We start from the raw sequence: 144,179 nt of genomic DNA, 5'->3' as shown, positions 1-144,179 counted from the left end.
TCAGAATTGCACAATTTTTTTTTTGTCTCTCGCAACTGCAACTTTATACATGTATCTCACAATTCTGAAATAAAAAGTCTGGATTTTTAGATTTAAAAAAAATTACAAATAAAAAAACAAAACAAAACAAAAACAAACAAAAAAAAAACACAATAACCTTTTTTATTTATTTTTATTCAGTGGTGGAAAAAGGCTCCAAAATTGCTACTTTATTTCTCGGAATTGCAACTTTATATCTCGCAATTCTGAAAAAAAGTCCGAATTGTGGGATTAAAAGTAACAATAACCTTTTTTTATTATTATTCAGTGGCAGAAACAGGCTCCAGAATTATGACTTTATTTCTCAAAATTGCAAGTTTATATTTCTAAATTCTGAAAAAAAAGTCAGAATTGTGAGATAAAAAGTTGCAATAACCTTTTCTTTTTTTTATTAAGTGGTGGAAACAGGCTTTATAATTGCAACATTATTTCTCAGAATTGTGAGTTTATATCTCTGAATTCTGACTTTTTTTCTCAGAATTGTAAGAAATAAAGTCAGAATTGTGAGATAAAAAGTTCCAAAAACTTTTATTTATTTTTTTATTTTTTTATTTAGTGGTGGAAACAGGCTCCAGAATTGCGACTTTATTTATTTCTCAAAAGTGTAACTATTTCTTAAAATTGTGAGTTTATATCTCACAGTTCTGACTTTATAAATCACAAATGCGAGTTTATACCTCGCAATTTTGAGAAAAATTGTGAGATTAAACAGCCAGAATTGTGAGATTAAAAGTCGCAATAACCTTTTATTTTTTATTCAGTGGTGGAAACAGGCTTCAGAATTGCAACTTTATTTTTCAGAATTGAGAGTTTATATCTCGGAAATCTGACTTTTTTTCTCAGAATTGTGAGAAATAAAGTCGGAATTGTGACATAAAAAGCTACAACAACCTTTTTTTTATTTTTATAAAAAACAGGCTTCAGAATTGCAACTTTATTTCTCAGAACTGAGAAAAAAAGTCAAAATTGCATGACGTAAAGCAATTGTGAGTTAGAAAGTCAGAATTGCAAGATAAAAAGAGACGGGCTTCCATAGCAAAGCAATATTCCCCAACACTTCCTGTGTATCTGTACGTGAGTTACTGAAGCCTTGAAGCTTTCATAATTAAAACTCAGGCCCTGTTTGCCATCTTAGTCTCTCAGCAGCAGTCATGGTGATCTTTTGTTTATTGGATTTGGTTGGATTAATGAGCGTTAACTTCATTCTGTCACCATTTGAGACACTGAGCTGACACTCCAGCAGAAGGTGTGCAGGTGGCAGGAGGCAGTCAACCTCTGACCTTCATTCATAAGCACAACATCATCCTGCGCCGAGAGGGTGATCAGCGAGATCGCTTACAGCTAATATGACAGCGCGCACAGCGCAACCTCCGGCTCCTGCTGGGAGTTTTATTTCATTATTGAATGAGTGAACACACACTGATGAGTCAGAGAGACACACGAACAACTGTTTCCTAAATGCTGGCATTCACATACAAACTCATACACACACAGAAATATCATATATATGCTCAAAGCGAACTGAAATGCTATTTTAAAAGGCATTTTTATAATAATATACATGTGTTTTTATTTATTTTTTAATTCATTAAAATGTTTATTTGTCACAAAAATAACCATTTCAATGAACTCCCTTACATAAATTTTAACCTAAAATATTGATTATGAAAAAGTAATAAGAAATAAAATAAGCAAGTAAATATTAAAAATACATAAGTAACTACATTAAATTTAAATAAATAAATGTTTGACAAGTGACACATTAAAATGAAACATACACACAAATACAGGTCTATCTGTGTTGGCTAGTGTAATGAAAGTCTCGCCATCATCCTACGATTAACTCTGAGAAAAAGGGGAGCCATTTATCAGAGCCACAATGAATAATGAATTTTCTAAAATTAAACACATAAAACATTTATAATTAAGGTCGTTAACCATTTTCAGGGTTAATTGGTGTTTCGTTCACCCCAAATGTGTGTCAAATAAGTTTTTTGGGGAAAGGTTATCCGTTTGGATGGGTTTCTTTAATTAGCTTGTGACACTACTGGCCGTCAGCACCATGACAACCATGAAAAAGCAAATATAATGAAAAAGATTCTTCCTGCTCGTCTGCAATAAGAGTTGTACTAACGTGGACATAAATCTACCACAAAGCCTAAGATCATTTTATGAAAATAAGCTGCAAAATGGACTTTGCAAACAACCATAAGCACATATGCGACCCTGGACCACAAAACCAGTCATAAATAGCACTGGTATATTTGTAGCAATAGCCAAAAATACATTGTATGGGTCAAAATTATTGTTATATTTATTTTATGCCAAAAATCATTAGGATATTAAGTAAAGATCATGTTCCATGAAGGTATTTTGTAAATGTATCAAAACTTCATTTTTGATTAGTAATATGCATTGCTAAGAACTTAATTTGGACAACTTTAAAGGCGATTTTCTCAATATTTAGATTTAGCTTATTTATGATGATGGACAAATCTCAAAAATTCAAAATTGACCCTTATGACTGTTTTTTTCTGGTCTAGGGTCACATATGATCACCCACGTTTACATAGACTACATGGTCAAAATTATATAACGTTAGACACCTGAACCAGGGCGATTCAATTCAATACTCGATTTTAGAAAACTCCTTTATTTGAGCTAATTATTGCCTCATTGCTATTATATATGGATTTTAAGTCATTTTAAAAACAATTGTTCACTATGGTCTATTTTCATTACTACAAAAAACTTGTTTTAATCTCTGATTACTCTATTAATCATCAGAATAACTGACCGATTACTCAGTTACCAAAATAATCATTAGTGACAGCCCTAATCTGAACACCATACTCACACGAGTTATTAAAACATTTATTTTTAATATTTTGAAATACTCTCAAAACCTCCCTAACTACTTTCTAGTGGAACTTTCCAAAGTTTTTTCTTTTCTTTTCCCCCTTTAGAGAGACTAAGACTAATGTTCTAGAGATAACAGCAGCATCAATACAACATTCCTTCTTTTCTTCTGACAGTTGTGGAGACGCACAAACCCCCTTAGATAAACACTTTCCCCAACAAAAACGCAGAGAAAACCTAGAATCATTTATTTTTCAGATCCCCTTAAAATCTCCAAGCTCGCCCGCTGCGGCATCACAGGAGTGTACCTACAGCCGCCGGAGAGCAAAGCGAGAGCTCACCCTGACAGAAAGCTTTATCACATCTCCATGGCACATAAAGACGTTTCCCTAATCTCTTCCTGAAAAGCGTTTGAACTTTACCTCACTGAGCTGGCGGTCTTGTGAGAGCAGCCGAGCTCTGACTGATAAAGATGGAGCAAAGAGATGGAGCAGCACTGCATATGTCCGAAGGTAAGGGTCAAGCCATTAAATCACGCTCTTATCTGCCGACAAAATAATGAAAGTATGCTTCCATTTCTCTTATAGCAGAGTCACGGGCCTGAAGCAGAAAGCCAGCAAACACTTTCAACTTTGCAATTTCATTATGTTAATGATAATAGCATGGAATGTTATTTGCAACCAATTCTAATTCTGTTATGAAACAGGATATTCATTGAGAAAAAGAACAAGAGTGAACTTGAATTTTCCACTGGGAAATGATTGGATTGAGGAAAGTGGTAGTGTAATGCTACAGGGACTCCAAAGTCATGGTTTTGATTCTCAGAGAATATGGGCAAAATTAATAACTCAGCTTTATACAGTAGCTATAGTAGTCTTTGGATAAAAGCATCTACCAAATCCATATATTATTTATTTTTTTCTTTGAAATAACATTTACCAATTAATCCTGGACAGTCAGTCCAGAAGGATGCATTTAGAAAGTAAATTTTAATTTCACATTGACATTATACTTAAAACGTCTCCCTTGCCCTGTCTCCAGTGTGTTATGACTGGTATATCTGGCCTTATGCATATCAACTACCAGGATTTATCAGCACAAATATTACAAAAGTCCCACAATACCAATCAGCCGGCTAGCTGGTGGTACAAAGACAAACCTTTCCCGTGACATTTCTGCAGTCTGACAGCCTAATCTAGACGAACTTGAAGTTCATGTTCAAAGTCACATGTTTCATCACAAAGACCAATGCTTTCTGTTTATTTTAAAAACATTTCAGATATTTGTCTACCTATTAAGGCAAAGCCTTATAGCTTTCAAATTGCATTGGTTGTTGCATCAAGATATCAGATTTGTTGCGTTGTGTAACTACCATGGGTTCTTGCAAGTCGGCAAGCTCAAAAATGATATTTGAGAGATAAAGTGATCAGCAAGAGTTTGAAAGCAGTTTTTTGGAGGCATGGCAGCTGGTTTATTGCAAGTCTACTAACCCTAATCGTCTTGACCTAGATCTACCAGGTAAGCTAAGATGACAGGTCTGAATGATAGACCATCATGGACCAGTTTTGAACCATAAATGACCATCTAAAATTCAAGTTAAAACAGAATTGAATCCAATATAATCCATACTTTCAGTACCGTAGGTAACAGTCTATCTCCTGTAGCATGTAAAGATAAGTGTGATCTTGAGAGAACAGGCCAAGCACTGCCGTGCCACAGGAGCCGACCGTCTCATTCACACGGCGCGAGAAGAGGGATGAGCATTTAGACAAACAAATCATTTCAGCCCAAGATTGCTCCGGCAGCACAGAGCTGTTCCATTATCACGCCACGGCTATCTGGGTAACGCTCAATTACAGTGTCATTAGGCTGAAGAGTGGAGCTGCCAGCACTGGGAAATGAGGGGCTGACGAGAAAGAGATTGAGGGAGACCCTGTACAAAGAAGATACTAGAACAGATTTAAAGAGTGCAACCTATAAGGCCGGGCTTTGCAAAGTAAGCCTGGCTTGCTGAACTATTACATTTTAAATCCAAGCAAGCAAATATTCAGAAAGGTGTAGTCCCAGGTTTTGTATACTGGAACTCTAGATGAATTCTGAGTTGATAAGATGAAGATGAATATGAAGCTAAATCATGAGAGAAATTATGCTTTTGAGTGGTTTTGCTTGTCAACATAAGACAGGTGGAGTGCTTTGATAGAACAGAACTAGCTAGCATTACAGGATACTAATATAAACTGTATACCACTTACTGTTTTAAATGATTATTTAGTATCAGGTTTTAAAATAATTTCATATATTCCAAACATGCCCATTATTTTTGCTTCCACATAAATAATAACAGCACAAAAATGCTATACACAAATCAAAACCACACCACAACAGCACTTACATCTTATCAACACTCTTCACATCAAACATATCATAGACTTATATATGCAGCTATCAAACACAAAATGAAAATCAAGTTCTAAATGAATGAAACATAAGCCCATTTGTACCATGCATAAGCAAATCTGTAGTAAAATATGATAAAAAGAAGACACCAACCGTTTGAATTGCTGTCATAAAGTTGGAAATGTCTGGAAGTTGGGCTTAATCCATATACATCCTCAAGCAGAGTGAATATCCAGAATGTTTCTTCTAATCATTCGGTCCATTTCAGAGAATTAAATCCACAGTTAGCAAAATGCCCTATAACTGACTTGAACTTTCCACACTTACTTCTAATAATGAATTCATACATATGCATGAGAGCAGTTCTCTGGCATCTCTGTATAAACCACACCCACTTCTCCACTGCTGCCAAGCTTTGATTGGCTTAAAAAAGTAGTCAATAGCCTACCTGACAAAGTAAAGCCTTTAAAAAAAACAAACAAACAAACAAAAAAAAAACAATTGGTTATTACGGTCTAGTAGTCGGACTCTAACTGGTAAATGTATAGACCGATTATCTGTTTGTAAACATTCGGGATGCGCACGCAGCATGGTTGCAGAAAACCTGGGAGAGATAGCCTTTATGGCTAGAGAATTACACGGATACGGTACAAAATATTTCGATTTAAAAAGAGTATGGATAATATTAATTAGATGTCATTTTCAAAATGTTATTCGCATATTACAAGAGCTTGTCACCCAGAGATAAGCACTGTTATTCAATGAAATTGACGTTAATGGGATAATCTTACAGATCTGAAATAGGGATGACGTTTTTTTCTGTTGGCGGTTCAAGTGGCAGTCTATGGAGCAATGGAATAAAAGAATAAAAAAAAATGATTTTATATTTCACAATACCGAGATTATATCCCACAACTCTAGAGGAAAAACAACTCGTCATTCTCTCGTTTCCCCTAGGCTCAGAGTTAATATCCCACACTTCTGGCTTTTTTCCCCTCAGAACTCACTAGTTCTGTTAAATCGAGTTATAAAGTCTGAATTAGGAGATATAAACTTGCATTTGTAAGAAATGAAGGAAGTCAGAATTGCAAGATATAAACCGACAATTCTGAGTTTTTTCCTCAGAATTGCGAGTTATAAAGTCCAGTTCTGAGGAGACTTTATAGACTTTATAACTCAGAATCAGTCAGAATTGCGAAATTCTGACTTTATAACTAGCAATTGTGAGTTTATAGACCATTTCGCTAGATGTAAACAACACTGGTCCAGAAGCGCTTCCTGTTTTTTTTTTTTTTATTTCACATATACAAATACATCTTAAAGGTGCTAATGTAACATTTTCATCCAGTCAAATGTTATGTTGGTTGTATTTTTTTGTGATGTTTGTGTAAAGTAAAAAAAAAAGAAACAGGAAGTCTTCCATATTAATGCCGTAACTACAGACTTTATATTTCTACACAAACTCATTAAAATTAAAATTTAAATTTAACAGCATATTCTGGGGAAGAAATCTACTTTTGTAAATCTACTTTTGTTTGGTCTGTATATATAAACATATTCAGCAATCAGTGTCATCCATACAAATACCTACCTAATCCCACCCCAAAACCTACCATCACTATGACATCAGCCAATCAGGTAACATGGTCTAAAAACGCCTCGATCTGGTCCCTCCCATTACTTTCCTGCAGAAACCTATTCTTGCATATTGCAGTTTTTGTTTTTATAAAACATACAACTAACGCCAACTTGCGTCTTTTGTTGCGTTCTGTTGTTGCGGAAAATTGCCATTTTTATGTTATTGTTTCAGGCCTTTGTATAGACTGTTTAGTAAGATTTTTATATAGTTATCCACATTATTTTTCCCGTAGAAGTGGGCGTGGCCATTTGTAAATTTAATGTGCCTGGCTCCTGGTGTCATTTGCTTCCAGCTAGTTTTAGCTTTACAAGACAGCTCGTTTTGTTGTTTGATATTGTAATCAAGCAGCAAAACGAGGTGTGTCTTATCACATTATTTTACTGTATTATCTAAATTATATGAACACACAGCTTTGCATAAAGTTTTACCTATAACCGTTATTCTTCTTGTTATTTCCCTACCACGGCTACCGGAAGTCTTGCACATTACTAGAAAACCGCATTGAAAAATTAGGTGGATACGTAGTTGCACACATACATACACACTGCATACACTGATGAAATGAGTGTTTTTTTAGTGGATTCTGTGGAAAACACAAATGCGGAGGGTACTAAATTAGCCAGTGACACATACACAAAATAGACAGGCAGGCTGATAGCCAGAGCATTGACCTTCTGATTTGAGCGGAGACCTTTACTGTCGACTGGCTCCTCGCTCGCACAGAAAAACACCACTAGCTTCACATCACACGCTCACCACTCGGCCATCCCATAATCTTCCCGTTATCTCCATGACAGCATGCAAAAGGGCTCGGGGACGGAAACGAGCCACTAAATGTCAGAGCTTGACACTAGACGTCATTTCGAAAACAGCTGAAATATTCCTGAGCGCGCCTGGGGATCAGACTTGATACTGTTGTGCTGAAATGAAATATTGATCTATGAAGACGCCAGTGACAGATTCTGACAGTGATTTCAGAAATACAATGAGTGTTTTATTTCCATCAGAAAAGTGTTGCTTTTTAAGAAATGCTTAAAAATTAAGTATAGCCTATAGAAGTGTTGCTTTTATCTTTACTGTAAGCCTGAAACAAGCCTCCAGGGCAGACCACAGGCAGGTGTGTTCATATAGCTAGCTGCGTTTAACAAATTCTGCACTGTTCTACAAAGGGTAATTTATTCAGAGGAAGGAGCTGAACTTTTCTCTCAAACAAACTAAAGCACTCTAATTTTACTTTGCTGAGGGTGATGCCACACAAGGCTCTCAACTTTCTGTGGACAATACATCAGCATATATAAAAAAAGTGTACTTTTAAACAACCTCTGAGAGGAAAAACTTTAAATGTATCCATTTTAATCAAGTCACCTTTATTTCAAAATAGCACTTTATACAGAGCAGCTTCACAAAGATAAACAAGAAAATATATCAATTATGAAAACTTAATTATGGAGACAAATCAGATTCTGCTGTAAAGCAGCTCTACAAGACAATACTCTATGTGGATATAATTTATTTTAATAGTTTAGTTATTCTGTTAAGTATAATGGTGTGTGCACACCAAAAGCGAATTTAATTAATTTAATCGTCACTTTTATGTTTTTATGTGCATGAGTGTCTCAAGTTATCAAAAGCGAGTAACACGATGCAGATATTTGCGTCACTTAACTACGTAAACTAACTATCATTAGAATTCTGTCTTTGAACTTCCGTTTTTTTGATAACATCTCCATTGAAGAATAATTAGGCCTACATGGTGAAGTGGATTTACTTGTTAATGAAATTGAAAGTTATCATGTGTATTGTAATGTTCGAACTGGGTGTCATAACCAACGCCATCTCAAAACCAATACATAAATATTTTACAAAGTGGCTAATTCATACAAATTGGTACGACCTCACTCGTGCAAATTTGTATGATGTGTCTAGACCTCAGTGACGGGCAGGTTTAGGGGCGGGGATAGGGGTCACCCGTACGAATTGGGTAACTCATAAAATACCCAAGCTTTAGCAAGAATCATACGAATTAGCCACAAGGAACACATTTACTTATAATTAGTGGAATATCTATAGTGGACAATCAAAATAAAGGTGTTACCTTTTGTTTAGCACAAGTAAGTTTAGTGCTGGTTCATAAACATTTTCTACAAATATTAATATTCTAATATTAAGATACAGATGGGTGTAAACAGGGGGGAAAAACACTAAAAATGTTCAATAATAATTTATTATTTATTATTTTTATGCAAACTACCCTGCTGTCCCAGCAAGTGTAAATTAGTCTCAAGTTCATAACTAAACATGCAATTATCATCAATTATGCCATGTTAAAAGGATAAAATTCTAAAATTAAAATGTTGCCACTTTGACCTAGACATTTCTATGTGAGATTCACAGTTGAAATGCATAGATATGTTTTAGTACCTTGGTTACATGTCATTTTGCAGACACCTTTTCCAAAGTGACTTTTTGACACCAGAAACTAATTGCATTGAAGGTCCCTCTGGAGCAGTCTGATATTAAACGCTTTGCTCATAAAAATGTTCCTATTTTCTGAGAGATACTGAAAATCTTGCCTGGTGCACATGACTCTGTGGGTCCACCAATCAGAATAGAACAAAGAACTGGGACACTGTCCAAGCCAGTCGCTGATTAGCAATTCAAAGAATATTCTGTTGGCTCTGTGAATGTTGTTCTGACAAGCCAGAGTTGTGTCTCTTAAGATTATGCACTGCCTGGTCTAGAGATATAATTGGCCATTTGTAATACCTCGATAAAATATTTAGTCTTCATAAAATTTCCTTAATAAGTTTGTTCTGGTTTGAAAAAGTCTTTTAGTGGTGCTCGCTAAGGTATACATCACTTTTGCTCATATCTGGAGTTAGAGATTTCAACAAACCTTGTATGCTCGTGACAAGCATCCATTCATAACTCCCTAGCAACCACCCAGAACTACCTAACAGTTACCCAGAATTCCCTAGCAACCACCCAAATCTCCCTAACAGTCACATGGAATTTCAAGGCATTCACTTAGAACACCATAGCAACCACTCAGAACTCCCTGGGATGCCCTAGATAGACAATCACTTAGAACTCCCTAACAGTTACACAGAATTTCCTAGCAACCACCCAGAACAGCCTATGTGCCAACTCTCTAGTAACTCCCTAGCAAAACGTATATTAGCCGTTGAAACACAGCCTAGACGTCTAGGCTAAAATAAGGTTGTCATTGGGCTGTCAGTGAAAATTTAACAGACGTCTAAACATAGCCCTAGAATAGACTATAAATATATATAAATATAGAAATAAAACCAAACACCTTGTAAACGCTGTTGACTTTGCTTACATGATGAAATATCATATATCTCACAAGTATTTTGCCAAAAAATGACATGTAACAAAACTCTCCAAGTCATGGTATTCCCTTGCAACCACTTAGAACTCCCAAACAGTTACACATAATTCCTTAGCAATGACCTGAAACACCCTAGCAACCATCCAAATCATCCAAGCAACTATCCACATTTACCTAACAATCAGACAGAAATCACTTGCAACCACACAGAACACCCTAGAAAACACTCAGAACTCCCTAGCAACCATCAGGAACATTTTAGAAATGATCTAGGAAACCCTTAAAACCGCCCAGATCATCCTAGCAACCACCCTGAAGTCCCTAGCAACCATCAAAATTCTTTCAACACCCTAGAAACCACCCAGAACAGAACAACAATCACCAAGAAATTACCTAGAATTACCTAGCAACTGGCCTGACAATCCTAGCAACCACCCTGAAGTCCCTAGCAACCAACAAAGTCTTAGCAACCATCAGCAAGACAATAATAATAAAAAATAAATAAATAAATCACACAGGGCTCCCTAACAATCACACAGAACTCCTTAGAAACCTCCAAGAACATCATAGACATTACCTAGAATACCCTAGCAACTAGCCTGACCATCCTAGCAACCACCCTGAAGTCCCTAGCAACCTCCCAGAACATCCAGCATCCTTCCAGAACATCCAGCATCCTTCCAGAACAATCACGAAGAACTCCCTAGACAACACCAGGAACATCTTAAACATTATAGAAAACCCTAGAAACCACCCAGAAGTCCCTATCAACCAGCAAAGTTCTTGCAATGACCCAGAACACTGTACCACCCAAAACATTGTAGAAATGACCTAGAAAACCCTAGAAACCACCCTGGCAAGCAAAAAAAGTTCTAGCAACTGCCCTGAACACCCTAGAAACCACCCTGAACTCCCTGACAACCTCTCAAAACTCCTCAGCAACCACCAGGAGCATTCTAGAAATGACCTAGAATACCCTAGCAACTGTCCAGACCATCCTAGCAACCACCCTGAAGTCCCTAGCAACCACCAAGAACACAATAAAAATCATGCAGGACTCCCTAATAATTATCCAGAACTCCTTAGCAACTGCCAGGAACATCCTAGAAATTACCCACACCCTAGCAACTGCCCAGACCATCCTAGCAACCACCCTGAAGTCGCTAGCAACAGACAAAGTTCTAGCAACCTCCCAGAACACCCAGCATCCACCCAGAACACCATAACCACCCAGAACTCTCTAGAAAACACCAGGAACATCTTAAAATTTATCTAGAAACCTATCTAGCACCCTGAAATTCCTAGCAACCAGCAAAGTTCTAGCAACCTCCTCGAACACCCTAGAAACCACCAAGAACACCATAACTACCACCCAGAACTCGCTAACAATCACCCAAAACTCCCTAACAAATCTCTAAAAACTCCCTAGCAACCTCCAGTAGCATCCTATAAGTTACCTAGAATAGGCTACCCTAGCAACTGCCCAGACCATCCCTGAAGTTCCTAGCAACCAGCAAAGTCCTGACATCAACCGAGAAGAAAATAAAAATCACACAGAACCCACTAGAATCCACCAGGAACATCCTAGAAATTACCCAAAACCCTAGCAACCATCCCAGATAATTTTAGCAACCACTCCCTATAAAAATCTAGTTATTGTATTTCTTTGCAATATTGTGGCATTGCCATTATAGCTGAGATTTGTAAAATAACAGGAAGCAATATTTTCCTGGTTCGGATGCTTTTCTTGCATGTAACAAATAACATGCAACGACAAAAAGCGTTGTATGATTTGCATCTTCTTCTTTTAAAAAAAAAAAAACAAATAAAAAATTCAGTAGAGAATCAGCTCTTGGTCAGTCTCTTTGTTTTATCTTTTCAATATTTAAAAGACAGCTGCTCATTTTCATACTTAATCTGATATTCAAAACAGGGCCACAAAGGACAGACTCAATTAAACTCTCTCTCTCCCCCATATTTCCATTTTCCGTCCCATAGACTCCGACTCGCTATCAAATTGTGTTGAGATCCTGTTAAACTGCGGTGAGGTCCTGTTACTTGCCAATTTCCCAGTCAATGATTTTTCATTTTCCCCACAGTCCCTGGATTCAGTGCTTGTTGGAGACCTGATGGATGGGCCAATCAAAATGTATGTATGTGTGTGTTGGGGACGGAGGGGGTTCAGTCTGGGAGAGGGAGTGATCCGTGGCCTGTCGACTGACAGTGGTGGGAGGGGGACGGGTTGGTGCTCCAGGCATCTGGAAAGCAAACAACAGCATTAGGGAATGCAAATTGAAACAGCAGACATTCTGGAAAAACTCCATCGCAGACGCAAATGTAGCACATCCTTGTCTCCTTATTGAAATATATCAGCGAACACTTTGCCCTAAGGGATGTTTAGCATCACGAATAACCTGCGTGCCGTAATCCGTATCTGTGCCAGTGAATATTCAGCCAAAACACAATTTGCTCCCAAGAGTGACTGCTGATGTTATTACCTGTTGCTGAGCTCATCGCCCTCGGAGTGTAATTTGTTTATGTCAATCATATGTAAATACAACATTTGCCTCTCATTTTCACATCTTGCTTTCGTTGGCCACAAATTTTGTCTGAAGCAATAAACAGATTGGTATCTGAAAGAGATGACTGCCATTTTCCAAGAGCACACAGTATGTGTATGTCAGTACAGTACGTGACCACGTCAAAGTAAGAATCATTACCTTTACAATAAAACTTTTTCTTAGGATATAGAGCCTGGGTTATGAAATAAGCTGTTGCAGAGGCAAAGAAATTTTAAATATTGTATTTTCAATATATTTTCTACACAATTTTGAATTTAGATAGATAGAATGACAGACAGACAGATAAACAGAGAGACAGACAGATAGATAGACAGACACATAGACACATAGACACATATATAGATAGATAGATAGATAGATAGATAGATATTTTATAAATAACAAAAATCCTGGGTTATGAAAAACGTTGCAAAGAAAGTTCTTGAAAATATTTTAAATATATTTTGTACACATATATACATATACACACACACACACACATATATATAATATATAATATATAAAAATAATTATTAAACTAGTTTAAAAAAATCAATGTAAATTCTTAAATGTAATTTCTAAATTTAAATTACTTATAAAATGTCTTATAAAATTATACAAACATGAATGCATATATCACATACATAGCATGTAAAAATGATTTGACAAAGAACGGATGTACAGAAACAATTAACAGTAACAGTTTTATTAATATTATTAAACATCACTTTTTTGTATATTTTTCATACTAGACAGACTACTAAATAAACACTGCTTCACTCACAGAAAAGTACATTATCTATGCAGAGACATTTAAGGCCTAGTGCACACATTGTCTATGAGTGCACTAGGCCTCAGATGTCTCAATGTTTCCAGTCAAACAGCTGGACAGATGGTTGCAGGTGCTGCAGGTTAATGCAGCTATGGCTCCTTCAGTGCACCAGACGTGAGATTTCTCAAAAAGTTATTTTCTTTCTTTTTTTTTTGTTTTGCCAGTCAAATAAAAAAGGCTGGGTAGTTTTGGAATATGGAATATTGACTCGGTCCTGTTGGGCTCCACCAGGTTGATTTAATAAGAATTTAGGGAGTAAAATGAAACCATGAGCGCATGACGGAGTTATTCTGCACATTCATCTGTATCCTTAATTCTGTAAATAATAAGAAAACTAGGATCACTCCAGAAATAAAGAATATTGGGGTGTAATGGAATTTTATAATGACTATAACCTTCTTAATGGAACCAAGCTGATTTCAGATTAGACTATAAATGTGTGTGTGTAACAGTATCTGAATGGAAGTGTATTTGCATTGCAATCATTTTTTACAGAGTTTGTGTGCCAACATGTTTAATGGGTTTAAAACTTTTCTGTGAATATACTGCAGATAAAAATGTACATCCAAAACCCACGCATAACAACATCCCACAATGCAGCACACTTCCACCCATTACCAGAGTGTCAAATGAACATTAATGCCAGGCATGATTTCTAATATGCCCTTCTCCATTAACTAAAGCTCTTTATTCTTTGCAAATATCCATGCACAGTTTTTCAGCTGCAGATTTGAGCTGCATTAAAAATTAAGTAATATTTTGCTTCATTTCAAAACCATTTCTTCAGGCCGTGAATGAAAAGCAATTTTATGAGTGTATTTAACGATGTTCCTCTGTAATGACTTTGTTTCAATACGCCACAGAATCTCTTCCGAAATGACTAGCCATTTTCATACAATGCTGCTCTCTAGAAACGACATGAAACATGATAATAAGACTGCTAAAGCAGTCTCCCCTGTGCATGACGCAAAGCTATATATTGGTGAATGTTGCCCTCTTTTATTTAAAAAAAAAAAAAGTTTGATGCTTTCTTGCACCTCCTAGAGAACTTTGACACAGAGTCAAAAAGAATGAAAGTTCTTAGTTGCTGAAGTTTAGTTTTAAGGAGTCGATTTAATGTCAAGAACACTTGAAAATAAGTGAACCTGCATCAGCAGTATGGTAATGGATCTGTCTGTCAGTCTGCTTACACCTGGGCAGCATTTTGGGGTGTATGATAGAAAATGTGGCTTAAGGGAAGCCACCAGGGCTTGTGCTTTTTATTTTATTTATTTATTTATTTATTTATTTTTTCAGATTAAGTTTCAAAACTTTGCTCAGCTGTCCTCAGCACTGTTTAAACCTGCAGTGTTATCCTAAGGGATAAACAATGTGTCTCTCTTTCTCTCTCTCTCCCTCACGCACACACATTTCGGCATGGCTACAGTAAAAATGTTCTGGAAGCTCAGGACGTTCTCCAGGATTGCTAAGAATTACATCAGGAGTCTAACTTACATCCTTGCTTCTATGGAAGCATGTGTCCCCCTGGTAAAGTGCCCTCAAACACCCTCACGTATAATTGGATTTAGGATTTTTTTATCTAATAATATTAAAATATGGTATGATTTCCCCTTCTGAATTAGCTGGACTCAAGTTGAGTGTGTCTCTCAGAATTTATGCACTCAAAAAAGTACTTTGGTGGTAACACACCTTAAGAGATAAAATAAGCAAAAAATAAAATATCTATTTTTACCAGTAAAGACATTAGAATGTATGTTTTTTTAAACAAATGAACTTTCTATTAATTAAAAAAAAAAACTTCCAAAATAAATTAATTTCCACAAAAACATTCAGCAGCACAACTGTTTGCAACACTTGCAATATTAGCAATAATGATAAATGTTTCTTGAGCAGCATATTCGAATTCTTTGCGTTCTTGGAATTGAGAAACAGCCTAAGAAAATCTCTGGTAGAGTCTCTACAGCTGTTTTTCTGTTGTTTATTGGATCAATTTTGCAAAAAAGTTATGTACTGCCTACCAATGGACAGGGGGAGAATTGCAACTCTTACAGCTCTTGTTAGTTTCATTTCCAAACTTGACGTTCTTTATGTTTATGAGTGCAAAAAGAGAAATGTTTCATGTAATTACAAGACTGTAACTGTAATGGAGACTGTATCTTCAAGCTTCAAAAAGGACATGAGCAACCTTAAACCTGTTTTTAAGAAACTGATTGAAATTTAAGGTAAAAATGGGTCATTCTATAATTATGAGGTACATTTAGAATTTGACAATGTGAAGAAGAGTTTTCCTTTTTACAAAAACCCAAACATGACCTTACATAGCTGCTTTGAAACTAGCTATATTGTGTAGAGTGCTATATAAATAAAGGTGATTAGTAGGAAAATGTGCATAAAATACCACCTATGTTTGCTACTGTCCACCATGTTACCTTTACTAACAGTTGACATTTTTAGTGTTTTGGGCCTATACTCAGCATGGAAGCCTAGAACTACTAAGCGTATGGTATGTTTAGAAATATATTTTCCTAAAACAAATTTTAGTTAAATTGTCTTTGTAGTAATAATACTTGTGTAACACTGTTTAACAGTCAATTAATCCACTCTTGAGATAGGTTTGCTAGTTTAACCAGTATTAGGGGAAAGAGAGAGAACATAACTTTCATCCACGTGCTTAAGAAAATTTTATCATACTGTGCAAATTATGTGAGAATGGGACAAACCATTCCTTTTTGAAGGGGGGGTTTCTAGTGGGTAACTTAGTTGACAATGGTTTTTCGTATATAAATAAAACAAGTTATAATCACAATTATTTATGATTATCACTTATTATTTTTAAAGCGCACACCCAAATGTCTTGATAACCTAATCTAACTGAAGGCAAAGCTATGAAATTATTTTATATTTGAGTATTTTTTGAGTATTATTTTTCATGCTTGAATGCAGAGTAGAATGAGCAACTTTATAAAATCGGACAGCTGAATACCAGGGTTGTATGTGATATGAACATCATTTTTGAACAAAAGATATGGCTTTTCAACATATAGTAGTGTGATTGGGAAAAATATAATCGTGTGGTAGAAAACTGATTCATGCATTAATCATTTTTTTGAGTTGAATTTATTAATCTGAATCACAAAACTGGTCTGAAACAATGTAGCAGGATAAATGCCTAGACAAATTATATTCTGTATGATGGTAGAGTCTGATTTGCATGTTTTACTGTTTAACTTTCTTTATAAAATAAGGTGGTCGCTGCAATACTGAACCTTTTTTGTTGCTCGGTGTAAGACTATATGGGTCATAGAGAAAAAAAAAATCAGCTATTTTCTGGCTCTTCTGTCTGTTGTTAAAATATATACTGGACTTTAACCTGCTCCACTCCATCAGAGCCGGTGGAATTGATTATCTTTGTGTGAACTGACCCAGTACCAGACCAACCAAGCAAGTAAGCTGGAATGTAGGCCAACCTCACAATTATCTGGAAAGTTCAGACTCTCTCTCTCTCCTGGTCTAGCTCTCTCCTCCAGATGTCTTTAAGAGGTGGGATGTTCAAGCCAGGAAAGACTCGATTCTATGAAAAGTTGTGGGAGAGAGTGGTAGAATGATTTCAAAACATTCCCTAAAATGCCTTACTATAAACATGTTTTCTTATAGACAGATTAATAATTTTAATACTTGTCAAGTTGCATCTCTGGCTGCTGTTGAATACCACAGTAAATAATGAAGACTCATGAAGGTCTGTTGGGCAATATGGGGTACACTGAAGTAAAGCAGCAATAATAATAATAATAATAAAAATAATTCTCCTCTGTGGCAATAATGCCATGGTTTATTTTTGAACACAGAAAATTCGTTTATTATACGCAACCACTGGATGGCAGCAAAGGCTTGGCTAATATTTAGAAATGTTGTCTTTCCCATCAGAATATCTGACAGCTCCAAATCTGCATTTGCTTCTATAAAATAAACAACATTAATAAGCAGCAGCGTTTAGATTTTTTACAATTAATAGGAAAAACAAGCCATGGACTGTAAATGCAAGGTCAAAGACAGCACAGCATAAAGCACAAGACTAAAAAGTGCATTTTACTGTTATACGCAATTCATTGCAAACGGTCAGTTTTTAAGCTTGAAATGCATCAGATGTTACTGGGATTAAAACCAGCTGAACTCCAATTTAAACACAAGAGGTTTATTGTGAACAAGTGATGCATTTGAAAAGTCCTGTTGAGAAAGATGTATAAAGGAACAGATATGAGATATCCAAAAACACATTAGCCTGGGTACTTGCTTGGGAAAATATTCGCACACACAAAAAAACAAGGTTAACAAATGTTTTTAATAACGGTTTTCAGTAAAATATAAAATAGTCAAGCGTGTCTAGCTGTTGTGTAGTACTAAGGCAAACAGCTATTTCTCACTGGTGGATTTCGATTCATCTCACTGGCATCTCAGTGAGTCTTTAGAATCAATGGAATCAAATTCATCAAAAAGATTAATTTACAGATCTGTTCCAAGTTCATGTTTACGTCAGCAGATGGCGGCAAACGATCTTTTTTGTGTACGGAGGAAAGCAATCATTGAACCACTGAGTCTTTAAAAAGACTGATATTATTTTTGTCTGTCTACAAATCTACAGTTTTTAGATCTATAATATTTCCTGCATTGTGTGAACTGCTAAACATGGCCTTATGATAACCAACAAACACGCACGTGCTGAACCGAGGGTTCGAATCATCCACAAAAGAGATTCAATTTATTTAGTTTATTAAAATCACTTCACCTTCAGTAAACTTTGGCATATAGCTCGTCCAGCCTTTGGGCTAGAAACATTAATGATAAGGCTTGCTACTTACAACGATGTTGAGGAGATGCATAGGCGGAGGGTGAACCAAGTCCAGGGTAATGATAAAAGTAGCCAAATCTATTAACTACAAACGTCATAAACTCGTGTTTTTAGGAAATAACCAGACATGGGTGTCATGTAGGTTAATAAAGTATTTTTACTTGGACTGAATTGTATTTACCGTGATTACAATTTAATAAAATCATTAGAAATGGATAATTTTAACGTTTTATTTCCACAGTTATTCAGCAAACAAATAGAGGGTTTGCACCGACGTCACATTCTGGTCAGTTACCCGGATGCGCGGCCATTATGGCGATACTCATATGTAAACGGAAGCGTTGACTGCACGGTTAGTGCACCACCGAAGACCTTGTTCTACTAAGTTATGCTGTCTAAACCACGGAAACTGTGTGGGAGCTACCAAATCATATAGTGAAGGACTCAGTAAGCAGGAAAGGTCGTTTTATTTTGCCAAACTAAAGTTAATGCAGTGCTCAACGCTAAGCAGCGATACGGTTTCCTTGGTTACTGCTGTACACAAAGCTACACTTTATAATGCGTTATACAGATGCTAGATGAAAAGAAAACGCCATGTAACCTTTTCTGAAAACTGACAGTTCCCCTCAGAGACACATTCATTAAAACTCCTACCCCAATTCATTATTTAGGAGTTTCTTCCAATATTTTGTGTATTGTGAACAGTGAGATTGATCTGCCCACTATTTTCTCCTCTTTGTGTCCGTCTTTAGCTGGTAACAGCCTTTTGCAGACTAAATATAATAATACCGTAATATTTCCATCCAAATTACACTTTGGAACATGAATGCAGTGCAGTGAATGTGCGACGTGTGCAGGCCACAGGGCAGTTCATATTGTCCAGCCCTATAATAGGTGGTAAACATCCATACGATCTGCCTTCCTTGTCGCGGACTGATGACTCAACAGTTCTTCCTTCTATTTCTGTTTCTCCGTTTTTTTCGCCAAGCCATTTCACAAGTTCCGTTCGGTTCAATGGCATTGTTTACTCTCAATGCCGCCACAATGGCCGATTTCCGAACTGATGACGTAACGTGAAAACACTCTATACAGAAAACTACATTCTTAAGCTTTGATCTATCGCGAATTTAAGCAGTCTCAAAAAAAAATAGTTTATCGTTATAATCACTGATTGTCTACACTGTGAAATTAATCTCTTAAAAGTACATATGCGCTTTGTTGTTTATGATGAGAAAATTCAAGAGTTGCATGACTTAAAACTGATGAGTTTCAGCGATTACTCATATAAACGCCTCTGATTGGACATTGCATTCCTAAGCGCAACAGATTCATGTGTGATTGGTTATAATGTGCAAAATGAATTACGGCGCAACATCGGATCTTAGTTTAATGCCACAATCGACACTTTCTAATAATTTTATCTTTGTTAGCAACAGACGTAATAGATTTAATTTGTTTCTGCAGGGGCATTTTTTTTTTGCCCCAAGTCCCTGTGGCCAGAGGCTTACACATGCTTGCCTATGAGGTGATTTACAGATAATTTACTCACCACATTGTCATCCAAGATGTTCATGCCTTTCTGTCGGAAGTCATAAAGAAATTATGTTTTTTGAGGAAAACATTTCAGGAATTATCTCCATATAGTGGACTTCAATGGTGCCCGTGAGTTTGAACGTCCAAAATGCAGTTTCAATGCAGCTTCAAAAGGCTCTAAATGATCCCAACCAATTACCTTTTTTTTGTAAAGAGCGTTTGACTTTCTTTGCATGTTCACTTTGTAAACACTGGGTCAGTACTTCTGCAGCGATGTTGGACGATTTTAAAGTTGGAGGAAAAAATGAGATGGGAGTTTAAGGATGTTGAGGAGATACTATTAAGGTTTTGCCTGGTGGGCAAAAAAAAAAAAAAAAAAAATCCCATAGATTTTCATTGAAAAGCCATATCTATGGATCAGACTTTATGGTGGACTATTTTGACTCTGCTGACCACTTAGCTATAGCAGGCACCCAAAATACCTTAGTAATTACATAGCAATGTGCTAAAATGACTTTACAACCATAAAACAAAACCCTGGCAACCATACAACACTAATGTGTTCAGAAGCACCACTCACTGTCTCAGAAAATGTGTGTATGTGTATATATCTTGTTTTAAAATCATGTTAATACAAGGACCCAACAAGTACAAAACCCAGTGTGTGTGTGTATAAAAGGTAGCAAAAATTATGCCTGGAAAACAAACAGACTGTGACTTTCTTGTCTTGCCTTCAATGATTTATTTCTGGAAGGTGGTACAGTCAAAGCAAGCAATAAACTTGTATTTCACAGTGTTCCTGAAGACACTGCATAAAATATTTTAAAGGATTTTCATTCTGTCAGCAAGGTCAAGGCCCTAGCTTAATGTGAAATGCTATGAATCAGTGAAGAGTTCGCTGATGCGGATAAATAACATCAATGGTCAATTTAGTCTAGCGAGAAAGGAATGTTTAACGGAGACGGAAGAATGTCTGAAAGATATGCAGCGCCTGAACCACAAATACAATAAAATAACGTTTGGACTCGCTCTTAAGAGCCCAAATAAGAACCGTATGGCATTTTATTTCTGGCCGGTGGCTCCGCAAACACGAGAGGAATCTCAGATGTGGAATACAGTGCTGTTGACGTTGGACGAGCACATTGTCACATTATTAACCATCATCCATCTGGAGGTGGGAAGAGATACGCTTCAGATCTTCCTACAGCCATCCATCGCTCTAAAAAATAAACACGGAGGACGACACGTTGTCGCATTGAAGCTTTTGTTTCGTGGGGAGCCTGCCTGGTATCAATCTGTTGGAGGAGGACAGCGGAAGCGGATGCGGGATGTATTAAGCACACGGGACAAAGAAGATGCGCGTCGCTTTGCCTGCTGACCAGATTTCATCAAAGTGAGGGACGTGCAGCAGGGCCTTTATGTCACATAAAAGAGAGAGGCTTCAAACACACCAATCCGAAGCTGGGCCGCAGGCCTCCATGTGGGGTGTGGAAAGGAACGTCAGGTTCAAACAAAGAGGAAGGCGTAGTTCTCCATAAAGCTCTTGATACAATGATTGATAAAGTTTACTGCGGTGGTGCAGTGATGGAATCAGTATGGTAATATTTCATGTTGATATATAGCACGGCGCTGCATGATTATATTTATACACCATGGTATTTACAGGGTACTTCAAAGAATAGAGTTCAAAATCTATGGTATTACCATATGTGATGCAGTTCGAATCTTACAAATGGATTTGTTGATAAAGGAATAACGATATTAAATCGGTCAGAAAGCTCTCAGATTTAAAAAAAAAAAAAAAAAAAAAAAAATCAAATTTCATAAAAAATATCTTAATTTGTGACCCTAGACCACAAAACCAGTCTTAAGTAGCACGGGTATATTTGTAGCAATAGCCAAAAATACATTGCATGGGTCAAAATTATCAATTTTTCTTTTTCTTTTATGCCAAAAAAAATTAGGATATTAAGGTTATGTTCCATTAAGATATTTTGTAAATTTCCTACTGTAAATATATCAAAGCTTAATTTGATTAGTAATATGCATTGCTAAGAACTTAATTTGGACAACTTTAAAGGTGTCTTTCTTAATATTTGGATTTTTTTTTGAACCCTCAGATTGTAGATTTTCAAATAGTTGTATTGTTTGTACTGTTTGTAACAAACAGTAAATCAATGGAAAGCTTATTTATTTTAGCTTTCAGATGATGTATAAACCTCAGTTTCAAAAAAACTGATCCTTATGACTGGTTTTGTGGTCCAGGGTCACATTTGTGTTCTTACGGGTTTGGAACAACATTAATGTCAGAATTTTCATTTTTGGGTGAACTATCCCTTTAAGTAAATAACACTTCAACACAAATGAACAAACTACATCTGCACTTCTTAGAACTGCTATGTGTAAAATACCATGGCAGTAACACAGTACCAAAATAATCACAACAGTACTGGTACTTGTTGGTAAGGAACAACCAGAGATGTTTAGAAAAACAAACCAATTCTACATCTAAAAATAAAAAAGTGAAATTACATTGAAAAACAGACGCAATTTTCTATATTCAGTCCCTGTTTGAATATTTTCCAATTTAATTTGCTCCAGGCTGTTTTGTGGAAACAAAACGATTGGATATAAACCCTATGCTTCTTAATGTAGAAATTGCCCATCTGCTGTACCAAGCGTGGGGCCTGTGTGTTTTGGGAAGGAATAAGATGCTATTTCAGTCCCAGAATGAAAGATAAGAGTTTTCTGTCTCTCCGCAGAGCAGTTTGCAATATAAATGATGTCTGTTCCAGTAATCATCCTCCACAACTGGGTAAAATTAACACAGACCCACCTGATCAGCGGGGAAAGAGAAAGAAACCGCATGAACCAAGCATGTCAAAGAAAGAGAGACAGAGAGAGCGAGTTGTAAAACAAATGAGATTATGCAGAATAATCAATGAGACACTGATACTGATCCCAGAGCAGATACACTGGCATGAACAGATTGGCACAATTAGACAGGAAATGGCTGTTGACATCATCAGTCGTGTAGAGGGCACAGATGGGCTCTACCCAGGAGACGAGCAGGTGAGAGGGAGGAAAACATTGGAACAGACCCTCATAGCTGAGAGGGAAACATTTTTCTAAGTCGATATGTACTCTTTTGTGGTTTTCAGCAATAAAAGAGTGAAAATGGTGGCATAACACTAAAATATCTAATTTGTTCTCACACTTCTTATCGTATTGCATACATACAAGAAATAAATGTGAAGAAAGGAGTAGTTTTGGTCTTAAATTTCAGTCTCACTTGACTGTTCATAGTCAAGACATTCACAGACTTCACAGTTATATAACAGCATATTGCATTGCAAATATCAACCAGATATGTAGGCTCTTTACAAATGAGTCGTGTATTAGTTTCTGTATTATAAAAATTATTATGCGTTACAATTGTCAGGTGACCAGGACAAGCTGTAATGAAATTTTCGGATTGATCGGTAGGGATTTTTTTTTTTGTTTGTTTTTCCACCACTGAATAAAAAAATTAAAATAAAAAAGGCCATTGTGACCTTTTTTCTCTCACAATTCTGACTTTTTTTGTCTCGCAATAGCAAGTTCACATCCCACAATTCAGAACTGCGGGATATAAACAGGCAATTCTGACTTTTTTCCTCAGAACTGCGTGACATAAAGCAAATGCAAGTTAGAAAGTCAGAATTGCAAGATATAAAGTCAGAACTGTAAACTCGCAATTCTGTTCAAAGTATTTACAAAATACTTTGAGCAGAACTCTATGTCGCGCCACTCCACTCATTTATAATGTTCCGGACCGGTTTGTATGTTCGCTGCTGGTGCACTGCAGAGCTAAACTTATGCCTTGGATTGTTTTCGAATCATTTTCGTCGAATGAGAATAAAACCAAATGGCAAAAGTTACTAAGACCCGTTTGTTTACATTTTTTGTAATTTCAAAAACCACACTGGATTTAAAGAAATTACATTTACATTAAGTTGAGGAGGGTTTCTCACATCCGCCTTCACCTACATTTGAAGACCTGAAGAAATGGAGGGTGAGGAAGAGAAAAACTAACCTGTGTTCAGGAGGTAAAGCCACATCTATTCAAGGTGATGTCTGAAGGTGAACTCAGAGGTCCATTGCCATCATAAGTTGTCTAATTATTTGCTCGCAATGTTGTATCTTTCTGCTTGTCCACCTTATTTTTCCCATAATAGCGGCCATTTGTAAATTTTATAGGTCTGGCTAATGGTTTCATCCATGTCTAGCTATTTTTAGCTGTACAAAACAGTCCGTTTTGCAGCTTGATATTGCAAATTGTTGCGTCTTACCATATTATATTAATGTTTTATCTAAATTACTAACACACTGGTTTGTAATGAAAACAGTTTTCAATTTCCTGTAGCTAATGAACCCTCGCCCATAGGCTTACTTCCGCTTTGAAGAATAAGGTAGCTGTAGCATTAGATTGCTGGCAGGTGATATGTATAATTAGGAGAGGGGAAATGTTGTGTTCAGGAAAAAAAAAAAATATATATATATATATATATATATATATATATATATATATATGTGACCCTGGACCACAAAACCAGTCATAAGGGTAGATTTTTCGAAATTGAGATTTATACATCATCAGAAAGCTGAATATATAAGCTTTCCATTGATGTATGGTTTGTTAAGATAGGACAATATTAGGCCGAGACACAACTATTTAAATATATGGAATGTGAGGGTGCCAAAAAATCAAAATACTGAGAAAATCGCCTTTAAAGTTGTCCAAATGAAGTTCTTAGCAATGCATATTACTAATCAAAAATTAAGTTTTGATATTTACAGTAGGAATTTTACTAAATATCTTCATGGAACATGATTTTTACTTAATTTCCTAATTATTTTTGGCATAAAATAAAAATCAATAATTTTGACCCATGCAATGTATTTTTGGCTATTGTTACAAATATACCTCAGCGACTTAAGACTGGTTTTGTGGTCCAGGGTCACATATATATACTAAACACGGCTTCAAAGATGACTGAATAAAAGCCACAGAATGTTCAAATATCACACATATTGGTGTTTATAATTAGTAACAATTAGTAGCACAGATTTATTTGTAGCAATAGCCAAAAATACATTGCATGGGTCAAAATGACCGATTGTTCTTTTATGCCAAAAATCATTAGGGTATTAAGTAAAGATCATGTTCCATGAAGATATTTTGTAAATTTCCTACCATAAATATATCAAAACTTAATTTTTGATTAATAATATGCATTGCTAAGAACTTCATTTGGACAACTTTAAAGGCGATTTTCTCAATATTTGGATTTTTTTGAACCCTCAGATTGTAGATTTTCAAATAGTTGTATCTTGGCCAAATATTGTCCTATCCTAACAAACAATAAATCAATGGAAAGCTTATTTACTTTAGCTTTCAGATGATGTGTAAATCTCAGTTTCAAAAAACTGACCCTTATGACTAGTTTTGTGGTCCAGGGTCACATTTTTGTTCCGAAGATGAACGCAGGTCTTACGGGTCTGGAATGACATTAATGTCAGAATTTTCATTTTTGGGTGAATTATCCAAAAAACAAACTACATCTGCACTTCTTAGAATTGCTATGCTATTGCTATGCATATTGCATTGCTAAGAACTTCATTTGGACAACTTTAAAGGTGATTTTCTCAATATTTAGATTTTTTTGCACTCACAGATTCCAGATTTTCAAATAGTTATTATTCAGCCAAATATTGTCCTATCCTAACAAACCATACATCAATGAAAAGCTTGTTTATTCATCTCGATTAAAAAAAAAATTGACACTTATGACCGGTTTTGTGGTCCAGGGTCACATATGTTATGAAATTATAAACCAAACTGAAATGTTTTCACTTCTCAACATGTTTATCAGTGTACCTTAATGTTTATCAGATTAACGTGGTATTGCCATAGTTTGCTCAGTAAAAGGATGTTTTGGTATTGGTTTAAACAAAATTACAGAAAAAAATAATTATAGAAATATGCAAAGCACTTGGGTATCATAACTCATGTCTGTGTGTTGTAAGTGTGTACGTGTATGAACAAAATGACCATGACACAGATATTTTCAAAATCTTTTGATCTATATAATTGACACAAGGGTTTTTTTTCTTTCTTTTTAAAGAACATACAACAACAATGGACATAATTTCCTCAGTCTCTTCGAAATGTTCTACTTTCAACCTCAAACACAAACTCCCCATTATTGTTTAAAAACAAACAAACGAAAATAATAAAGTATATACCAGAATGCATTTTCATTTTTTCATCTCAGCACATTTTGACAATATCAGCCACATTCATCAGTAAAGAGCTGGTGGCAGTGCCACCGTTTCGCCATTGCACCTAGAGGTGGAACTGTTTACCCGACCTGGGGTCAGAACACTAACTGTCAGTGATTTAACAAACGTGCTGAAGACAGTTAAGACTGTCAGGTCAGATTCACTCTACAGATAGTTAGTGAATTATGCCACAGGTCTATTTCTCTAACCACATCTGATCCGATCGATCAACAAACAGTCTGCCTGTGGGATATTTCTCTGTTATCGACCCCTGATCGTGTGATGTGGTCATGCGGACGTGGCCGCGTGCATCATGCAAAGTGCAGCATTTCTAAACTGGAGGGGAGAAGGGGTGTTGTGTTGCCACTTTATAGTGACTCCATCTCTGCAAAGCCAATGGCAACCTTAATCATCATTCAGAACAGTTACATCACTTCATGTAACCTCTACAAACAAAGTTTAAAAGAGTGACTGAAACTGAAAAACTCTATGCAAGTACGAGAACACAAATGCATCTAGCTATGGTGTATTTTACATTGTGTTATGAAATTAGCCTCAGTCCATCTATCCATTTCCCAAACCACTTATCCTCTGCAGGGTCACAGGAATGCTGGAAATTAGCTTCATGTATATTATAATGTAACATAGGTACAAAAGGTGCACTATTGCGAGTATTAGGCAAACTTTTTACCTCATGGCGGAGCAACAGTGGATTTAGCTTAGCAGGCTAGTTCAAATAGTCCAATGGTCAACATGTTAATTGCTATAGCAAACTAAACACATCGAGTTCAGTAACTCAAGCATTTGACGGTAATTCTAACGCCCCCTTGAGCAAAAAGGAGTGCTAATGGTACATTAACGCAAAAACGCACGTTAGTATGCATGTTTACACCACTGTAGAGTCACAGGAATGCTGGAAATTAGCCTCAATGTATTTCAAAACGTAAGTATGAAAGCTGCACTATTGTGGGCATTAGCCAGCTTTTAGCTAACTTTTTACCTACTGTCATGACGGAGCAACAGTTTGAAGTGAATTTAGCTTAGCAAGCTAGTTCGAGTTAGTCCAACAGTCAAAAAAATAACATTAGATTCAATAATGCAAACATTCGATGGGAACTCTATCGCCCCCTTGAGTACTAACTTGTGCTACCATTGCTACCATTGTTATCGCAAAAATGCACATTAGTATTCATTCTTACATCGTTTCAACCATCTCTAAAGATCATGGGGATGCTGGAAATTTTCCTTGGTGTATTTCGTAACATAACATAGGTATGGAAGGTAGTTTAGTAAGCTAGTTCAAGTTAGTTCAATGGCCAACATGGTTATAACTAAAGCTACCTTAACAACAACAGTATTCGTTTCAATAATGCAAACATTTGATGGTAACTCTATCGCCCCCTCGAGCACTAAGTTGTGCTACTGTTGCGTTATTAGTATGCATGTTTGCGTCATTTTAACCATCTATTCTCCACTATAACCACTTTTCCTTTGTAAGGTCATGAGGAAGCTATAAAAATTAGCCTTGGTGTATTTCATAATGTCATTTAAGTATAGGAGACATGCATGCTATTTAGCTTAGCAAGTTCGATTCAATAATGCAAACATTTGATGGCAACTCTATTGCCCCCTTGAGTACTAACTTGTGCTATTGTTGCGTTATCGCAAAAATGCACATTAGTACTCATTCTTACATTGTTTCAACCATCTATTCTCTAAAATTTTTCCTTTTTAAGGTCATGGGGATGCTGGAAATTAGCCTTGATGTATTTTGTAACGTAATATAGGTATGGAAGGCATGTATGCTGTTTAGTTTAGCAAGCTAGTTCAAGTTAGTTCAATGGTCAACATGGTTGTAACTAAAGCTACCTTAACAACAACAACAGCAGCATTCGTTTCAATAATGCAAACATTTGATGGTAACTCTATCGCCCCCTTGCGTACTAACTTGTGCTACTGTTGCGTTATCGCAGAAATGCACCTTAGTATGCATGTTTACATTATTTCAACCATCTATTCTCCGAAACACTTTTGCCTTGTAAGGTCATGAGGATGCTAAAAAAATTAGCCTTGGTATATTTCGTAATGTCATGTAAGCATGGGAGGCATGCATGCTGTTTAGCTTAGCAAGCTAGTTCAAATTAGTCCAACGGTCAACATGTTTATAGCTATAGCTACATTTACAACAACAGCATTTGATTCAATAATGCAAACATTTAATAGTAACTCTATCGCCCCCTTGAGTACTAAGTTGTGCTACCATTGCATTATCGCAAAAATGCACATTAGTTTGCATGCTTACGTCATTTCAACCATCTATTCTCCAAACCCCTTTTCTTTTGTAAGCATGAGGATGCTAAAAAAAATGAGCTATTTTGTATTTCATAATGTCACGTAAGTATGATAGGCATGCATGCTATTTAGCCTAGCAAGCTAGTTCAAGTTCGATTCAATAAGGCAAACATTTGATGGTAACTCTATCGCCTTCGAGTACCAAGGCGTGCTATCGTTACATTGACGCACAAATATTAGTATGCATGCTTACGTTATTTGCGTTTACATACTTGCACAGAGTATGATTCGTACCTACAACTGACAGACTTTCGTTGGTAAAATTACACAATAGTTAGCTCAATGTTGCGCAACATCATTTTCACATCAACACTGTGTGTGTACCATAAACAATCCAACTTGTCTGCTAATGCAGGGCAGGGTGTGGGGCTGGGAAATATTTGAGACACACATCTGTGACTCGCTGAGCTAATCTGATCTGACGTGGATGCAGCATGTATTGAGCACACGTGTATATTTGTATAGTGAGTACTTACAAAGCAACGCTTTCTCTGAAGTGCGCTCACACATAACACACACACATCTCTATGAGGTTTGAATCAATATCAAATTAACAATGTCCAGAAACCCCTCCAACATCCCTCTGGTTTCGAGCCTTTCATTCTCCGGCTTGTCTTTTCCCGCGTGTATAATCCCTTTCTGAGATGATGGTCATTTTATATCTGTCCCGCACCCGTCTCTTTCTCATTGCTGGTGCATTAATGTTTCATCCCAAATATTGCTCTAGTGCTGTTGAGGGTCCTCAAGGATATACTGAAAATGTGACTGTTGTTAGTACACGTTTATTTACATCCAGAGTAAATACATGTTGTGTTTTCTTTAAAATGGCCCCTGAACCCATTTACAAAGCGGAGTGCGGAAACTAGTACAATAAACGAGAGAGAGAGACAGAGAGTGAGACAGCTGGTCTCATGTTTTCATGATTAGAAAAGCTTTAAAACGAAGATAAGAAGAACACGCGGTTCTTTCAGATGTTTCGTTCGTTTGATCGAGTGTTGAAGGACATTCTCAAGCTGAAGAAGCCAGAGATCTTTATGGGTCTTAATTAATAAATAGAATGATTTTTGAATAAGGAAAAACCAGCATGTTTTGTTTGTTGGGGTGGATTTTCATAGCTATTGTTACAGATTGGCGCATTCTCAGAGACCTTTTTCACCACAGACATAAAGACAAGCAAAAGACCAGCTCTAGGGGTGTCATATATCAAATAAGAGACAAAAAAGTACACAGATCTAAGAATATTCCATGGTGTTCTTATTCAAGACAAAAAAAGTGATGCATTCGCCGGTTTCCGTTGATGTTTGCATGTTTGTTTTGGCAATGTGACTAACCCCGCCCCTCCACAATCCAACCCAGTCCTGTACTCAGTCCCAGTTGGTGGAATTGCCTGTCAATTATCGCCTAAGCAAGACTGTGACCAATGAGAGAAGGTAGAGGCTGATGCAAGGAAGGTTCTGGCTGCTTCTTCCGTTCACCACCTTCTTGTTCTCTGACGGATAGGCGTATTCATTGGGTTTGTCCGTGTTTGTGGGCGATAAACGTGTATCGCGGGAACACTGATCGTCGGCGCACGATCCACTTCCTGAACCGCTGATATCATCACCTAAAGATGAAAACACAAGAAGATTCATGAGACATCCCATTGCATCCCATAGCCTTGTGGTACTGTCGTGAACATGCGGCAAAAACTGACACATTCGCTTTTGTTTACAGAGCATTCGTTTCAGCGCCAGTCAACGGACATTTCAGAACTGTACAAATCCAACATTATATAAAATGTACCATATGTACGTTCATCTACTTTTAGCACCACCTAGTGGATATTTGACATCATATATATTATACAATAGTGTTTATGTATACTTCTATCTGGTCACATGGCAAAAACGTACCTCTGGAAACCATTAAGTACCTATCCCTGCAGTTTCCAACAGAAATAACACTAGAGGTGGTAAAACGGCGAGCACTTGTAATCGTTTTGTACACAGTTATGATTACAGCCCCACATGTTTTGAAACTGTTTTCCGGCTGTAATAAGCTTGCTCAGTAGCTCAGCCTGCACAGAATTGGATTTAGGATGTGGAATCTTTGGGTACGAATCCTGTGAAAACTTGACTCGTGATGAAAGAGCTAAAAGATGAGAAATTGAAAAACTAGCAATTGCATTTTTATGTCACATTGGCTTTTGTTCATACTATCGGGTAGGTTTAGGAGTACAGCAAATGGTACATTTAAAATGTCATGGAGCATTAGAGTTATAGCACCGCTCAACGGACATTTCAAGTCAGAACTGCGGTGACGCGTATAAAACATACAGTATGTACGTTCATCTGTTGTGGGCAAAAAAACGAACACCCTTTTAGCAGCACCCAGTGGACATTTCGCATTGAATATGTCATGTACATGGCCGTATGTATTTTGCGTCTTGTGAAAATGCTCCCAGAGGTACGTTTTCGTCATAAAACGAGGCTGGTATACTTACTGGTGTCCTGAAAGTCCACATCATTTCCATTGATGGCGTACTTGAGTCGGTTGATCATAATCTTAAGCTGCATGATCTGTTTGCGTACAGTCATGTCTGGTTTGGTGATGTCAATCTCCACCTCAGGATTATTGATCTGACTGGCCAGCCCGTCTCCCATCACTTCTGGCAGATACCTGACAGAACACAACACAACAAGAAAGATGCCTGTGATCTGTTTGAGAGGCAGCTAGACATTACTGTGCTCCCTGGTTGCTATAAAATAATCTTGTAGTCTTTCTGCATGAATGTGAGTTTTGTGTTTCTATTAAACCTAAGGGTGAATGAGCTGTTTATGTGCATTTACCTGTCCACACTCATTCCGTTCCAACATCTGTCTGCTTCACTCTGTCCAGACTCACGGTCCACACACATTTTTCTGGGCAAATGGACCCAGTACTGCATCATATCTCTCAACATTCTGGACACATCGGATAACTGAGAGAAGGAAAATGGGATGGAAAATATGATCTCACAAACAGGGTCATTGACAGCAAGGAAAAATATTTATAATTACAAATAATAAAATAAATAACACTTCAGCTGTTGTTTATCCATTTACAAAATGTTACTACTCAGCATATGGTGACATTCATTTTGCACATTATTGAGCCTATGCAGTTCACAGGAATATTAACCCTATAAAGCCTAAAATTTTAAGGCCTTTAAATTATCAAAACATTGCTGAAAAATCTGTTGTACACAATCTACTACATGTCTTCTGTCTTTTTAGCAAGTAAATCTGGTATGGATTTCAGAAGTGGGTGTGGGAAAATGGCTCAATAGCGCCACCATTAAAATTTCAACAAAGTGCCCCTCGAAATTCGGTAGACACACGCAACACAAAAATATCTACAATAACGTCCGCTGGTACGAGGTCCGAAACCCAGTTTTGTGTTGTTTTTGCCATTTTCAGGCGTTGTATTTAAACAAACTAAGAGAAAAGACATTTACTTAGATCAAGACCAAATTTGGCCAGTGTAATCTAAAGCCCTTTGTGACGTTAAATTGCGAAGATCTTGAGTTTTCACTGAAGGGTTTGTCTTTGGCGGCTTCAATGTTTTGCCATGAAACAGAAAGTTGTTATAATTTAGGCTTACAATGTCCGATCTGCACCGAAATTCACGTTTGATAAGAGTCCTGTCCTGAACACATGCCCACATTCAGTTATAGTCATAACACCACCTGCTGGCAACAGGAAGTGACATGTTTTACGCTGTAACAAACTTCTTCTAGAGATTTAATGACAACAACATTATATTTGGTCAGTCTAATCTAAAGGCCTTTGCAATGTTAAATTACAAAGATTCTGAGTTTTCGTTAAAGGGCGTGTCCGTGGCGGCCTGATAAAGTGTTTCACCATGGAAAAAGTAGTTGTTGTAACTCAACCGTGCAATATCCAATCTTCACATGTTTAACAAGAGTCCTGGCCTGAAAACATCTAAACGCCAATATTCCGTTATAATCATAGTGCCACCTGCTGGCAACAGGAAATGACTTGTTTTACACTAACTTAAACATGCAGTGTCTGATCTACACCAAACTTCACGTTTAATAAGAGTCCTGGCCTGAAGACATCTAAACGCCAATATGCCATTATAATCATAGCGCCACCTGCTGGCAACAGGAAATGTCTTGCTTTACACTAACTCAAACATACCATGTTCAATCTGTGCCAAACTTCATATGTTTGATAAAAGTCCTGGCCTGAAGACATCTACATTACAATGTTCAGTTATAGTCATAGCACCACCAGCTGGCAGGAAGTTTGGCACATATAATTGACTTTGACACATTCCTCCTATATTTACCACTTCAAATGCATATTGCTCACTCTTCACTGTTTTCCTAAAACCAACGGGTGGCGGAGAGCCACCTTTCAATGCTTTAATTCTTAAAAATGTCTTATTTTTAGGTTGTGGTTCATGTGTCTTTTTGAAGTGAAATCTACTACTACCATGCAAAAACACTCACCAGTTTCTCTAGCTGGGCTCCTGGGGTGCTGCTCACTTCTTCTGCTGTGTTTCTCCCTCGCTTGATCTGGTCTTCAGTTTTGGAGCTCTGAGCTGGAGAACTACATGCTTGAAACACCTGAAAAACAAGAAAGGGCTCTGATTAGTTCTAGTTCAGGATTTACATCAGCAGGAGTTTCATAAAGGATTTCGGATCATAACTGTTGCGGATATGGAATATGTTTGTGATTTGATAATATATTTCAAGTTAAAGGGATAGTTCACCCCAAAATGAAAATTTGATGTTTATCTGCTTACCCCCAGGGCATCCAAGATGCAGGTGACTTTGTTTCTTCAGTAGAACACAAACAAAGATTTTGAACTCAAACCGTTGCAGTCTGTCAGTCATATAATGGCAGTCAATGGCTAATTTTGTTTTGTTTGTGTATGTTTTTTTGGTAGCCATTGTCTGCTATTATATGACTATTATATGTAAGCAGATAAACATCAAGTTTTTTTTTTATGGTGAACTATCCCTTTAAGTCTTTTCAGACAGGTTTACAGTGTATCACTGACCTTATTGTTGAATGTGTTGAGGTTGTCTTGCATGTAGAGAATAGCTTCAGCAATGCGTTTTGGCAGAGACAGAACCACTGAATCCACACTGTAAGGCCGGCTCAGTTTGTCGACTACCTCCAACATAGCATCTACACACAAACACAAAGTATTTATTTCGTGTTGATTTCCGTAAATATTTTTTCTATTCATTTTTCCCATGGAGATTTTTTAAAATGTCTTGGTTAAAGCGTTTTAAGCCATGAACCAAACCAGCCAGATATGAGGTAACTCAGAACCCAACTGTTGTACGCTTTTAAGCATCCATCTTGGCCCTGCTTACCTGCTAGGTTCTTCCACTCAGAGTCCAGATCAGCTTGATTGGCAAGGCAGCCCTTCATGACATTCTTACAGTAGTTTGGGCAGGGCTTGGCAAAGGCCACACCGCTACAGTAAGGACAGTACGTCATTTTCATGACGCCGCGCACACATTCATTGCTCAGAGACACCTGCAAAAGAGAAACAAAGAATTTAGAGAACGGCTAAAGCATATTTATTCTGACTCATGTAGCCAAAGAAAATGCCCTGAGAATTGTTTTGTGTCTCACATAATGAAAATGTGATAATTATATCCTGAAAATAAGTCTTTGTCAGTTCCTACAGTTTCCCATGAGGACGTGGGTATGATTGTTGCATAATACCCCTGATGCTTTTCTACACACACTCTCTGAGAGTAACCCCATGAGGTCAGAGACATCTTTCACAATATTTTCTCTTTATTAGAAACCTTCACCGCTCTGATATTAAAGCATGGGATTCATTTAAGGCCCCCTAGGGAAAAGTAATGCAATTACTTAGGATAGGATAGAAAATCTTGACATTTGCTTGTATGTTTAAATGAATCTAATTTCTGGATATTGGAAGCAAAACGAGGTGTAAATAAAAATGCAATCAGCATGATATTTGATTTCTGTAAATGTACCTGATTTATTTCTGTCCTAACTTCATTAGGCTGCATGAACTTTTAGTCAACTTTTCAGACATGCAACTTTGACACAGTTTCATGAAGATGAATATCAGTAGCTATATAATGCAATGACTTGTGTGAAGTAACCGGTTCTTCATAGTCCTCAGTCAAAACTTTTGATGCAATCCGATGGTGAAACATTTGCAATCACATGCATTCCTTTGTTATCAAGTGGGAGTCATTCAGAAAGCAAAGGAATCTTTTAGTGGTGGGTCTTTTTGGAACATAAACGAGCTGTGTGAATAAATTTGCATGCAATTGTAAATTGTACTTTTAAATTTAAATCGAATCAGACAAGTAACCCTAGATGACATCATTGCAGTTAATGCTGAGCCGCAGTTCTGTCATATGCATTCAGCTGGATAAAAGAAAACTCCACTGCCCATTATTAAACATGAACAAAAACTAGATTTCACAACAAAGTTGGAAAAAGTTGTAAAACTGATGTCTCCAGAAAAAAAATGTGAGAGCAAAGATTTGGTTTCCAATGCAGGACATTACTCAAAAGTAATTTATTTCATTCATGTCCAGAGGATTAGTTCATTTCTAATTACAGTAACAAAATCTTTTCTGCAGGTTATACCATTACTCCAGAAACGAGATAACTCTTTATGAGTAAGTAACTAATTCATTCACTCAAACGATTTGTTCAAGAACATGGATTCATTGTGGAACAAAGCACCAGACTGTGTTTATAAGCGTGTAATTGAAACGTTTACTCAAACATTTGTTCAAACAAACCGATTAATTCAGAAACAATGAATCTTTATGAGCGAGTCACTAAATCATTCACTCAAACAGTTAGCTCAAGAACAAGATTTTATTGCGCAACAATACACTAGACTGTCATTATAAGTGAGTAATTGAACCATTCACTCCAATGATTTGTTAAAAAACACTGATTCATTCAAAAACAAACCACTGAATGCCTTTATGACTGAGTCGCTGAATTATTCACTCAAATGATTTGTTCAAGGACACTGATTCACTGCGGAACAAAACACCAGACTATCTTTATAAGCGGGTAATTGAATAATTTGCTCAAACTTTTGTTCAAACAGACTGATTAATTCAGAAACAACCTGAGTGAGTCTTTGAGTGAGTCAATTAATCATTCACTCAAACGATTAGCTCAAGAACACAGATTTATTACAAAACAAAACAGCAGACTGTCTTTATAACCGAGTAATTGAATCATTCACTCAAACGATTTGTTCAAAAACACTGATTCATTCAGAAACAAACCACTAAATGTCTTTATGAGTGAGTCACTGAATCATTCACTCAAACGATTTGTTCAAACAGACTGATTCATAAAAAAACAATTTACTGTCTTTATGAGTGAGTCACAGAATCATTCACTCAAACAATTCACTCAAGAACAGACCTATTGTGAAAGAAAACACCAGACTGTTTTTATAAGTGAGTAATTAAATCATTCACTCAAACAAATTGATTCATTCAGAAACAAACCACTGACTGTCTTTATAAGTGAGTCACTGAATCATTCACTCAAACGGTTTGTTCAAAACATGGATTCATTTCAGAACAAAACATCAGACTGTCTTTATAAGTCTGAATCATTCACTCAAATGATTTGTTCAAAAACATTGATTAATTTAAAAACAAACCACTGAATGTCTTTATGGGTGAGTCATTGAATCACTCACTTAAACGATTAGCTCAGGAACACAGATTTATTAAGGAATAAAACATCAGACTGTCTTCATAAGCAAGTAATTGAATCATTCACTCAAACATTTGTTCAAACAAAATGATTTGTTAAAAACAAACCACTAAATGTCTTTATGAATGAGTCACTGGATTACTCACTCTCTTTATAAATGTCTTTATAAGTGAGTAATTGAATCATTAACTTAAATATTTGTTCAAACAAACGGATTCATTCAGAAATAAACCATTGACTGTCTTTATGAGTGAGTCATTGAATCATTCACTCGAACATTTGTTCAAACAAACTGATTCATTTAGAAACAAACCACTGACTGTCTTTATGAGTGAGTCATTGAATCGTTCACTCAAATGATTTGTTAAAAAACTCATTCAGGGACGAAATGCCACAAATGTGTTTGTGTTGCTTGGAAACACCAATTAATTCTGTTGTGACTTTGTTAGGGGAATGAAATTGGTAATATTGTGTCAGTTACAAAAACAATATCATACTGATGTTGTTCCAAACAATTGCACTCTTGCTCATGTATGTAATGACAGCTATTACACAAAATGTGACTGGGAAAGGCGCCACATGCCATGGCTAGCAGATTCATGTCACTCTAGATGTCATTATGCACATATACTTCACTTTAAAGTGAAAATAAGCAGCATCAAGGGAGAAAGACATTTTTGTCACATTGGTGAGACATAAATAACTTGACTGGACTGAAGTAAAAAGACTTGCATCAGACTCCTACACACACACAGACACACACCACCCTTCAGGGAGACCTGGCAGTGCTTGTTACCCGAAGGATGACTCAAGCACTCGCTCTTTAATGAGGAGAGAAGAGAAGAAGGAGAGAGAATAAGATGAGAGAGAGAGATACAGAGAATAGACAAATGGAGTGAATGTGAGAAGAAGGATGTGTGAAGATGCACAGGAAGCTCCGGGGAGGAGGGAAAGTGAGGAGAGAAGAAGAGAGAGCGAGTGTGAGAGAGGAAAGCAGAGAGATAGAATAAGTTGAGGGAGGATAATATGGCACATCAAAGCCTCTGAGCATCTGTGATTCATCAGATCAGAGCAGGATAGAGCGAGTTCGCTGCCCAGTGTAAGCTCAGCTCTGACACCGGACCCACATTTGGGAGCCTCTTGGACTTTAGTTCTAGAGCGCCAGACTCAAGATATTAATATTTATGAATCAGTTGATTGAACCAATCTGCAAATTCACCATTCGCTCATTGAATTGATCTGGGCGTTTCATTCTGAACATGATATAAACGTTGAAGACTCACCAAAATTTTGCTAATTAAATATTAATATTTATGTAAACATTTAAGAAATATTACATTTTCATATGTGAATATGACAAATAATTATGAGCAAAACCATAGCTTATGTAAAACTCAAGAGAGTTGGATGTGACTAATGAACTATTTGCTTAAAAGCCAAAATATTGAGTAACAACTGAGCAGCTATAATGGATTCTAACTTCTTAGCATGGCTTGGAGCGCTAAAGTTAAAAAACTCTGAGTGAAATAATGAAATAATGTGTCAAAATATGTGCTCTTATTATTTTGTGGACAAATCCCACAAACTCCACCCTGTTCGGGAGCTATATATGCCCTCATCTGTTTTCACTGCCGCCGGCCGTTGGTCTCTTCATGTCATCTACCCACTCATTAAACTATGACAACTGAGACACTGTAAAGTGATGAAATTATAGTGCCATGTGCTTTTTACAACCATTTTCATAGGTTTAATGTTATATTATCAGCTCGGAAAATACATTATTTGACTATAAAAACCAAAGGCTGGAAATGTAAAGCATTGTTCCAGTCGGACGAGACTTGCGTGTTCAGGAAAAGGTGGATACTTCAGTTTTTACATGTATGTATGAAAGCCTGTTTCAGGCGCTGATTAGAAAAAAAGAAAAAAAAGGTAATTGGGCCTTTTTTAATCTCACAATTCTGACTTTTTTCTCAGAATTGTGAGATGTAAACTCGTAATTCTGAGCAATAATCTCGCAATTCACAATTGTGACTTTTTTTTCTCATTAAGTCAGCATTGTGAGATATAAAAGTCGAGATACAAACTCGCAGTTCTGAGAACATAGTATTGCAAGATATAAAATCGCAATTAGAGAAAAAAGTCACAACTGAGAGATACATCACACAATTCTGACTCACAATTGTGAGTTTATATATCTCGATTCTGAGAATAAAAAGTCAGAATTGCAGAACATAAACTTGCAATTGCAATAAAGTCATAGTTGTGAGATACAAACTTGTATCACGCAATTCTGACTTTATAACTCACAATTGTACGTTTATATTTCTAAAATGCATAACTTGAAATCGCAAGTTTATATCTCGCAATTCTGACTTTATCTCGCAATTGCGAGTTTCTATCTTGTTTATGTTTGTAAAATTTATAACTTGGAATTGCAAGTTTATATCAAAATTCTGAGAAGTTAGAATTGTGAATTTATATCTTGCAATTCTGACTTTAACTCGCAATTGAGAAAAAAGCAGAATTGAGTTTACATCTTACAATTTTGACTTTATAACTTGCGAGTTTATATCATGATATTCTGACTTCATAACTCGCAATTGTGAGTTTATATCTTGTTTATATTTCTAAAATGTATAACTTGAAATTTGTCATAACGAAAAATAGCACAGACACTGGCCAAAGATGAAGCTTTGTAAAGCATGTAGAAAGGAATATACTTTGGGTTTAAGGCACAGATATTATATATTTTTATTTAAACATCACTGTCCACTTGGGTTATGTAAATCTAAAGGTGCTGTACAAGTCATATTTAAAATTGTTCAAAATAATGAATATCCAAATATAAATTTAAGAGTAGCCTCTTCATTTACAGTTTTTCTCAATTGCTAAAACACTATAATTAGTCTTTTGAACTAAAATTTCAAAACCATAATGCCATTTTTCAAAAAAGCACACCCATTTCCCTGAACTATAAACACTATTCCCCTGCTTTAACACATGAGTCAGATTTGGTGAACTGTTACTGCAAAACTCTACACACAAATCCCTACATTTCTCAGTGCTTACACCATGTGATCATTTAGAAAGCACTAGCATTCAATATTGTTCACTCGAGTCTGCAAAGTTTGAGCTCAATTAGCACACAATTACCCAAGTGGAAACACTAGGAGTCAAAATCTATCACACACCAATCAGAACCTTCGATGGAGATAAAAGTGCCAAAGTCAGCTTAGTTTGGTGCATTTCTCAGATCAGAAATGAAATTCTCAAAACTACTTGTTCAACCTCCACATCATCTAGTCACTTGTGCACATTGTGCATTTTTTTTTTAACAAGTTGCGTTTGCTTTGGTATATTCATGCAGCTGATTATGCAACTGATTTGTCTGCGGTTTTCATGTTGCTATAGTCTTTCCCCTCAAAACATCAAGTCATTAGCTCATTGTATATGTCTTTGCAGTAAATGCTACATTTTTGATCTAGCTGTCAAGCATATTCTACACATTTCTATTAGACTTTTTGTAAATTTGCCATGAATTGTTCAAGTGAATACTGACTTTCACTAATGTAGAGACTACAGATCAACCGATGATAAAGCAGTTCTCTGTAATAGCTCAAAGGTACATCTCAACATCTCATGAACCTTCAGTTGGGAAGCATATATAGACAGAGGACAACACAAGAGTTACAAATTCTGGACTTTCTAATTTATATTTCGGCCTTTGCCCATATTTCTCTTTTCTATTTCACAATGACTTTGTAATGTATTTATATTTTATTTCTCTTTTTTATGTTTTTTTTTTTTTTGTCAGACCACTAGTAAAAGTGTAACTGTGTATCCTATCTGGTCTTTTTCAATCAATATCCCGCATACAGTAATATGCAATTTCGAAGACAAAGAATAGGAGGTGAAAGAGGAAGAGGAGGAGAAGAAGGAGGAGGACGACGACAACAACATGGAAGAGAAATAGGAAGGGCAAGGGCAAGAAAACAAGCAGTCTTCTATATTTTAGCTGATGCGTGCCAGGGTTATAACCAATTAGAGTGTGATGTTGAGGAGGTTGTTTGGCCTGTCCCAGACCAAAGACATGGATGCTGGGGTAGAATAATTATTTTTGTTGTTGTTTGCTGTTTTGTGCTGTACTCTACAGTACAATAAATTAAGGATTAAAACACTTGCAAATGCATACATTTGTTGTGTTCATCATTTTTTTTTTCCAAGCAACAGTTATTACCAGTTTTCGTAGTATTGTTTTCAATTGATCTCATCAGTGTGTAAAACTGTGTTGTAGTGTGTGTGTTTTTGAGGGTTTGTGTGTCATGTCTAAGAGAAAAGTTTGTTTTTTTCAGCAAGATTGAGTTGTTTTGAGTGGAGAGCTTCATTTTGACCTGAATATAGTAAGTTCGGAGAATTGAGTTAGAAGTTACGGATTTGTGTTTAGAGTTTCGCAAAAGCGAGGCATAATTTCAAGAAATGTGTTTAAGCAATTGAGAAAAACTGTAATCCTGCCATATATTATGTTTCATATAACATATGTTTCACATATCTTACCTCATGTTTCTTATTTCATTGCCATGTTTCATATATCATATTTCAAGGATATATAATCATTTTTACCTCTGGTGACATCTCTTGCAGCATCCCGCTCTTATTTGTTAACAGTTATATATGACTAAGTTCTAGCTAAACAAATCCATTACTTTACTTCAAGGAGGATTTGCTCTAAGTGCTTGAGCCGAGTTCCATAGTTAATATGTTTATTTAATGTGCAAGTAAAGTGCTGTAGGCAACAATGTGACCTTATATGACATTAATCTCAGTTGGACTGAACTGGAACACATGAGAATAACTAAGTTGTTTGTGGAACTGTTTGAAGGAACCAAATTCGCAGAAATGACTCACAGTTTCCAAACACTAGGAACTTCGAAACATCATAGGTTTTAAAATCTAAAACTTGCAGACTAAGTTTCCTATTTGAGTGATTTAAAAAAATGTCAGCAGATGAATAAAAATAGTGTCGTCCTTACAGATAAATTCAAGTTAAACGTCTACAGCATCTCTAGGCCTGTATTTTACTTGCCATCCAGCCTTTGCATCCTAATTAGGACGCTATTGCACATATGCCAGAATCTATTTGGCACCAAAATCCCAAAACAAAGGGCTTAATAGAATTAGCGGTTTAGCTAATGCTATGATAGCTAGAGGTTAATGTCAGCAACGGTGTCTAATGTAATCCTTTTATCTGTTGCCATCTTATCGCCTCACGTTATTAATTTCAGCCGCGAATCAGAGACCCCGGGGAGCAGATTACACACGTATCCCCGATTCCCGATGATTAGAAGGAACTGCTGGGATATGTGTCAGGAAAACATACCGAACAGACCACAGCAAATCTGATCGAGAGCTTCGGAGGAACAGAACAGGATACAAACGTGAAAATGAACTGAAAACACTTTTGGGAGATTTTTCTTGGACAGAAATGAAACATTCTTGGACCAAACGTCCCTAACCAGAAGTAGTTCAGAGAAGGCCAGACGAAATTAGACTTCATTAAGCTTAAATAGGCTACTGTCGACTTTGTTTATCTAAAGTGGTTTTGGAAGTATGTTGTTTGCATGGAAAAACCTTAAAGTCAAGCTGAGTTTATTCCACTGGGTGGCAAATGTTGTTAACAACTGTTTCTTATGAGATACAAAGTTGTCGTCCTCAAGTGGGCTTTAGTAATGAGTTGTTTGACTCTTATGCTCACCAAGGCTGCATGTATTTGATGAAAAATACTATTATTTTAAATAACTGTTTTCTCTGTTCATATATTTTAATTTATTTCTATGATGCAAAGCTGAATTTACAGCATCATTACTCCAGTTTTCAGTGTCACATGATCCTTCAGAAATCATTTTAATATACTGACATTACAAGAGTAAAATGGGTTTTTACATTCACTTGTCTGTTCACAAAATTTAGGGTCAGTAGCAATACCTCTCTAGACGTGCAATCAAATCTTATGAAGTGCCACTGAACTATTTCACAACACTAGGTGACAATTTCAGAGGAGATCACTTGTTCTCTTGAGAGCTCAGACTTTGGTTAAAAATATCGCCAGAGCTTATTGCTCTCATTACGCTTTGTGTGAACAATCCATAATTATAATCTGCTTTGGGGAAATTAGTAAAACCCACATGAAGCTGAAGAACATGTTTAGAGAATCACAAATTAGAAATGAAAAAAGAGTAACTTAGTCTGGGGGTTTTTCAGACTGCAATGCTAATTACACTGAAAAATAAATAAATAATAAATAAATAAATAATGTCTCTAATCATTATTTTAGTCTTGCTTTCTAAACACATCAAAACATCACTAAAACAAGCTAAACTTGGCTAAAGAGCAAAATTGTGCAAGATAATACAAAAGTCTGAGATCACAATGAAAGACTGTTGTTGTTGTAGTTGTTTTCTTAAATTAAATTAAATTTAATTTAATTTAATTAAAAACTGTAATATTGTGAACAGTTGTTCTGCTTAATATTTTTGTGGAAACCTAATAGAAAGTTTAAAAGAACAGCATTTATTTAAAATAAAACGTTTTTTTGATTCTGTACTATCTTGAAGACTCCAATAAAAAAAATTAATTAATTAAATTAAATAAAAACAAAAAATAAAACAAAATAAAAAATATTTAAATTAAATTAAATTAAATTAAATTAAAAACAGTAATATTGTGAACAGTTGGTCTGCTTAATATTTTTGTGGAAACCTAAGAAACAGCATTTATTTGAAATAGAAATATTTTATGATTCTGTACTATTTAGAAGACTTCAATAAAAAAATAAATTAAATTAAATTAAAAAATTAAATTAAATTAAATTAAATTAAATTAAATTAAATTAAATTAAATTAATATTGTGAACAGTTGTTCTGCCTAATATTTTTGTGGAAACCTAACACATATTTTTGTGGAAACTTAATAGAAAGCTCAAAAGAACAACATTAATTTGAAATAGATATCGTTTATGATTCTGTACTATTTAGAAGACTCCAATATTAAATTAAATTAAATTAAATTAAATTAAATTAAATTAAATTAAATTAAATTAAATTAAATTAAATTAAATTAAAAACAGTAATATTGTGAACAGTTGTTCTGCTTAATATTTTTGTGGAAACTTAATAAAAAATTCAAAAGAACAGCATTTATTTGAAATAGAAATATTTTATGATTCTGTATTATTTAGAAGATTCCAATAAAAAGAATGTAACGAAGAAATAAAACAAAAAACAAAACAAAATAAAAAATATTTAAATTAAATTAAATTTAAAAAAAAAAAACTGTAAAAACAGTAATATTGTGAACAATATTATATAATATTTTTGTGGAAACCTAATACATATTTTTGTGAAAACTTAATACAAAGTTTAAAAGAACAAAATTTATTTGAAATAGATATCTTTTATGATTCTGTACTATTTAGAAGACTCCAATAAAAAATAAAAAAAATAAAATAAAAAATAAAATAAAACAAAATAAAAATAACTAAATTAAATTAAAAATTAAAATTAAATTAAATCAATAAAAAACAATAAAATTGTGAATTGTTGTTCTGCTTAATATTTTTGTGGAAACCTAATAGAATGTTTAAAAGGACAGCATTTATTTGAAATACAACATTTTTATAGTTCTGTACTATTTAGAAGACTCCAATAAAAAATAAAATAAAATAAAAACAAAAAATAAAACAAAATGAAAAATATTTACATTAAATTAAAAACAGTAATATTGTGAACAGTTGTTCTGCTTAATATTTTTGTGGAAACCTAATAGAAAGTTCAAAAGAACAGCATTTATTTGAAATAAATATTTTATGATTCTGTACTATTTAGAAGACTCCAATAAAAAAAAAGTAACGAAGAAATAAAACAAAAAACAAAACAAAATAAAAAATATTTCAATTAAATTAAATCAAATCTAATTAAAAAAAAAAAAAAAATCTAAAATATTTTTGTGCAAACCTAATAGAAAGTTTAAAAAAACAGCATTTATTTGAGATAGAACTCTTTTGTAACATTATAAATCTATATATCACTTTTGATGAATTTAATAGTTTTGATGAAAATAAATAAATCAATAAAATGCCTCCAAACTTGTGAGCGGTATTCTCTGAAAACAAGTCTTAATATATAAAAGTTCTTCATAATAAACTGATCTTGTTTATTAGTAATTTATCAACATAATGATGTTTAGATGCTTTTTAGTAGTGAAATTAGTGATGTTACCACACGCATCACAACTGACATTGCCTGAGTTACTCTCTCATTACTTTATGCATTCAGTGGACCCTAAAAGCCAAAACAATTGCGTCATGATGCCTTGTTTCCACATTCCCAGCTGTGATGGATCTGCGTTTGAAAGCAGAAGGCCTGGTCCTGTGAGGTCCACTGCATTCGCCTGCTCTAGATTGTTAGCTTTTTAGCCGTGGCTCATCTTGTCCAACAAAAGCCCTGTATTTCAGAGGATTCTCATGCTATTTATTCAACCACAGCTGCATAATCCCTTCAATATTTGCTAATTATTGCTGTCGGATTACCATATTCAAATGCTAGAGTACTTCACATTAACATGAAATGGTATTCACTACCAACTTGTGATGTCCACCTAGTACCATGGAATACATTCATTTTAGTATCATGGTATATTTAAAATGACCATAGTATGTTGTACTGTAATACTGTACTGTAATGTACTTCAAAGAAAACTGTTGTATTATCACCAAACACACATTTACAAGGTGTTTTAATGGTAATACCATGGTATTTTAAAAGAGTTCCCACTTGTCTGATTTATTCGTTCATTAACATACGCTTAAAGTTCTTGCCAATGTCTGCCTGTCCGTCGTCTGATTTATAAGGCTCTACTTGTTCTTCTGTCCTTAAATGGCACGTCTGATAAGGGATGTGCGTATGCGGTTGGGGTCACTGTGCAGTCTAGATGTGCTCTCTTTACAGACGATCTTCTCTTTAGTAATTAGAAAGAAATATGGCTGCGCTCCTCCCAGTGTATGGAGAAAGATGTGTGGTGACTGGCCTACTTCTGAAGTCACAGGGAGCACACGTCGTCCTTAATAAAAATGAATAAAACGCAGGAACGACTAGAGAGGAAAGAAGGAAAGACCAGCTGTGCCTCTTCTCTTTTATTCTTTCATTTCCTTCTGTTCTATCGGGCTAATACTCCCTTAATACTTGTTCTTTTGCTTTCATTCCGCTAAAACCCTTTCTTCCTTTTTCATCTTCATGTACTCTAGTCATCCTGGATGACCCCAAACAAGTTTCAAGTTAAAGGGATAGTTCACCCAAAAATGAAAATTCTGTTATAAATAAAAAAAAAAGAAGAAGATATTTTTGATGAAATCTAAGAGCTTTCTGACCCTGCATAGACAGCAATGCAACTAACACGTTCAAGGCCCAGAAACGTAGTAAAGATGTAGTTAAAATAGTCCTTGTGACATCAGTGGTTAAACCGTAATGTTATGCAGCTTTGAGAATGCTTTTTGTGCGCAAAGAAGACAAAAATGATGACTTTTTTAACAATTTCTTTTCTTCTGTGTCAGGTTTTGACACGCGTTCACGAGAGTACCATGACTCAAGCTGTTTATACAGGTTCAGAAAGCTCTTGGATTTCCTCAGAAATATCTTAATTTGTGTTTTAAGATGAACAAAGATCTTACAGGGTCAACATGAGGGTGAGTGATTAATGACACAATTTTAATTTTTGGGTGAATTAACCCTAAGCTTTGGGTAGTATAATGTTGAGTATCAGAAAACAATCTTAGTGTCAGCAGCAGCATTTTTGTTTAGACCAACAAAAATTAAATTGAGTCAACATTTACTCATCCTTAAGTTGTTTCAAACCTTTATGAATGTCTATATTTTGTTAAACATAAAATATATATTTTGAAGAATGTGGGTAAATCAAACATTTGCTGGTTCCTATTGACTTCCACAGTATGGAAAAATGCTACTAAAGTCTGAAATTAAAAACATTCTTGTTAACGGAAATTAGTTTAAACGAAACAATACAGTTGAAGTCAGAAGTTTACATACACCTTGCAGAATCTGCAAAATGTTAGTAATTTTAGCAGAATAAGAGGGATCATCCAAAATACTTTTTTTTTTTTTTTTCATTTAGTACTGACCTGAATAAGATATTTCACATAAAATATATTTACATGTAGTCCACAAGAAAAAAATAATAGCTGAATTTATAAAAATCATCCTGTTCTGGTCGAGGTTGCTTTAAATGTTAATAAGCTCTGCTCGCCCCGCCCCTCTCTTCTCTCTGTGGAGTGATGAGCCTGTTTACTTTAGGGTAGATTATAGGGTAGATTTGTACATACACTGCCAACACACATTAATGTTCAAACAACATGAAAAAACTTTGCATCCGATGACCCCTTTAATACTGTGTTGTTACCTGAGTGATCCACAGCTGTGTTTTTTTGTTTAGTGATAGTTATTCATGAGTCCCTTGTTTGTCCTGAACACTTAAACTGCCTGCTGTTCTTTAGAAAAATCCTTCAGGTCCCACAGATTCTTTGGGTTTTCAGCAATTTGTGTATTTGAACTGAGGGACTGTGCAACTATTACAAAAGGTTCAAACGCTCACTGATGCTCCAGAAGGAAACACGATGCATTAAAAGCCAGGGGGTGAAAACTTTTGAAAAGAATGAACATATGCACATTTTTTTTATTTTGCCTAAATATCTTTTTTTTTTCATTTAGCACTGCCATTCAGAAGCTACAGAAGATACTTACATGTTTCCCAGAAGACAAAATAAGTTAAATTTACACATTCCAAAAGTTTTCACCCCCGGCTCTTAATGCATTGTGTTTCCTTCTGAAGCATCAGTGAGTGTTTGAACCTTCTGTAATAGTTGCATATGAGTCCCTCAGTTGTCCTCAGTGTGAAAAGATGAAAAATCAAAGAATTTGTGGAATTTTTCTGAAGAACAGCTGGCAGTTTAACTGTTCAAGACAAACAAGCGACTCATAAACAATTATCACCAAAATAAGAAAACACAGCTGTGGATCATTCAGGTAACAACACAGTATTAACAATCAAGTGTATGTAAACTTTTGAAAATAAAAGCTAATTTACAGCTCAATTAATAAAGGTTTTACTGAATAATTAATATTTTTCCTTTTAAAACCTCTGGAAGGTCGGCCTGGTTTACTTCCATTGTTACTAAAACCACATTTATTTTGTAAAAAACACTGAGGGACGAGTCTAAATTAATTTCTCTGCTAATCGGCAGAGTTTTACTTGCATTGAACAATCCATTAAAGCAGTTGGTGAACATAATGAATGATTCAATAATGAATGAGTTCATAACAGAAGAACTGATTCTTTAACAGAAAGCAAGTGGAGGAATATATAAGTGCAAAACAGATCAACTTTCTGTTCTAAAAGAATAAAACAATGCAAGTCTCATTCCAAAACAATCACTACTAGATTGAGTTGGATAAATCAGACAGCAAGAGTGAGAGATAGACAGTATGTTTAACCAAACCCTCAGACGACGAGATCAAAGCAAAAATAGAATGTTCAACTCCCTTTGGCGCACACACAAAAAACCTGTTTCATTCCAAAACCTAGTTAGCCGTCTTCCTGTCTACTGCCTAGACAGGCAACTGCCATCTAAGGTAGATTTAGAAACTCTATAAGGCCACAACAGTGCATGCACTCCTTATGTGTAGCATGTCTGACATTAGCATGTTGCTAAGCTAACAATATAATACTCTATTAAAGTTAAGAAGAAAAAAAAAAAAAGTGCACCAGAAAATCCCAGAATGCATTGCACCATGGTCAGTGGGGAGAAGGATATATAAACATTTTTCCTGGTTTTAATTTCCATTGGGCATGCACAGTAATTCATTCTCTCGTTTTAGCCAATTGTGGCCGCGTTGTACTAAAATGTCACCGTGTTTTAGTAAATCATGGCCATGTTCTAAATAATTCCCTTGTTTTAAAAAAAATCATGGCCGTGTTGTAGTAATTTGTTCATTTTAGTAAACACTATCCAATTTGTACTAATTTGTTTTCTTGCTTTAGTAAATTGTGGCCACTTTGTACTAATACTAATTGTGCTAATTTAATTAAATCAGAATGAGGGAACAACTTAGTGCTGTTTACGGTCTTTGTTTTAGAGCTGCTGTACAGCAGAATTTATTTATTTTTATTATTGAAACATCATTTTTCTGTTTAACACTGTAAAGCAGCTTTGACAATACTGTATAAAGCACTATATAAATAAAGGCGACATGCCTTAAAGGGATAGTTCACCCAAAAATAAAAATTCTGCCATTAAATGATCACCCCATTTAATTTCAAAACCATAAAGAAAACCATGAATAAAGTTGTTATTTTTGTTTTCTTTGTGCACAAAAAGTATTCTCATAGCTTCATAACATTACGGTTGAACTACTGATGTCACATGGACTCTTTTAACGATGTCTTTACTACCTATCTAGGCCTTGAATGTGTCAGTGCTGTCTATGCAGGGTCAGAAATTTGTGTTCTGAATATGAACAAAGGTCTTACAGGTTTGTAATGACATGAGGTTGATTAATGACAGAATTTTCATTTTTTGAGTGAACTATTCCTTTAAGTTGACATGCATGTGGTGCTGCCATATAATGTTGGGCAGGTCAGTAGGTTTTGGAATGGTTCGTTCAATCTTACACGATGGGGTTAAACCACATCTCTTGGTCAGACTAAACAGACCGGAACTGGCAAATCAATCATTTCCCCCACCTCAGTTCATACCCGCACACACACACACACACACACACACACATTGCCCTTTTCAATATGCAGTGCTGGCAGTTTCTCTGTGTTGTCAACCTTGACTTACTTTGAAGAGGTCAGACACAGAGTTAGGTTCCCTTCACTACTCATTTAGATTTCAGGAGAGAAGAGAATTGAGAAGAGGAGAAGAAAAGCGGAGGAAAAGAATAAGAGGTAAATAACAGATGAACCGAAGTGGACAACAACAACTAAAAGAAAAACAAGATCTATCCTTTATCATTAATAATGGAATATGTATTTAAGTCCTAACGGTCTGAATCACTCTGTGTTCCTTGAATGGAAACAAGCAGCTTGGTTCAACATGGTTTGGAACACTAACCTCGGGTTTGGAGCGAAACGATACTGAGTAAATAATGACAGATTGTTCAATTTTGGGTGAAGTTCTTCTTACTAATAGAAGGTTCAAGAGACAGATTGCATTTTCCTCACACATATTTAAGGAATAAGCTACTTTTTACTAATGTAAGAATCAAATACATCACTGTTGTTTCAAACACTATATGTGTATTCTCTCACATAAGCATTGAGAATTCTGATTTATTTTAATGAATCATCTCCAATTTTTATCTCACAATTCGGACTTTTTTCTTGCAATTGTGACTTTACATCTCGCAGTGCTGACATTTTCTCAGAACTTACAACTGTGAGTTATAACAACACGTTCTCACTCTTAACTCAGCACATATTGACGCTTGGTCAGAAGCCCTTGGCGTCACTTTCTGATGTTTAGGGTACCCCTTTAGCATCACTTCTGGACATGCAGGGTCCTCCATTGCTTTTGTTGTTTGCATTATGCGTTGCATTTAACGGTTTACATGCATTTTCAAAAATATAAATAATTTTATATAAATTTATACTTTAATAGATATTTTGGAGCACCTTACCTCACCCCTACCCCAAACCTAACCACTTCTGAACAATATAAAATATGCAACAGGAAAATGAAAGTATGGTGACAGGTATTTATTGCAAAAATTGACCATTAAAAGCAGTATAAAAATATTACAAACAAGTCGCACTGCATTTCCAAGTCCTCCGATATCTTTATGTGAAGAACAGAGTAAATCATAAGGTTTTTTTTAAGGCTTCCCAAACTTGTTTAGCATGACGCAATTGATCATAAGACACACAAGAGCCAATGGCACTTCACAAACAAAGCTGACTTAACGATTTTTCTATGAGCACTTTCTTCATTTGTGCACAGACTGCACACAGGATGAGCTTTACAGTGGATTACAGACAGTGATCACATCTATTCTATTAATTTTAGTCGTTCTGCATTGGAAGACCTGGGATATTAATCCTTTTTAAATAAATTGTGACTAGTTGTATTGACAAATGGTTAGGTTTAGGGGCAGGGGCTGGGTTACATGCTTTACATAAATATGTAAATACTGTAATGTAAAAAAACTTGTTTTGACTGTTTACATTGGAAAAAAAAAAACACCCTATAGGCAATAATAGAAAATTATTACCCAATATGTAATTTAATCATGATGATAAATTTCCCAGTGCCTTTTGTGTCAGCATATTGACACCGAAGGTTTCTTATTTAAAGCAATGAAGGACCCTGCACGTCAAAAAATTTAGCTAAAGGGGTACCCTTCTAACTTTAAAATACAAATGCGATTTGTTTAGTTAGAATTGTGAGATATAAATCTTGCAATTGCAAGTTACAAACTCCAACTCTGAGGGGGGGGCAGGAAGACAAGTGTTCTTAAAATTACAAGTTTATGTCTCATATTTGTACTAAAGACTAAATAAATCGCATTTATGTGTTATAATATATATATTAAGATAGAAACTGACTTACTGACTTTAACCGAAATACTGACTTACTGACCGAAATACTGACTTTATAGCTTGCAACTTTTTAAGTTAAAGTTTTAAGTGAGTTTATATCGCACAATTCTGACCTAATTTCACAAAACTGTGAGTTAATATCTTACAATTCTGACTTTAGAACTCACAATTGTTAGTTTATATCTTTAAATTCTGAGAAAAAATTCAAAATTGTGAGATAAAATCTCTATTTATTTTTTTTTTATTCATAGGTGGAAATGGGCTTCCATAAGATCAGAAAGAAAAAAAAATCATTAGCAAACGGGTTACACATAGGTTACATATGTTCATGACTAAATGTTATGATACTATAATAATAATAATAATAAAAAATAATAATAATTTATTCCATTAAATTATTATTTTTGTTTTTTACTTTTTATTAATACATTAAACATTTAGACAACAGCAATTTTTGATAAAAATATATTATTCTGTACATATATAAAATAATGTGTTGTAATTCAAAAATTGTATTAAAACAGAAGTTCACTTTAAGAATAAAAATTCCCTGATAATTAACTCACCCCCATGCCATCCAAGATGTTCATGTCTCTCTTTCTTCAGTCGCAAAGAAAACGTTTTTTAAGGAAAACATTCTAGGATTTTTCTCCATATGATGGACTTCGTCTCCAACAGTTTGAAGAACCAAATTGCAGTTTCAATCCATGAGCATTTGTGGTTAAAATGTATATTGTATATACATTTTTTATTGTTTTAAGAAAATTACTGATTATTTCGCTAAATAAGACCTTTATTCCTCGGCTGGAATCGTGTAGAGCCCTGCACTGAAACTGCAATTTGGACCTTCAACCCGCTGCCTACCATAGAGGTCCACTATATGGAGAAAAATCCCGGAATGTTTTCCTCAAAAAACTTAATTTCTTCCAGACTGAAGAAAGACAAGAACATCTTGGATGACATGGGGGTGAGTAAATTTGCCAGGAATTTTTTTTTCTGGATTTGAACGTTTCCTTTAATAAACCTATTTAAATGCTGTTTAATGGAGATCAGAATCTGACTGTTTGTGTTTCATACACTATGTATAATCTGATATTTAATGACATATTTCAAAAGATCTGAGAATGTTAGCTACATTTTATTAATTATTCAACAGTTGTTGAACTAGTTTAAAACTATAAGTAGCTTGCAGTTTCAAAACAGCTTCTCAATGAATGAGGTCAGGTTGGTTTCATCTATCACTACTATTACTGTCTCCTCAAAATATAACAGGGCCGTGGTGCTATGTCTATGGTTTGAGACCTTGTGTCCAAGGATTTCAAACAACTATGAATGGTCTTTACAAGAAACTTAATGTGACTGTGCTTTCCACTGAGAGCATCTCCGTCTAATGTCAGCATTAATTGGATGGATGCAATACTTTTGTTGCAGTGTGTTTGAGTGTGGGTGTGTGTTCGCATTTACATTGATTGCCGGAGCCTCAGGGATATTCATTGTTCTTGTTTTCCCGATGCATTGATCCTACGCTGTTTACCGCAACGGTTGAACATGGAGCTGCGCTTGTGTGTCTGTTTGGGTCTTGGTTTTAGTAGGAGGTATTGGGTTTGCACATTGCCACAGGTATGTATTATGAATTCAACAAAGGAAATGCTTCTGAAATGTATAACCAGGCACAAAACTTTTTCAGTGTCAAGATGTTTTTCTCTCCTCAATGAAAGCTGAAATGCTGTTTAAAGTGAAGAAATCACAACCAAATGCCATTCTAAACTTGTATGCTGTTATTAAAAGTAGAATCAGTGACTAGAGGCTCACTAAAATGCCCCTAAAAATGATCTCCTACCTGTGAAACCTTCCGGACGGCTTCGCCGCTGATCACCAGACCCTGCGCAAACGTTCTGGCCGCAATAACCGTGCGTGTGATTTTGGTTTTGAGCTCTCTCGGCGTGTCTCCGAACGGCTTCAGCGTTTCTGACTGCTTGGCTACGCACTCCAGATACTCCTCTCCAATAATGTACTGAGGGTTTAAAGCCTTAAAGAGTCTTTCCAGCAGACGGGCCCAGAATTCATTCAGCGCCTCCTCGAGATTGACGTTGGACCCTCGGTAGTAGCGCCGAAGGTCTGAGTACAGATCCTGAAACGCTTTTGCGATTTGGGAGAAGAGAGGTCCAAACCCGGTCTGGAAAGAGGTTTGGAGCGATGCTTCAGAACGGTTCAACAGCTCCAGGAAATAATCTGAAAACACACACACAAGAACAACATTAGAGCAGCTATTCAAGTTATTATTCTGAATCAATGCATTGGGTAGGCAATATGGGCAATATTCTACATAGAATATTTTACATTAAAAATTTATCGCAGGGCAGTGATTAATCACGATTAATTGCATCCAAAGTAAAAATTTTTGTGTACATAATATATGTGTGTGTACTGTGTATATTTATTATGTATATATGAAAACACATACTGTATATATTTTGAAAATATTTACATATATATATTTATATTCATATAATCTATCATATAATTTTTTATAGAATTTAAAAATATTTTTATAATATATTAACATAACATATTTTTTCTTAAATATATACATGCATGTGTATTTATATATACATAATATATATATATACACACACACACAGTATTTCTATTTTAAATTGCATTGTCCTTTACAAAAATTATTAGTAGATAAATTTAGTAGAAAAAAAAAAAAAAAAAAAAAAAATTCCATTCAAATCAAATAAAATAACATAATAAATCCTGAAAAAAGTATCATGAGTTCAACAAAAATAAATAAAACAATAAATCCTCAAAAATATCAGTATTTCGATTCAAATAAAATAAAATAAAATAAAATAATAAATCCTCAAAAAAATAACATGATTTCCACCAAAAATAAAATAAAATATAAAATAAAATAAATCCTGAAAAAGGTATCATGATTTCCACAAAAATAAATAAAATATTAAATCCTCAAAAATGATTTCCACAAAAATAAAATAATCCTGAAAAACTATCATGATTTCCACAAAAATAAAATAAAATAAAAAATAAAATAAAAATTCCTAAAAAAGTATCATGATTTCCACAAAAATAAAATAAAATAATCCTTAAAAAAGTGTCATTGTTTCCACAAAAATAACATAAAATATAAAATAAAATAAATCCTAAAAAGTATCATGATTTCCAAAAAAATAAAATAAAATAAAATAAAATAATAGCAGCAAAAAGTGTTTTCAACATTGGAATAAACTACAAGAATAAATTACATTTTAAAATATATTAAAACAGAAAACATTATTATTAACATTGTTATTTTAAACTGTGTATTTATACATAATAAATATACACAGTGCACACACATATATTATGTACATAATATACTGCAATTAATCGTTGCCTAGCACTACAAAAATATAATTAATAATAATATATATCAGTATATATCACATAAAATATATTTGTATATATTTTATATATACCGTATTTTTATTTTAAAATCATTAGTAGATAAATTTACATTTAAGTACAACAAATAACATAAACATGTACTACTAATAAATAATAATAGTGCTCAAAATGCTAATTCTTTACAAATGTAATAATAATAAATCTAACTGGGATGAGGCACTATATCTATGAAACAGAAAGGAAACGTACCAAAATAATTCTTGACATTTATATTAAGTAATTTAACTCGCAAGGCAAACTGAAACAAATCTATAGATAAAACTGCATCCTTCCTCAATAGCTAGACAACAGCCAGCTGTGTAGTTTGTGCAGTAACACAGTGAAAAGTAATGAGAAATATGAATGAGTTTTTCCACACCCACACACGCACACATACATGCATGCATACATACATGCAAAGATTTCCGAGGGAAAGTCGATCAGTATGAATTTTGTTATGTAATACAGTGAAATCATAAGCTTACAATAACCCGGTCACACATCAGTAAATCCCACATTACCCATGAGAGATTGTTCAAGTACAGAAAGAAAGTGAATGTAACAGTGTATAAATTCAGCCGTGGGTCTGTACATTTATAACACACACCAGAAGCACAACGAATCATAACGGTGAACCCAAACCAGGTCAAAATTAATCTTTCTAAAACCTACACCGCTTCTCCAAAGCCAGAGACATTGCACCAATGGGATTATGTCTGTACTAATACATTCATGATGAAATACAGAGCGGTGTGCTGTAAATAAGACCTTTTTGTACCCTACATCTGATTAATGTTTTGATTAATTAATCATGCTGTTGAAATGGCCAAGCAAAACAGACTCGAAGAAGCATTTCAAAATATCTAAATTAAACAGATCACTGGCCTTTTGGTTTTTACAGCTGCATTTTTTTTTTGATGAAACTATTGTTACTGGACTCTTGTCTAAATCTCATCACATTCACGTCCCCCTGCACTATGAGGACCCCACATCCGTTTTCTCTCTTCATGTTTCGATATACACTTTTCTCACTTTTCATATTTTCATTTCAATAAAATGTCCTCAAAGTGTGTTACACTGATCCAGATGACTCTGTTTTCACTCCAAATGCAGGTTTTTAGGGTCACAACATGGCACAAATCTTGCGTATTTGTTCTTTCTGCATTAAAAAGGCATGACAATAGTTATCTCAAACTAATTTTTGACTTTAAGAAATAAATACATAAATAAATTTCACTGTAAACACAGCTCAATGTTTCATTGTTCCTCCCACATTAATATGTATTCAGTTAAATTAAAATGAAAATGTATAAGTATATGACTCATATCAATATTGATTATTTTAATGGCTTATTTTTTTAATGGCCGCCAGATTTTTTAAAGGTTTAAACGGAGGCGTGACCAAAAAAGTTTGAGAACTGTTGAATTAAATTGATCAAAAGTGACAGTAAAGTCATTCATAACGTTTTTATATAAGATATCTGTTTAAAGTAAATGGTGTTCTTTTTAATTATATATTTGTCAAAAAAAAAAAAAAACTGAAAAAATTATCATGATATTATCATGAAAAAAAAAATTAAATAAAAATAAATCCTGTAAAAAGTATTGTGATTTCCACAAAAATAAAATAAAATAAAATAAAAATAAATCCTGAAAAAAGTATCATGATTTCCACAAAAATAAAATTCAATTAAATAAATAAAAATAAATCCTGTAAAAAGTATTGTGATTTCCACAAAAATAAAATAAAATAAAAATAAATCCACACAAAAAAATAATAAAATAAAATAAATCCTCAAAAAAGTATCATGATTTCCACAAAAATGAAATAAGATAACATAAATCCTGAAAACGTATAATGATTTCCACAAAAATAAAATGAATAAAATAAAATAAAATACAATTAAATTAAATTAAATTAAATTAAATTACCCTGGAAAAAGTATCATGATTTTTACACAAATAAAATAAAATAATATAAAATAAAATAAAAAATAAAAAATAAAATAACATACCCTGGAAAAAGTATCATGATTTACAAATAAAATAAAATAATAAAACAAAATAAATCCTGAAAAAACAATCATGATTTCCACATAAATAAATTAAAATAAATTCTGCAAAAGTACCATGATTTAAATTACAAGAATAAATTACATTTTAAAATTAAAATAAAATTAAAATAAAAAACATTATTATTAACATTGTTATTTTAAACTGCAATAACATTTACCAATATTACTTTTCTAGTGCGTTTTTACTTACTTAAATAGAGATTTTCAAAAAATCTTGCTTGATTGATTATTTGCAGTTCAGAGTTTTATGTATTTTAAAAATTCTTGGTTTTCAAAACTATCTTTATAAGCATTGCTCCAAAAAAGAAATAAAGTCATACAGGTTTGGAAAAACATAAGATGCATAAATTATATTTCCATTTCCATTTCCATTTTAGGGTAAACTATACCTTTAAGTCCTGGATTTTTTTTTTTTTTGGGTCACTTTATGAGGTAAGGAAACATCCCGACTTAGGAATATAGAGAAACCGATATCACAAAAAGAAAAAAAGAAAGGCTATAAAAGGTAGATACCCAGTTCTTTATATTCCTGTCACACTCCTCTGACCCTCCACCCCCTCTCTACACCCGTCTTTGCGCTCTCTCTCGTTCTCCCTCTCCTCCATCTATCTCTCTGACAGGCGCGCGGGCGTAATGATATCAGCGGCATCGTAACAGAACAGGCCGGGCTGTTAATTTGCGGCCGAGCCCGTGATGGAGAGACAAGCAGCTGGGGACCACAGAGTGATGGAATGAGAGGAAGGGATGAAAGAAGAGAGGGATTTGAATGTGATTACATGTAATTGTATTTGTGCATTCTGACAAAGTGCTGAATGACTGAATTAAGGGAACGCCAGCCCTCCATCATTTTATTCAATATTTTAAATGAATGCACGCACACACAGAGCTTTGAAGCTGTATTAGCGAGGACCTTTCAACGACGTAATATTTTCCAGACAAATATTATGATATTTTGCTAGCCTATGACAACTAAAGGCCAGTTCACACCAGGAACAACAACTATAACCATAACTATAACATTCTGCTTATTATAAGTGGGTGCTGCAGTTTTGTCGCCTGCTGCTTTGAATGCTTGAGCTTTTTAAAGCTGGGTGGATTCTGCTTTGGTGTCAGTGATTTCATTGCTCAGCATCTAGAAAAGTGTTCTGAAAGTGTGACGTTATTGTTATTATTATAGTTGTGGTGGGGACTTCCCTATTCTAATATTTGACCCTTGACCACAAAACCAGTCATAAGTGGCACGGGTATATTTGTAGCAATAGCCATAAATACACTGTATGGGTCAAAATTATTGATTTTTCTTTTACGCCAAAAATCATTAGGATATTAAGTAAAGATCATGTTCCATGGCGATATTTTGTACGTTTCCTAACGCAAATATATCAAAACTTAATTTTTGATTAGTAATATGCATTGCAAAGAACTTTTAACTTTTTTTATTTAGATTTTTTTTGCACCCTCACATTCCAGATTTTCAAATAAAATTGTATATCACGGCCAAATATTGTCCATAACAATGGAAAGCTTATTTATTCAGATGATGTATCTCAGTTCCAAAAAATGGACCCTTACGGTGCGTTCGCACCTGACACGACATAAATCATAAATAAATAAATCACGCCATTTGCGCGTAGTTGGACGCTTGAACGTTTTGAGTTTACTCGCTTTATTCTTACGTGAAGTTCACTTCACAGCAGATGCAAATTTGCGTCATGGGAGGGGCTTTTGCCAGATGGCTCCAGTCTCGTTGCGAAATAGCTGACATGGATTTGGTTAAGAGGCTTTATGTGCTATGGAAGGCTGAAAAACAGCGTAGACTCGTTCGGCGCCGTGTCTGGGTCCATCAGATCAGTCCATCAATATGTACATAACTCAAATTGGGCAAGCTCCTGATTGGTTAACGCATCACCTCATGCAGGCGTGAACTATCGGTTTAGTTGTTTCTATTTTTTATTTATTTATTTATTTATTTATTTACTTGTTTATGTATTATTGTTATTATTATTGTTATTATTATATTATATTATTATTATTATTTTATCTATTTGTTTCTCTCCTTTTAGAGCTCTGTTTTACTGTATAAGATTGCTTTGATATTTTGTGTATCTAGATTTACTTTTATTTCTGTAATGTTCAATCTTTTTTCTTGAATAACAAAAAAAAAAAAGTCTATCACGTCTTTGCATTGGCTTAACATGTAAATCACTCGCGCTTAATGACGCTTCATTTGCGTCTGACTGGTTTTGTGGTCCAGGGTCAAATATAGAGTTATTAAAGGAGAAGTCCACTTCCAGAACAAAAATTTACAGATAATGTACTCAACCCTTGTCATCCAAGATGTTCATGTCTTTCTTTCTTCAACTGTAAAGAAATTGTGTTTTTTGAGGAAAACATTTCAGGATTTTTCTCCATTTCTCTGCATTTTCTCTGCAGTTAAAATGCGGCTTCAAACGATCCCAAATGCGGTTGTAAAAGATCCCAGCTGAGAAAGAAGTGTCTTATCTAACGAAACGATTGGTTATTTTCATAAAAATAATACAATTTATATACTTTTTAATGTTGCTCATCTTGTCTTACTCTGCCTGAACTGTTTTTTCCCGGTTCATGACAGTTAGGGTATGTTGAAAAACTCCCATCTCATGTTCTCCTGCAAGTTCACAATCGTCCTATATCGCTGTTTCACCTTTTTTGTTGAGGATGTTTGATCTTCTTTGCACGTTCACTTTGCAAAGACTGGGGTCGGTACTTCTGCAGCAATGTAGGATGATTTTGAAATGATTTTTCAAGTTGAGGGAGAAAATACGTTTGGAGTTTTTCGACATACCCTAACTGTCTTGAACCAGAATACAAAGGATTCAGGGAGAGTAAGACAAGATGAGCACTTGAGATTAAAAAGTATTTAAATTGTTTTTTTGTGTTTTTTTTTTTAATGAAAATAACCAATCGTTTTGCTGGATAAGACCCTTCTTCCTCAGCTGGGATCGTTTACAACCACATCTGGGATCGTTTGAAGCCGCATTTAAACTGCATTTTGGACGTTCAAACTCGGGGCACCATATCAGTCCATTATACGAAGAAAAATCCTGAAATGTTTTCCTCAAAAAAACATAATTTCTTTATGACTGAAGAAAGACACAAACATCCTGGATGACAAGGGGGTAAGTACATTATTTGTAAATCTTTGTTCTGGAAGTGGACTTCTCCTTTAAAGTTGGGTGGATTCTGCTTGGTTGTCAATGATTTCATTGTTCAGCATCTAGAAAAATGGTTCTGAAAGTGATTCTATTAATATAGTTCCTCTGTGGTGTTATTATTAAAGAAGTGATGTGGACTTCCCTATTCTCAAATAAAATTAGAATGATTATTAAAGCTTTATCGGTATAGTTAAGTATGATCCTTGGTGTGAATAAACCTTAAAAGGACAGTTAACACAAAAATGAAAATTCTGTTATTAATTACTTAGCCTCATGTTGTTCTGAACCTGTATGACTTTCTTTGTTGTTTGGAACACACACACACACAACAAAGATATCTGAAAGACATAAATACAAAGAATAACTAGGTAGCTAAACTGTTTTAGTTCCCATTGACTTCCATTGTACTGACAAAAATACAGTGGAAGTCAAAGGGAACTGAAATTGTTCGGTTTGGTCCCTTGCAGACATTAGTCAGTTTATATGCTTTTCAAACAGAGAGGATAACTTTAAATGTCAGTTTGAATTCGTGAAGACATTCTCGTGAAATTTGACCTTCAAATGTATACCAAACTTACACACATATTTGTTTTTATCTCCATGGGGACTTTCCATTGACTTCTGTTGTGTTTATACTGAGATAATGATATTGTCTGATGCTTATCAACAAATTTAACTCTCACACAGACCTTTTAGCATTTTCATTAAATGGGTCATGACTGCTTTTTTATTATTGTGCTGTTATTACTGTTCTCTGAGGTCCACTTATAATGTTACCAAGAATTAAAAAAACAAAAAAAACAAACATAATTTTGAAATAACAGGCTATTTTCTGTCCTGTTTTTAACCCCCCTCAACAGAACGCTCTATCTGAATAGGCATGGCCGATTGTAGACTCTGAAGTAAATGCCCACTTTTTTGATAGGCTAATAGTTGTGTATGTTTGGCAGCCTACATTCCTCATAGATGGATGCATAAATACTTGGTACATATCAAACAATCTGTAATAACAGACAAAGCAATAGTGACCACTTAATAAAAACAGTTACTTACACTTGTGTGTTGCGACATTACTGTCTGAATCAATATAGTCAGCACAGCATTGTCTAGTTTCAATCTTTTTAAAATTCCTGAATCAAATTGTGCCTTGTTTGTAAATGAATCCGCAATAAAATTAAGTGAACAAAGGAGCAACTTCTTACTGAAGCGGTCTGAAACTCCATTAAAAATAAAGTTCGTCCAATGCAAAGATTGTATTTTTCCACAACTTGGCACTGAACAATGTCTTTTTGTATTCGGAGCCATCTTTATTGCTTAATTTCTGCATAGACGTGCGTTTGCCTCTTGTTATTTCCACTACATGCAAGAATTGGTGGGCGGGGCTAAACAGGCAGTGACATAGAAGCAGGCATTGATTTTATTCAGTATAAGCTGAAATGACAAAGTTTTGAGTTTGGAAACTTACAGGATGTTATTATAGTACAGTGACCTCTTATATGTCAAAAGATCAAGGGAATTTTGATTTCTCAGTTCACGGCCCCTTTAAAGTGTAAGTGCTTTAATGCGTTTGTGAGGACTTTTTTTTACTCTATGTGGCAGCCAGAAGAAATGAAAGACTTCAAGAATGTTATTTCAATACATTTAACAAATTAGGTTAACTGATTATTGTATTAATATGATTACAGAGCACCTTGACTACCACTGGTATCTCACTACCAATCAAAAGTTTTTGAACAAGGTTTAGTTTAGTTTGTTTTTTAGTTAGTATTTTTACTATTTAAAATAACTGTTTTTTTCTATTTGAATGTATTTTAAAATGTAATTTATTCCTGTGATTAAAACTAAATTTTCAGCATCATTACTCCAGTCGCATGATCCTTTAGATATGCTGATTTGCTGTTCAAGAAACATTTTTTTAATTATTATTATTAATATTATTATTTTAAATATTTAATAATATGAACACATTTTTTTCAGGATTCTTAGATGAACAGAAAGATCCAAAGATCAGCATTTATTCTAAGCAGCAGATCAGAATTTTAGAATGTTTTCTGAAGGATTGTAAAATTCATCTTTGAAATCACAAGAACAAATTACATTTTAAAATATATTCAGATAGAAAACAGTTATTTTAAATAGTAAAAATATTTTGGATCAATTAAATGAAGGCTTGGTGAGTGGAAGAGACTTAAAAAAAACACATTAAAAACATTAAAAATCAAAAATGTTCATATTCGTTAAAAATCATCAGTATGAATATGGCATTTAAGCAAACCAAATTAAAGTTGAAGGAACTCATAAACAGTTGTGCTCAAAATTATTCATATCCTTGGTAAATATGATCAAAGAAGGCTGTCCGCATTGTTTATCTATTTGATCTTTCATTCAAAAATGTCATATTCATTTGCTAGACACTACTGGAACTTCAAACAGGACTGGGTTCTATGGTCAGATGAAACTAAAAAAGCTTTTTAGCATCAAACACTCAAGATGGGTTTGGTGCACACAGGTATAAAAAGCACCCCAGTAACCCAACATGGAACTGAAAATTTGAAGGGTCTAGAGAGATTCTGTATGAAGGAATGGTCTCTGATCTCCTGTCAGATGTTCTCTAAACTTATCAGGCATTACAGGGTGAAGACTCAGAGCTGTTATCTTGGCAAAAGGATGTTGCAAACAGTATTGAATAAAAAGGTATAAGTAATTGCGGCCAATGTGTATTAGAGAAAAACATTTTTTTTAATAATAAGATTTCATTCCTATTTTAAATTCTTATTCTACAATGAAAGGTTAGATTTTTGTACATTTTCAAAATAAAAGATCAAAAGGATTAATAATACAGATTTATTTTTACAGCCTTCTTTGATCATATTTACTAAGGGTATAAACAGTTTTGAGCACAACTGTCAAATACAATAGAATCAAATCACTGACCTACAATGATCCAAACTGAACATAGAATAGAACAGAATGACATTTTCAGAAATTTGGCACTCACACAACAAAACAAGCATGCACATTTTCAGCACTTGTCCTATGAAAGGTTGCAGGGTCCTTCACCAAAGCTGTGAGGTGGAGGTGTGATAAGGGCTTGAACCCACGTATGGCCAATCAAAGACACCTCCTCCACCTGCAGATCTGTCTACGCCTACCATCAGAGATCATGCATTTGGAAAGTACATGAGCTTTATGCTCACAGAGGAGCTCTTTAAACCACACGTGCTCTACTTCTGAGAAGCTCGTAAACTCGGCAGCTCTGTCTGAAGGCTCTTAAATCAGACAGTACACCAGCTGTGGCCTAAATCTCCTCCTGATACCATGCATGTCAACTGCACGACTCAAGTCTCCACAGGTGCACACACAGGTGTATCTACATGTCAATGCAGCCTGTGGTAGTATATGCTAAAAAGTTCATTATGAGGCTTAAAGGAGAATTCCACTTCCAGAACAACAATTTACAAATAATTTTCTCACCCCCATTGTCATCCAAGATGTTCATGTCTTTCTGTCTTCAGTCGTAAAGAAATTATGTTTTTTGAGGAAAGCATTTCAGGATTTTTCAGCATACAATGGACCTGATTGGTGCCCCGAATTTGAACTTCCAAAATGTAGTTTAAATGCAGCTTCAAAGGGCTCTAAACCAGGGGTGTCAAACTCCAGTCCTGGAGGGTCGCAGCCCTGCAGAGTTTAGATGCAACCCTAATTAAACACACCTGATCCAACTAATCAAGTCCTTCAGGCTTAATTGAAAAACTGCATAGTATGTGTGTTGGAGCAAGGTTGGAACAAAACTCCGCAGGGCTGCGGCCCTCCAGGAACTGAATTTGACACCCCTGCTCTAAACGATCCTAGCCGAGGAAGGGTCTTATCTAATGAAACGATCAGTCATTTTTTTCGAAAAATAAAAATTTGTATACTTTTTAAGCACAAAAGCTCATGTTGCACAGGCTCTGGGATGCGCGTCCACAATGCTACGAATTAGTAATGGGTCATTCTTGAACGATTCTTTCATTTTGAACGAATCTTTAATGTGACTCGGGAAGAACGAGTCATCTCAGGGAGTGATTTGTTCAGTCACGCATGCGCAACATTCTATTAGGTTCTGTACTGGAATTAGTTCACCTGTTTTGAGTCTTTTTTGAGTCGGTCGTTCATCTTAAGGGGCTGTCACGTGACGAACGAACGACTCAAACCCAAAAACTTGTCAGATAAGAAGTGAGGTGAGCTAATCATAGACTAAAGACCCAGATAAACAATGAATGAATCTTTTCTGTTTCTTATAGCATTATAGTTTTATCTTGTTTGTAGTGTAATCAACGTTTGTGTAAGCAGTAGAGTAGTAGTGTTAGGGAAGTAACAGGTAACATTTTAATTATATTTTGCTAAAATGAACGAAATGACTCGGAAAAAGATTTGTTCATTTAGCTAATGTGAAGAATGATCTGATCTTCCCATCACTACTACAAATCACGTCCAAGTTCATCATCTGTGTACTGAGTATGGCAAAAAACTCCATCTTATTTTCTCCTACAACTTGAGAGGAGGAGATCATTGTTTGTTTGTAAACAGTGTTTGACTTACTTGCACTTCCTTAGTCTTTGCGCGTTCGCTTTGTAAACACTGGGTCTGTAGTTCTGCCTACGTTCCGCGTGACCTTTCGTCGTGCTTCAATAGTACGTAGCGTTGTAAACGCGCATCCCAGAGCCTGTGCTACACAATCTTTTGTGCTTAAAAAGTATAAAAAGTTTTATTTTCTGAAAAAAATGACTGATCGTTTCGCTAGATAAGACCCTTCTTCCTCGGCTGGAATCGTTTAGAGCCTTTTGAAGCTGCATTTAAACTACATTTTGGAAGTTCAAAATCGGGGCACTATTGAAGTCCATCATATGAAGAAAAATCCTGAAATGCTTTCCTCAAAAAACATAATTTCTTCACAATTGAAGACAGACAGACATGAACATCTTGGATGACAAGGGGGTGAGTAAATTATTTGTGAGTTGTTGTTCTGGAAGTGGACTTTTCCTTTAAAATGTTTTAGTCAGTAAGATTTTTATACAAGCAAGGATGCATTAAATTGATCAAAGCTGACATTACTTTTGAATGCTCACTTTCTTTTGAATGGTAGTGTATTCGTATATATATAGAGAGATATTAAGATATTCATTAAAGCAATAAGGGTAGTAGAACGTTGACATACATAAAAAAAACCTTAGTATTTTATGTCTTCAATCAACAGAAAGACTATTCATGTTTGCACACAAAAAGCAAACATAGCACTGTGGAAAATGAGAGAACACAGAATCATAACAAAAATGGCGGTCACTGTTCCTCATAAAACTGCTAGTGTGTGTGAGGGAGAAAGAGACGGAGAGAAATGTCTCTGAGATCATAGGTCTGTGTCAGCGTAGGTCTTCCTCAACGTGATTAGCATGTCAACATGAAATGGCCAATAAGGACACGCGACAGAGCAGCTGTCCTTGTCGCAGATGACATCATAGTAGGTGACCTCCAACGGGAAATTGTTTTCCTGAATGACTTTCTGTAATTGAAAATATTCTTTCAATACATCAGCACTTGAATTGCTCGGCTGCCATTCAGCCTCAAAATCAGGACTATAATAAATGTATTTAGCCAAGAAAATATCACTAATTAATCTGCAGTGATTCAGACAAAGGCACTTGAGAATGTCATAAATTAAAAAATGTGATCTGATAAAAGAGATTTATTATCTTCTATGCTGCGGCTTGATTAAATCTGTTGTCTTTAAAAGAGTCACATAAATCTTTTGGTCTGTGACTTGAGTTTAAGCATCATTTAAAAAGTCTTTTTCTACCAGTGCTGTTTAGCTTTATATCTAAATGTGGCCAGATGTTTTCAATGTGTGTGTGATTCGTTCAGAAATGATCCCCTACAGTGAAAGGCCACTCCTTATGAATTCCTAAACATTGAGAATCTCGTCACCCCTACTGAGAATCCAGTTTCCAACACACACACACAGACTAAAAACACATCGAAAGCAATACTTAACCTCCTAAAACAGACACATAACAGCTTATTATACTCTAGTATACTTTTAGCTGTGATTCTAGAAAGACAAAATAAGCTTTCCTAGATGAGCCTTTCAACACATAGAACAAATCCAATCAAAGACACACCTGACGACAGAAACAACTGCACAGACTGCAAAAGAGGAGAAGGAGGAGTGTACAACAACATTACACAATTGATCATAGGTGGATGACAAACAGAATAACAGAGAGACAGAACGATGGATGGACGGATGGATGGATAGATGTCTAGGCAGATAGAAGGATAGATAGAACAACAGAGGATGGATAGAACAACACAAAGACAGAGCAATGGATAATGGATGGACAGATGTATAGACAGAAAGATAGACAGCACAACAAAGAGACAGAACGATGAATGGATGGACAGACAGACAGATGGATAGACAGACAGTAGGACAGACCAAACTGAATAACAGAGAGACAGAATGAGGGATGAATAGATGGATGGAGAGAACAACAGAGAGACAACAATGGATGGATGGACGGACAGAATAACAGAGACAGAATGATGGATGGATGGATGGAACAACAGAGACAACAATGGATGGATGGATGGAGAGAATAACAGAGAGACAACAATGGATGGATGGATGGATGGATGGATTGAGCAAGAGAGAGAATAACAGATGGATAGACAGATAGAAATGCATAGAACAACAAAAAGACAGAACGACAGGTAATGATGGATGGACTGACGGACGGATAGACAAAAGGATAGACAGCACAACAGAGATACAGAACGATGGATGGATGGATGGATGGACAGATGAATAGACAGAAGGATGGATCGGACAACAGAGAGACAGAAGGATGGATGAACTGATGGATAGACAGATAAAAGGACAGATTGAACAACAGAGACAGAACAATGGATGGATAGACGGATAGACTGAACAAGACAGAGACAGAACAATGAATAATGGATGGATGGATGGATGGATAGACAGAAACACGGATAGAACAACCAACAGACAGAACGATGATGGATGGATGGACGGATGAAAGGACAGATAGAAGGATGGATCGAACAACAGAGAGAACGTTGGATGAATGGACAGATGGATAGACGGATAGAAAGATGGATAGAACAACAAAGAGACAGAAGGATGGATGGACTAATGGATGGATGAACAGACAGAAGGATGGATCGAACAACAGAGAGACAGAATGTTGGATGAATGGATGTATGGATGGATGGACAGATGAATAGACAGATTAAAGGAAGGATCGAAAAACAGAGAGACAGAACGTTGGATGGATGGATAGAAGGACAGACAGAATAACAGAGAGACAGAACGATGGATGGATGGATGGATGGATGGATGGATGGATGGATGGATGGATGACTGGACAGATAGAAGGACAGATCGAAAAACAGAGACAGAATGATGGATGGACAGATGAATAGACAGATAAAAGGAAGGATCGAACAACAGAGAGACAGAACGATGGATGGATGGATGGAGAGATACGAGGACAGATCGAAAAACAGAGAGACAGAATGATGCATGGATGGACAGACAGATAAAAGGACAGACAGAATAACAGAGAGACAGAACGATAGATGGATGGATAGATAGAAGGATAGACAAAATAACAGAAAGACAGAACAATGGATGGATGGATGGACGGAGAGAAAGACAGATTGAACAACAGAGAGACAGAACGATGGATGGATGGATGGATGGATGGATGGATGGATGGATGACTGGACAGATCGAAAAACAGAGACAGAATGATGGATGGACAGATGAATAGACAGATAAAAGGAAGGATCGAACAACAGAGAGACAGAACGATGGATGGATGGATGGAGAGATAGGAGGACAGATCGAAAAACAGAGAGACAGAATGATGCATGGATGGACAGACAGATAAAAGGACAGACAGAATAACAGAGAGACAGAACGATGGATGGATGGATACAGAACAATGGATTGACAGACAGACAGATAGATAGACAGATAGATTACAGTCAAGAGATTACAAACTCTATACCACTCTACACTCCCAATTTCCTCTTCTAAATTATTTTTTATGAAGCTATTAAACTGAAACTAGAAAAATTTGAGAGAAACAATGAAAGAGAACCTGAAATCAATGTAGAAATGACAACAGCCTCTGAGATTTATGATTTGAGAGTCTTAGCCTCAATTTGCTGTAAATTGATCTCTTTTCCAGGGCAAGAACTAGAAACAAATGTCCATGTCTATGACAGAACACATGATTCAGAGGGACCGTTTCATTATGTTTGCACAAAATGTTGTCACATATTGCAATGTTAATGCCTTTAGTCTTTCAACTCTTACACAAATAGCTGCACGCACACACACACACACACACACACACACACAACCACAAACACACAAAAACAGAAACACATACACACACACACACACACACACACACACACACACACAACCACAAACACACAAAAACAGAAACACATGCACACACACACACACTCGCACACACCCTGGGTATAATCCGCCATGGCTGCTTACTGTGCCAAGCATAATTCATGCTGGGAAACACACACTGACCAGATCTCCTCCCTGTGCCACAGCACTTGGAAAATAATCACAGTTCAAGCATTCTCACCACAAACACACCACATTATGTGTGTGTGAGAGAGTGTGTTTGTACACACACAGACACACACTCAGGATTCCTGGAGGTGAGCTGGCACAGACATGTTTTAAAACCGTAAATTGGCACTTGTAAACTCCAGAATGACAGAGACACTGATTTTTTTCTGCTTTAAGTACCAAAGTCACCATCTGTACAAAAACCCAGTAAAAAAAAAGAGAAATTCTATACACTTCATCAGTTTGTAACCTTCAAATTCAACAAGGATTCTAGACTTTATAAAAGTGATACATGTTCTGCCTGTTCTCCAGTCTACTTTTTATTGTATTATAAAATATTCTGCTTTTCCAACAATAAAATGAATCAACTGCTATATTTGGCAAAGCTTGTGAATGGGGGAGCCAGACCCACCCAGACCCCCCTTTGGAAGCAGGCATAATTTTAAACTTTGATTTTGATCATACCTCTAAATGTCAAGAACTGTCCAGCATATTTCTCTTTAATCAACTACCTCACTAACTATTAATAACCAGCAAATTAGGACATTATTGAGGTAACATTTTTAGCATTAAGATTATTAATAATACCAACAACAACTATAATAAAGGCAATAATAATAACAACTATTCTATTTCATATTTTCAATTTATATTTTGCACTACTTTTGTTTATAATAATAAAAATAATAAACATTATTATTATTATCATTATTGTTGTTGTTGTTGCTGTATTGCTATTTCAGTTATTTAACGATAAATAATAAATTATTGAAAATAAATATTATTATTACTATTATTATTACTGATGGTGTTGTATTGCTATTTCTGTTATTTAATGAAAAATAATAAATAATTTAAAAACACATTTTTATTATTATTACTATTATTATTAACAACAACAACAACAATGATAAAGCCAATAATAATAACAACAATATTCCTTTTAAAAATGGTTTCTTTGTTCATAATAATAAAAACAATGATAAACATTATTATTATTATTATTATTATTATTATTAACAACAACAACAACAACAAGAAAGCCAATAACAATAATATTCCTTTTTAAAAATGTTTAACTTTTAAAAATGGTTTTCATTTTATTTTTATTTTGCACTACTTTTGTTTACATTAATAAAAATAGCAATAAACATTATTGTTGTTGTTTTTGTTGTTGATTGCTATTTCTCTTATTTAATGATAAATAATAAATGCTAAATAAATTATTATTATTATTATTATTATTATTATAAATAACAACAACAACAACAACAACAACAACAACGATAAAGCCAATAATAATATTCCTTTTAAAAAATGGTTTAACTTTAAAAATGGTTTCTATTTCATCTTTTTTATTTTTATTTTGCCCTACGTTTGTTTTTAATAATAAAAACAATGATAAACATTTGTATTACTATTATTATTATTATTCATTATTATTATTATTGTTGTTGTATCAATAAATAATAAATTACTGAAAAATAAATTATTTTTATTATGATTATTATTAAATACAATTTAGCAAAATTTCATTTTGTATTGTGACATTGTTTAAATTGTAATATATTTAATATTTATTGAAATACTTGTGTCTAATCAGTATAATGTATATTTTTATTATTATTTCATTTACTTTTTTATTATCAGACAGGGTTACTTTTATTACTCATTATCACAATAATGATAATGACATTTTTATTGCTTTATAGCAATGACAATTTAAGACTAAAATGCACTGAAATAAGAATAATGCCACAATGCAAAAAAATCATGATGGTCCTGAAATGATGCTTCAGCTTCTTCATGCAAAATATAATTTTGTTTTTATAAGTTTTTTTTTTTTTTCCCCCAAAGATCCAAACCATCAAAACACAGGCATTTAATGCATTTTAATTGTTTACAGCATGATTTTGTCACTGAGAAGTTGTTTGCTCCTAACAGACAGAACTAATCAAAACAAATCACACCCACACATACCAATCTACACAAAAAGCAAAAACACTGATTAAAACGCCTACACAGACTGAGGGAGAACGATACGCTTATGAAGCCAGAGAAAGATAGAGGGAGAGAATTATATACATAACATATATACAGACATCATACGCCTTATTGTAAGACAAGTGAAAGTCTAATGCTGTCAAAACATTTGTCTGTAGAGCTCGATCTCTATTTCTTCAAACACAATCACTCAGGTATAAGGATGTGAATAAGATTCACACTCACAGGCTTGAGTGCAAGTGAGAAATCCACACTGATACTACACACACACACACACACACACACACACACATACAGAGAGACCATCTGTCTAACGTCGTTAGGAGGTTTTATCAGTGCTGCTCTGAGATATCAAGCACAGGTCTGTATAGACAAACAAACCATCAGTCTCTCAACAAGCTTTAGTCCAGCGGACCGATTCTTCTGTATAGCGAGCTGTATGATCGAAAAAGACATCATATGATGTTACTCACCATCAAAGCTCTTGTACTGGCCATTGAGAGAGGCCTGTAATGTGCGTCCAGACTCCTTCACCTGAGTTTCAAACTCTCGTCGGCTCAGGTTCAGGAGGTTCTCCTCCATCCCAGATGTGCAGCAGGTGTAACCCTGAGAACAAGCCCGCAGGTGCTCACCTGAGAGAGAAAGAAACAATAAACAACATTAACATGACTGTCAATGGAAATGCATTCAATTGTCTGAGTGTTTCCCATACAGTGATTTATTTGTGGCTGCCCACCACAATAACAACAATGACCGCCACAAACAGATTTTCCAAAAGGCTTTGACTTCCTTGAGTAAACATGACCACTGCACGTTTCCAAGTCAAAACTGTTTTCATTTCATCTTTCCTATCCACCTTATTCTTAACCACAAAAGTAAGCCTATCTGTCTAAGTCTAAGACTTCCGGTCCATTAGCCGCTATGGGAAAATAATGAGAAGAATAACAATGTGCAGTAAGTAAATGATAAAACTGTTTGCACTACAAACCAGTGTGTTCATAATTGAAATAATATAGTAAGACACACTAATCTGCAATATCAAGCAGCAAAATAAACTGTTTTGTACAGCGAAAAATAGCTGGATGCAAATAAAATGTACAGATGGCTTCACTCTTACGGGAAAAATAAGGTGGATAATGCCTGATAAAGTAGCGTTTATGAGCGCAGGGATGTTTTTTTTTTTTTACAGGCGTTACAGGGGAAACCGTTATTTCTGCTGGTCCTAAAGCGCCTCCTGCTGGCAGAGAATAAACCTGTATTTTCAATCAGCCTGTCTACTGTTTTTATTCGGACCAATGCGAAAATCCACCCATGTTTTTATGCAGCAAATACATATATATATATATATATATATATATATATATATATATATATTCATTCCTGTGATGAAAAGCTGAATTTTCAGCATCATTACTCCAGATTCTTCAGAAATCATTCACTCAATATGCTAACTTGCGGCTTAACATTTGGTGGAAAGTGCACTCAAAAACTCTGTGAAGTCAGAATTTTCCCTAGTAAAAAATAATAGATTTAAAATGCATTTATTTTATACTAAGCATAGTCTTAAATAAGTCTATTACCATATTTACTGACATATCGTTCGAGACTTACTGGTATGAAAATAATAATTAAATTTTATGTGGAGTACTACTTGTGCACAGTGCACTTTTCTTAGTATTAAACCTAAAATATGTTTTAATGTCAGTATTGACGAGGACTGTATGATCTTTAAATAATATCTGTCTTTAAATGCAAAATATTTAAAGTGTACCTAAAGTATACTTGCAATTAAATACACTTAAGTATATATTTAGTTGGACTTCAGCAGAACTTCAACACAATTAAAGTGCATTAAGTACAAAATTAGTTGTTCCAATTTAGCAGACTTTAAAGCAAAACTTTAACAGCTTGTTTTGCTGTTTGATATTGCAAATTGGTGTGTTTTACCTTATTATTTTAATGTATTATCTTAATTATGAACACACTGGTTTGTAGTGGAAACAGTTTTACTGTTTACTCCACAGTGTTATTCTTCTCGTTATTTGCCTACAGTGGATAATGAATCAGGAGTCTCACCCATAGGCTTACTTTCGCATTGAAGAAAAGGTTAAAATCTCTTTTTGTTTTTGTCTGTTGCTCTAAGAATCTTGGTGAAAAAGAAAGAGCAAAAGAAAGTGAAAGAAAGAAAGAAAGAAAGGAAGGAAGATCGAAAGAACGTAAGAAAGAGCGAAAGATCGGAAGAAAGAAAGAAAGCAAGCAGAGAAGTGTATAATAGGCTTACACTAGTTTACTGCAGTGATCTGTGGACTGTAATTACACACGGATCTCTGACCTGATCTGAGCACAGACACATGCTCTCTGAAGCAGCTTGAGTCTGCACACGCTCAACACCACACACACACACATACATACATGATTGTGTATCGTGCTGTATCAGAAGGCAGCAGCAGATGGTGCAGTACAGACGTATATACAGGACTGAGTGTTTTCAGTCTGCGTATTACAAACAATACATCTTATAATAAATAAAACTTAAAAATGTGTATACAGATATAAATCATCCCCCAGTGTTGAAACTCTGAATGTGTCAGCTCTATGACTGTGTGATTGACAGCTGAACATCACAGCACGGTTACATAACAGAGTACAAACGATTTTTATGACAAGGGGGTGGAGGGGGCTAAATAGTAATTGAAACTTTCCACTCAGTCGACTGGCTGGTTTGTCAAATACCTTACTATAGAAGTGATGACACGGTCAGTCAATATTAAAACTCTCTCAACGTCCATTCCAGCTCTTTGCAAATCAGTAGCGTACAAAGAAAATAGCACTAAACAAAAAAAGGAATTTAATAATAATAATAATAATAGTAATAATAATAATAATCCTTGTATTGATTTTTAAAAGTTTCTATTTCCAATTTTATTTTGCACTCCTTTTATTTATAATAATAAAAACAATATTATTAAAAAATACACATTATCACATTGCTATATTTTAATGATAAATAATAAATTATTTAAATACAATGGCAAAACATAAAATAAAATAAAAATACTTCAAAATGAGAGAATTCTGTCAAAAGAAAATAATTCAGATGCTCATTTATTTCACACAATGGCAAATTAAAATAAATAAAATAAATAAAATAAAATAAAATAAAATAAAATAAAATAAAATAAAATAAAATAAATTCTGTCAAAAGATATAATTCATATATAAAATTATTCCGTTTCTCATTTATTTCACACAATGGCAAAATAAAATAATAAAATAAATAAACTAAACTAAACTAAACTAAACTAAAATAGCATTCTATCAAAAGAAAATAATTTAGATTCTCATTTATTTCACACAATGGCAAAATAAAATAAAATAAAATAATACTTCAAAATGAGATATCAAAAAAATAGCATTCTGTCAAGAGAAAATAATTCATATTCTCACAAAATAAAATAAAATAAAATAAAAACTTAAAAATTAGATATAAAAATAGCATTATAATTCAGATTCTCATTTATTTCACACAGTGGCACAATAACAAATGAAACCAAATCAAATAAAAAGAAGATCAAAGCTGGTATATTAGAAAAATATTTTTTTTATATTCTCACCATAGGTGATGTTTTGAGACTAAAAGCTCTTCATTAGACAACATAAATGTGAAAAATAAATGATTATTCTCATCTGTCATTAAATAGTTCAAAAGCAATATTATGAATAGATAACTCAAATTTTAGAAACAACGGTTTAAAGTAAAAAAAAAAAAATCTTGATGGATTTTTTTTAATACAAACATGCAGCTTTTCACTTCACAAGATGTTAACAGATGGACTGGAGTTGTGTGGATTACTTGTGTATTATTGTGATGTTTGTATCGACTGTTTGGACTCTCCATTCTGACGGCACCCATTCACTGCGGAGGATCAATTGGTGAGCAAGTGATGTAATGCTACATTTCTCCAAATTTGCTCAGACAAAGACACAAACTCATCTACATATTGGATGGCCTGAGGGTAAGTACATTTTCAGCAAATTTTCATTTTTAGGTGAACTGTTTCTTTAAAACGTTTTTTAGCAATTAGCAAACCACACCATTCTTATATAATGCTATCATGGGCCATAGAAATGTATGTATTAGTGTGTGTATCTTGTGTGGTGTGTCAGTGTCAAAAAACGCAAGTGTATACCTGTGACTGTGTGTGTGTGTGTGTGTGTGTGTGTGTGCACACGTGTTTGTCAGCGGGTGAGAGCACACACTGTCAGAGACAGGATTCTTTTTCTAAAGAGCTGGGCTGTCAGCCATTTCTATCCTGAGCCTTTTCTCCAATCCAAGGACAGAGGAAGAGAGACAGAAAGACTCCAGCAGCACAGTTCATTTCCCACTATCACATATAAAAGCACACTGAAAACAGATGGAATTTAATGCGGCTCTTATCGGGGCTTAATGTTGCTGCTCAAGAAGGTTTACAGGCACTTGAACACTTGATGAAACCCACACAACCAATGTGTTTGGCCTCTAACATCCAGCGCAACACAGTGAAAACAAGGAACTGACAAAATGTGTTGCTGTGAATGTGGCTGGCTGGGAAAAAAAACACTGAGATTAATATTGAAAGGGACGGATTCATCGTGATTTACTTTGTGAGGCTTTGGACTGACTCACTCTAGCATCAGCAGACAGAAAGAGCATTCAGATTCTCATTTATTTCACACAGTGGCATAAAATAAAACAAAATAAAATAAAAAAAAATTATAAAAAGTTAAAAATGAATTAAAAAAATAACATTCTGTCAACAGAAAATGCTCCAGATTCTCATTAATTTCACACAAGAAAAATAAAATAATATAAACAATAAAGAAATGAAATGAAATACAAAAATAGCTAAAAATGAGAAAATTGAGAAATTGAAAGAAAAGAAAAAATGTTTCAGATTCTCATTTACTTTGCATTAAAGCAAAATAAAATAAAATAAAAAGTTTTTAAACAATAATAATTCAGATTACCATTTATTTCACATAATGAAATAAAATCAAATAAAAATTGTCAAGAGAAAATAGTAGGACAATAAAATAAAATAAAACAAAATTATAATAAAAAAGAGCATGCTATGAAGAGAAAATGCTCCAGATTCTCATTAATTTCACACAATAACAAATAAAATAAAATAAAATAAAATAAATAGTAAGAAATGAGATTCAAAATGACAGAAAGAAAAAGAAAAATAGTTTCAGAATCTCATTTATTTCACACAATGGAAAATCAATTAAAATAATATAAAAATAATAAAATTAAATAAAATCAAAATGAGATTAAAAAAATAGCATTCTGCCAAGAGAAAATGCTCCAGATTCTGATTAATTTAACACAATAACAAAATAAAATAAAATAATATTAAAAAAAAAAAAAACTAAATATGAATGAGATTCAAAATGACGTTATGAGATTCAAAAATGAGATTTAAAAAAATGTTTCAGATTCTCAATTTTTGGCAAAATAAAATAAAATAATTAATATTTAAAAAATGATTCAGAATGCTATTTATTTCACAGAGTGGAAAATAATAAAATTAAATTTAAAAATAATAATAATAATAATAATAAATAAAATAAAATAAAATAGTTAACAAATGATGATTCAGATTGCCATTTATTTCACACAACAGAACATGATGGAAATCAAATAATAAAATGAAATGTGAAAAATCTGGGCAAAGAGAAAATGGTAGGAAAGAATTAATTTATCCTAATTCATTATTGATTAAACTAATGTTGCTTTTATGAACTGATACATAATTTATGCACTACACACTCCAAATGAGATAATCATTATCATTTACCCTTTAATTTTTTATTAAACAGCTAGTTCATCAGGTATATATACACACACATTGTTGCAGAGGTGGCAAACATTTTCTGTGATCTTTTGGCAGTTAGTATTCAGCGTTTTGGCCACAGCAACTCCTGTTCGATTCAGACTCACAGTGTGCTTGCTAAATTACCCCTCAGAGATCAATAAAGCACATCTCTCAGTAAAGTGAGCTGGGCTGGAGTTTCATTCCGCCTCAATAAATTAGAGATAATATAAAATAGATTACTCTGTAGGTAAAACTGGAAACATATAAACATCTTGTAAACATCTTCTGGGTTCTGCCTATAGCGCAAATTAAAAAGAGAGACCGGGACCTTACACGACCCCTAATAAAAGCATTTAAAATGGTGAGTAAAGGCAGTGGTATTTTTCCCTCCAAGGTCTCTCACGGCCCACTAAAACACACACACATAGTGAGATTGAAGATTGAAGAAAGACCAATTCACAGGCCATTAACTTATCAGGGAACTCTAGGGAGGAAAACTCCTATTAGAATCCAATTAGACCACAGAATGAGAATCCAAAAAACCCTCTAACTGTGTTTGTGTGGTGTGTGTGTGAGAGAGAGATACTAAAAGAGATGAGTGAGTTAATTTTACCAGAGGAAGGAAATGTTCGCTTTAATCTGTTCACCTCAAAAGCAGTTACGCAGATAAAACATCAAATTAAACACACAAAGCCAGCAGACTGTATGAGTCGCAGTAACTATATAGCATCACCACATTCAAGAGGAAGTGATTACGGATATCTGTCTTAAAGAATCCCCTCGGAGGAGGACATTAATGTACATCACATTCCCAGAATGCATTTCCTCCCTGCCTTTTTTCATGTGAATGTACTCTAATGTACTGTAATCTTTCTACAGTAAAAACTGTAATATTGTGAAATATTATTATTATTTCAAATGACTGTTTTCTATTTGAATGCATTTTAAAATGTAATTTATTCCTGTGATGCAAAGCTAAATTTTCAGCATCATTATTCCAGTCTTCAGGGTCACATGATCCTTCAGAAATCATTCTAATATGATGAATTGCTGCTCAAGAAATGTTTATTATTATCGATATTGAAAACAGTTCGATGTTGGCCATTCTTTGATGAATAAAAAGTTTATGAGAACAGCATTTCTTTAAATTGGAAATCATAACATGAGTTGTAAAAATAAGATTAAAAATAGCATTATGTCAAAAAAAATGTTCATTATGTTATTTCATACAGTGGCAAAATACAAAAGAAAATAATAAAAATACTAAAAATAAAAATTATATATAAAAAACATTCTGAGAAAATGATTCAAATTCTTATTTATTTAACACAATGGCATAATAAAATAAGATTTATTATACACAATGGAAAAAGATGGTACTAAAATAAAAATAAAATAAAAAGATAAAAAATTTGATTTTAAATAAATTAGGTAAAAATGATGATTCAGACTGCCATTTATTTCACACAATGGAAAAAGATAGTATTAAAATAAAAAATAATAATAAATGAGATTTAAAATAAAATAAAATAAAAATACTAAAATACTTATGCCATTTATTTCACACAATAATAAAATAAAATAAAAATGAGATTTAATAAAGTATTCTGTCATAAGAAAATGACAGAATTCCATTTATTAAAAATGGAAATCGTTTGTAACATTATAAATGTCTTTACTGTCATTTCTGATCAATTTAGTGCATTTATGGTGGGAAAAAATAAAAAATAAATAAATTGCTTTATGTCAATGAACTGCTAAATAAACCACTAGCAACCCTAAACAGGCACTGAGGGAATTTACAACTCTTTATTTACAACACCTGCACTTTTTCCAACACCTGCTTCACGATGTTACAACAGAGAAAAAGCGGGCATTTTAGAAATTACTCTTATTTCATCACATTATTTAGCTGAGATTGCACGAACATCATGATTCATATTAAGGTCAATCCATGCTAGAGAAAAAGTGTAAAACAGATGACATTCGGCAGCATGTACAAGTTTGAAAAAAATCTCACACACAGAACACAAAGTGTGAGATAGCACCGGGGACACTTTATCTGAGTGATTCGATATGAAACATTTAACATGCTAGCACTTCACCCACCCAATCAATACGACACAAGAGCCCTCATACCGAAACACAATCGCTGTTCAAGAATATCTGATAAATGAGTTTGTCAATGGCGTGCATTTCTCCTAACGATCCACCGCAAGCGAATGTGATTGTGAAGCTGCGTGAGTGAAATTAAGAAGGGTATCTGAACTCTGACGAAAATGGGAAGCATTCTCTGATAGCGTCACTCATTCACATACACACATCCTAAGACCTAACTATCTTCTACAAATAAGTATTCTGCCTGTAAAGTTACTAGTGTTGAGCGATGTCTACCAAATTGGCATCTGTATTCGAAAATGGACATGGTTAGCCGCTTGCTAGCGGTAGCTTGTTGCATTACAGTACATAAGATTTCACTTTCCACATGAACAGAGTAAGGAGAGATGACTGACAGGACGATGGCGAATGATTTGCAGATCCTGAGCACCACTGACAAACATCTAATCTTGTAAAATGTGTTTTAAGTACTGCCACTCCATAGTATAAACAGAGTGATCGCTAATCTCCAAAAGTGAAAGCGCATTCAAAACCAATTTTAAATGCCCCGCGTTGCCGCAATTTATACAACCTATAATTTACACTTACCCCGATTTGGTCAGTTACCCAGATGTACTACTGATTACCTTTTTCTGCTAATTTCTGCTGTCTTAAACCAAGGAAAAAATGTGTAGAAGCTGCTAAGTCATATAGAGAAAAACTTAGTAAGCAGGAAAGGGTGCAATACTTTGACAAACTAAAGTTAGTAGGTTGTAAAGATACACAAGCAGTATTACTTAAGATATTAGCCTAATATTTCACTTACCTGACCATAAATGATAACATACACTAATGTTATAAAGATTCTTACCCTGAAAATCCTGCTCAGTTTGGCCAACCACAAACTCCTTTTGTACCTTTGTTATAACTTTTGGCAGTCTATAGTACTCCAAATGTTTTTCCTGGTCCGACTGATTAGTACAGCCCAAAACATGACCATAACTGACCATTTTTAGCAGCAATAATCAGCAAAATACGTGAGTTTTGTTCAGTTCAGAGGTATTGTTTACATTCAGTGCCGCCAATTGATGACATGTCGTGAAAACACTCTATTACCCAATGATATACATTCAAAAAATCTCGTATTTATTTCTATTTAGGGGTTCTGTAGTACACATCATTTCCTTTCTGAATACGGTACAGAGGGTTTACACTTACATCACGATTTGGTCAGTTTCCTGGATGCGTGGCCATATTGGCGATACTCCGATGTAAACAACAGCATGGACTGCACGGTAAAAAGTCATATAGAGAAGAACTTAGTAAGCAGGAAAGGGCACAATATTTTGGAAGACTAATGTTAATAGGTGGTATAAACATACTAGTGGTATTAATTAAGATATTAGCCTAATATTTAATTTACCTGACTGGAAATTATAAAAAAAAAAGAACATGAATGTTGTCTAGATTTTTACCCTAGAAATCCTGGTTCAATGTGGCCAATCACAAACTCCTTTTGTTCCTCAGACAGTTTTTTGCACTCTTCTCTTTGATTTGTTATAACTTTTGGCAGTCTATAGTACTCCAAATGTTTTTCCTGGTCTGACTGATTAGTACAGCCCAAAACATGACCATAATTGACGCTTTTTAGCAATGCTAATCAGCAAAATACGTGAGTTTCGTTCAGTTCAGAGGTATTGTTTACATTCAGTGCCGCCAATTGATGACATGTCGTGAAAACACTCTATTACCCAATGATATACATACAAAAAATGCTTTCATCCAATCTCGTATTTATTTCTATTAGGGGTTCTGTAGAACACATAATTTCCTTTCTGAATACGGTACAGAGGGTTTGCACTTACATCACGATTTGGTCAGTTTCCTGGATGCGTGGCCATATTGGCGATACTCCGATGTAAACAACAGCATGGATTGCATGGTAAAAAGTCATATAGAGAAGAACTTAGTAAGCAGGGCACAATATTTTGAAAAGCTAATGTTAATAGGTGGTATAGACAAATACCACTGTTAATTAAGATATTAGCCTAATATTTAACCTACCTGACCGGAAATTATTAAAACAAACATGTTGTCAAGATTTTTACCCTAGAAATCCTGGTTCAGTCTGGCCAATCACAAACTCCTTTTGTTCCTCAGACAGTTTTTTTGCACTTTTCTCCTTGATTTGTTTTTGGCAGTCTATAGTACTCCAAATCTTTTTCCCGGTCCGACCGATTAGTTACCGCCCAAAACATGACAATAATTGACCATTTTCAGCAGCAATAATCAGCAAAATATGCAAGTTTTGTTTGGTTCAGTGGCATTGTTTACATTCAGTGTCGCCAATATGGCCGATTGATGACGTGTCGTGAAAACACACTATTCGGAGACGAGCACATCATGACAAATTAGCTTAATAAAATTTGTGGAAACTGTACTATGCTAACCACACCTGTTCTCGAATCAGCTAATCTCAGATATAATGAAATCTCATCAGAGCTCAGTAACATTTGCACATCAGAGTATTTTTGGCTTTAATAATGTCGCTCGCAACAGATGAGAGGAAGTTGAGATATCACATGATAGAAAGTTGAAAGATGTGACCCATTCTAGTGAGATGCACCATTAAATAAAAGCCAGACAGAAATCCCACCCACACACTGTTCCTGTTGCACACACACACACAGAGAGTTATCAGGAACATGATGGATTACAGCACGTTTTAGAAATGAAGCCTGAACAGACACACACACTTACTGGCATTCAGTATCAGTGAGCTGTATAGCATTGTTGGCAGAGAGACAGGACAGATGATCCGGTGTGTAAAAGCAAACACAGGATTATCACTGTAACGTTTTCCTGTCTTGCGCTGGATCACAGCGTTTATCTCTCTGTGATTATTTCCGACAAATTCAGCTAACACACTTATAGGGTTTTTGAATGTAGGGTATTTTTTTGTGCACACCTGCATTGTTTTAGAAGGGAATTCGCCAAAAAACAAAAACAAAACTTTTTTTTTATATTGAAATGCAAAAGTAATGTCATGCATTACTTTCCATAAAAATTAACTAAGTCACACAATTAGTTACGTTTTTGGGGAGTAATGCATTTTTTTAATGCATTACTTTTAAAACTTTCTCAAATGCTGGTTTACACAGAAATCAATCACAATGTCCTAATTCAAAATAAATAAACAGATTTAAGTACATTTTTATGTGACACAATGAAAAAAAAAATGCATACAGCAAAACATGCTAAACTGACATTTTTCTCCTCATGTCAAAAATGGTGCTGTTTGTTGTGTCAGTGATGGATATGAAACTCAAGTGATCCATAATATATCATGTCACTGACATCCAACCTGTGCAAGAGCCATTCATTCGAGAGTTATGTAAAATCGGAACATTTTCCATTTAGTGTCAAAAACCCTCTTTCCCTTCACTTTTTGCTGTTTCAGCTCAATACAAAACAGCAGCACACGCCACTGACAGCAGACCCTGTTAAACAGACAGGTAATGTTGAGATGACATTCAGATCATCAAGTTTTGCCGAGAGGAATCTGGATTTCCGATCCAGCCATCTGCATCTGTCTCTCCCGTCTAGAATCACAAGCAAAAAAATCACTTCAGCGTAGCTGACTGGACAGTTTTTCACACGCAGCCTCATCAGCAGGCATTTATCAGCGTAAATGAGGGATCTGAGAAACGAGGCGAACAAAAATATAATAAGCTGAGAAGACAAGGGGGAAAAAACCCCGTCAGATGTTGCATAATTCAACACTGAGTGATGATACCAGAGTCGTTCGTTTACAAATTTTCCTAGAGGAAAAAAAATGAGGGAAAATATTACTTTGCAGTTGCTTGGAGATTTTGTATTATTAGCAAAAATATTAAATATCTACAGTGTCTGACACTATGGCTTAGTGACAGTAAAGCTGGCTTGCAGTTCTTCAGGATCAGCTAAAAAAAAAACTTTTAAAACTTGAAAACTATGCTTACTTTATTAATTTTCAGAACATCAGTATAAAACCTAAATGTTCAGATTTATCCTCACAAATCAACAATATAGATAAACTTCTATATTTAAATTACGTGAACTTGCCATGAAAGTAAAACCAACCAACTAAAAGAACAAAATGAAACAAAATATTTACATTATTAGCATTGTAATATTAATTTATCTACACATTACCAGACTTTGAACAGTAAGATTTTTAATGTTTTTTAAAGAAACCTCTACCGCTCATCAAGCCTGAATTAATTTGATCCAAAGTAGAGCAAAAAGAGTACAATTTTGAAATATTTTACTATTTAAAATAATTGTTTTCTATTTGAATACCTTTTAAAATGTAATTTATTCCTTTGATTTCAAAGCTGATTTTTTAGCATCATTACTCCAGTCACATATAATATTCAAATTTGAAAAAAAATCTATTATTATTATTATTATTATTATTATTAATTTTGTTGAAACAGTTTAGTATAATGTTTTCAGGTTTCTTTGATGAATAGAAAGTTCAAAAGAACAACATTTATCTGAAATAGAAATTTTGTAACATTATAAATGTCTTTATCATCACTTTTGATCAATTTAAAGCATCCTTGCTAAATAAAATTATTATTTTCTACAATTTCTGAATAATATATAATAATATATACAATTTCTATAAATCCTGAAAAAAGTACCCAACTGTTTGATAATAATAATCATTAAAAAAATTTCTTAAACAGCAAATCAGCATATTAGAATGATTTCTGAAGGACCATGTGACACTGAAGACTGGAGTAATGATGCTGAAAATTTAGCTTCGATCACAGAAATAAATTACATTTTTTAAATATATTCAAATAAAAAAGCTGTTATTTTAAATAGTAAAAATAAAACTGTATTTTGGATCAAATAAATGCAGGCTTAGTGAGCAGAAAAGAATTTATTAAAAACATTAAAAATCTTACTGTTCAAACACTTTTGACTTGTAGTGTTTATTTTTTATATATAGGCAATATAATTTTTGGTAGATTTTATTTTATATGTTTCTGCCAAAGCTAGATGATTTCACTAACACACTTTGGCCTCTTTGTATATCTACTATACAGAACTTGACCAGCGAGACAAAGAAAACATACATGACATACATATAATAGACACGAAATCACCCCGTAGCAGATCTAAACAGGTGGAGCTGGGGAAGCTGGAGGGATCTGAAGTGTGGTGTAACTGCTATTGCAAGCGTTTAAATGTTGAGCAGGAAGCTCATTGGCTGCTGATACGACAAAGAACCAATCAGCTGCACCATGTGAATAATGATGTCATTTTGTCAGTTCGAATTAGTTAGAACCAATCGAACTGCGCTCTCCAGATTTCATAACAGAACTTTGAATTTTCTGTGCTTACTTTATAGCAGAAGGAGTCCTGAATGCTAACTACAAGCTATCTTTCTCTTTACAGTGGTAGGACATTAATGGTAAAAGTGAGTGAGAGGCAGCTGGGCTCTGCTGCCTGTGGGAGAGTGCTTCAGGGACACTGACATGGATCTAAATCACAGTCTAATCCGCTCAGCTGTCAAGCCGACTGCCACCACGCAGGTGAGCGCCAGCGCCCTACATCTGCACACTAACCTGCTTTTAAGTGCACATGTTGATTCACTTCTCATACCTGTTGTCCCAGATTCAGAACGAAGCACTGGGACATAAACACATTGGGAGAATTACAATGCAACTTGTGTGTATGAGACGGCACAATTTTAGTAGCATTAAACATAATTTTCAATATTTTAGTTCTATGCTTATCCCTTACAGCCTCATTTTCATCATAATGGTGTCTAACGTAATTAAGGTCTAGGCACTGATATATAAATAACATGTAAATCACATGTAAATGATATGCAAATGAGGACAGTCATATGTTACAGTGCACATGATTGCAATAAAATCATGCTTTTTCAGCATTTCAGAAAGTTCAAATGTTCTCAGTGGATTACAAACTGTCTACACAGCACACTGAACTCTTTAACTCCCACTGAGCAGGAAAATCCTTGTTTTCATGACAAAGGGGTGAAAGGGTCATTTAGTGGCTGAGAAAAATGAACACGAGAAGACAAGATCCTTGACCTGATCTACAGATGGGCTTTGGTTAATCCGTTCCTTCTGCTTTTGTTTTAACGTTCATTATGAACACAGACTACTGGAGAAGTCAATCCCCTCTGTGTCTTTGTGTGTTTTGCACAGCACAAGATATTTTGGACTTGTGTAATTTGGTGTGTGCGTGTGTGTGTGTGTCTGTCTGTCTGTCTGTGAGAGTCAAGACAGTCTGCTGTTTGGTGAACCTTGCTGCTGAGCTACAAAGAAAGTATTCATCAAGAGCAAATGTAAATCGGGTAATGGTGCAAACACACCCACAAAATTACTGCTTATCTCAATTTGCATGGTGCAACTGCCCAGCCAAGCCAATTAGATGCTAGGTTGAAGAGGATGCAGCGAACCATGATCGGGCATACCGTTTTGGATCATGGACATTGCGAAATGCAAATAATGCAGTATAATAACTTTGTGTAAAATTGTGTAAAATACATAGAATACATTTCATAAAATGAACAAATAAATGGATGGATGGATGAATAGAGAGACAGAAACACACAATCTGTCTGGAATGCTATCAGTGTAGAATAAAATGCAATATGAAAATTTATACTTAATTTATAAATAATATTTGTAAAATATAATTAGTGAAATAAAAAATAAATAAAATATATTATTATTAATAATAAAATATATTATCTAAATACATAATTGGAATGCTATGAATAGAGAAAAATAATATATGAAAATTACAAGAAATATATATATTTTTTATAGATATAGATAAAAGAAGCACAATTTCATTTTAAAATGTAAATGCATTATGTAATTAAATTATAATTAATGGTATTAAATATAAAAACATATTTATTATAATTATACATTATCTAGATATATAATCTAGAATGCTATCAATGGAGAATAAAATGTTGTATAAAATAATGTATATTTTAAAAATGTAATTTTAGAATTTTATATGTATTTATTTTTTTTATATTTAAATAAAATATATAATCAATTATTATTATTGTTAACAACAACAACAACAACAACAATAATAAAATATATTATCTAGATATATAATTGGAATGCTATCAATGGAGAATAAAATGCTATAATATATTATAATGAACAAATAATATATATTTTAAAAATGTAATGCAATTTTAGAATTTTACGATATTTATGTATTTTTATTTATTTCAAAAAATAATATATAATAAAATAATAATAATAAAATATTATCTAGATACATAATTGGAATGCTACCAATGAAGAATAAAATGATATATGACAATTATAATAAATATAAATTATTTTCATAGATATAGATAATAGGAGCACACATTTAAAATATAAAAAGTTAAATATAAAAATAATAATAATAATAATAATAATAATAATAATAATATACAGAATGCTATCAATCAAAAATAATATTAATAAATAATGTATATTTTTAAAATGTAATGTAATTTTAGAATTTTACAACATTTATTTATTATTCTATTTATTTTAATATTTGCCAAATACACAGCTAATTTGAAATGCCTATCTATAGATAAATATGCTTTTCCAGATGGTGTAGTTACAAAATCTGCCAGCAGGGGCAAACTGGGCCATGCTAACCAGCCCAACTTTGACCATGAATTGTGTCAGCCAAATAATATTAATGTTTCTAAATCTGGCATATTCTATAAAGATCCATGGCTTAGAATGTGTGTTAATGACAATGACTGTCTGACTGACTGAAATATACATGTACAGTACAGCACATTCATCAACTGGATAACTTGGACTGAAGGTTGTACATGAATAAAACATGGGTTTTTACATTCAAATATAAAGTGTGAATCTCCCTCTAAGTGTGTTTGAAATGGTGGCACTTGTCAAATAACTTTCCACACACTCTGTAAGGCCTCGAGCATCTGTCCATGAATCAGCAGACACTGTGGTCCGTCATGAAGTAAGGGCACAAGAAACACAATTCAGCTGTCTTTCTTTCATCCGTTCTGTTCTTCACTCTTTCAGCACGACACCCACATCAGTCACCAGTGACGGATGAATCACACGCATGCACAGATTTGTGTTTGTCTGGAATATCTCAGCACCTCGGGCTGGATCAGAGCAAGTGCAAACCTCTTCTTGTTCAACGGCATTTTTTTTCTATGCATCAGCCTGTCTGTCTGTTTCCGTCTCTTGTTTGCTCTCTTTCTCTCTCCGCTGTTGCTGAAATCTGTCAGCTCTTTCTCAAGAGAGCAGATTCACAGTCGCCCCAGACACCGCCAGCTCACTTGACTATACGTGTGTTTGAACTAGGAATTAGACAGAGTTTTAGTAAAAGAAGCGCAATGCAACGAACAAAGGGTCGAATGAGTCAAATCTGACACCCACAGAGAGAAGAAACAACCCGAAGGAAAATCAAATGAAGAATGATTTGCATAAATGAGAATAGTTTTAATGGGAATATATCTTTATTATTTCTCTTAAACAGCACTGAGAATGAACACTCATTTATTTAACAGAGTGAAACTAGATATTATTATTTACTGATAAAAATGTTTTAAACTGAATTTTAGCTTAAGTTAAATTAACTTAATTAGCATCACATTAGCATAACTTTTTCTATAATAGTGCAGCTTTTCCCATAATAAGCTACAATTCCCAACTCCCAAGTATAGCCTGGCAGTGTAGCATGACAAAACACTACATCACTGTTTTTTGTCACGCTTCATTGCAAACACAGTGAGCAAAGGCAAACAAACATGTTCTCTTAAAACACCCTCTCTCTTGGATGTCTTAAGACAAGCCATGTCACGTGGTTGGCCATCTTGGTAACAACCCAGGGCAGCTATTTCTAGTCATTAAAGTACTCCCATCCGTCAAGAAAAAGCAATTAATGTCAGATTTTTGTCAATTTTGTCCAATTTGTCAATTATTACAATGTCTTTGTAAAGTTTCAATTCTGTCAATTCTGATCAATTTAATGCATCTTTGCTGAATAAAAATCAGAAAAAGAGAAAAAAAACTGTTCTGTTATATATTTACACAACAATGTAATCAATTTTCTATTTATTAAACCCAAGTATGAATCTCAGTAAGTTAGTGTTTTTAAGCATTTTAAATTTTTTCCAAAATAACAACTAAACAATATATTTTACAATATTAGTTTTAACAGTTTTAATACTATTTAATACTATTTTTTTTATTTTTCGGATCATCAGTCATCAAAGCTCTGTAAATATTAGTCACAGACACTGAGATTTACTTTAAATTTCACCAAGCTGATGGCTTACTAAAAACTCCCACAGATCATGTTTTCAGGCCATTTCAAGTCTTATTTTGAAGTAAAAAAGTTGTTATATCTAAGTGTGTGAGTTGTTTACTTTTTTAAGTTAGTCTTCCCATTAATGAATCATATTGTTCATTCAGACTGAGTCGCGAATGTGCAAAAACACAAAAGGCAGGATTTATCACATGAACCAATCACAGCCAATCATAACCAATCATATCCAATCATATCACAATCTTTCATAAAATCACTGTTTATGACTATATTTTTAAACAAACAAAAAAATGCCTTGGTGAACATAAAAATTGTACTAAATAAAATGAATAGAAACAGTAAAATCAGGAATCAAATTTCAAAAAGTAATTAAAGCTGCAAGCAGTGTTGAAAGGGCCCTCGCACCCGGGCTCACCACCCAGACCGTGGGCAATATGCATTTAAAGTGGTAAATATAGAAGGAATATGTCAAAGTCATTTATGTGCCAAACTTCCGGGTGGTGGTGCTATAACTATAACTGAACATTGGCATGTACATGTCTGGGCAGCACTTAGTGTAAAACATGACATATCCTGTTGCCAGCAGGTGGCGCTATGATTGTAACTGAATATTGGCCTTTAGATGTCTTCAGGCAAGGATTCTAATCGAACGTGTAAAGTTTGGGGCAGATCAGACATTGTATGGCTGAGTTACAACACCTTCTATTCTCATGATGAAACATCGAACTTTGTCAGGCCGCCACGGACACACCCTTTAGCGAAAATGTATGATCTTTATAATTTAACATTGCAAAGGAGTTTAGAGTAGACTGACCAAATATAATGTTGATGTCATTAAATCTCAATGGGGAGTTCATTAGAGCGTAAAACATGCCACTTCCTGTTGCCAGAAGGTGGCGCTATGACTATAACTGAATGTGGGCATGGGCATGTGTTCAGGACCAGACTCTTATCAAACATGTAAATTTTGGTGCAGATCTGACATTATATGCCTGAATTATATTTCATGGTGAAACATCAAAGTTTGTCAGGCCGCCATGGACACGCCCTTCAATGAAAACTTAAGATCTTCGCAAATTCATGTCACAAAGGGTTTTAGATTACACTGACCAAATTTGGTGTTGATCTGACTAAATCTCTAGGAGGAGTTCGTTGAAATTCAACGCCTGAAAATGCAAAAACGGCACAAAATTGCTGAGAAAATTCAAAATAACAGACTTCCTGTTGGGTTTCGGACTTTGTACTGAAGGACTTTTTTGTAGGTATTGGTGTGTTACATGTGTCTATCGAATTTCGTACATGTATGTGAAACATAGTTTGAGGGGCACTTTGTTGAAATTTTATAGGTGGTGCTATCGAGCCATTTTGACACACCCACTTCTGAAACCCATATCAGATGTAAATTCTCACCACTTTTGGCATGTGTGCAAAGCATGAGTTTCCGAGCATGTTTAGGCCTTTAAAAATGCAATTTATTTTGGAGAAGAACAATCTGAGCAATTCCAATAGGGTCCTCGCCCTAAACATAGAAGGCACAACAAAATGCAACAGTTGTTCCTGCATTTTTTTTCTATTTTAATTGTACTAATTTATTTATTTTAATATAGAAATTTAAAGCAAAACAATGTCAAAGTTGATCTATAAAGAAACACAACTTAAAGCTAAATAAAGTCTTCTGGGCTTTGGAGGAGCAACCTCAAAGCAATCAAATCTCCCTCTGGCCAGCTGTCAGCCTGTTCTCAAGAGCGCAGAGGCAGTTGCCCAAAACTAGAACTAGACTCAGCTTTAGAGGAAGAGGTGCTGGGTCAAACGAGGCAATCCTGACCTCCACAGTGAGACGGCATCTCAAAACACACATATGTACCCTCTCTGACACACACACACACACATATTCCTTTGCGCCCATGTGGGTGGGATACGCTCCATCTCACCGACAGCCTAAGGTGAGGTCCCGTTTTATGTGTGTGTATGTGAGGATAACAACAGCAATCTCTGTGTCCTGAAGGTTACATGTCTGTTCGTATGCAGAAAGTTCAAATAACATTGACTAGCCTTTGTTTCCCCAATACAGAAACAACTCCATTCCAACATTTTAACACCCAGCGGGCAAGAATCATGTTCATCCAGGCAGACTTAAATACACTCTGGAAAACTAAAATATTCATCGCATCACCTTAGGAGATATGAATGTGAGGTGAAGGCAAATATAATTTAACTGTCAGGATGGAGCCGTGGTGGGGTTCTGCTGGTCTGCAGAGGAATTACCATGGTGTCTAACAGCGCAGAAGTGCTAACTGGACAGGCTAAAACCTTAACACATCACAAGACAAACCGTCAAGAGCATTTCTTCCAACTACAACAGCCCCTACAACTTAGAGTTAGTGTGGGTGGTTGATTTTGTATTATGCATATTGGTGGTCATATTTAACAGGATCGAAAAAAACAGATTGAAACATGAACAGCTGCTTTTAATACATTCAGAATACTTCAACCGTCATACCACACAGGAAATGACGGCCAACTCCTTGTCTTTCGCAAGGTCATTCATTGTAGCAAATGCCCACATCAACCCATAAAAGTGTGTGTCTTACCGTCACATGGGCATCTGACACAAAGAAGCCTGGAACAGTCATAGGACCCATGCTGCTGACTCATGTGAGGACATAATGTGATATTTTACCACAATGTGCTTCTTTGAGTGATATCGAACAAGTGCTGGCATGAACGCTGGCACAAAGCAATCAGAAAGCATGAGAATTAGCTCAAGAAATCTGGCGCACTCCTGGCAGAATCATTCGTGAACGTCCAGGAATGCAGTCATCCAGTCATCCACTTCTTCAAATTCCATTCGCCTGATGTGATTTGCAAGTAACGAATATCAATTAAATAAAATTTTAGTGAATAAACAACAGCATCTTTTATGCAGCGAGAAATCAAGTCTAATATTTTGATTGATTAGTCAACTGGCGTAACATCACAAATTAAGATGTGAATGAGAGCAGAAGTCAAGTGGGAAGCTGGGACGCATTCAGCCTGAAACGCCGCTCGACCGGGCAGCCTGTAGTCGGGCATCACGCCAGGCTGTCCTATCAGACTGACGCACGCAACAGTACGCACACACAGTAAGCAAGGGACCACAAGTGTTCATCTGTCCCTGTCTCTGGCTGAGTACAATCCAATTTAAAGTTTTCAAATTGCTAACACACATCATTCACACTCTCTTACAGACGGCAGTCTGAACTCTGTGCCTCTTGTCCTCAACACTCAGGTCACAACCAGCAATTGAGAAACCTTTTTAAACATCAGTTTTCCACATATATAAAATAAGGTTATACAAAAAAATGACATATATCATAAATTATAAGGTAGTAGGTTTGCAATTCACATTTGTAATTGAAAAAAAAAAACTCCAGCATGGATCCAAGAATTCTACATTTCACATTTTTGAGATACAAGTGGGGGTCAAAGGTCATTGAAACAGACGTCAGGTCATTGTGGTGTCACTTGGCAGGCCCACATTTGTTTATTTGCCTAAAATGATTAATGAAGTGCCAGCACTCTGGCATTATCTAGTAGGTAAAATGAGTTCATTAAAAGGAAATGAGGTTGATATTGATGAACGAAGGCATTCTCAACAAAATCCCCTGGAGAGTGATATTAGGTAGCTGGAGCAATAAAAAAAGTCTGCTGTCTGTAATTGGTGGTGCCGGCTAAGGCAATCATCACTATTACTACTGCTCATACTATGAATTAGGAGTTTGAACAAAACTATTATACTAAGTATTACAGTTTTTTTTAACCAATTATGCCACAGACTTGAAAGATACCTCAAATCTTGTGGCTTGCTGAGGAGATGTACGCTATTTTGGCTCAATTCTGTACTCAGAGTACAAAGACCCACAACTGTTTTTTAATTTTTCATTTTTGTGATGGCTATTCATGAATCCCTGAACAGTTAAAAGGCTAGCTTGAGGGTGAGTAAATCATGGGGTGATTTTCAATTTTGGGTGAACTATGCCTTTAAACTACCCACTGTTCTTTAGTAAAAACCTCCAGCTTGGTCCTGCTTCTTTTGCATATCTGAACTCTTTCCAACAGTGACTGTATGATTTTGAGATCCTTCTTTTCACACTGATGACTCATACACAAAGGTTCAAACATTTGTTTATGCTCAAGAAAAAAAAACACTCTGCATTAAGAGCCGGGGGGTGAAAACTTTTGGAATGTGAAAATCAAGGTAAACTATACTTTTGTCTTCTGGGAAGCATCTTCTGTAGCTTCCGAAGGGCAGTACTAAATAGGGAAAAAAAAAAAAAACCTAAATAAAAAAAAAAAGTACACATCTTCATCCTGTTCAAAAGTTTTCACCCCCTCTCTCAATGCATCATGTCTACTGACACTTCTATTTATTGCAGCCATAAATAAAGCCCAAAGCCTTGCAAAATAAGTCCATAACTCTTGAAACCAGTGCTTTTAAGTTCAGTCAGAGTCACTACTCTATCTGCAGATTTACTCTGTCATTCACGGCTACACGGGTTTCTTTCACACATGGCACCTCTCACGTTAACAGAGCTACACAGAGACAAAAGCACAGAGAAATAGGAATAGAAAGTAAGGAATGGCTACATGTTCAATATCAGCTTTCTTAATATTTTTTACATGAGCGCACAGACAGCGCGCTGAGAGACGGAGAGTGAATTAAGGCGTTTTGACGGATGAATGGGGGCAGCGTTTAGAGGAATGCACTGTTCTTTCTCACCATCCACTTCTCCCTAATCCCTCTTTCACAGTCGCACTGAAAGGAAGCTTTTCATCAACAGAAGGTTGAAAGGCATGAATGCCCATCTCTCTCGCCGTCTCTCCCTGTGTATCTCTTTTTATCCCACTTTCGTTTTAAAAACCACATTCCTGCCCCAGTGTTCAGGTACTGATCTTTTGTTCCAACGCCCATTTTTCTCTTTCCATCTCTCATTCTCTCTCCCCTTTGGCCACGAATTTTAGAGAGATTGCGTCCTGCACTTGTTGAAAACAAATATTCAAGTTCTTAACTAATCCCAGCCACATTTCAAAATTGCCAACAGGACTCTACTTCAAGTTCACCACGGTAAACATCTGTAAGTCTTACTGGGAAATAATTTTTAGAGAACAACAGATCTTCTTAGTTAGATTTTTACATTATCTGAAAAACACGAGTGGTACTTGCCTAAGCACAATGGCTTCCAGGCCATTGCTACACTATTATTTGTCACAAATGGCATTATCAAACAAGCCAAAATAGCTAACAAACAACAAACTCTGAGTTTGAATTCTAGCCCACTCAAGAGTGACAAAAAACATGTTGTATTTGTGTACATCTTACTTTCTACAAGCCTAATTCCTGTTTAATCATCCATGCAGACCTCAAGATTCATTGCATTTTCTTTGAAAAAAATGAGTGGCAGTAAATTAGGCTTTTCTACTGGGTCTACATGAGTCGTTAAATAGTTGCAACACTTTAACACATGGCATTCCTATGCAAAATCATATATAAAATCATGCAATACCTGAATGTGTTCCAGGAAAGGAGAGCAAAAGCCAAAACAGTAATATATTATCTGACAGCTTTTATAGTTTATTAGCAAATAAATCTTGTTTAATACCATAAAGCTTCAGTCAGTACTGAAAATCTCAGCTTTGTGGGCAAGCCACAGATTTCTTTACAAAATGGGCTGGTCAAGCTTGTCAATCAAACTAACCATATCTCAACCTAAAAGCTGTTTCTCCTGCTGTGCAAATAAGATCAAAACTTGACAGCCAGACCATCCACATCCACAGACTTTCAGCTTCAGAATGACTGGATGTTTTGGCTAAGGATTCAAAAACTGTGACTCATTTGTTAGTCTGGATAACAGTTGCCAGACATTCAAATATTAGCTAAAAGTTGCTGGCTGGAATATTTCAGAGGTTTTGAGATGATTTTGAGATCTATCTTTTCACACTGACAACAACTGAGGGACTCAAACACGGCTGTTACAAAAGGTCCAAACATTTATTTATGCTCAAGAAGGAAACACTCTGCATTAAGAGCCAGGGGGTGAAAACTTTTGGAATTTGAAGATCAGAGTAAATTGTACTAATTTTGTACTCTGAGGAACATGTAAGTATCTTCTAAAGCTTCTGAAGGGAAGTACTAAATGGAAAACAATTTGATATTTAAACAAAAAAAGAAAAAGTTGCATATCTTCATCTTGTTCAAAAGTTTTCACCCCCAAGCTCTTAATGCATCATGTTTACTTACTTTTTTTTTTTTTTGCTGCCATAAATAAAGCGCAAAGCCTTGTTAAATAAGCCCTATTAAGCTATAAAGCTTAATTTAGTACTATAAATACTATAAAGCTTGAGTCAGTACTGAAAATCTCAAGGTTTTTGGACAAGCCACAGATTTCTTTACAAAATGGGCTGGTCAAGCTTGTCAATAAAACTAACCATATCTCAACCTAAAAGCTGTTTCTCCTGCTGTGCAAATAAGATCAAAACTTGACAGCCAGACCATCCACATCCACAGACTTTCAGTTTTAGAATGACTGGACGTTTTGGCTAAGGATTCAAAAACTGTGACTCATTTGTTAGTCTGGATAACAGTTGCCAGACATTCAAATATTAGCTAAAAGTTGCTGGCTGGAATTTTTTTTAGAGGTTTTGAGGTGATTTTGAGATTTATCTTTTCAAACAACTGAGAGACTCATATACGACTGTTACAAAAGGTTCAAACATTCATTTATGCTCAAGAACGAAACACTCTGCATTAAGAGCTGGGGGTGAAAACTTCTGGAATTTGAAGATCAGAGTAAATTGTACTTATTTTGTCTTCTGAGAAACATGTATGTATCTTCTATAGCTTCTGAAGGGCAGCACTAAATGGAAAACAATTTGATATTAAAACAAAACAGAAAAAAGTTACATATCTTCATTCTGTTCAAAAGTTTTCACCCCCGGCTCTTAATGCATCATGTTTACTTACTGATGCAAAATCGAATCCACGTCAGATGGGTGGGTTGGAGAAGTAACAAATTTATTCAGAAATTTAACATATGCAAATTTGATAACAGCAATGAACAAATTAAAACTGAGAAATCATAAGATAGAAACTGAAAAGTTATACTTTTAACCAATATGAATCAAAGTCAAAATCATGATTATAATTAACCAGAAGAATCGAATTCAAATTAATCATTTCAATAAGTTGCATAAACCAATCTATTTAAGATTATTCTTAAAAACTTAAAGGAAACAAAAGTTAAGTTCAAACCTTCAGAGTTCTACAAATCTGAAAATGTTAAGTTTAAGAAGAGAGTCAAGGGATAGCCCGAAAGTGACGAAGAGAAGAAGCTAAACTTCTTTGGTTGCAGGTGCATTTATACTCTGTATTCTCAAGGGGGTTTGAAACTACCTAAAATAAATTTTCCTGCTACGTGGCAGCATCTATGGTGTATCAAAACTCAATAATGACTATATGATCTTACGATGTCTGAAGAGAATAAATTTTAACTCTGTGGTTTATACTACTAGGAAGACAGGATGTAAAGTAGTTAAAGTTGTCTATTTCTATATCTAAGACTCGGGGCATATGCTTGAGGCCACAAACATATGATAGGCCGGATTTCAGACTAGTCATATTCAACATCAGGATGTTAACTCAGCCGAATATAGAATATACAGATCCACTGTGTACGTGACAACCAAAGAGTACAATATTTTCAGCACATCTTAGAATATGATTCTTATGAGAGTACATATAGTATATGATTAGTTACAATTAATAATACCAAATATTAGAGGAATAATTCATAAATATTTGCATAATTAGTTGATAATACATGACCTCCTATATGGATATGTAAATGTAAAAAAATTCCAACACATCACTTACATTTTTATTTCTGCCATAAATAAAGCGCAAAGCCTTGTTAAATAAGCCCTATTACGCTATATAACTTCATTCAGTACTATAAATAAAACAATTTGAAATTTAAACCAAATAGGAAAAGATATCTTCATTCTGTTCAAAAGTTTTCACCCCTGGCTCTTAATGCATCATGTTTACTGACACTTTTGTTTATTGTAGCCATTAAAAAAACCCTATAAAGCTATAAAGCTTCAGTCAGTACTGAAAATCTCAAGATTTACAAAATAGGCTGCTGTGTACATAAGATCAAAACTTGACAGCTAGACCATCTACATCCACATCAACAGACTTTCAGTTTCAGAATGACTGGCTGTTTTCTGATTGGCTGAGGATTCAAAAATGGACTTGTTTGTCAGTTTTTTTCAGTTTGGATAACAGCTGCCAGACGCTCAAATATTAGCTAAAAGCATCAGTATGACTACACGTGTGTTTGTATAAGGGTTGCTGGTTGGAATATTTCAGAGGTGACCACACTTACATCATTTTACCCTTTACCCTCCACCACAGTGGCGTACAAAGCACATATTGTCCAACTCTTTCTCTTTAATCCCATCCTCTTTCTCTCATCATAAAGAGCTGGCTGAGTGAATGGATGAAAGGTTCACTTTTAATTCAGCTGAAATCTGTCAGTCTGCTACGTGTTGTGCCAAAAACACAAAGTGCATGTCAGATCATGTGCCACGGGATCCTCGAGAAGATCTCTTCCTCTCCTTTCCATGAAATATTTCCAAAGCAGCCGATCAATACAGGAACAGTATTGGATGGAAAACAACAGAGCTCACAGGCTCTGGCGAACATCACGAACAACGGAAGAGTTTGCAGAGTTTATGCCTATTACCAAATTATACAAAACATACACAAAAAGGATGATGCAAATAGACATTAAAGTGCAGGTGTTCATTAGCAAGAGCTGGTGGGAAGGTCGAGATTTCCTCATTGTTCCAATTATACATTTTGCAGCAATTTGGAAAGTTTCACAGAGAGTCTGTGGTTGCCAGATCACCTTCTGACTTCATCTTAAAGGTGCAGTGTGTTATTGCTATACCAGAGAATTGCATAAATAATTATTGTTTTCAACAGGGTTACAATGACTACCCCGTCTAGTCCTGTTCCAAATCACAACATCAGATGAGTCAATGTTGCTATGTCAGGCTGCTCAAACTGATCTATTAGGTGACGCTAGTGGCACAAAAATGCACACTTTACCTTTAAGAAAAAGTCTTTAAGGTTTAAAGCCGGATGCCGAAGAAGAACCTTTTTAAGCTCCATAAGGAACAATTCGTTGTACTTCAAAAAAATGTCTATGTACTGCCGCTTTAAAGAATTTGGAAACCAAAACACTGATCTGGAGAACCTATAACCGTGCTTCTATGTTCAACTTAACATCTAAAAAAACAACCACTAAAGAGTGCAGAGCATGTAAGATGTTTTTAAGCATTCGGTGCTGCTCATTCTAGAATAATTTTCCATGATTAACCCAAACTATCATCCCAGGCCAATGAAGATTGATCCATGTGCAGAAGCGAACCGCCCAAAACAGGAAACATAAGCTAAAGATCAGAGTATGCAGAAGATGGTGCTTTCAAACCAGACACGTCAATGCTCTAACCTCCTTCCAGAAACTGAACAGCTCATTAAAACCAAATGACCTCACAAGTGAGTCAGACTCCTTAAGTCATTTGTCAGAGGAAAGGCAAAGGTTGCATAAAGAACACGTCCTGGAGGGGCAACTTTTCAAAACGAGCTGAGATTTTCTGAAGGGCCCTTAAATGGCGAAGGCAATCACTCAAAATGAGGTCAAACACACGAGCAATACTTAAAACATACTTTAAACCAACAACTAGATTTTTCCATTTACTGGCGATGTAAGTGGTGCTTGTTTGCGCAAAAGTACCGCTTAAATGCTGGAGTGCTGTTGCTAAGGAGTTCTGTAAGGTTTTTAGTGTGTTCCTAAGCATCTGCTAGGTGGTTTCTAGGGTGGTTTCTTACTGGCCCAAGTAAAAAGAACTCACTCAAAGCCACTACACCCTCATACAAATAGTACTTGAAGAACCTTTAACATCCACAGAACTTTTTTTAATACACAAAAGCTTTTTTATATGGGAAAACGTTTATTTGTGACCCTGGACTACAAAACCAGTAATAAGGGTCAATTTTTTGAAATTGAGATTTATCTGAAAACTCAATACATAAGCTTTCCACTGATGTATGGTTTGTTAGGATAGAGTATTAGGATAGGATAACATTTGGCTAAGGTACAACTATTTGAAAATCTGCAATCTAAGGGTGCAAAATATTGAGGAAATCGCCTTTAAAGATGTCCAGATTAAGTTCTTAGCAATATATGTTACTAATCAAAAATTAAGTTTTGATATATTTATGGTAGGAAATTTATAAAATATCCTCATGGAACAAGATCTTTACTTAATATCCTAATGATTTTTGGCATAAAAGGAAAAAACGATCATTTTGACCTGTACAGTGTATTGTTTGCTATTGCTACAAATATACCCGTGCTACTTACAACTGGTTTTGTGGTCCAGGGTCACATCTAGAATGTTCATCACATTCAGAAAAACATCTTTGGTTTATAAATGTTCTTTATAAAAAATAAGCTTTTCCACTTTCTGACAAGGTAAGCTGTTCTTGCCTGTACAAAAGTAATGCCAAAATGCTAGACTGCCACTTCTAAAATTTTCTGAGAGGTTCATGCTCCTAGATGGATGCTAAGTGGTTCAAGAGTGGTCCCTTACTGACCCAAGTCAAAAGAACTCACTCCAAACCTATATAATATAATACACCCATAAAAATAAAGGTTTTTAAAGGGACAGTTCACCCAAAAATGAAAATTATCCCATGATTTACACACCCTCAAGCCATCCTAGGTGTATATGACTTTCTTCTTTCAGACAAATACAGTCTGAGTTATATTAAAAAACATCCTGGCTCTTCCAAGCTCTATAATGGGAGTGAATGGGTGTTGAGATTTTGAAGTCCAATAAAGTGAATCCATCTGTTATGAAAAGTGCTCCACACAGCTTCAGGTGGTTAATAAAGGACCTCTAAAGTGAATTGATGCTTTTGTTTAAAAAAATATAAATATTTGAAACTCCATAAACTGTAATCTCTAGCATAAGCTCTGGTAAAAATATGCTAGTCTCGCGAGAACCAAGTTTTGTTTACAGCAAAGGAAAACCAGTCCCCTTATGGCTTATATCAAAATCGACATTTTCACAAATCCTCGTTTTGTACTTCTAATTGTTGACCAGTGTTTTGTTTTGCCAAAATGTGTTTTGTTTTACGTCCTACGTCATCCGCTGAAACACCACTCTTATGAACGTGCATACAGCAATTAGCAGAAGCTAGAGATTACAGTATATAAAGTTTTAAATATGGATATTTTTCTTACACAAATGCATTGATTTATTTCAGAAGGCCTTTATTAACCTCCTAAAGCCGTGTGGAGTACATTTTATGATGGATGGATGCACGTTATTGGACTTCAAAATCTCAACACCCATTCACTGCCATTGTAAAGTTTAGAAGAGCCAGGGCATTTTTTAACATAACCCTGATTGTATTTGTCTGAAAGAAGAAAGTCATATACACCTAGGATGGCTTGAGGGTGAGTAAACCATGGGGTAGTTTTCATTTTTGGGTAAACTATTCCTTTAAGAACCTTAGGTTTTAAGAGTGTGTATAGTGGTTGGTCACATAAGTAAAATTTCTTTGGGCATTGAACACAGGAAATTCGCTTGACCATCTATAAAATCTAAAGTGGGAAATCTTTCGTCATCAATTGCATGGATTCCTATTTTAATTACAGGATTTGGCCCGTGAAAATTCGCCGAACGACAGTAAATGTGACCCCAACTTAAGTGTGAGCAATAGCCTTAACCTCAACAAGCAGCACTTGCTCATATTTCAGAACAAGGTCCACACACACACATGCACTTGCCTGTCTGGACAGGCTCAGCTCAAAATTACAGGCTGTCAGAGATGGAGCTGATGTTCTCTGGCAGCTTAATCTGAACGTGCATGACACACAAACACACTTTACCGCCTGCCAGACTGAATCTGCTCTTGCTAAATGACAAGGTGTTTCGTGTCTGCTTCAGTGTGCGGGTCTGGGTTTGTCTACAATGTGTGGACCAAATGTCCTAACAAGAATGGTGTTTTGTTGTATTGTACTCTTGTATGAACAATCACCTCACATATTTCGCTCAGAAAATATCAAATTCTAGTTTAGTTTGTATTATCGGTTGCCCAGCCTGCTTTTGCTTAGGCAATACATCATTGGGCAAATACATGTCATTCCAGTTAAACACACTTTTCAGTGCACTGAGCAAGAGAGATAAAGAGAAAGAAACATGTGGGAATGAGGGAATGCATAACAACACACACACACACAGAAAAACACATCATCCTCGGTTTCTGTTCGTCCTCCAGTTGACTGTGTAGGACAGACCGCTCGTGCCCTCAGAGGGGGCGTAGGATCCCAAAGAGCACGATTAAGGGATGTTTGACAAACACGCCATGAATTCTGTCTTTGCTTTAAGTGCAGGATGTAAAAAAACTCCAGAGGATTAAAAATCAAGCATATCAGCTTTGCTTTTAAACACACACACACACACACACATATATATATGTGTATATATATATATATATATATATATATATATATATATATACACACACACACACACTCAAATATTGGAGCTGCTGTGCTTTTCACAGGACAAGGAGGTCATCATCAAAATTACACACGCATCATTTTAAACTGCTAAATGAGATGTGAAGGAGAAAGAGACGATGAGAGAGATGGATATATATATATATATATATATATATATATATATATATGTGTGTGTGTGTGTGTGTGTATATATATATATATATATATTATAATTTGTTTTATAATTAGTATAATTTTTATAATAAATAATGTAAAATGTTTAAATATAATTTATTCAAATTTTCATTATTAATTTTTTATCAATATTGACAAAATTGTTTTATTAGTTGATTTTTACTGATTTTATTAGTCTGCATCAATAATTAAATTCAATCTAAGGTTTTTAAATTAATGTCTTATATCATTCATGTCATTCATTTTAATAATAATACTTAAAATAATGACATTTATTCATTATGATCACAGAAATTTAGTCTTTTGGCAAATTTGTTTGTGAGTATTTGTTTGTTTAATATAAATTTAATTTATATTATATTATTTATAATTATTTATAATTTTTATATTTATAAATACTTTTTATAATTTTACCATTTTAATATAACTGATTCTAATTTTCATTATTGATTTTGTTTTATCAATATTGACTGAATTATTTTTTATTTGATTTTTACTGATTTTATTTGTCTGCATAAACAATTAAATTAAAGGTTTTTTTTAAATGAATGTCTTAAAAACATGAATTTCATTTTAATAATAATACTTAAAATAATTACACATTCATTATAATCACAGTAAATTTATTCTGTTTTTGACTATTGATTTTATTTATCAATTTTGACTAAATTATTTCATTAGTTGATTTTTACTCATTTTATTTGTCTGCATAAACAATTAAATTAAATTAAAAGTTTTTAAATTAATTTTATACATTTAATAATAATACATAAAATAATTACATGTATTTAGTATTTACACTTATTTTATAATATTGTAATATTTTGTAATATTGATTTTATCAGTACTGACTAAATTATTTTACTAGTTGATTTTTACTTAATTTATTCAATTTAGTTTTTTTTAAAGACATTAAGACATTCATTTCATTTAATCAATAATATATAAAGAAAATTATTCATTATTAATTTAGTCTTGATAAATGTATTGATTGTTATTTCCTAGTTTAACACTTATTCTATTTTGTAATATTGTTTTTCTTATCAATACTGATTAAATTATTTTATTAGTTGATTTTTTACTTATTTTATTCAACTCAATTATTTTTTAATTAATGTTTAATTTATATTATTACATTTAAAACATTCATTTCATTTAATCAATATCAATAATTAACTTCAATTAAAGGTTTTTTATTGAAAAATTAATTTAAAAAAAAATTTAAAATTGAATTGTGTAATTTAATTAATAATATTTTATAATTTTATTATAATTAAAATGAACCTACATTTAAACTGCCACTATTGTTAGAGAACAAGAGGTGGCAGCGTTGAAAGTGAGATGAAAAGTAAAAACAGAAAGGAAGATGAGAGGGACAGATGGAGGGAAGCAGAAGAGTAAGACAAGGACAAGAAGAGAGAATGATGGATAGAGGACGGATGCGGAGAAAGATGAGCGAAGAAAAACAGACGGAGGGAAGAAGCTTCAGTGTTCCACTAAGAAACGGATTACGGCCTTGATGTTCCTCAGATATTCAATTTCTCAGAGGCATTTTAATCCCATGGGAAACAAACGCTGCAATATCTTTCTCTCCCACTCTGTTTGTGTTTTGGGTCTCTTGTAATGCATTTCTGTCTTTGGTTAGACTGAAGAACAAACACTGAGTTCAGCAAGCTGTACGGAACACCACGCCATTGCCAAAAAACCCAAACACTTCCCTCACGCAACCTTCACCTCCACTAACAAACCACACACTGGGTTCGGCTTCTGCATGAACTGTCCTCACTTTCTCATTAAATCATGACAAGATCAACACAGGTGCCAAGAGAAGCTGAAGTTTCAGAGCTTAGTTTTAAAATGGCCATATTCGCTTTTGTGGAAAGTTTTCTTTTAACAGATAGTCCATCCAAAAAGTAAATTCTGTCATTTGTTTACCCTCAGTATCAAACCTCACGACTTACTTTCTTCTATGAAAAACACAAAAAAATATTGTTTTAAAAATGTATCTCTGTCAGACTTTTGTCCACAAAAATGCAATAAATAACTCCCAGGACTGAAAAGTAACATATGACTGCAATTTTTTTATAAAAATAAAATAAAATAAAACCAAAAATAAATCTCTCACCTGTACTTTTTCCTTAAAATAAAATAAAATAAATGAAATGAAATGAAATGAAATAAAACAAAATAAAATAAAAACAAAAATAAATCCCTCACCTGTACTTTTTCCTTAAAATAAAATAAAATAAAATAATATAAAATAAAATAAAACCAAAAATAAATCCCTCGCCTGTACTTTTTCCTTAAAATAAAATAAAATAAAATAATGACTGAAAAGTGACATATGACTGAAAAAAAAAAATGTTTCACAGCAACTTATTTAAAAAGATTTTTACAAAGTCATGAAGTCAGTTTATTGGTCAAAAAGGGTGGGAATCTTCTCCAGTACTTTTTCCTTAAAATAAAATAAAATTAAATTAAAACAAATAACGAAATGAAATAAAATAAAAAATGAAATCAAATGAAATAAAACAAAATAAAATACAACCAAAAATAATTCCCTCGCCTATACTTTTTCCTTAAATAAAATAAAATAAAATAAAATAAAACCCTTGCCCATACTCTTTTCTTAAAATAAAACAAAATACAATAAAATGAAATAAATAAACTAAAATACTAACTAACTAGATAACTAAATAAATACTAAAATAAATGAACAAATAAATAAAACATTTTAAGGTAAAAAAAAAAAATATGCACTTAGTTTTGCCAGTAAATAAACAAACAAACAAATACATTTATTTATTCATTTATTTATCCATTAAATATTATTGGTCAAAAGGGGTGAAACTATGAACCTCATTTTACCAATAAGTAAATGAATAAACTAAAAATTATTACAGTGAAATATATCAAGAGTCCGTTGTTTTCTAAAAATTGTCCGTCCTTTTTTCTTCAGAGTTTAGAACTTTTAAAAATCCTACTGAACCTGTCACACACACTAAAGAAACCACAATAGGGCTTGTAATATAAAGATCAGCTGATTCCTGTGATCTCTTAGACTGTGATGTCAGAGTTTTGTGCGGTCGTCTTTGTGTGGTTGAGACTCTTTCATACACGCGCCCACTGAGTTTCTGTCTACACATTCATTGTCGTCTCATTGGCGGTGAAAGGCTTTAATCTGAGAGCGGCTGTAACACGCTGTATCATGGCCCAGCTCTGCTCAATCTCGACATGATGTCATTAGACTCCCAGCATGCATCAGAATGCTCTATTACTACAAGGCCGCCCACTGTGATAATCTAACCCATGATGGCCTGCAGAGGAGGATTACCCACAGACTGACACACTACAGCACAGCGGTTGAGGCTGTGAACGCCATCACCCATCCAGCACCGCACCGATGATGGTGATAAACGCCCTGAAAAAAGATCCACAGTCCAGACCGCATGGTAATGTAAAGGGTGAGCAGTAATGGCAGTCTGTTAACTATCATTCCCCTCCCTAAAAAATGGCGTCAGAGGGCCATTCTGAAGGAATGGAAAGGTCTTCATGAAATGTCTGCAAAATACTTTGGTTAAAATACCAATTCTCTGGTAAAACAACACTCTTTTTACCTTGTCAAAAAGAGATTTGTTCACAGCAAGCTGTTTTCAGTACCTGTCTCTTTAAATAATAATGAGCTACTGCTCACCCCGCCCCTCTCTTACATTTTTTGTGTATTTGGTGGTGCTTTACCAACAACTGGCTGAGGGCGGACATATGCTAATAAGGGACAGTCCGACAGTGCTCGGGGGCGGGGCCTGATCAGTATGACATCATACTGCTCAGAAAATCAAAACAGCTTGATGACTGAGACTGTTCAGATCTTGGAGGTTACAATAAACTAAAATAACAATGAAAAAAGTGGTAAACACTGACATAAAATAAAATAAAATAAAAAAAAATAAAATATATTATTACGTGGGTCTGAAATAAAGTGTAACATCTATTTAACATTTTCTTTACAAAAAAAAAAGTGTTAACCACTAATAAACTAAAACAAATGAAAAAAAGAAAAGAAAAAGGTGGTAAACATTGATACTAAATAAAATAAAATAAAATGAAGTAAAATAAAAATAAAAAAATAAAATAAAATAAAACAAAATAAAAAAACGAAAAAAGTGGTAAACACTGACATAAAATATATATAAAATAAAAAAATATATATATTTATTATATATATATATATATATATATATATATATATATATATACATACATACATACATATATATATATATATATATATATATAAAATGTGAGTCTGAAATAAAATGTAACAGCTATTTAACATTTTCTAAAAAAAAAAGTGTTAAACACTGATAAAATAAAATACAGTAAAATAAAAATGAAAAATTGGTAAATATTGATCAAATAAAAAAAATAAAACTAAATAAAATAATGAAATATAAAAATGTAAAAGAAGTTGAACATATATTTAACATTTCCTAAAAAAAAGTGCTAAACTGATCAAATAAAACAAATGAAAAAAAGGAGGAAAAAGTGGTAAACACTGATATAAAACGAAATAAAATAAAATATAGCAAATTAAAAAAATGAAAAATTGGTAAATATTGCTAAAATAAAATTATGGGGTCTGAAATCATATTTTTTAAATATATTTATTATATTAATGACATTTTTTAAATTAATATAGTTGTTGATTTCTACAGTTATTGCAAAAATATTGGACAATGCTTCTATTGTCCTCATTTGTAAGTCACTTTGAATAAAAAGCATCTGAATGAATAATAAAAAAAAAAAATTAAAATAAATAATAATAAAAAAAATAATAAAATTAAATAATAAATGCCATAAAAACACATATAGAATTTCTTTTTTTAAAAGCAATAGTTCCAGTTCTTGATTCCCAAACATACTTGATTTATTGCGATATTCATAAACAGTGGCTCCTTTCACATAATTGTATCAATGTAACCTTTGGCTTCCAAACAAAGTCTGTGTGCAGTATGAACATGCCCTTTTAATTTATGGTCTACAAACTTTTATGAAGGTTTATGCTGCTTCATCAAGAAATAACTGCAGGTATTTAAATTTAATCAGCAGCCATGAAACTATCAAACTTGTCCAGGTGTATCAACAACATAAAAACTACTGTGATTTTCCAGTGCAGCTGTAGCAGCTCTGTGCGTTTGGCTGGCAATGAGAAAATTACAAATTACAGCAACAAACAGCTTATTGGAAACGAGTCAGCTTTCAAACAGAGCCTATGTTGCTGGAGTGTATCAATAACCACAAAATGTTCATCATTCATGAAAGTAATGAAAGATTAGGCTAAACAGCCCAAGCACCTGGAGAACAGAACACACAATGATCACTGTATGATCACACACAAACCTCACAACGATCTAGCGCTAATCTCAGCCTCAGACAGCAGAAATACAGACTGTTTACTGGGCATCTTATGCAGAGGCAGATAATCCAGCCCCAAAATGGCAAAAACAAAATGAACTGTGGTTGCTCTTTTAGCATGTCAATCAGACAGTCTCTTGCAGTCTAAGTGTCAGAAATAGCTGAATGTGGACCAGACCTTATGCAATAGAATAAAAGACCTGAATATGCTGGACCAATCTTGCCACACACACAGGCGCAATGACCTGGGCTCCTGCTTCCAAGTAATCCCAGAAACCATACATGACAGCACAAATGTAACATTAGCACAGACTTCAAAGAGCCAGGTACGGATTAGCTGATCCCTGAAGAGGATCAATAACTGTCACATCTGCTGCTTCAGCTAAAGCCTAGAAAAGCCAGACAGTGTCCACCGTCAGCTTTTATATCAATACACACGCTCCCCATTCACAGCTAGACTTGTGTGAGCTACATCTACTCAACACAAAGCAACAAACAGCAAGCTTGAAAGTCAATAACTGAGAAAGGGAAATTAGATAAAGATCACTGTTGTTGGCCAAATAGATCAGTGACTAGAATAGTGCATTTGTTAAGGTGATATGGGTACATTTTTATCATGTTAAAACACATTTTCCTCTCCATTTCCTTGTACACAGATGTACACAAAAAAAGGGATTTTTAAAATAATGAATATTATATTTAAACACTCATATTTCAAGATTTTTATATAGTTTAAACATAAAAAAATTCACATTTAAATATGAGAATTTTTTTAATAATAAAAAACATTAAATTACATATATATTATATTAGCAGTTATATTAGCAACTGTAACTACTACTGTTAATAACTAATATCGATTAACTAATAACCAAGATGTAAACTCAGAATTGCTAAAAAAAAATGACAGAATTGCGAGAAGAAAGTCAGAATTGTAAAAAAAAAGTCAGAATTGGGAGATGTAAACTCAGAATTGCAAGAAGAAAGTTAGAATTGCAAGAAAGTCAGACTTGCAAGATGTAAACTCAGAATTGAGAGAAAAAACTCAGAACTGCAAGAAAAAGGCAGAATTGCAAGATGTAAATAGAATTGCGAGAAGAAAGTCAGAATTGCAAGAAGAAAGTCAGAATTGTGAGGAAAAAACTCAGATTTGCGAGACGTAAATAGAATTGCGAGAAGAAACACAGAATTGCAAGAAACAAGGCAGAATTCCAAGATGTTAACTCAGAATTGCGAGGGAAAAACTTAGAAATGCAAGAAGTCAGAATTATGAGATGTACATTCAGAATTGTGAGAAGAAACTCAGAATTGCAAGAAAAAGGTCAGACTTGTGAGAAAAAAAGTCAGAATTGTGAGAAGAAACTCAGAATTGCAAGAAAAAGGTCAGACTTGCAAGAAAAAAGTCAGAATTGAGAGAAAAGTCAGAAATAAAAGAAGTTAAAATTGTGAGATGTAATCTCAGGATTGCAAAATGTAAACTCAGAATAGCGAGGAAATAGAATTATGAGACAAACGCAAAATGGCAAGAATAATGTCGGAATTGTGAGACATCAATTGCAAGATGTAAACTCGGAATTGCAAAAAAAACTCAGAATTGGAAGTAAATTGAATTGTGAGACAAACTCACAATTGCTAAAAAAAGTCAGAATTGCGAGAAAGACAGAGTTGTGACACATTTTTTTAAATCATTTTTGTCATGTTAAAACATTTTCCTCTCCATGTACAAAAAAGTAGAATTCTTTAAAATATTAAATATTATTATATAAACACTCATATTTTTTTAAATATAATATTTAATTTATATATAAGAAATATGCACGCTTAAACATGAATATTTTTTAAATAACAATATAAAAAAGCATTATATTACATATATACAGTATTATATTAGCAGTGACTCCGGAGGACTGCAACTTCTTTGATTCTTCATAACAGCAATTCTTTTTCCATCTATCAAGTCACACCAAGCAAAAGTGTTGCAATTTTGGGCAATTTTGCTAAATTGTATCCGAAACCATACTGCGTTCAGTCAGGTCAATATCAGAGCTGGAATGAGCAAGTATATGATATAACTCCATTGTATTTCAGTTCACTCCTACTTGTCTTGTCCTTCCTTTGCTCTTTTATGTACGAATACAACACCCTGCTACCCAGCCAACATATAAACAAAGCAGGTCATGCCTGACGTCAGACAAAATGAACAGCAGTCAGAAATCACTTTGCTTATGTAACAATGCTAATCATTGTGATTCCCAACAGCTGGACTGACTCATCTACACAAGAAAGAGAGAGAGCAGCACAGGACGTCTTTGCCTGTCACCGCACAAATATATGTACTTTAGTTCTTTCTAGTCGTATTCAGTCTGATTAATGAACTTTATGTTTGCTTTTAAAAATCTAAAACCACATGTAATCACATTCAGGCTAAAAGAATCTGTACAAATCTAAAAAGGTACAGGTAATTTTCAGCAAGGATATTGTCTATTAATTTACTTACATGTCCTTTAACCCTAAAACACAAAACAAAGCAAAGCATAGTTTAAAATACAGGCAAAACGCCTGTGAAAAATCAATAAGGAAAATTCCTTCAATAATACAGTACATTGTGCCATGTTTTTACTGATTTTTATTCAGATGTAAATGGTTTGCAGGCCTTATCTGGTCAACAAGTTGGTTTCCACTGGCAAGGTAGAGGGGTTTATATGCAACTGTTAAATATTACTTTATCTTTACCGATTCAAAATAGGATTTCTACTTCCATTATTTAACATCTTTTAAACTGCTGACAACTTGATTGCTGTTTAGACTCATCAAAGATATCTGGTGGAAATTGTAGACTTGCATTCAAACATAAAAACACTGATGTTGGCAGATTTTTAACAGTGTATTCTTACTTATAAAGAATGGGAAAACCAAAATCAATGTGCTAGAAACATTTTTACAGATAGGTTTGAAGCACAGACACTGAGAACAGGTGCATGAATGATGGAAAAGGCTGAGAGAACAGGAATAGGTTTTCTAGTAGATTGTAAATCAGCTGTGTATTTCTATAGAAAGCAACAAAGAGATGGACTCGTGTCGTGGTGAGACGTAATGTACTGTAATGACTTTGAGGACAGCCACTGGTGAAACTGATGTGTCAGCATTGCTCTCTTTCTTATGGTCTTTCTCTCCTGCCCCATTTATCTCCCTCCTCTCCTTCCTCCCGTGTGGATTTGCGATTCAATTTTGTTGAGTGATGCCATGTGGTTGGGTCACAGAGGAGAACACCTTCTCTCACAGCCAGAGACAGATTCCCTCTATGTGCTGGACTAATTTAAGAGAAGCTCAGTTCATGCTGACCAGCTAGACCTGCCATAAATCTCTGAGAGCAACCTGATCAGCTATAACTGCTTCTGCCAATAACTAATATCTATTAACCAATAACCATATTTCAAAATCCACATCTGGAGAGAGACAGAGAGAAAAAATAGAAAAATGTCAAAGAGAGATGTAAACTTGGAATTGCAAGATATAAATCAGAAATGCGAGATGTAAAGATTTTTCTTTCAACTGCAATATATAAACTCAATAAATAAAACATATATAACACAAATATAAAACATAATAAAAAAAAGTTGTGTATAAATTCTGTAAGAAAAAACTTGCAAGAAAAAAGCCAGAAATTCAAAGGAAAGCAAGTCAGATCTAAGGGAAAAAGTCAGAATCGCAAGATGTTGACTCGGAATTGCGAGAAAAAAATCTAAATTGCAAGAAAAGTCAGATTTGGGGGATGTAAATTTGGAATTGCGCGAAAATTGTAAATTGGAATTGAGGGGGGGGGGTCATATTTGCAAGATTAAATTAAATTTAGACTCGGAATTGCGAGATGTAAACTTCAGATTTGTAAGATGTAAACTCAGAATCGTGACAAAAAAAGTCAGATTTGCGAACTGTAAACTTGGAATTGCAAGAAAAATAAATCGGAATTGTTAAATGTAAGCTCGGAATTGTGAGAAAAAAGTCAGGTTTGTGAGTTGTAAACATGGAGTTGCGAGAAAAAAGTATGAATTGTGAGAAAAAAGTTAGATTTGCGAGATGTAAATACAGAATTGTGAGAAAAAAAATCTGAATTGCAAGATGTAAACTTGGAATTGCGAGAAAAAAGTATGAATTGTGATTTAAAAAAAGTCAGATTTGCAGAATGTAAACTCGGAATTGTGAGAAAAAGTTAAAATAGCTAGATGTAAACTCGGAATTGCGAGGAACAAAGTCGGATTTGCAGGATGTAAACTCGGAATTACAAGGAAAAAAGTCAGGTTTATGAGATGCAAACTTGGAATTGTGAGAAAAAAGTTGAAATAACGAGATGTAAACTCCGAATTGTGAAAAAAAAAGTCAGATTTGCAGGATATAAACTCGGAATTGCAAGGAAAAAAGTCAGATTTGCGAGATGCAAACTTGGAATTGTGAGAAAAAATTACGAATTGTGATTAAAAAAAAGAGATTTGCGGGATGTAAATATGGAATTGTGGGGGAAAAAAGTCAGATTTGCAAGATGTAAACTCAGAGTTGAGAGAAAAAAGTCAGATTTGCAAGATGTAAACTCGGAGTCGTGACAAAAAAAAGTCAGATTTGCGAGTTGTAAACTTGGATGCATGAAAAAAATATGAATTGTGAAATGTAAGCTCAAAATTGTGAGAAAAAAGTATGAATTGTGATAAAAAAGTTAGATTTGCGAGATGTAAATACAGAATTGTGGGGGAAAAAAGTCAAATTTGCAAGATGTAAACTCAGAATTGTGAGAAAAAAGTTGAAATAGCGAGATGTAAACTCGGAATTGCGAGGAAAAAAGTCGGATTTGCGAGATGGAAACTTGGAATTGCGAGAAAAACGTACGAATTGTGATAAAAAAAAATCTGATTTGCGGGATGTTAATACAGAATTGTGGGGGAAAAGTCAGATTTGCAAGACGTAAACTCGGAATTGTGAGAAAAAAGTTGAAATAGCAAGATGTAAACTCGGAATTGCGAGAAAAAAGTCATTTAAATGTATGCTGATTTTATATAAAAATAAACAGTACTATTTGTTGTAGTACAATTAAATTTATGCTAATTTTAATAAACAAATGTATTTATAGACACATATAGACCACAAACAATTCTAAACCAAGTAAAACTGTCTAATATGTATTCATGAGCAAACACACACACGCAAGCAAAATGTATCTCAGTGGGAAAGCTGCTCCCGATACACCACAGACCACTGAACAAAACCCCTCGTCCACTCATATAACATACTGCGCTGCCTCTTTCAAAAATCATAGATCTCCACTGGAAACCACTTCATTCTGACATCATACTGGAAACATACATTTGACATAAATCAGCACGCAGAGATGGAGAGAGAGAGAAAGAGCGCGAGAGAGTTCAGAGACAGCAGGCCATCACCCTCCAGCAGGGTCATTTCACTGAACATGGGATTTAAAGAGACAGAGCTTTGAAAACACAGAGGCTACAAGAAGCATTTAGTTCATCACAAAAATAAAGCATGAACATGTTCCACTTATGTCTGACAAGCAGAAAGTGTCTATTTGTCTTTATTTCCAACAGTCTGTTGTTTTAACTTATTTGTGTGAAAAGTTTTGTTTGAAAAGTGACTACCATCTTTTTTTAATGTGATACTTTGCTTCAGAATGCAAAGACATTAATGCATTTTTAAGTGTGCTTTAAGTATCCAAGTATGTATACACGCACACACAAATTCAACTGAGCGTGAACTACATCCAAACAAAGCTGGATTATCTGTATTATTTATGAACAACTTTGGCTCAGAGAAACAGAAATAGAGAAAGATGGGGATAAAAATAGAAAACGAGAAAACAAGAGAGAATTTCCAGTTTGTCTCTAATTATACGCGCAGTCTACAGCGTGAGATGACAGTTTATACGTCCTTTTGTGCTGTTATCTTAATGCTAGCTGTTTCTCCAGAGAATGAGAGAGATAAATGAATCGCCCTGAGCTTTTAGCACATCTAAAAATACATCAATCTCATCCAACTCACAGACAACAAAATATATCTCACTCCTCGTCTCGAGGGCCTGTCTCTAAAAGACGACGCAAGGAACTTGATGGTATTTGAACATTACATTAGTGATGAAATTCCCTGCTTGGTACGGAAACTACAAATGAACATGTTGACAGCATCTGTCCTGGTTTAGTTTTGTACCTGTTCTGATGTTCTGCTTGCATTGCTACTTGAGAGTCTATGGTTTTCTATAGCAAATTGCATGGGTCAGTGTAAAAGATTAGAACATTATTTCAGAACTTGGAATATCCAAGTAAGGGTGTTGTAACTTAACAATTAAAGATCTGGACTCCCAAAACAAAGACTGAAGGTTCTTTCCCAAGTAACTCTGACCTATGAACTAGAGTTACAAAAATCCCACTCCATCTCCACTGTAGCTGTCAGCATGGCACTTAACCCCCGTTTGCCTCAGGGAGGACAAACCCCGCAATTAGCACACTGTTTGTTCAAAGACTCTACATCTTCTGAGGCACAATGGAAATTCTCATTAGAGTCATAATAAATTAATATTTCAACCAAAGGAGAAGGAAACTACAGCATTACGAAATTATGAACTGCATAACATTTTGTTTTCTGGGTTAAAAAAAGAATTTGTCATAGTTGGTTTCAAAAGACACACTATCTCTCAATTTCTCACTGGTTCCTTTCGCAGATTGATAATGAAAACCATCCCACACAATGTTGTGTAAGACTTTTGGTCTACTTTCCAGCCTTTTCTGGTCAAGAACCGCCACATTGGAAGAGATCATCTAAATGACGTGCAATGCAACCAACCACAGTTTATTTCGTTTGCATAAATAAATAAATCAACACTACCATTTGACACTATATTTAAATTTTTGCAGATCTTAATACAAAAATAATAAATAAATGAAACATGTACTATTTCATGTACATTTAAATATATGCCATTTTAACAAAAAAAAAGTAATAAATGGCAGTATTTGTTGAACTACATTTAAATGTATGCATAAATAAATAAATGTTTGAATAAACTGATTATTGATAGTACTAAATTGTAATATTTAATAATATTTTATAATAATAAATGTTAGTATTTTTATCATTTAAATGTATACTGATTTTAATACAAAAACAAATTAAATACAGAAATAAACAAATAAACAAACAAATAAATAAATGTACATGTCACTGTTTATTGTTAATATTAAATGTGATATATTTAATAATATTAATAATAATAAATGTTAATATTTATATAAATAAACATTACTGTTTGTTAGTATTAAATAATAATATTTAATAATAATTATAAAGGTTAGTATTTATATTATCATTTAAATGTATGCAAATTTTACTATAAAACCAAATGAAAAAAAATGTAAATAAATAAATAGTATTTGCTGTACAAAAACAATAAATAAATGTTACTGTTTATTGTTGCTATTAATACAACAATAAATAAATAAATAAATGTTACTTTTTATTTTTAGCAATACATTTTAATATTTAATAATAATAAATGTTAGTATTTATATTATCATTATATTATTTAAATGTATGTTGATTTTAATACAAAAACAAATAAAACAAATACAGAAAATAAATAAATGTTACTGTTCATTGTTAATAAATGTTAATATTTAAACCAAATTAAACAAATGTACAGAAAGAAAGAAAGAAAGTACCACACTAACAGACCACTGTGATGATTGTATAGATGTTGAGAAAAAAATAATCTTCCTGTACTAAACGGACATACTGTAACTACATACCAGAATACAAAATTGTAGATCTCGTTTGCTTATTGTTAAACACTAAATAATATCTATGATTAATAACTACAAACCAGATGCCACTAGTTTGTATATTATAAGCATAGCACCTTTTAAACGTTTACATTCTGAAAACCGAAGAAACAAAAATCTGTCATCACTTACTCATTCCAAAACCATATGACTTTCTTTATTCTATGCAACACAAATGAAGTTATTTTAAAAAAATGTCTGTGTGTTTTTTTCCATACGGTGAAAGTCAAAGGGGTCCAGTGTTGTTTGAACCCTGCTGACTTTCACTTTATAGGCAGTTAAAACATTCTCCAAGGTATCGTCTTTTGCGTTCCAAGAAGAAAGTCAATCGTTCAGGTTTGTAACAATATGAGAGTGACTAAATGATGACAGAATTATTATGATTCTGCAGGTTTTCCATGCTCTGTTGCTTATGTATGAGGTTGCTGTACAAGCTGAATGTTTCTCATAAGCGGCATTAGTGCTCATTATTACGTCAGATGCTCCCATGATGAACGGGGTGAAATCTCTCTCCTTTTCCCACACCTCCCTACAGCTGCTGCGAGTCCAGCCAAACCAAACACGCTCTCCCCTCCCACTACCCTATAATAGCGCTGCGAGCTCGCCGTTCGGCCCAGCTTTAACAGGAAGCCCCATTGAGTTTCACATTTGAGACCACATCGCTCTTCCAAATCCCTCTCGCCGTGTTTCCTTTTGATTCTAGTGCATGTAATGTCCTACATTCTGGATTGTCACTTCGTTTCTCTGCTCTCATGTGGAGAAGCTTCACTCTTAGTCTCCGGGGGTTAAAGTTAGGCCGCTGTTAGGAGTCTCAAACCAGAGACTAAGACACATGTTCAAATTAAAACAAGACTTGACAATTTTCAAGCATTCACACAAGCTCTGGTACACTTCCTGTTCTGTCATTACAGGAACCCCATGGGCTAGTTGCGCCCTGGGTCATAACTCATAAATTTACAACATGTCAGGAGTTATAATGCAGTTTTATTACTGATATCAATATGTTATCAGTTTGTTTTCAACTGAGGATTGAATTTAGATTCTCAGCAAACTGCCATCACATAACGTAAATCATATTCAAAATATAAAATCAAGCACATGTAAGCCTGTTTAAAAAATATATGTATATAATATAAAAAATATATAAACTTTTTAACTGCTGAGCACAAAAGAAGATATTTTGAAGAATGTTGGTAACCAAACAGTTTACAGTTGCCACTGACTTCCATAATATGGAAAAAACAAAAATACTATGAAAGTCAATGGCTACCGTCAACTGTTTGGCTACCGACATTCTTGAAAATATTTTCTTTTCGGTTCAGTAAGGATGTCAAGATACCAGATTTTTCACTACACGATTATTGTGGCCTCAATAATTCACAATAATAAGATATCTTGAACATAAATAATAATAAATTAATCATGCTATCAGTCAAATTAATATTTTTTTTTCTCTATTTTTGACCAATGAATCACACCACTACATACAAAAGGAACAATTAGCCTATACTAAACTGAAGGGACTAAAATGCTAAAATGCGTTTTTAGGTTACCACAGTGTCAAAGCAAGACAATTTATGATAATAACTACATATTTATACCCCAAACTTGCGTTATAGTGTTGATCAATTGTTTAAAATAACTTCCTTCTGTATTGTACAGTGATAAAGGCCATATACTGTAATATAATCGTGTGGTGATTCTCTTCATGTTTGATCATACAAAACGTTTCTTTCTGCATTTTCAGATACTGCAACAGGTGGATGAATGTTCAAATACGGGATTACATGGAAAGTCATCTGTTTTCTTACTCCTTTTCTTGTGACTTTTCGACGCGAGGGTGCCCTCCGGTGTCGAGTATGAACGAAACAAATCACACGTGAAAGTATAAATCATGCATAATGGCGCTGATCCTGGATTATTATATGTCATATTATCGTTTATAAAACATATAGTTCCGGTCCTTGATTCTGATTGGTTTAGTTGCGTTTGACGCTGTTGTAAAGTACTTTACAGACATACGCTTTTGTTTACGTTTGTGTGTTGCTCAGCAACCACTTTGTTGCAGCCACAACCGTTTCTGAGGAACTACATTGTTTGTTGGTTGAATAATGTTTTTATTAATATCATTACATTTTATTTGCTCTGTTTTATTTTAGTGAAACCTTACTACGTATATGCAATAACCGTTTTATAAAAGCAATAAGCCCTGTGAAGCTGTGGTTTACTGTGAACTTATAACAGCTAAGGGAGTTTAGCTCAGCGGCTTCTTGTTGTGCCTAACAACGGCCCTCAACTGTTAGAAATTCACTGTAAACCAGCGCTTCTTGGGGCTTATTGCTTTAATCGCGTCGTGCATAACAATGCCCCTTAGCTGTTATAAATTCACTGTAAACCATGGCTTCATCAGGCTTATTGCTTTATTATAAAACGGATAGTTCAGGTCCTTGATTGTGATTGGTTGAGCTGCATTTGAAGATACTGTAAATTACTCTACAAACATATGCCTTTGTTTACGTTTGTGTGTTGCGGCAACCACTTTGTTGCAACCACAACCGTTTCTGAGGAACTACGTTGTTTGGTGGAAGAATAATGTTTTTATTAATATTATTACATTTTATTTGCTCTGTTTTATCTTAGTAAAACCTTACTATGTATATGGAATAACCATTTTATAAAAGCAATTAGCCCCATGATGCCATTGGTTACAGTGAATTTATAACTCCACTTTGCGTCTTGCCTAACAACGCCCCTTAGCTGTTATAAATTCACTGTAAACCACGGCTTCTTGGGGTTTATTGCTTTAGTGTGTACTATTAATTTTCAAATATCACCAATTATTTAAATATCACAGTGATTTTTAATGATTTATGATTTTTAATCATATTACTAATGGATTATTTGGATGCAAGTAAATGTAGCTATTGAAAACTGAAAAGGAAAATCTGGAACGTTCAACAGGGTGTTTTCATGACATGTCATCAATTGGCCATATTGGCGCCACTGAACATAAACAATGCCACTGAACCGAACAAAACTAGCATATTTTGCTAATTATTGCTGCTGAAAATGGTCAATTATTGTCATGTTTTGGGCAGTACTAATGGGTTGGACCGGGAATAAAACATTAGGAGTACTATAGACTGCCAAAAGGTAAAACAAATCAAGGAGAAGAGTCAAAAAACTGTCTGAGAAACAAAAGGCATTTGTGAATGGCCAAACTGAACCAGGATTTCCAACATTTGTGTTTGTTCTTATCATGTCCAGTCTGGTAGATAAAATATTAGGCTAATATCTTAATTAATACTGCTCGTACGTATGTTTACCATCTGTTAACTTCAGTGTCATAATATTGCACCCATTCCTGCTTGCTAAGTCTTTCTCTATATGATTTAGCAGCTTCCATATGTATTTTCCATAGTTTAGACAGCATAAATTAGCTGAAAAACATATTTATTAGTACATTAACCATGCAATCCATGCTGTTGTTTACATCCGAGTATCTCCAATATGGCCGTGCATCCGGGTAACTAAACAAACTGTGACGTAAGTGCAAACCCTTTAGGAAAAGAAGTCCCAGCTTTCTATAAAACAAGCCAAGTGTAGTTAAAGTTCATCAAATCTACCAATCTAGCAAAGCCAAGCTAACCAGCCACACCCCTGGTCTAAACCCATCAGTATGCATATACTTGCCGTGTAATTTTGAGTACATTACAAAGAATCATCAAGGCTAGTTGGAAATGCGGTTAGGATTATAAAGATTAAACTGTAAAACACAGTGTGGCTCTCTTTTCTCAGAGTCAGGGTAAATTTAACTTAACTGGGATGAAACAAAATGTCAGAACACTCAAGCGCTACACAGCACAGGTGTCTAAAATAAAATAAACATGTTAAAGTCAACGAGAAAATATGTTACATAAATAAAAATGCACAAACTTGACATCGACAGCCAAAAAGCTCATTTTGGACCCTGCAGTCTGTCTTTTAGGTTATGGCATGTATATGGGTGAATGTGACCTCCATCTCTCTCTCTCTGTCTGTCTCCGCTCTTCCTTCAAAGGATGTCACACAATAGCAAATCCATCAAAAATGTCTTCGTCTAAAGGTCACCTTGCTCCATCACATCTCTCTCGCTAGCACTCCTCCGGGAGGGCCGTGAGTCCTTCACTCACAGGAAGGCTGAGAACTACATTACACTGCATGTATTACAATCTGAGTCAGTTATTTGTCATATTTAGTGGCTAGATAATTCAATAGGTCCCACTCTGGATTGCAGATTTACATCACGCCGTTGTCCTGGCGTTATCTGATTTCAGAAGTATCATATTCAGCTGCGGCTCACATCCTGGGACAGACGCCAAGCTCTTGTATAGACACACAGTTTTATGTTTTACCAATTACCAAGAAACTCAGCATCCGCCTAAAACGGGACAGTTACACTCAAGACAAATCTCTGATAAGTGATCAGCCATGCATAGTTGGTCCACACTAGCTCAAGCTGGATCAGTTTGGTTAGAGATAGATGGTCCCAAGCAAACCTAATCAGCAGTCTAATCAAGTTTTGCTGGTTAAGCTAAATAAAAGTATAGTTTTTTGTTCCCACCCTTGTTCTAACCTTGTTCTTAAAATATGGCCTGTTTCTCACACACTGTAAAAAAAAGTTTTCATTTTTAAAAAGTAAATGTTCGTGCTGCCTTAAAATTTTAAGTTTAGTCAACATGAAATGTTAAGTTATACTACGTCAAATGTGGATATTTGAGTTGAGTCAACTTAAAAATGTAAGGCAGCACAAACACTTACTTTTTAAAGTTGAAACTACTTTTTTTTTTACTAATGCTAATGCAGACTTGAAATATCAAGCATAAATGTGACCCTGGACCACAAAACCACACAACTATTTGAAAATCTGGAATCTGAGGGTGCAAAAAAATCTAAATATTGGGAAAAATCACCTTTAAAGTTGTCCAAATGAAGTTCTTAACAATGCATATTACTAATCAAACATTAAATTTTGATATATTTATGGTTGGAAATATGCAAAATATATTCATGGAACATGGTCTTTTCTTAATATCCTAATGATTTTTGGCATTAAAAAAATTGATAATTTTGACCCATACAATGTATTTTTGGCTATTGTTACAAATATACCACTGCTGTTTAAGACTGGTTTTGTTGTCTAGGGTCACAAATCACCCTTTTATTACACTTAGTTTTTTAAAGATTTTTTTAAAGATTAAACACTTTAGTTCCCATTACAGGACTAAAACTGAAAATTTGCTAAAAATTAACTAATTCTCAGTCCATCCAATATGTAGATGAGTTTGATTTGGAGAACTTTAGCATTAAATCACTTACTTACTGGAGTTTATATTACATATAGCTACAAAATAGAAAGAGAACTAATGTTTTAGCAATGGTTTGACGTTAAAAACCTCTTAATTATGGATTTGTTTATTACAAACATACAGCTTTTCACTTCACAAGATGTTAATTGATAGACTTGAGTCGTGTGGATTACTTTGGTGTTTTTACAAGCTGTTTGGACTCTTATTCTGATGGCACCCATTCACTGCATAGGGTCCATTGGTGAGCAAGTGATGCAATGCTAAATATCTCCAAATCTGTTTCTGTGAACAAACAAACTCTTCTCCAACTTGGATGACCTGAGGGTAAATAAGCATGCAACTAAGCCATGCAAATGGGAGCAATATGAGGGTGAGTAATTCTCAATTTTGGGGTGATTTATCCAGCACACATAATTTTTTCAGCGAAGCATCCTGAAGGGAACAACACACCAAGAGATATTTGAATAAAACAATAGCACTTCTAAAGTCCAACCATCTGTTTTTCCTTGTTTAAAGGGGCAGAAGAAGCAGCAGATTGGAATGAAAATCTCAATATCAGTTTTCCCTTCCTCCTTCACTGTATCTTTTTTTCCTTCACTGCTGCAGTGTGTCGAGCGGTTCCTCAGCTCTGCATGACATCAAACACTATGTGGTGAGTTTCAGGCTCCAGAGGGCAGATTACAGCTTAATGCCTTCAACATCTACTGCATCAGCACTATAAACACTTCACTCTGTTTCTATGCGTGTGTGCGTGTGAGTCTAGGAATACCCCGTTCTCAATTCATCTTGCTATGGATTGGAGGATAAATGCACAGATCTATTGTGAAAACATGTCGTGTGACCCCAACAAACATTTAAAATCAATGCATGCAAATCAATACACACTTACAACAAATCAGTAAAGCATTTTGTATACACACACACAGGCAGGATGAATAAAAAAAGGAATTCGGTACTATGCCCTATAGCAAATGTGTTCAACTTAAACTTTGAAATATTAATGCACAAAAAAGTTCTATGATGTTAGTATGGAGCATTTCGCTTCGAGCAACTGTTATTTGCCTCCAGCAGATGCACCAGTGACCATCATCCAATGGCTCGCAACGGCTCAGGGAACTCATTAGTGCTTTCATGCTTGCCTGTGTCCATGACTTAAACATGACTAATGACAGCTGCTTTACGACCACTGCTTACTCTACAGTCACAGCTAGGGGGCGCTACATGTCATCATCATGGTCAATGTACATTCAGATGCTACAGGTTGCAGGTGTTCTATTGTAATTTTATTAATGAGTTGGTAAATAAATAAGTAAATTAAGTAAGAAAATAAATAAATAAATATTTGTTTTATATAATATTATAAATCAATAATAATAATAATCCCACAGGTTACATCCTGTGTTCTATTCTGACATAATTAGACTCAAGAAAAAAAAAAGTTCAGGTTTTCATTCATTATTCAAACTGAGCTCAGAAGGAGAACTTAGTTAGCTGCAAATAAATAAATGGTTTATACTATATTAAAAATCAATAATAATAATAATAATAATAATAATAATAATAATAATAATGCCACAGGTTAGATCCTGTGTTCTATTCTGACATCATTAGACTCACTAAAAAACTAGTTCAGTTTTTTATTCATTAATTAAACTGAGTTCAGAGGGGGAACTTGGTTGGTAAGTAAGTAAGTAAATAATATTTTTATTAATATTAAAAATATGTATTAATATTTTATTTTTAATTAATATGTCTATTTATATGCTTATTTTCATAGTTTTTATAATTATTAAAATAAATTAATCAAAGAATTGATAATAATAACAATGCCACAGGTTACATCCTGTGTTGTATTCTGACATCATTAGACTCAAGAAAAAAAAATAGTTCAGTTTTTTAATTCATTATTGAAACTGAGTTCAGGAGGGGAACTTACAAGCAAGCAAGTAAATAAATAAATTAACATTTTACTAATTTATTATTTTTTATTTTTTATTAATATGTCTGTTAATATTTTTGTTTTTATAGTTTTCATAACAATAGTATAAATGATACAATTATTTTTAAAAAAACCAATTAAATTAATAATGATAATAATAATAATAGTGCCACAAGTTACATCCTGTGTTCTATTCTGACATCATTAGACTCAAGAAAGACTAGTTCAGTTTTTTATTCATTATTCAAAGTTCAGAATGGGAACTAGTTGGTAAGTAAATAAATAAATATTTCATTTTTAATAATTAATTATTAATAATTAATTTTTAGTAATATTTATATTAATAGTTTTAATTTTTTTAATTTTTGTACATTACTATAAATTATACAATTATTAAATATATCAATTAATAATAATAATAACAATACAGGACTGGCTACATAAATGTACATAAAATGTACATATAAGTATAATTTCATGATATTACAATTTCATAAATTTCACAAATTTATATTAAATGATAAACTGAAACTTTGCATGGCTGGACTGAAACCCAGATATGCCTAATGAGCACCATGACTCAATATGCCACTTCCACTGACCACAATGCCACGTCTCCAACATAAACCATATATTAATGATTGACAATTTGTAATACCTGTAGTGACTGATCTCTAATCTTATACGGCATGTTTGCAGGTACAATTCCAGTAATGTGATATATGATTGGAGCATACTGAACAATCATATGCTTCCTATAACTTCCTTAAGATTCTACAAGATGACAGCCTTTACACTGGGTGTAACTCCATTTATAACACAAGAAGGCTGAGAGGGAGAAAACAGAAAATATGAAGAACATCGAGACAAAGGTGAGTTGAACTTGGCTTGCTTTCCTAAAATGATTCTTGATATGAGCCTGATAAGAACTGACAGGAGCCATCTTGACCTGATCTGTCACTGAATCATTCTTGAAATGAGGTCAAGTAGAGATTATCATTGTGTATTGTTGTAACCTCAGGCTCTGGTGTGGGTCGCTCCGCTTGTTCGGGCCATTAGCAGGGTGTGCCACAGTTCGCCCCTCTCCGAATCGCCAAGGGAATGTCATTACTCAGTTATGAGTAAAACAGAACGCATGGGGACTGATAGAAGCCAGCTGCTTTTAGATGAGCTTTGCAATGTTCTACTAGATAAAACACAATAAACACAAACATGACCAAAGGCCAAATCATTTCTCGCACAGGGCTGGTGTCAAGTTCATCTCAGATGAGTCATTGCAAGAGATGATATACAATCCAGCCTCAGAAATTCAAACGAAGCTTTTAAGACTTTTCCCATCAAAAATTAAAGCCACATCCCAAATGAAAGGTTCATTCTGATCATCGACTAGCAGCAGGAGAGAAAAGAGTGGAAAAACGGGTGGATCCATTAATGTCAAAGAAACCGCTGAAGAAGATCCGAGTTTGTGTCCAGACAGCTGACAACAGTCATGCAACTTTAATATTCACAAAAACCAAAATCAGATTCCCGCAGTTTTACGCATGGGAGGACAACTATGTCAGCTCTTGAGTGGAGAACCAGAGAAACATCTCTGCAGTATAAAAAAAACTGCAGTATAATTGCAGGACATTTCCTAAGGGAAACTCATGACTCTAAAACAATTACTTTCAATTAAATCTCATTGTTTCCATATGGATGAGAAGTTCGGGATAGGGGCTTGATCGCCATCACTTAGACACGTTAGAGCGTGCTGTCTAAACACAGCCGTGTTAACATCCCTGACTGAAGCGATCTCAACGATGCATCACTCTGATTGAATGCGTCTGGACGTGTTGTATGTGTTTATGAGGATAATAACTCCATCTCATTAATGTACAGCCGCTAACGTCTGATTTTCACCTCTATTAATCTTCTAAATGGAGGACACTTTCTGATCATTAGGGAATACCGACCGGGATCAGCTCGTGCGTCACACGCAAAGGGATGATGGGTAAAAATACATTCAGGCTGCAGTGCCGAGCACAGTAGAGCAATCTAGGGTGATAGAAAATTCAATGAAACAAAGAGAAATCAAGGTCTTCTTGACTTGAAGGGCTCTACCACACAGCACACCCACAGAGCTTTCAGCTTTTCAACTCAAAAATCAAAAGTTAAAACTACCTTCATGAAGCAAGTGTGGATAAGATGATACTCCACCCTGACACACACACACAGACACAGCATCAGAGACTGCAGAAAGCTCATAATCACCAGTAAATCTCTGTAACTATGCCACACATTCAAACCGGCTGACAGCAGAAAAAACAGGCTGGAAAACTGTTATGGAATCCAGGGTCATGGAAAATTATTTTGAAGTCAAAAGACCTGTGGGAGTGTCACGCATATGTGCAGGACAGGGGTCTGTGACTGACAGTGAGATGAATGAAGAGATCTCATGCATATGAGCCTCTTCAGAGAGAAGAAAATGTATAAAAATGACAGGTTTTTAAGCAAGAGCCCTTTATAGATCCATTAAATAATTATATAAAATAAAATAAAAATATAAAATAAGTAAAAAAGACTTTCCACACAATATTAATAATAATAATAATAAATATTATTAGTCTTTATATTATCCTTTAATTATATTTATCTCAGTCAAAGGCTTCTTTATAGATACATACATACATACATATATATATATATATATATATATATATATATATATATATGTTCATGTAACCATACTCAACAATAAAAGGGCATGCTTCATAAACATTATTCCAATTTAAGAGTTGAAATCCACATACAAAACCACTGCTAGGGAAATATATATAAAAATACTCACACAACATTACAATGCAAATGACTAAGTCATATAAAATCTGACCAGTCGGTATTATTTTCTTAACTTTACTTCTAACTGTTAATAGGCTCAGGTTGGATTTATCATTGTGTTGTCTATGAAACTTGCCTTGCAATCTTATAACATAAGATGATAATGCGTTTGATTCGCACAGCAACTACTTGCATTAAAGTTTGTCTTTGTAGGCTATCCAGTGTCTTCACCACAACTGTCATTCACGCTGAAGGTTTAAACCGTTCACCTACCGGATATTACTGTTTGTGGGACTCCGTTGAGATTGAACCCCTTGCTGTTGTAGAACTGCCTGATGTCCGAGCATGTCTTGGGTTTATTGTCCCCGAACACCAGCCCGGTGAGAGCGCACAGAAGCACCAGCACGACAAGCCCCATCCTGGACGGCTGAAAGAAGCGCGATGTGCGAATCAAATCCAAGGGCGAAGAGCAGGGGATAAACGCGTCCACAGCGAGAACCTGCCGTTTCCAAAAGCGCACCGGTTCGCTCCCACGCGCAGTGTCTTATTCAGTGGCAACAGTTTGAATTAAAACGGAGAGCGTGATCCTGTGTGAGAGATGACGGAGCGGAGAGGGAGGAATGGCATGAGCTCACGGGAGCGCACAGTTCGGAGACGCGTCTGTGCGCTCGCGTTCGGTCGAGTGCGAGGCGGAACGGGGCGGGCGGGCGCGCGAGGGAGCGAGCGAGCGAGCGAAGGCACCATCTGCAGGGCATCGGGTTCGTCTGCCGCTGCCGCCGCGATCCTCCACAGGATGTTACATCAAATCAGCCCGCCGGCCAATCAAGACGGGATTCCATTTCCCCACAGGCTCTCATGTATGACAGGATAAAGATCTTTAAGATTCCTTATGTAATTTAGTGAAACTCTGGGTTTCAGCTGACTTTGACATGTCTTTATGCTGGATTTGTGTCTAGTCCTAAGGGGATACAGTAAGAACTTTATAGGATTCAGTTTGGAATCATACGCTGGAACCAATCCTAAACAATCCTAAAGAGAATTTTCTTACAGGATTCCAACATAAAAACTAGAGCATGTTGGAATAGAATAGCCTACCGGAACTGTGAAATACAATGAACTAAAATTGCACCCAAGCCGTTTACAATTTGAACTGACATCAGTTTGATACAAAACCACACTAAAAACAGGTGTAAACGGAGTGCGTTTTGAGATTCAACGTCATTTAAACACGGTCAAAACACGTGAGCTCACGGCATCTGTAAAGTAAATGTTAATCTTTTCTGATGCGAAATCGCTTGATTAAAGTAACTGTGAGTAGTTTTGTGTATTTTTGCGACTTTGGACCCCCCTATAGTTAAATGAGTGGAGTTCATACTTGTAAATGTGTCACTGTCCTTATTACAGTAAAGCAATTCGCCCTTTTTCCATGTTTGCGGTTTGAAGCAACCTCAGTAAGGAGATATTTAGCCCCTGGATTGCAATTACCAGCCGGATCCCGGGAACGCAATTTTTTTATTGGGGACCCCCTCCAAAACTTGATTGGGCTAGGTTTGGGCTAGTTTTGAGTAGCAATTGGATGGGTTTTGTTGCGAAAACCTGGCAACCATGCTGCTCACAAAACATACATACACCTTGGAGAATCTGCAAAATGTCAGTTATAAATAAGAGGGATCATACAAAATGCATGTAATTTTTTATTTAGCACTGCCACTTACCTGAATAAGATATTTCACAGAAAAGACGTTTACATATAGTTCACAAAATAATATAATAGTTCAATTTATAAAAACAAAGTTTACATACACTTGATTCTTAATAATGTGTTGTCACTTGAATGATCCACAGCTGAGTTTTTTTGTTGAGTCCCTTGTTTGTCCTGAACAGTTAAACTGCCTGCTGTTCTTCAGAAAAATCTTTCAGGTCCCACAAATTCTTTGGTTTTTCAGCATTTTTGTGTATTTGAACAGTATGATTTTGAGATTCATCTTTTTACAACTGAGGGACAACTGAGGGACTCATATACAACTATTACAGAAGGTTCAAACACTCACTGATGCTCCAGAAGGAAACACAATGCATTAAGAGCTGGGGGTGAAAACCTTTTGAAATTAAAGATCAGGGTAAATTTAACTTATTTTATTTTCTGGGAAACATGTAAGTATCTTCTGTAGCTTTTGAAGGGCAGTACTAAGGAAAGAAAAAAAAAAGCTGTACACATTCATTTTGTTCAAAAGTTTTCACCTCCTGGCTTTTAATGCATCGTGTTTCCTTCTGAAGCATCAGTGAACGTTTGAACCTTCTGTAATAGTTGCATATGATTCTCTCAGTTGTCCTCATTGTGAAAAGATGCATCTTAAAATCATACAGTCATTGTTGGAAAGGGTTTAAATACACAAAAAGCCTGAAGTTTGTGGGACCTGAAGGATTTTTCTGAAGAACAGCAGGTAGTTTAACTGGGACTCTTAAACAACTATCACTAAATGAAAACAAACAAACAAACAAAAAACAGCTGTGGATCATTCAGGTAGCAACACAGTATTAAGAGTCAAGTGTATGTAAACTTTTGAACAGGGTAATTTTTATAAATTCAACTATTATTAACTAAGTCAGTGTATCATTAGAATAATTGTGAAACTTATATTTCAAAGTAAACTGAGATAGGTCCAGTCAAGCACACTGAATTGTGTGACAGTATTTTTTTTTAGACTCTTCTTTTCTATTCCCCACACAAACGCCTCTCAATAAAAGAGTTGGAAGATTACATTGAATAATTTATGAGGGAAATCACAGGGTAAGGTCCCAGCCTCTCTATTTCATGTATAACATGTAATGCTCTGCCATATTTATTACAGTCCCAGACCGTCAACCCCTCTGCGGACAGGCCAGATCTTGACACGCTTCAAAGATGCAGTAAATTTTTGAACAGGCTGCAGCTCGCCTGCGACAATGCACACACCCGTAGTTACTCCTTGACAGCCACAGCGTTTTCTAAACCATGTCTGCGGCCTGCAGCTTGACAAATATGACAGGAAACACTCCTCACACTGAGAGAAAATACCAGCCCCTGGGGCACAAACAAGAGTCGGTGGTATATTACAAAGATAATCCAGGAAATGTACTGTTGAAATGAGAATAAAGGAGAGCGAATATGAACAGGTTAGTGATAAACAGTGGCACACTTACATGGGTATGAAATAAATACAGACATACTTACATAACAACTGAATGGAGCTGCCAAGGACATTTGTGTGAGTGAATAGCGGGGTGTGGCCGGTTAAAACTGTTTCAGAGAGGCGCACAGTTAGCTACATGCTTTGCCCTTTCTGTCCTCTAGCAGTAAAGATAATGATAATGTTGTTACTGACTTTATTTACACTGCACACAAATCTGATTTGGATTTCAAATCATTTGGATATACGCTATGCACCTTCATCAAATCCGTTTGTTCAGACAGCAAACTGAAGATTCAAATGTTGCTTCTCAAAGGCTCAATTCCCTCATTATGTAACAATATTTAATGCGCAAACAAAGCAAATGCCTTGATGCAGTTTTATATAGCAGCCTGTGCATGAACACAGGAGCATTTCTGACGAGAGAGAGCGAGATGCCATTTCAGAGAGCGAGGGGAACAAATTCGTCTCATCTACACAAGAATAGCAGCAGCGGTGGCATATCCTCTCCCACAGAGTCAGAACTCAACTAAGCCTGGCTGAATTTCATGGTGCAGTTATTACCAAAGGTCCATCAGATTTGCCGGTCTTGACCCATACGCTGGTCTCACGCTGAATAAGGTCGCCTTGTGGCATTTATGTTTGTTCAGCTTGGCTTCAGTGAGTCAGGTCTTCTGGGAGCTGAAAAGCCACTGAATGCAGTGGTTTGGGACCTGTATTCAGGTTTGTCCGGTCATGTGATCAAAGCCTTTTGGAGAGGGCTGACTCATCCATGCCCACTCATCTGACTGGTCATCATCATCATCAAACACGGCATGTCTGTGATGTCACAAAAAAGACGCACAGTAAGTCTGACAGAAAACAGCATCTCTAAATATGAATCATCTTCCTGAATCTTTAATTAGACACTTCTCATCGGATCCTGAGATATTCATAGAAAGATGACGAAAAAAACATCTAAACGAGTGGATATTACAGCATTTCAAAGTTGACAGTTTCTTTCACCATACAAAAAAGTTTAAAATGAAGTACTAATCAAGTATAAAATTAACCATGAATTATATGTTTCGAACTGATACAGAACTAGAAATAAAGTTATTCTTGATAACTTATTTATCAATTAAAATAACTCTTTTTAATAAATTTAATTTATCAATTAAAATCACTCTGAAGTTCATTAACTTGAAAATATTTTTTTACACCCATTTATAACTAAAAGTTAATGTTCCAAATATAAAATACATTTATCCAAAGAAAGATTAATCTTGAAGTCTTGAAGTTTGAAAGTTATATGCTTCATGGATAGACAAATGAATGATGGATGGATGGACACATAGAATAACTGAAATAATGATAGAAAGTACAATAGATAATAGAACGACAAAATGAACGAATGAAGGATGGATGGATGGATGGATGGATGGACATATAGATAGACAGAATGACTAAAAGAATGATAGAAAGTAAAATAGATAATAGAATAATAAAACAAACGACCAAACGAATGATGAATGGATGGATGGATGGATAGACGAACGAATGAATGATGGATGGATGGATGGATGGATGGATGGACACAGAATGATTGAATAAAATGATAAAAAGTACAATAGATAATAGAACAATAAAACAAATTAACAAATTAATAAATGATGGATGGATAAATAGACGAAAAAATTAATGATGGATGGATAGACAGACATAGAATGACTGAAAGAAGGATAGAAAGCACAACAGATAATAGAATGATAAAACGAACGAATGATGGATGGATCAGTTAATGGAGAGAGACAGAATGACTGAAAGAATGATAGAAAGCACAATAGATAATAGAACGATAAATTGAATGAACAAACAAATGAATGATGGATGGATGGATGGATGGATAGACAGAATGACTGAAAGAATGATAGAAAGTACAGTAGATAATAGAACGATAAAACAAATTAACAAATGAATGAATGATGGATGGATGGATGGATGGATGGATAGACGAATGAATGAATGATGGATGAATGGATGGATGGATAGACAGACACAGAATGACTGAAAGAATGATAGAAAGTACAATAGAGAATAGAACAATAAAACAAATTAACAAATGAATAAATCATGGATGGATGGATGGATGGATAGACATACGAATGAATGATGGATGGATAGACTGACATACAATGACTGAAAGAATGATAGAAAGCACAATAGATAAAAGAATGATAAATCGAATGAACAAACGAATGAATGATGGATGGATGGATGGATGGATGGATGGATGGATAGACAGAATGACTGAAATAATGGTAGAAAGTACAATAGATAATAGAACGACAAAATGATCGAATGAAGGATGGATGGATGGATGGATGGATGAATGGATGGTTGGATAGATAGAACGATAGATAGAACAATTAATAAGTAATTAATAAATCAATATATTAATACAATACTATAAATTTATACCCATTTGGTCTGTTAAAACTTCTCCCATCTATTCAGAAATGCTTGAGCAGATCTTTCTGGCTTCATTATCGATCTGATGCTCAAAACGAGTTCTAAATCCAGAAACAGACCCCTGTGCTGCAGGAAATCAAGCAAAATTTTAAGCCATAATATAATAATATTTGAAGTTCCCTCTTAGAAGAGTGACGTGGGACTGCTGACGTGGGGTAATGTGGTCGAGCCCCCGTAGAGCTGGAGTGGTTGTCGTGGCAGGTGGCGGAAGATCTGCTACGGGGTTGTGCTGCAATAATTACGCAAATAAGCTTCTCTGCCCATGTTTGCTCCAGACAGACGCATTCAAGTTTTATTGGATCTGACCATGAAAGAGCCTTCTGCCTAATGAGGAACAGGAGCCGTGTGCGAGCATGTGTGTTTGTGGGGGGTTATAAGCTATAGTTTGGGGACAAAATTGTCCCCAGAAGTTTGCTAAAGCTGACAAAACCTCCCTCCAGCGACATCTAAGATGGAAAGTTTTCTTTTAGGGTAGGGTTAGGGTTAGTCTATAGTAATTAGCTTTATAGGAAAACAATGACTGTATTGGTGTGGTACAAAGGACATGCTCCAAGTTTCATTGATGTGAAATCAAGGAATTGATGGTTTTAGGCCCTCCTTTTAACACACACACACTTGCGCTAAAGAATTTGAAGTGAAAAACAAACAGAGGTGTGACAATAAAGAGGACGATGATGGTAAAACATTCAACGAAGTATGAAAGCTGAGAAGTGCTCTGCAAAAAAGTGAGTCCATATATTTTTAACAAAGGAGCTAAAGAGAGAGAGAGAAAGAGAGAGAGAGAGAGGGTAGGAATGTGTTGGTGTGTCTCCAGGCATGCTGGCATGGAAAAGCCAAGTAATTACTGAGACAGAAACCACACTTCTGTCCCACACTCCTGTGAGTGTAGGACGCGCACACACACACACACACACACACACACACGCACACACACACACACACATACACACACACCACAAAACGAACAACTTTTAAAATGACTAAGTGACTCAGAAAACTACTGAAAGCTCTACAACCTTTAAAGCCCTTTTAAAAAATAATTTACAGTATGTACATGACAGAATATACAGTGGCAAACATATTTAGGCACTTGAGCCACATGTAAAAATTACATTACAACAAAACTGTATATCAAACCATGCTGCCTCTGCAAACAAATAATACTAAATTTACCGCTCTGAGCAATTTACTTTTAAGCCTTCCAGAGAAGAGGATTTTCTTTTTCCTGAAATTGCTAATTAATGTTACCACATTGGGCTAAGACTTGCTGACTGCTCAGACAGGGTATAACAACCCAAAAATTGGTCTATTTTTGTACCGTTTTGGAATTTTTCTCCCCACTTCATTACACGTGTTGTGTTTCTGGTCAATAATTACCAGCCTAGAAAAAATAGCTAATAAATCTCTCATTATGCTATATTATTATTAGCAAATATTGGCCTCAAATGTGTTTTCTTTCAATTAGCACAGGTTTTGTGTTTCTTTTTGGAACTGATAGGTTTCACAGATCTATGCTTATGATCCTCAGTTTTTGTGTGAACACTGCAAAAATGATCCAAATTATGTATTTTTACTCAAAAACTGAGGCCCACAACCAGTCAGGCAGACTGAATCCAACATTTGGTGATAATACAGCATAAGATGTTTACATGGACATTTTTTTAACCAAATTAGGTAAAGGATTTTCAGCAGAGCATAAGGGTTAACCAACTGGTCTCAACATTAGTTTAAAAGGATAGTTCACCCAAAATGAAAATTTGATGTTCATCTGCAAACCCCCAGGGCATCGAAGATGTAGGTGACTTTATTTCTTCAGTGGAACACAAACGAAGATTCTGAACTCAAACTGTCGCAGTCTGTCAGTCATATAATGGCGGTCAATAGGACCCGCAACTTTGAGAGTAAAAAACACAGACCAAACCAAATTAAACCCTGCGGTTTGTGATGATACATTGAGGTCTTAAGACACGAAACAATAATGTAATGTACATGTAGCCTTTGACAACCAGAAAGGGTTCAAAAACTTTCAAGCATTTAAAAACTGTTATTTGTGATCCTAGACCACAAAACCAGTCATAAGAATAAAAAAAAAAAAAAAAAAAAATAAGATTTATACATCATCTAAGCTAAATAAATAAGCTTTCCATTAAAGCTTCCAGAACAGCAATTTATGTCTTTCTTTTTTCAATCGTAAAGAAATTATGTTTTTTGAGGAAAACATTTCAGGATTTTTCTCCAAATAATGGACTGCTATGGTGCCCCGAGTTTGAACTTCCAAAAAGCAGTTTAAATGTGGCTTTAAATGATCCCAAATGCAGTTGTAAATGATCCCAGCTGAGAAAGAAGGGTCTTATTTAACAAATCGATCAGTTATTTTCATTAAAAAAAAAAATACTATTTAAATATTTTTTAATCTCAAACGCTCGTCTTGTCTTGCTCTCCTTGAACTCTGTGTATTCTGGCTCAAGACAGTTAGGTTATGTTGAAAAACTCCAATCGTATTTTCTCCCTCGACTTCAAAAATCATTTCAAAATCATCCTACATCACTGCAGAGGTACCAACCCAGTCTTTGCAAAGTGAACATGCAAAGAAGATCAAACACTCTTAACAAAAAAGTTAAAACAGCGATATAGGATGATTTTGAAGTTGAGGGAGAACATGAGATGTGAGTTTTTCGACGTACCCTAACTGTCATGAACCAGAACAAAAACAGAGGTTGGGAAGAGCAAGACAAAACGAGCGTTTGAGATTAAAAAGTATATAAATTGTATTATTTTTATGAAAATAACTGATCGATTTGTTAAATAAGACCCTTCTTCCTTGGCTGGGATTGTTTACAACCGCATTTGGGATCGTTTGAAGCCACATTTAAACTGCATTTTGGAAGTTCAAACTTGGGGCACCATATCAGTCCATTATTTGGAGAAAAATCCTGAAATGTTTTCCTCAAAAAACATAATTTCTTTACGATTGAAAAAAGAAAGACATGAACATCTTGGATGACAAGGGGGTGAGTAAATTATCTGTAATTTGTTGTTCTGGAAGTGGACTTCTCCTTTAATGTATGGTTTGTTGGGATAGGGCAATATTTGGCCAAGATACAACTATTTAAAAATCTGGAATCTAAGCGTGCAAAAAAATCTAAATATTGAGAAAATCATCTTTAAAGTTGTCCAAAAATGAAGTTCTTAGTAATGCATATTACTAACCAAAAATTACATTTGATATATTTATGGTAGAAAACTTGCAAAATATCTTCATGAAACATGATCTTTACTTAATATCCTAATGAAAAGAAAAATTGATAATTTTGACAATGTATTATTGGCTATTGCTACAAATAAACCCCTGCGCTACTTATGACTGGTTTTGTGGTCCAGGATCACATTTTTGTTATGTAATGCAATGACATTCATATAAGTTAAAGTGTGGTTGGCATGTCCAGATGCAGTGCAGCAACATGAAGAGTCCTGCCAAAGAAACTCAGGGTTCAAAAAGTCTACTTACGTGAGATCACTGTAGTTGACTCCACACCTCACCTCACCTCACCTCAGAGTCCTGGAGTAACAGCCTGGAAATCATAAAGTACATCCGTTGTTTGATAAAACAAGTACACACAGTAGCACAAGGCTTCCTAATTTCCAAACAGTCTGTCTGCGTTTGTTCTGTTTGAACATTATGGTCTTAAATCGTGACTTGACTTCCTTATTCGTCTTGCAGATCTCTACAAAACGTACCAAACGGTTGAGATGCCCATTAAAGGGAAAAGTTAACTTCTCATTGTTCCACATGGGCCCGTTAAAGTGTTATTCCCTCAACGGTCATGCGTTAATCATAGGAAATTATTCATGTCAATTTCATACACTACTGTTCAAAAGTCCAAATTTAATAGCTGGCTACATTTTACAACCTGAACTAAGAAGAAGAAGAATTCTCACCATAAAATGTGTACTTAAGGCACTGTACTGCATTTCTAATGTATTTTTGAATAAACTGACACAACCTTATCATTGGCTCACATGTTGTGTTTACAAAAAAGTGCTCTTCCAAAAGATTGACAGGCCTGCTTAAGGGTTAAGAAGGAACATGTAACTGGAGACAAGAATGACACATGGACAGAGTGAAAAAGAGAGAAGACCACAGCGTTGGTTTCTCACAAGCTGTCTGCTATCATCAGATACTGTTAATGGCTCTCTGACATTTTGATAAATGGATATTTCATCACATCTCTCCCATGGCACTATAAAATGCTTGATAAATCTAAGTGTTTACACCAAATGCTCCGCCAAGCTCAGTCCATCTTCAACGTGAATTAACTACACATCTAAACCACTTAGAGGGAACTACAAATAAGTGTCATTTAAGCATGTCATCTCAAGATACTTTGTAACAAGGAGAAGATGTCGAAGCCTTTTGTTCTCAATTAAAGAAAGCGGCTTCATGGGAAAATCTTTCTCATAGGCGATGTACACGTTCGAAAAATCAACCACACACCACAGTCTCTGCAGAACACGACATGCTTCTCGAATGATTGAGCAAAGGTCTGCCACAAGCTAATGACCTCTGCAAAACCATAAAGCTAGGCGGTCTGAATGTGAATGCCTTAATGTTCCTGAGAGTTGTTTTTTAAGAGTGGAATAGCACAACATCGAGACATTGCAACATAAAGAGCATGAAGTATCGTTACCTGCATTTATGCCATGCAATTCAGTCACAGCCATGGAATCTGCGGAAAATGGAGTTTAAAACTCTTAAGAAAAAACAAAAACAGTAACACTCAGTTCTTTGTTCACCCTCTGTTGCTGGTCTTAAAGACACATACAGGACTGCATGTGATTCAGAATTGGACTGAGAATTTCATTTATATTCCAGATTTTCAAATTTTTGAATTTGAATCGGTGAAGACATGACTGACAGAATGCAGATAGATAGATAGATAGATAGATAGATAGATAGATAGATAGATAGATAGACAAACTGATGATAGACGATGGATGGATGGATGGATGGATGACAGATAGATGGATAGATAGAACAATGAATAGATGGATAGACACAGTAATGATAGACAATAATAAATGGTAGATAGATAGATAGATAGATAGATAGATAGATAGACAGACAGACAGACAGACACACAGATCGATAGATAGATAGATAGATAGATAGATAGATAGATAGATAGATAGATAGATAGATAGATAGATAGATAGACACTCATGATAGACAATGCTGGATGGACGGATGGACGGACAGATAGATAGAACAATGAATGGATAGATAGACACATTGATGATAGAGAATGATGGATGGATGGATGGATGGATAGACAGATAGATAGATGGACAGAACAATGAATAGATGGATAGACACTAATGATAGCCAATGATGGATGATGGATAGTTAAAAAATTCTTGAACAGAAAGACAATTGATAAATAGATAGATAGATAGATAGATAGACAGACAGACAGACGATAGACCCTACACTGATAGATGGATGGATGGACTAACACTTAATCTCCCAGAAAGCATCAGCTGTGCTGAAATCTTTGAATTACAATTCAGTAACATCCTGAATTGAAAGGGAGACTTTTTGCAATTGCCCACATTTTTGCCATTTAAACAAAATGTTTTAATATTATTTGTTTTTCCTGCTACCAGTTGCAGCAATTTTGGTCAAATAGAGGCCCACACAAATCTTATACAATGTGTGTGTGTGTGTGTGTGTGTGTGTGTGTGTGTGTCTGTGTGTGTGTGAGGCTGTGCTCCAGGCAGGAGGGCTGATCTTTCAGGGTATTGATTGGAGGGTGTCTCCCTGGCCCTGAGGGGGGTTTGGCTTCTCTGCCCCTGCGTTCTTAAACACACTGGATCAATGAGACCAAACCCCCCTCTTGAGCACACACACATACTCTCACATATGCATGTATACACATGGAAACGTACAGTTTTTATCACACACATATATAAAGAGGTGGATGCCAGACGTTTCAGACTTTCATCTCCATTTCAGAGCAAACTAAGCTTCCAAGTCCAACAAGCCTCTGCTCATGAGCCGCAAAGAGAGAAATACAAGGAAAAAGAATGAAAGAGAAAGAGAAGCTGTGTATCTCCTATGAAAGATCTCTTTCTTTTAATTCCGCACAACTCTGTGTACACACTAACCATTCATGTGTGTTTAATGGGCTCTTTTGTACTGGGAGAACTGGGAAAATTTACAAAACTCCAGTGGCTGGAACCACAGAGTGGAGAACCACTGATATCTGATCCACTCTGAACTCAAACGACGAGAGGAATTCAGACTTTCAAAGACATACTGAAGTAGAAAGACTTCTGAAAGACGTTCAAACGTTCATTCATGTTTGGTGAGTAATGTTCAAAAATAGACGCTTATGAGCTCTGAGGAAGGGGTTGTTTAAGACCCCGTTAACGACCGATGAGTCACGAATCGGTTAATATGTAAAACAAGTTCTTAAATTGTTTTAGGCTCCCTGAGGATTATTCATCTGTAAAATATGTGAGACATTTCTCACACGAATTACGTGAGGGATGTTATGAGAGGGGAAAAACTTGGGAGACGCCGCAGGGCTTGTGGGAAGAGTTTAGAAAGTAGTTCAGAGATGCTTTACAGTCATCAATTGAAATAAATTTCCATACATTAGATGCAGTTCACCAGAGAATAATATTCAGTTGTCTTTGCATATTAAACACTACAGGGCTCCTGAGAAATTCTTGCTTTTTTCCTTACCACGTTTTTCTCCATTCTTCCTCACTCTAAGCGTTAGCCAGTACTGCATGCATCCTCCATGAAGACGATCCCAGAATGCATTGCAACAATCTCAAACCTGTTGCAGGTAAAAGATGTGAGACAAGTCACGTGATTATATATCTAAACATTTTTCAAGTAATACAGGGCTGTTGCAATATACCGGCAATATTACTCTTTTTCACTAAATTTGTGATCAAATAATAGAACCCAAGCATAAGCATCTTTTAACATTAAAAAAATACCTTACTGACCCCAAATTTTGAATGGTAGTGTAAATATAATTAAAAACAAAAAGCCTGTTAATCTTTGCAAGAAACAAAAGTTTTTATATGTGGTGTTTGATTTGCCCACATCTCACTAGTCTGCTTTGAGAACTAAAAGGTCTAGTTGATTAAACTAGTCTTGTTTTCATCCTTCAAGATAAAAAAAAAACATCATAAATCATCTTTGTTCACAGGAAAAGAACAGGAACAACAATTTCGTTATGCTATCCATTTCTGTCGAGGTCATATATCATTCATGTCTCTTTTATTCTCTCTCTGTCTATCATCTCAGTCGTCTCCACAGAGCCTCCATCCGGTCATAATGAGTCCACATTGAGCCGAAGCGTTCTGGGCCGCTCCTGTATATTATTGAGCGTCTGCATTCCACAGAGTGATAGACGGATACAGGGATGATCACACACATCACGCACACTCACTTCTTCCTATTTCTCTGCCGCAAAAGCTCCTCCAATCCCCCTGTCTGTTTTCATTTAATAAACTCCAGAATATGTCCACATTCCTGTGGGATTGGCCTTTATTATCTGGCTTTGGACACGGCACATCACAATCCATGTTTATTTCCGTTTGGCCCTCAAATACTCATATATGAATTAATAGTTCAACCCTCCAGCTACTGCAGAGACTGAGAGCGAGACACGTCAAGGAAAAAAGAGATAAAGTTTGAGTGCATGTTTGTATGATCACCTCTACAGCTTTCTAGTTCAGGCTGGCTTCACTCATGAGCTCATTACTGTCTGATTAGATCCAAAGGAAAGTTTTATTGCCGTTTCGTAGCTCAGGAGACTTTAAAGGATAATTCATCAAAAATGAACATTCTGTCATCATTTACTCAGCCTCATGTTGTTCCAAACCTGAATGATGTTCTTTCGTCTGCGGAGCAGAAAAGGAGATCCAAGATGCTTGTTTCCATGATGAAAATATAATGACAAGCTGTCAAACTCAAAAAAGAATTAACAAAACGTAGCATGAAAGTGGTCCATACAAGTCTTGAGAGCTATGATGGAAATTTTCATCTGTTTCACAAATGATTGCACACATTCAAACCACTACTGGTCACACACTATATTAAGATGTTACCAATGACGTCAAACCTTGTGCTGCATGTTTGAAACTCCCGTAAGCCTGAATGTGCTTTAAGAGCCACACTTGAGTTCTCAGTTATTATGTAAGGATGAAGTGCAAAAAAATATATACTTTACCTTCAAATTTCATGTTTGTTTCTAATGCACCTTCTAAAATACTTTTGTAGAAATAAAACACAAATGAGACAATTGTTGACATGCTATGGCTATAAAATTAACAAAACAATATAGCTGCATGATAGTTGATATGATTCTTTAGGGTCTTATCGAAAAGTCTATAACATGCTTAGGTTAAAATTTCTCGATGGTAGTGTGAAAAACACCTTTTTTACCTTGCCAAAATCAGCTCTGCAAAAATAAACCTATTCTGGTCGATGTTGCTTTAAATGTTAATGAGCTCTGCCTGCCCCGCTCCTCTTTTCTCTTTGTGGAGTGACGAGCCTGTTTACTTTAGCTGCATTTAGCTGCGTTTAGCTGCTGAGCTTGCTAACTAGCACATTATTAGGAAAGGCGATTGCAAAATTCATTAGAAAAAGCCCTTATACTCACTTCTGCTGTAAGTGAAGCTGGATCCCGAATGATTCACACGAACACAGACGAATATATGTAGATCGGGAGGCGCATTCCCTTCACAAAGTCATCCACTGTGTCTTTAGCGGCTCAGATGTTGTAAATGACAATTGCTATGTTCATTATTACATCCAACAACAGAAAACCTCAGTTGCTTAAGAGCCATTCTTGTCTATGTCCCTGTTCTGGCATCGAAACAGTGGCGATCTGACTGTTACAGCTCATTCAAGATGGGTAAGACGGCTGCGTCAATCAACTATCATGGGAGCGGCCTCTGTCGGTATGTCGTCACACAGACAAGTTGCTGAGAATGGCTTGATTTGAAAAAGGGGAAATTATTTTTACAGATTAATTCAAAACCACTGGGTGGATTTTTATCATTATAGGGCGATTGTGTACCCACACTGCCAACACACATTTATGTTCAAACAACATGTAAAAGTGAAGTTCGCATCTGATGACCTTTAAGACATTTAAGCACATATAAAAAAAGACATTACATATTATTTAACAAGCCTATAACTGCCTGAATCAACGATTAAAAAGCATTTTTGGCAAATCCTGGTAATTTACCATAGAAATATGATGTTTTTTAACATTCATGACTGTTATAGTGCCAGCTGTAGCTCAAACTCTCCCTAAAACTTTGCATGCTTGTTTAGAATCACCTGTTGCATGTGCTCACCAGGTTTCATGAACTTTTGAGTTTTCATTTAAGCTTTACAGGCTTTTGGCTATATTTAAACAGGCCCTTTTTCTAAACGACCCCATTATAGTTTCCCAAAGGGTAGATTTCAACAAATTTTGATAATTATTAACCTAGAGAGTCCAGAGAATTGCACTACAGTGTTTTTTTTTTCCAGATTGAGTGAAAAACCTAGGTCTAGTTCGCAAAAGTAGGTTTTATACATTTTCTCAATCATTTAACAAACGGTTTGATTGACAGCAGTGGTTCTAGATGCAAACAATGAGGAGGCGTATTGTATGATACGAATACCATGCGTATGTGTGAGAAACTGTGCAATATACAGTTGTTTACTTCTTTGAGAAATGCAATATTGACCTTTAGTGACCTTTAGAAAAACAAGGCCCAGCTAGCTTCGTTCCGATCGACCTCCGTTAACCTTGTCTAATAGGTGCTTAAAGTTCATCGGCCTATGGAAAACATGTTTTTTGAGATACGCAAAGCCCTTATAGCCACCTGTGCACTTTGGACCAAGACTATGCGTACCAATTTTCATTTTAATATGACAAACGGGTGCATAGTTATGGCTGTTATTATGTTTTTCCTCTTATATCACCATCAACTTTTTTCATGTGACATCAGATTGAGATTTTACATACGCGTTGTGAGTTTGGCAAAGATATCTCATTTTGTTTAATAGTTATACCTGTTTTAGTAAAAGTAGCCCTGCCCCTTTCGAACGTTTTGTTGTCCCTTTGCGACAGTGAGTCAAAAGCTCAACTTTTTTTTGATAGTTATTGATATTCACTGTCCAGAGAATCTTCCTGCACTACACCGTAAAAAATAAAAAACACAATTTGTTGAGTCAGCTTAAAATAATTTGTTACCCTGCTGCCTTAAAATTTTAAGTTAAGTCAACTAAAATAAGTTTAGTCAACTTGAAATGTTAAGTTGTACTAAGTAACAACTTAGATATTTGTGTTTGCTAAACTTAACAGATGGGTAAGTAACCCAGCTGCCTTAAAATTTTAAGTTGATTCAACTCAAATATCTAAGTTGTCACTTAGTATAATTTAACATTTCAAATTGAATAAACTTTTTTTGAGTTGACTGAACTTAAAATTTGAAGGCAGCCAGGTTACAAATTATTTTAAGTTGACTCAACAAATTGTTTTTTTACAGTGTAGTTCGATTCCGATCGCTGTAGCACCCCCATCAGGCCGATTGGGGCGAGCTTTGCTGATCCTTGGCTTCACACTTGAACTCCTAAAAACTTGGTATTAATATTCATGATAATTATATATCGCAATACCTATCCCGATTTCTAACACATGATATTACTGTGGTCTTTTAGTCATGGCAAATATTCTGAAAAGCAGGACACTTAAAGGATTAGTTCACCCAAAAATTAAACTTCTGTCCTTGCTCACTCACCCTTATGTCATTCCAAACCTTTATGACTTACTTTCTTCTGCAGTAGATATTTTGACAAATGTTAGTAACTATAGAGTTTAGGTTTCCATTAACTTCAACTCTTTGGTTACCAAAATATCTTATTTTGTGAACCACAGAAAAAAGTAAGTCATACTCGTTTGGAACAACATGAGAATGAGTAAATAATTACAGAATTTTAATTTCTGGGTGGATTCTCCCTTTAAGCAAAACAACCCTTTTAGTGTCCTCCATTGCTACACATTCCTGTAGCAAAGAGAACAGCTGATATTTTAAAGAGGTGTTTATTTCCTAAGATCAGAATGTTCTTCCTGTGGTAACTCAGAATGCACACTGGACAGTAGGCATCTGAAATTATAAATCAAAAAGAAACTGCACACAAATATTTGGAATGCAGAAATAAAGCATGTGATTTTCCCCGAGTTACGCCTACCACAGCTTCTCTCTCTCTCTTCATTCCTTCCTTCATCACAGAGGATCCAAACCCCAGATGGATTCGGAATCATAAATACTCATTAGTAATGTTGTGTCCGAAAGCAGTTCTTGATCATGTCATGATCTCCAGCCCAGCTGTCTCAAAGTGGCTCTGGACTCCAGAGAGTTCAGCTTACTGGATCTGACTGGAATTAAGGCAATGTTGACGAAACACAATAGAGACAGAGAAAGTGAGACAGTGTTTGGTGAATCTCCAGGGGAGTTTGAGTTTATGTTTATATTCACTAGCACTGTCTTACTCATCTCTTCGTGCAAATAGGAATGGTCTGAAGAATGAAGATATGTAAATCTCTCATTACAACTATAAGTTTTAAACATGCGGTTGCAATGGACACACTAATGAGACTACACTTGAAAGCTTACAAAATTAAAATCCACTTTAGCTACTCTACATCGGTCAGTGTTATAATTAAGCCGAAAATATTGTGCCATCTATCCTTTCAAGAAGCATATGAAAGTGCTGTTCAAACAGAGCTATTTTCCAAATAATATTAGTTAAAATTATGAATAGATGATGTCTGTGGTCTCACATACCGATGAACAAAATAAACATGATAGACAAAAATAGAGAAAGAGGCAAAATGGGGTACAAGTGAATCTGAGAAAGACAGACAGGAAATGTGGGTGTGAGACAGACAGTCAAGAAAAGCGTGAGAGACAGACAAAAAAAAGATTCAGAGAGAACTTGAGTAAAACAGATAGGAAATGAGAGAAAGCAAAGACTGAGACAGTAAAAGAGCGACAGAATGAGAGATAGACAGGAAGTCAAAGATAGCCTCTGTGAGACAGACATGGAGTGCAAGTGAATCTGAGACAGACAGACAAGAAGAGGTGAAAGTTTGTGTCTCTTAGCTGACAGTTCAGTGACTGTTAACCTGGTTTAGTAACATCTGTCCACTGTGGGGAAAAACAGAGTCCAGAGTAACAGACAAATGAATAAGCTGACACTGGTTGTGTTCAAATTAATGCACAAAACTTTTGGGTATGAAGGATTATTTGAAAGAAATGAATGGTTTACTCACTAAGGACACATTAAAGATGCGATAAGCAGCACTGTTGAAAATTAAAATCAACATCCATGTTTCAATAAACATATTAAAGGCATCCTATTATGTTCTTTTACAAAGTCTTGATTTTAATTTTGGGGTGTACTAGAACATGCTCTCATGCTTGGTGGTTTGAAAAATGTGTTATTTTTTAGCTAATTTACATTATTACAATACCTTTCTCCCCAGCCTGGCACAAATGGCTCGTTTAGTTCCGGGTTTGATGAAGGCCCGCCTTCTAAAAAATGAAATGTATTGTGATTGGAAAACAGTTTAGACGATGTTTCAGTACTGCCACGCCCCTTGCCAAAGCAGCAAGTTCCGTCTGCTCCTTTATAGTTAAGGATATATTAAGGTATAGTTGACGCTACAGTAGTGTTGGGTCCTACCATCATACCGATGGTGCATTGCCAAAGGTAGGCTAATCCCCCACCTCTTCCCTACCCACCCCCCAACCATTCGAATTTCCATTCAAATTTCCCCGCAATTTATTTTAATGATATGCTAATGAGCTTTGTGACATCACAACACCTGGAAAACAACGCTGTAGACCAAAACCAGGCATTCGTTGTAGTTCTTGAAAATGGATTTTTTAAAAATAAAATATCTCCCTTTGGAATGGACTTTGAGATTTGTAACTTTGTATATTTTTTTTATGCCAAAAACATACACACCACACACTGACTAAAATTCAAAAAGTGAAAAAGCATAACAGGACCCCTTTAAGAATCACAACGTTTTCAACATTGCTAATAATAAAAAATGTTTCTTGAGCACCAAATCAGCATATTAGAATGCCATCTGAAGGATCATGTAACTCCAAAGAATGGCGTAATGATGCTGAAAATTCACCTTTACTATCACAGGAATAAATTGCATTTTAAACCATATAAAAATAGAAAACTGTTTTAAATCATAATATTTTACAATGTTTTCACTGTATTTTTGATCGGATAAATACAGCCTACAACAGTGTTCAATGAGGAACTTACTTGAAGCACATACAGTGGCATGCGAAAGTTTGGGAACCCTTGGGAACCCTTTGCAGAAGTGAGTGAGATCATACAAAATGCATGTTATTTTTTTATTTCGTACTGTCCTGAGTAAGATATTTTACATAAAAGATGTTTACGTAGTCCACAAGACAAAAAAACTCCTTCAAAAGTTTGGGAACCCTTGGTTGTAATACTGTGTGTGGTTACCTGGATGATCTACTACTGTTTTTTTTTTTTGTTTTGTGATGGTTGTTCATGAGTCCCTTGTTTGTTCTGAACAGTTAAACTGAACACAGTTCTTCAGAAAAATCCTCCAGGTCCTGCAGAAAGGTTAAAACATTCAGTGATGCTCCAGAAGGAAACACGATGCATTAAGAGCTGGGGGTGAAAACTTTTCAACAATGTGAAGATGCATGTTTCTTATTTTGTTGAAATATCTTTTTTTTTTTTTCATTTAGTACTGCCCTTCGGAAACAGAAGATACTTGCATGTTTCCGGGAAGACAAATTAAGTACAATTTACCTTGATCTTCAAATTTAAAAAGATTTCACCCCCAAGATCTTAATGCATCGAGTTTCCTTCTGGAGCATCAGTGAATGTTTCAACCTTTTTTAATCATCCTTTTTTTCAACATCTTTTATGTAAAATATCTTAGTACTTAATAAAAAATAACATGCATTTTGTATGATCTCTCTTATTTTGTTAAAATTATTCACATTTTCACAGATTCTGCAAGGGGTTCCCAAACTTTCGCATGTCACTGCATGTAAGTGAATAGAATAAATTCGTAGACATACATACACCATGTTGGAATTATCCAAATTGTGTGTTCTTGGACCTGTGATGTAATATTGACAGCCACAATTAAAAAAACAAAAAAATTAAAACACATACAATTTAACCATGAGGCAAAACTATATTGGTTAATGACATTTCAGCTCACGTGACTTTTCTCATTTGCAGTCCATAGTATATACGCTAACCTTTATGGCACTAAATATAGCACCTATAGAAGAGAAGGAAACTCTGAGATAAAACGGGGTGCTGTATCAGTTTCTTTCGAGACGTTTAAGAAAGCGGAAGATCCTCCAACACATTCGATTACATT

General features: G+C 34.9%; 1 protein-coding gene across 1 annotated transcript; it reads right to left on the bottom strand.

The window, feature by feature from the left end:
* Window positions 1-26,911: 26,911 nt before the first annotated feature.
* Window positions 26,912-124,760, bottom strand: gpc1b (glypican 1b). The gene is made up of 9 exons (XM_051095765.1): window positions 124,286-124,760; window positions 70,996-71,154; window positions 52,981-53,372; window positions 34,106-34,271; window positions 33,784-33,914; window positions 33,230-33,346; window positions 31,563-31,693; window positions 31,217-31,392; window positions 26,912-30,337 (listed from the first exon to the last, which is right to left on the bottom strand). Exons 1-9 carry the CDS (start codon window positions 124,428-124,430, stop codon window positions 30,129-30,131), a joined length of 1,626 nt encoding a protein of 541 aa, XP_050951722.1. The 5' UTR covers window positions 124,431-124,760; the 3' UTR covers window positions 26,912-30,128.
* Between the last annotated feature and the right edge of the window lie 19,419 nt (window positions 124,761-144,179).

The sequence above is a fragment of the Labeo rohita genome, chromosome 2 (assembly GCF_022985175.1).
Source record: "Labeo rohita strain BAU-BD-2019 chromosome 2, IGBB_LRoh.1.0, whole genome shotgun sequence".
Lineage (NCBI taxonomy): Eukaryota > Metazoa > Chordata > Actinopteri > Cypriniformes > Cyprinidae > Labeo > Labeo rohita.
This window is presented reverse-complemented; position numbering and strand designations above follow the sequence as displayed.

Coding starts and splice junctions, on each gene's coding strand:
- gpc1b (XM_051095765.1), bottom strand. CDS start 124,430: ATGGGGCTTGTCGTGCTGGTGCTTCTGTGCGCTCTCACCGGGCTGGTG. Junction 31,694..33,229: donor GAGCCCAGCTAGAGAAACTG/GTGAGTGTTTTT, acceptor TCCTTCTCTCAG/TTATCCGATGTGTCCAGAAT. Junction 31,393..31,562: donor AACGGAATGAGTGTGGACAG/GTAAATGCACAT, acceptor GTGTTCTGTCAG/GTATCTGCCAGAAGTGATGG.